Raw genomic sequence first — 144,179 nt, 5'->3', positions numbered from 1 at the left:
CTGCCACTGCCGATTTGCACTGACATTGGTGGAGGGATGTGGCATGAGCCAGGAAGGAACCCATTCAATTTTGGTGCAAATCCAGTTAAAGGAGTGGATCCGGAAGAGGTAATAATAATAATGATGAAACTAAAAATAATAATTGCAGCAGCGGGTGGCTGCAGCCACAGATCAGGACTCTACATTGCCACAAAATGTCAAATATCAGTATGATTTATAAGGTGTAAGCAGCTGCAACAGTTTTCATTAATGCTAAAGTAAAACTAAGCTTTTCATGACCACTGTCTTTTAATCGATTTAAATGTGGAAACTGGGGCTGATCATCAGAATCTCATATAACTTGACTTGCTTGACCTGAACATTGACTTGACTTGACTTGACTTGCTTGACTTACAGCAGGGATTTCTCACCATAGTAACTTGGGATTTGCTTGAGACTTTCACATGTGTGACTTACTCCCACTTCTGTCTGGTAAATACCCTCAACCCGTGGGCTGACTGTTAAACCACAGTGTCTCTGATTTCTGCTTCTAAGTGTTAAATATAGAGAATGTGTGTGTGGTGGATTTGGAGTTGCTGGAAAGCACTTTTCACAGAGTTTGGCTGAGTAACAGAAATTACTGTAATAAGTAATGTGACTAAATATATCCAATTATCTGTACCATAAAATAAATAGCAAATCATGTTTAGAAGCCCACTTAATGAGGTGAAGACTTAGTGACTAAAGTGTGATGGATGTTTCAAATTCCTCTGATACATCCACAGCTTGTTTACGTCTTGTTTGTTGGCACACTGGTGTGCCACAGCCTTGGAAAGCCTTTGCTCAAGTGAATTAAAGCGTGTTAGTTCAAAGAGTTCATGGCACACACTGAATAACAGGCTGCAGTCAATATTCCAAAAACATGGATAATCCAGAGAGAAAACTAACAAACAAAAGTCCAAAAATGATCTCTCCATCCATTTTCTAAATGACTTGTCCTGAGACTGAGGGGAAGCTGCAGCCTATCCCACGGAGAGGCACAGACTGCAGAGGTACCCTGGACAGGTCACCTGTCTATCACACGGCTAACTCAAAGAGACAGGCAAACAGATTCAGACTCATCCATACCCACAGGCGATAGAAAGTCACCAGTCCCTCTAACCTGCATGTTTTTGGCGGTATGACGCATTATTATAAAGTTTTTATTATAACACATAATAATGTAATATTTATTCAGCACTTTTGAATATTTATGAAGCTGTTTTTTTAAGGGAGACCACTCTGTAGTGCTGTACTGTAGTGAAGCAGGTACAACACAACAATTATAAAAGTTTAAGTAAAGCATTCACACCCCGCAGTTAGAGCTTTTTTTAAACAAGGCTTTGGAGACAGACAGAAGAGACAGAGGACAACATTGCTTTAATACATGCAAATGTTCGTAACAATGTCTGCTGTGAGAGAGGTCTGTTGGGTGGAGCAATGCTTGGGTTTACATGATGTCGCCAACCTTTATGAACTATTAAAATTGATACCAGTGTAAATTGCCCTGCCCTAACTGGTGCAACAAAACTAACAGGACGGGGCCGGAGCTGTTAATCAAGCATATCAATGATACTTTCTCTGTAGGGTAAATGATGACCAGGACGCCAAATTAGCAAATCTAAAATGTTACGACAGGAGTTTGTCATAAGTTTATGCAGAAATGTGATGCAATTTTTATAGGTAGCCTGCATGTAGATGGTGACCCTAAAAGACTTTAAAAAGTAGTCTGGACAAGAGTCGCTGGAGGCTTTGAAAGATGGGAATCCAAGTTGTCGGGTCCAGGTGAGAAATCTAAACAAAACAAAAAAGGTCCCAGGGTGAACTGTGGGTGATGTGGGTAGAGGTTTTGTAGAGGCATAGTTTGTGCACTGTGGGTCTTGCTGCAGAGAGATGTTAAAACTTGATCCAGCTCATATACAATTCTTATATCTACTAACAAACCAATCATCACATCAAATGGTGGATCTATCATCTCCATGAGTGTTAGTGTCCAAGCCCCAAGGGTTATTTATACATATTGATCAGTATTTGTACATGTATACAAATGTGTGCATTTGTGTATTTCATTATACTTACTACGCTGATAAGCTGAGACAGAGACACCTGTATGGAGATGGTGACCTGCTGGCTCTTATTGACAGCTGGTCTGATCAGTTTATTGTAGCGCTCTGGACCCAACAGGTAGTTCACCAGACGCTCCTCTGCATTCTCTGCCCTGCTGCCTACAGGAGAAACACAAGTATGAAAACAATATTTTTTGAAGCTGTACATTTAGGATGCATTTATGCTTAAAAACATACCTGCACTGCTCTGTTTGAAAAGAACACAGTCAGTCAGCCAAACATAAATGTCATACGTATAAATAAATGCCACGTGTTACTAATAGCAGAAAGGGTAGTGTGTTTCCCTTTCAGTGTTACACTGAATACAAAAATGTCACCATAGCCTATGCGTGTGCTGCAGCTCCGAGCTTGATATCCTCTCTGTCACAGTATGTTTTCAGTCCAGTGTCATCATGAATGATGAACAATAAACAAGTTGGCTGTGAATGAAGTTAATTTACCAAAGGGTATTAAGGCTGAATCATGTGTTCTCAGTAAGTGTGTGCGTGTGTGTGTCTTGCAGTCTCACGCTTTACTGCAGGGTTTTAGAGCAAAAGAACAAACAAAAATCCAGTCATGCATCCATCCCTGTGAGAGGATCCCTGAAGCTTTGTGTTTCCTCAGCCCTAAATTATTGGTTATGTAAAAGTGATCGTATGAATAAGTCAGAAGCAAAATGCTTTCGACCCACTCTCTTGGCTTCCGCAGCCATTATGTCTACATTGTCAAACAAACTGACAACAGCACAGAGAGCGTTTAATATCTGGACTGCTTCACCCCCTCTGTGCCACATGAATTGTCTGTTTTTGTAAGATTACATGCAGGGAAGGCTGAGTGAGCATAGATGTTCTCTTGTCAGCAGCACCCTGCTGCTTCAAGTTTTCATGTCACAGTTAACACTGATGTTTTCAGCTGTTTGAAAGGGGCGGGGGGAAGAGAATCTATTAGAACTACTTGAAAACTCTTCAGTCTGCAGATAAAGTATAAATTATTTGCCATTAAGTAATAACCTGAGGAATCAAGTTGTGTAAGAGAAGGGTGTTGGTTAAATTAAAGGTTAACCAAATGGATAATGACATTTAACTTTCATCTGAAGTGGCCCCAGTGTAGCAGAATGGCCTGTTTTATGAACATGGGTGGTATTGCTTTACATTACAGTCTGCAAATTACAGTGCAGTTTGCTTCTGCGTCTTGCTCAAAGGCTGTTTAGCCGCTAGCTGTCTGCGTGTTTGTATGTTTGTATTTATTTGTATATCGGACAGATAGTTTGGCCAGCTACAGATTGTGAGGAAGTCTGTTCTCCTGTTTTTTGATGTGAGTGAAATTCTAGTTTAATTTCATTTACCTGTTAGTAGTAATTAGTAGCTATTGGTGTCTGTACTCACCACCTGTTAGCTTAGTTTGTTAACTAGCTAATTTGCCAGCAAATGAATTAGCCTTGGGTTAGCCTTTGAGTAAGACGCTCAGACGCCCAGCTGTGCTAATGATGCAAACGGGAGCTTATGCTTGCCACAGTTACTAAACCGGCATTCACTGACATTTCAGCTGCACCACTCCAACTCTTCGCCCAGTTTTGTATTAGCCAGGAGATAGGCGGAGTCAGGCAGTGATGGCAATGGCGTAGCAGCCCACTCTAAGCTTCCATGGAGTGCAGCAGGGATGACATATTTTTAAGTTAGCATCACCCTGGTTCCCCTCGACAAAAAGCCTATGGGATTTTTACATTGGCTTTTGGCTGACTGCAGAAAAAAAGTTCTGTGACGAACCAAAGTTTTTGATACTTAATCTTAACAAATGAACAACACTTTTATGATTTCTGAAGCCTAAATACAATCGCCAGAAGTAAAAAGCTAACATTAGGGTATAAACAAACTACACCGCAGTCGCATGACTTCAACGTCACCATTGCTAAACTTCCAACTTGAAGCTAGCGCTTACCTCTTCTACAAAGGCATTTCCTCTTACAAAGTTAATAATAGTTTGTTTTGTTGTTGTTTTGTTTTGACAGTTAATGGCCCTGACAAGCTCTATAGCCACTTGTTAGCAGTCTACTAGCAACTACTTACCAACTTAATTAAGGCATCTAACCAAAACCCCATTCAAAAAACCCATTGACTTCAGGACAAGGGAGTTAGTATTTGACAATGGAAGCGCTAAAATGCTAAGTAATTTCCAGGATTTAGGACTCATTCCTGCAGCACTGTAACTGTTCTTCAGAGACAGTATTGGGTATAGGTGACATTGTGGAGACTATGTCCATCTTTATACAGTCTATCGAAATTACATTATTAAAGGAATAGTACAAACGTTTGGAAATACACTTTGCTTTATTGTTAAAGGTCAGATGAGAAGACTGATATCACTCTCTGGTTAACTTAGCTCAGAAACCGGGGGAAACAGCTAGCCTGGCTCTGTTCAAAGGTATGAAGATCCACTTAACAGTACATGTAAAGTTCACTAACTAACATGTTCTATCTCATTTGTTTGATTTGAACAAAAACCAAAGAAAATGACAATTTTGATGTAATGGGGAGGTGTGGGTTTTTTTTCTGACTGTTTCTTGACTTGGACTAGTAACCTCTTGACACTATACTACAGTCAGGACAAAGCATTGAAAATGTGGTTGAAAGCTCACTTATAGGCTATAGTAAGTCCAAGGTATGTGGGCTGTATCTGCCCCATGTTGACTCTGTCTTACATTATAGTATAGTATTTTCAGTTAGTATTTCAGTGCCCTGCATTCAAAATAATACCCAAAACACTGATGCTGTCATATGCAGGCTGTACTCATTTGTGTTTTTAATCTCTATGCTTTTCAAAAGTTTTATTGAAAATAATGAGGCTGTCACTGAGGAGTGGTGCCAAACATCATAGCATATATAGTGCAAAGCCTGGTCAAATCATCAAGCCTTCAGGGAAACACAAACACTCACAACAACATGGTGGAAGACACAGAGAAGTGCTATGTGCCCTCTTGGTGGATTACATCATTTAAATAATTTAGACCTGGACTTGAGGGTATCTTTGCCCTGATGGATGCTGCAGAATAATGCTTGACTATGTTGCCTGTCATACCTGATCTTTTTCAGACTCCAGCTGTTTTTTTGGAGCGGATATGAACAACGATGGCTCTGATTTAGTTTTTTGTCTTGTCAATTACTGTTTTTTAAAGCCCAGCAAGCTTAGCGATAACACCTGGCCTACAAGCTTAATTTCATCAGTAAAGGATGGAAAACTCAACAATCCATGAGACAAGGGGTCAGGTCAATAGAAGGAATCTCCCATCTTGTGGTGGAGACATTCAAGTGTTCTGCCTAAAAGACACTAGACAGTTCTCTCTTTGTGGTAGACAAAATAGCCTTCTGTAAATTATTCAGAGAACCCATCTGCTTTTACTTACAAGTATTTTAAGAGAACGGACATCACACACGGTTTTTTAAAACCCTGTCTCTGAGGTAAAAGTTGTGAGCAACATTGTGACTTCTTTTGATTCAAAAACTCAGAGACACAACAAAAACAAACCACATCCCATACTCTTGGGAAACACGGTGGTCCTCTGGGTTTGTCTCTCTTTTTTGGTTATTAGGACTCACATTCATGATCAAACAGTATCTCATCATGTGAGACTTTTGCAACCAAGTACTCTTCATGCTGTTATAACAGAAACAATATGGTAGAAAAACATAAATACCAAACAGAACTAAGCAACACTGTAGCTGCCACTAAGGGCACCGCAAGGTCATGTCCTCCATATTTGTCCTTGATAATATTTTAAATCCTACAAATACACACAAATTACACTCTTATTTAAGGCTACATGGCAAAAACTTAATTACAGTAACTGAAATGTAATTACAATTCAATTCAATTATTTTTGTAGCATAATTACATCCCTGGCACGTGGAGAAGGCTTTGAAATAATGTTCAAACCGTAACAGGGAGATAAAATGAGATGAATAATTAGGCTACATGTAAATGTTCAGGATTATGCTATGATAGGTTCAATTTTTCTTTCATATCATTCTGATTACCAAAGAATATAGTCTAGAAGAGTATTACAAATACTGGAACATTTAAACACATAGAGCATAGACCCCATCTGTTCTTTCATTGCAGACAACATAAACTTTAGTGGTTAGTGGCGTCTTAATTAAAAGCCTGTACGACCAGTTCCTTCAGCCTGTCTGCTTGAAGCAAAGAGGGGTTTGGAATAAAGCTCAGGATTTAATTAAAAGTCAATATCAAATTCTCTAGTGCCACCTTTAATGTGAGCTGTGCATGATTATCTACAGGACACTGCATTCAGCCATTCAGCACAACTTCACTTCTCTAGCAGCTTATTGCACTGGTCACACTGACTTCAGCAGGCCAACAGAGGGAGTGTGTGTGTGTGTGTGTGTGTGTGTGTGTGTGTGTGTGTGTGTGTGTGTTGGGGGAGGGGGGGTCATGTCTCAATCACAGAAACTGATTAAAGGATATAAAAAAATATGAGAAGAAACGTTCATCACAGTGTATTATACTGTGACTATCATTGTATACTTTGCATCAGATCACACTCATACTTTAGAAATGTTATTAAACAACTTACTTGTGAGAGACAGGATGAAGAGCAGGAGGAGAGTGTTGGTAGTCATCTCCTTCTTTTCCCCTGGACAAACTCACTACTTTTTTCAGATGGTCCTCCAGAGAAGAAGAAGAAGAAGAAGAAAAAAAGAAGTGGGTCGTGTGTGAAGAGAAATTCAATGTTTAGGTTCCGTCGTGTCACACTAGCTGAACTCCTCTTTCATCCACCTCCCACCTCTGTTCTCCGCTGGACGCCACACACCTGCTCCGGCTGTTGCTCTGATCTTGAGCTGAATACACGAAGAAACTTTGGCTAATATAAGACAGAGGTTATTTGTAGGAAATGTTTATTTACCAAAGAAAACATGTTGATCGTTTATTTTATAGCGGACTACTACAGGAGCTGGGCTGCCCATGGTGCGCTGCCTCCTCAGCCACAAACCAGCAGCGGTGACATTTAAAAGCTCTCGTTCCAAATCCAACTGTTCAAATGAGTGAGAGCAGTTGTTCTCGTCCAATTAAATAATAATCAAAAAAAACCCTCCTTCAACTTCTTCCTCAGGGAATGAAGGCGCTAGCGCTCACCTGCGGTAGGTTCGCACTCTCCTGATGAAGCGCAGATGAAGTTCTCGTGCGTATAGAAAGTGGCGCAGCTCAAAGTGCAGGGTGCACCGCCGGGACGCGTCGGTTCCTCAGGGCAACTACTTCCAGTTAAAGTCCACATAGAAGCCAGGAGCTATTTCCCATGAAACTCACGCTGATCGGAGGAGAAGCCAGAAAGAGAAGCAGGAGGGGGAGGGGGAGGGGGAGGGGGAGGGGTATTGTGGAGGGGAGGGGTGTGTGTGTTTGTGTGTTTGTGTGTGTGTGTGTGTGTGTGTGTGTGTGTGTGTGTGTGTGTGTGTGGTGTGTGTGTGTGTGTGTATACAGGTTGGGTGGAAATGACTCGCGGACTGAAGTTCAGCTGCCAGTCCGCACTGTAGATGGCCTCTGCTCGGCCAGTGGGGCTTTGGTAGCCTCCTTCTCATGGCGCTCAGTGAACCCAAACTTCAACACCACAGAGAAGAGAGAGAAAAAAAGCCACAGTAAATGGCTGTAAACAGAAATACACCCAGCTCATCTGTTTTACTCACAAGTTTACATAAGAATCGTTACAACGAGAATTGGTTACTTTAAGCTGATTATTTAGGCTCAGGTTTACTCAAGCTTAGTTTGAGGATAAGCATATGATCACTGGAACATGCTTTGAAACAGCACAGAGTGCCAGCTGCATATAATGGGGAAGTGTATTGTTCTATATTGTATTTTGGTTAGTTATGAATATTTGATTGCAGTGTGTTTGCTGCAGTGTGTACATGCTCATTACAATTTGGTCCTGTACTTTCTTACATTTTATTGTATTACCTGTCTTATGAGGTATACGTATTGTGTAAGAAGTTGCTGTAGTATTTTTTTTCCCCCATGGACTCCAAGAACAGTAGTGTAGCTGTTGAGCATGTGACAGCTCTGGTTCATTTCCCATAACAGGCACTGCTCCACACTCTGCACTTTGACCTCTGTGTGGATTGCATCTGGAAAAAGTAAGCGCCCCTATATGACTTATATAGACTATGTTTTGAAACGACATTTTTACATTCTTTAAAATTCTTAAATTGACATCTGCTTCTTCTCTCCCATTGTAAAATCTAATCCATATGAATATGTAAATATTTTTCTTTTTAAAAGTTGAAGTCCTAGAAACGAAATGTCTCCAACTTGAATGACAGGTCCTTTCTTGGAGTATGGGACGTTCAAGTTTCCACATCACATCACACTTGTGTAAATTGCATGATGGATCATGACTGGCTTCCAAACTCCTGCTCATATGTTCACGTCATGAACTGAGATTAAAAGTTCCCCTTTCAGCAGGTGAGAGTGAAAACAGTCACACATACATCGTTCCTGCACAGTGAAGCTCAAACATCACAGTGATGTAACAACAAGCCAAACACATGTTTTGAGTTGAAGGGGGGGGGGGCTTTAAAAATCACAAAAAACATGAGTGAAAATTGCAGTGATATTTTCAACATTGTAATTTGTATGTGATCTGTGAGGCTGGGACTTCTTTAACAAACACATTCCTCTATATACTGGCTGCTGTCTGTGGCTCATCTCATTCACCCACGTTGTCTACCTCAGAGGCCGTATACAGAATACTCATTTCTGGTGCATATCTGTGTGGGCTTGCTTTTATATTTGTGAGCTCACACAGAGTATTTTTAACAGTTGTACCGGGTGCACGTGGCTATGATATGCCAGCGCAGTAAGAGGAGAGTCGTGTCGCAGGCCACTCTGCCAGAGAAAGTCACAGTGGAGACAGAGAAAGACTTGGGTGTGAAAGCAATGAAGAGGAAAAGACATGTACAGACTGCACCTCTTTTAGACATCTCTGCTTGTCCCTCATGAATAATCCATCGCTGATTCAGGGGCTAACAGTCATAAGCCTGGATGGGGGCAGGACGGGTTCTTTAATATATATGTTTCCTTTTTGATATACAAGAAAACACACAGTTATGTTTTGATGTTTTAAAGCAATTAACCTTATGCAAATGGGAAACATATATTACCAAATATCACCTGATGATTAAATCCAGAAGAGTTTCCCCAGTTTTTTATCAATTATTTTTGATGCAAAATGTTTGAATACACCCCCCCCCCCATGCACAAACACCCACAAGATAATCTCCTAAAACAGCATTAATGATGTCAAAACAAAAACTGATGAGAGATTTATTCCTGTGCCATTATTGATGGGTTAAGCATGTGCATAAATCCCTCACAGTCCAGGCCATATAACCAACACATTACTCTCTTACACGGCCCAGTGGAGATTTCAATCTGCCATAATGGAAGTGTGTGTCTGCTTCAGTCAAGTTAACTGGCACAAGGGCGCTACAGCTTAAGGCATTTCACAACACCCTCCCTCTGTATCTCCGCTGCTCCATCACCGCCTCTGTCTCATACAGGCAGGTTCAGGCTGCTATATAAAAGTGCCAAGATCGTACCTGCCATATTTATATGTTTACAGTCAGGAGAAAAAACCACTGGGTATACGGTGGGACCCATATATCAACATATTACACAGAGGACGGGTCACACTGTTGGAGCTCGTGTGGTATTAATCTTTATTTATCCAGATAAGGTCTGCTGAGTGTGCACGCTGGAGAGATTGCTGAGCCTGTAGAAAGCCACCTCCCTTCCCATTGATAGACACACACAGTCCCACCTGAGTGAGTGTGCTAATGTTAGCCAATGAACAGCTCCAACGGAGGTTTGTTATTTGCTCCGAGAAAATTGACCAACTGTAGTAGAAGTCCTTGTCGCAGATTGGATCCTTACATTTGTTTGCTTCTTCTGATGCATAGTTCGTCTTTGTTTTCACTTGGTGTAGGTAACCACAGATACACACAAATACACCTCCCCTCAGTCCAAACCAAGCATCATACAGAGAAATAGATGGAGAAAAAAACAACAACAACAACCTGCAGAGCACATGTTTATCCATATACCTGACACGATGTCACAAAGACAAGAGGCATACTAACAAACAAGACTCTTGATATCTTGAAATCCTCTTGAAATATCCTTCTGGAGCATCCGGGTGCTTTAGGGATTTTAGACACTGACCATATAATTATACAACCATAAAACAATGTCCTGTGTCACACCCCCTCCCTCACTCTCTACGAGCTCTCGACCAATAAAATTTGTGGTAAAAACGTCCCAAAAACACTTCACTGGTGAGTAAAGGAGGATTAAAAAAGTCCAGATTTCTCCCATAACAAAGGTTTAATAAATGATCAATGTTTCTGATAATTTGATCACCAGAGGTGAGAGGCCAAAGATGACATCTTAAGAGCTGTACATCTTAGATTAATTAACAGTTTTTATTTCAAGCAGTGTCTCATTCAGTGTGCACTTGTAGTGTTTTTTTTTCCTTGTGAAGTGAAAACAATAATGACAATAAAGAAGAAATGGAGATATTATAAGTTTTAGTCCTCAGTATAGGTCAAGCTCCAAAATCTCTGATCCTACGTTTCCCACTATGCAACTCAATCGCATCTTTTTGTTAGACCCTCACAGTTTGATAAATGTGTTCCCACTTTCATCCCATTAAATCTGTCCTCTCTGAGCGGAGATAACTGTGATGACATCACGATGATGTCATTAGAGGTCCTTCCTCACAGTGCGAGTATAGGTTAATCCTCATGACCCGTATGTGTAAAATCAGTGAAGTGCCCATTGAATTTGGCAAAAAGGAGCTCATTGAAGAGAGTATGAGGTTCATATAATGTGTGGAGGGCAGGGAATGGACAAAGGGGCAGTAGATAAATACTGGATCTGATTCATGGGCCAATCATGGAGGAGAATCTGTGTTAGGGTCAGGATACCAGCCAGGAGGCCGGGAACAGCTGAGAGGCACATCAAGGCTTGACATGTGACAAGGAGCCAGTAGAAACAGTAAAGGAAAAGTCATATCCAGTAACATTAGTTGAGCTTTGAATGAAACTTTTCTAAAATCAAAGATCCTGAAAAGAAATCACTCTGGATTCATGAATGGTAATGTAAAGGTTGTGCACATGGCGAACTGCTCCAGTGTAAACAGTCGCTCCATCTCGAGAGAGCATCAGAGGTAGTTGGCTCACATCCAGCACAATTCATACACCTCAGCCTGAGGGTTGGGCGAAAGGAAAAAAAAATAATTTGAGTGTCATTGGCATAGTAACGGCAGGAGGTGTGGGATGTTGTGATAGAGCAAAATAAACCAGTATACAGGAGGAGAAGCAGGTGACATCTAGGACTGCAGCCTGGTGAAATCCAGTACTCTCCTCCACATACCTGATAAGTGTATTCATACAGGTCAGGCACAAAGCATCAGACCTGAGGGTATAATTCACTGGACCCTGTATCTTATCTTGTCAACACAAAACCTGTTAATCTGGGTATTGTATTTTGTATTGTGGCTGCAGGGTTCAGTCGTGTCCTGCCAAACCTCTGGTTTCATCATCTATCTCAGATTTTCTGTATTTTTTATTCTTCACATCCCAAGTAAATAAAATTGATTTAAAAAAGACAAATACTTGGACTTAATAAATATCATATAAATCCATTAGAGTTTCTAGCAGCAGGTATCTCAGGACACTATGAGTATTGTCCAAACAAAAAAAGCATTGATCTAAATGAAAGCGCAAGCACACACATCCATGCAGAGGGTGACAGGTGTAATATGCCACAGCGATCAAAGCCCCAGAGCTTTCACCCCGCAGTCAGTCCACCGCCTGTGCTCTTACATCATCACATTAAGGTTTTTATTGGCTGCATGTTCATTCAGATGTTGCTTTTTTACGCAACGCATGAGCTTGTTTATGGGAGCATAATTATTTTTGGGAAAATGCTTTATAGCTTAGTCATGATATCTTAACACTTGTACGTATTAAAGGACATAAATTCTATATAAGCAATGAAATATGTTGATCAACCAATATGAATTGTATTTACAGTATATAATATGTTATATACAGCCTGTAGATTTTATCCTGCACCACTGACAGTTTTCATATCTGATTGGCAGGGTCATGATAAAAGCTGTCAGCTCAAGAGGTGAAAATGGACGACCTCACCTCAGGTAGCAGTGGAGGGGGTGTCTATGAAGGGCAGGAAACGGAATTTAAATTAGCATCAGATGAGATTCATAGTCATTCGTTAATCTGTTTTCTTTACTGACTCAGTTTGCTCTGTGTAGCTGATCACATTTCCTGCTGTTCTGGGAGAGCTTCACCCAGTTTAGGTGGATTAGATGACTCCCAGTGTAAACAACACCTACCACCTCACTGATCCATCTTGAGAGCAGCTTGGATCTGTTTCAAACAATCACTCAAACACTTCTTTCCAAATCATTTCAGTAAAAACATCAGTCAGTGATTCAATTGAACTTGTCAGTGCCGGTTTGTATGTGACGGATGGGGAAAAGGTTGGTGTACACACACACTCAACAAGAATTTATCTGGAGCGTGAACTTGTGCTTCTATTGCACATTAATCCAAACTTCACCGTAGACACGAGGAAAAATCAACAGTTTATATTTTCTCCTCCATTACCTGTTGTATGCTAGAAAAATAATATTAAATCTTATTTAAAATCCAAGTTGACCCTCAAAATCATGTTATTATGAGGCCATTATATAAGCTGTATGATGTTTACCACTAGATGGCAGTAATGACATAATGACTGACACCAAAACAGAGGATCTTAATTATATTGCAGCCCTATAGTTTGAAGCCACATCACAGTTTTGAGGTGACAAATAAAAGAATAATGATGATAAATATTGACACACCTATCATGTGTGAATTTGTGCATCAGCACCCCATTGCTTCCTATATACTGTACCTCTGAGTGATTCATGGTGGTCCATTAACCTGCTGGGGGGGCCCTGGGGTAAAAACAAGCAGCTGGGTCCTTATTAGCTCAGCAGTCCTTTCCTTCTTTGCGCACTGCAGACAGTATTCCTGCTTTTACACAGCCTTAGTTCCACTGTAGAGTAATTTGATTAAACACAAATAAACACATAATCATTTTGACACAAGGCCCCAAGGTTAAGTTATAATGCAAGGCCCACCTTAATGCCCTCATAATGTCAGCTGATATATTGCCAAACAAAGTTAACATCTTTTTAATTGCATTAAGTCAATGGCCACACAGTGAAAATTTGGGTTTTGGCGGCCCCTGAGGTTTGAACTGCTATTCAGAAAGTCCTCACTAAGTTCCAGTGGCGTGCAGTGATTTTTACAACATCTTACAATCCTCTCTACATTGCATCCCAGGGTAAGTACACTTCAAGTCCAGAGTGTGTGGTGTGACTTAGCCTACATTGAAAGTGGCACCCACAATCACTCTTCTCAAAGGACCAAGCGATGAAGGCTGAGTCATCATCCCTTCACCTGAGCTTCCATAAAGGGGACATAACGGAGCATATATGAGATGACTGCAGGACTGCAGAGGACAACAGCAAGGTTTAAAACAAAGTACGACAGCCCGTGGTGTCTGAGAACATGATGTGAACCGCACTGTGGCAGCAATGTCTGTCTTCCTTAGACAGTCACTTCTAGGTTGTTTAATTAAGTGAATGTGAAATGACTGTTTTTAAGGGACCAAAAATCTGCAGTCTCAATAGAAGAATCATTTCTAAGGAAAAAGATCAGACCCGTTAACACATAAATTCAAGTACAGTAGTAACTTACCCATTCTTACATTTTAGTGCAACTCATCACATTGTCAAATGTCGTTTACAGGGGAAACTGCTCAGCTATAATTTCTCATTCACATTAAAATCATCGGTCAGTCATACTGACACAGTTCCTGACATTTGACATTTACATCTATCACATTTCTAAAACCTTCCTAAATGATCCAATAGATCCACAGATTAAAACTCTCAAATAGCTGCAGACTCTGGATCCAGAGTCCTAACCTAACCCTGTCATCTTGTGAGCTGGAATGGCTCCTTCCTTCATGAAAAACTCTTGTCTGCAGTTTGAGCTGCCAGATCTGAGTCTGCATGAGCACATGCAGCAGAGATGTTTCCAGTCTCACCCAGCTGCACATCAGATATGTTGGATTTTCACCATTGCTAGTCTCTGATGGGAAATAATGCCTGTGTACATTGTCTTGACCTAACAAGAATAAATATTTATGTGTTGTTTCTTCGGCTGTCGCTGCAAGTCAAGCTCATTAAATTTGGTCTTGCTCGCTATGTGTGCGCTCCTGCTCCAGACTCATGTGTGCCGAGTCTGTTGTACAGGTGAGGACAGCAATTCAAGGGCTTTGCTTTTTCTCTAGTCAGGCGTCCAGCAGGAGAAGCCTGTGTCTGTAGTGGAAAAAAATAAGGGTTTTGATGTAAAAGCATGACAGAGGTGATTCAGCTTTTCATGCAGGTTGTTTGATATTGTTTATTTCGTCTCGGCTCAGGGTTCCAGAGGTCATCCTGGGTCTGGTCTACATGGAGCCAATAAGACATGTGGTGTCTGGGTCTAGTTGCATTATCAATTGCTTATGTCATGCTGATCAAAATGTATCAGACTGGTTCTCTGTTGAATAGTCTTAGCCCTCAAAACATCTCTGCATTCGTTAATTGCATAAGTCATTACATGTAAAATGGTTGAACCAGTTGTCATAGGACATAGACACTAACAACCTTGTCATCAATCATTCAGATGTTTCATAGACAGATCAGGAATGTAATCGAACAAGGAGCACTGCACTGTAAAGCTTCATAAAAAAGTATTCCACTTGCATTAACATAACATAAAAAATGACAGCAGGACTTGTCATTCTGATGACACTGACATGTTCATTGACAGATATTTACTTTTGAGAGATAAACTGAGGATTTTTGTGTTAGTTACGAGCTCTTGCAGGTAAATCCATTGTGTGGTGCCGTTTGTATTGATGAATGAATTGTTTCGAGAAACAGCACTTCAATCTACTAATGGCATAGAAATAGTGACGTAAGAAAAAGACAAAAACAAAAAGAAAAGGAAGCATTTTGTCAGTATAAGAGTTGACAGGTAAAATCTCCACTAACACTGGATTTCATTGCACACAGGAGAACAGTTTTACCTATAAAGAGGCTAACCCTGACTAATTCACTCTCCTGTTAACCAGCGTATACGTAGACTTTAAAGACTATTGTGTGAGAGAAAAAGAAGGTTCAGTATTTCTTATTTTGGTGAGTTGAGCGTTCAACCTCAGTCTCTGTTGTGTTGTTTTGATTAGAAAGTTAATTGGCAGTTGATAATAGAATAATGGTAGCCTCTTATCACTGTGATTGGATCAACAGCAATGCGGCTAGTGGAACACCAGCTAACACTATCTGCCATAAGGAAATTGAAGGCAGGTTTTCCTGTATCTTACAGACACAAATGGGTGACGTAGAGAAACATAAATGCAGATACCTCCACACAGGGCATGGGGGGAGGGGGCGGGGGGTCACTGAATATTGAACACCTATGGAAGATTGCTCTCCACCACCAGAGTCCAGAAACTTGCAGAGTTAATGCCAAGGAACATTGCTGCTGTTCTGACAGCACTTGATGGCCCAACACCTTATACTCTTTTTTTACCTAGTTACAAGTAATCCTAGATTATGCAATTAAATTACAAAATAAATGTCACAGTTATCTGTTAGAGATGTTCAAAAAAAATTAATTAATCTTATACTGATCAAAATGTTGGTGATTACAGATGTTGTCAGCACTTGATTTGAACAGGTCAAGAAGAAAAGTAAAAATAGCATTTTGATGGAAAGTAAACAAATGTCACTGGTGACACTGAGCTGGTGCAACTCCAGGAGAAAAAACAGGGCCATCTTTATAACAGAACTACACTGCCACCAAGTGGAGTGTCCTCAAAACACATCACTTAACTGTGTTCTGCACCTCAGTGGAAAAAAAAAGCGGACAGACAGGAGAAGGAAAAAACAGTGTTTTAGAAGAGGATGTTATACATTTATTATTGAACCAGCTTTTGAAATCCAAAAGATGGGGTAAGGGATTAAAAAAATCATTGCACTACTTAATAAAGTATTACTAGTAACTCTCATACAAAATGTACAAATGTTTGTTAAAAATTTCATTATCATAACAGGCCTTCAAATGATTTTGGTTACAGATATAATACATGATGAAACTACTATGACACCATTTTAATGATAGAGTTTCATAGAGTTTAAAAGGAAAAAATATTCAAACAACCCAACAACTTGCATGGAAAACATTAGCAAAATGACTCGATAAGCACTAATCATACTGGTTGCACCATTTTCTGAAAAGACATAAATAGTGGGACTGAGGTAATTGCTAGTGTACCAAGCAACAGAAAACTGTCCAACACAAAAACAATCCTAAGACACAAAATGGATGCATACAGTCACAAATATGACCTTTGACCCCAAAGGAAATTTTCCCAACATTCCCATGGATATTACATGACTTTATACACTGACAACACTGAAGAGGAGTTTTATTTTTTTTTAAGAGTTCTTCCTGGACACTGATACACTTGGTTTGCATTTAAAATAGGTTTAAACAAATGTATTGGTCTGATGTGGTGACACTAGGTAGATACAAGTTGTACCTGGGAAATGAAGTTTAAAAAAAAAAAAAAAAAAAAAAAAAAAAAGGCATCCCAGATGTAAGACTGCAGGTGCCTGGCTGAACTTTCCAAACCAACCTTTTGTCAACACAATCTCTCTAAGTCCTATGTTAGGCAGTCATCTTGACGCAACATGCCATTTGTGATAAATAGTGATAAATTACATGAGTAAGCCTGCTCTGTGCATGAGGTGAACATCTTGGAGTTACATTATGACATGCTGACATAGGCCTTACAGAGATTTAAAAAAGCATCATTAAGAAACAGATAAAAAAAAAACAAGAACCTCTGGACATGTACAGATGTGCAGAGAGGAAATAAAAGCATTGACACATTGGGGTACTGTAGGTACTAGAAGCTAGGAGTGGAGATGTATGTTTTTAATGCATTCAAATGTTTGTTCACATACGCACACTAACTGAAAACTGATCAGTGGTTTGTTCACAATGAAAAGAGAGAAAATCTACGTATTAAAGTGCTGAAGTGTCAGATCCGGCGTCTGGTGAAACAGTAGATTTAGCTGTGACCTTATAAGTCTCTTTAAACTTGTTCCCTGTCAGTGATGGAGAAAACACTGTGTCTGCATCTGCCAACACACACAGAAAGCTGCTTGTGTACCAAGACGGATACAGACACGTGTCCTCAAAGGCCTTATTCCTATAAGAAAGCTAGTAAACTGAGCATGAAGGACAGTTTTGGAGATGTTTTTGATGAATGTTTTGCATCCACCTGGTCAGCTCTGTAAGATCTATCTATCACACAATGTGCCTTACAGGAGAGCTGAGTGGATATGATGACACAGAGACTAATAGTCCTGATTTGTTTCATTATGGCTAGGAAATACTGTATGACAAAAAAAAGTATCTCAAAAGCCTTCAGACTTTACTCCTTTCAGACAAGAACAATGTCAGATGGGCAGGGATGGAGTGATGGAGCCAAGGTTGTAGATTATGTTAATGATCTGTGGCATAAACACAAAGAAACATGACACAGCACTGTGAACTTCCCTGGAGGAGTTCCTGGTTCTAAGCTTGGCAACAAAGTTTGAATCAGTTTGAAGTTAAGTGGGAAAAAAATAGAATTTGGGATTTAGTGAATGAATTGTGCCACAAGAACTGTATAAATACCACAGGAAGAGTAACACCCACACCCACACACACACGCACACGCACAGACGTGCACACATACGCATCTAGAGAAAATAAAGCATATTTTTTACCGTTCCAAAGTAGCTCGCTCTTTGACACACAGTGTACAGCATCTTTGTTTCACCCCACACAGACTGCGCTCACGTTAAGGAATGCAAGGATACACATGGACTGATTAGGTTCAACTGTAATTAGAATGACTCTGGCAGAAATGACAGTCTCTGCAATTCATGATTTGAATGCTTAATTATAACCAGACTAATAACAATGAAATTTAAATAATCTTTGGACTGCCAATTCTCCCTCAGGATTTGTTAGTTCAACTATACAGAAGTTTTTCAAAGCAGTCTTTTCTCTGTCCATCCGTAAAAGACTGATCAGGTCACATCAGTTTGGAAGGGTTCATAATGAGTTTTAAAAAATACACATATATATGTCCACCTGCATTGTTTCAAAGGCCATTCATAGAAAGCAGGAACCATGAGCAGAAGGCAAAATAGTAGTCCAAAACAGAAGGCCTAGGAAGTCCAGCAATTAAGTGAGCTCGAGTCAGTAGGAAGTTTCCACACCCCTAAATGCTGATCCCAGGAGAGAATTACTGTTCACTGTCCTGGAGGGTAAAGAGTGAAGGATTAAGGAGCACTGGTCCCAGTTAAGTGGCAGAATTTGTGAGTGATGGTGTTTTAGAAAAGGAGATAAATTCACTGATTGGTTTGTGCATTCAAAGGGGAGTCAGTGGGAGGCAGGGAGTGTGGGTGTTGGGTGTCGATACGAGTCAGAGGTCACTCAGAGTCCCGCTGGACCTCAGAGGCATCGGCTCGACAGATAGGACAGGTCCGGTTAGCCTGGAAGGAATGAAAAATAAGGAGATGAAGTTAAAACAGATTTTTAAAAAAATGTACCTAAAAGATCAATATATGATAGACACAAAGTCAGCAGATTAAAGGCCCGGTCACACCAGTATCTGCAACTGTGAATTTTGTGGCTAAATCCCTTTATCGCACTGGGATTCAGGGATTTGTTTGTGGGAGTGAAGTAAAGCCACTTTTTTTCCTAATCTATAGCTATTCCAATACCAATCCAATAGCAATCAAAAAGCCATAACAGAGGAAGCTAAGTTAATAGTGGTGCTGTTCTATACTTTCATCACAGCCTTTGTATAAAACGTCAGGGTATAATCTGATCCACAAAAGAAGAATGGATTGCAAAAAAGTAAACTGTGTCAATTAACTGTCCAATTAGCAAGCTTGCTAACTTTCTGCTAACTGGCTTTTCTCTACCTTCAGTTATTAACTGAAAAGATGTACTATCCTGAAAAATAAACGCCAGGGGTAATAATACGAGACTGAGTACTGAGAAAACAGAAACAGCTCCGAGAGCTCTTGTGACTGACTAACGCTAGCACATTCACAGCATGTTAGCCATCCGCTTGCCAATTAGCCCTGTGAGTAGTCATCACATCACCAAGCCTGGAGAACCACATATTTCGTAAGACGTGGATGAATTTCGCCTTGTTATTTTCTGGTGTGACGGAGCCCAGAGGGAAACAGCTGATATATCTTAAGACATGCAGTTGTCCTCACTCACCTTAAGCCACTTGTCTACACATTTGGCATGGAACTCGTGATTACAGGGCAGGACCCTTAGGAGCTGGCGAGACTCAAAGTCACACATGCATACCACACACCTGTAAGACAAAGCAACGTTGGTGCCATTTAACACACAAATTAAGTTAAATTCATACTAACACAAACCTACAGCCACCCATAACAGAAAATCCTCACCACACACATTTTCAAAGAGGGAGGTACTCACAATGTTTGCTCAGACTGATGGTTGTTGGGGTTGAACCTGTAAGATGGAAGTTGTTCTATGTCCGCCTTTGTTAGACCACGGGGCTTGGCCTCTCCTAGACGCTCTGCGAGGTTCAACAGGGCCTGAAGGTTTCATACAGAAAAGCAAAATTTGGAGGCCAAAGTTTACAATCGACACAGTGTCAGGAAAAAAAAAAAAAAAGGTATTCTTTCAATAAACCACTTAAATTGCAGTGACTGGATTTCATGGTACATGTGTGTCAGTGTTTACAAAACAATTAATTTGCGTTGATTTCATGGTTCTCTCTTTCAAAAGAACATGTTGTGGGTCAGCAGTTCGACCCACCTCATAGTTCTCCACCTCTCCGTCATCCACGTCCAGCTCTAGACTGATGGTGGGGGCCACATTCGGGGGCACGGGAAGCATGGACCTGTGACAGGTGATTGAAGACAAGGGACACGAGTTTAGTAGGTTGTATGTAACCTCTCTGGGGCATAATCAGATCTACAGCAAATTCGATTGTGTGGTATCATCATAAACTCAAGGAAGTGAGAAAGACTTACAAGAAGTAAGGCAGGAAGCTGGGGTGGTAGGCTGATGGGGGAACAGCCTGCTGAGAGCGGTAACGCCGGCTTGTGAATCGGCGAGGCATAAAGTGGGGATAGGGCTGTGAAAGGGCAGAGAGAAGTATCACATTATCACTCCAATTTATTACACAATGTTTTATTCCAAAACAAACACGATTTAACAGATGTACTCACCACTGTGAAGAGCTCCTGCGACAGGGGATCATGGTGCGAGAGGAACTGGAGTGGCGTGGAGGGCGGCAGGGTGGAGGGAGGCTGGTGGTGATGGTGATGGTGATGGTGGTGAGCGTAGCTGAAGCCCCCACCCACTGAAATCTGCTCTCCCAGAAGCTCAACCTCATTTTCAATCGTCTGTAACGGCTGAGAAGAAACACGCTACATTATTGATCACGATGTTATGGTGGGACAAGAACTGGGACAAAGACGTCTGCTGTTGTTTTATTTTGAAGGGCATTTCAACAAAAGTCGGACAGCAGATTTTTACAGTTACATCTGTTTGTTCAATTATTGCTGCAGTGGTAAAGAGGATGACTGTGATGACATACGCTATGACGCATTGATCTACAGTATATGTCCATTAATGTCATCATAAAATACTTATGCAAAAGAAAACTTCGATAAACACAACATAATTATCATGTTGCTTTGACGACTTAATACATACATAGTTTATTTCATTTGCTAGTGCTGTTAGATGCAAATACTATTTCTGTAGATCCTGTTCTTTGGATGACTAGAAAACTAATTGAACTATGAGTTTGTTATTCACTGGTTCTGTTTGAGGGCATTAAATACTTGTAGAAAATATTGGTGGCTTTTTTTTTTTTTTTTTTTTTTTTTTATAAAGGTATACATCAGTCCTTGTATAATGATGCAAGTTAATTTAAATAAATATCAGGTAAAAAATAAAAACAGAATTCATTCACGTACCGATCGAGGCTGTTGTGTCTGGAAAGGCAGGAACTGTCCGGGGGTGGGGAGGTGGGGCGGGTGGTGAGAAATGTGAGGTGGAGGAGGAAGCAGGAACTGAGGGTCACTGGACAGCAGTGAGGGGAATGCATAGGGCACTGGCAAATGTTGCATTGAACATGCCTGCAGCATCTGGAAAAGCGTGAATAAGAAGAGCAGGAAAGGAAAAAGAGAAATGTTTTAAATACATATTTTCTCACTCTGGTGATTGAATTGTGCCGAGTCCTGCCACAAGGTGGCAGCCAAGAGCTATCAAGCAGGAAATCGCTGCTGGTAATTGCTACTTTTTACCCACTTTCCCTCAAGCACTTTCCTTTTTCTTAAGTTGAGCAGTAAGAGAGAGTGCACAGCACACTGTGCTTCTTATTAACAAACAAACACAGACACTACAAACTAAACATGACTGTGTTCTCACCGGGTGGTAGTGTTGTCCAGTGCTGAAGACCACACTGCAGGTGGGGACCTGCTGTTGTGAGGAGCAGGTAGGGGGAAGGTGCTGACCACTACACAAAGGTGCTGCAAGACCATGAGGAGGGACTGGGGTCACGGTGTAGGATACTGGTACACTGGCCTGCTGCAGCTGAGGAGAAATCACACCACAGTTGATATGCAGTCACACACAGACACACACACACACACTATGGCATATTCAAACAAAAATTGACATTTGCACACTAACCTGTTCATGCAAGTCCATGACCATGGCTCCTTGCTGCTGTTGCGCCACATGATGCTGTTGCTGATGATGGAGGTGATGGTGGTGGTGAGCAGCCGGATGCAGTAGCCGTGGCGACAAGGTAGGGGGGTGGAAAGCTCGGGGCTCCTCTGCACCTGCCCCACCACTGCCACCAGCTGTGGGGGGCTGACCATAGGTGCTGGGTGTGTGTGTTGTATATGTCTGGTGTGTGGAGGGATGGGGGTTGTGGTGGAAGTTTTCATCCTGGAGCTCTGATGGCGATAGGCGAGGTGCAGGGCCTTGAGTGGAGGGGTGGTGATGTGGAGGCAAGTGGCGGGTAGGTCTGGAGAGACGGCCGCGCTGACGCCTTGCTGGAGGGCTAGAGGTGGGAGGAAAGGGGCGGTTTTATATTTGGGACCTTCAGTTAACTCATCACAGCGGAACTAAGTTGTACAAATCAAAAAATTCACTTACCTGCGTCTGTGCCGAGCAGGAGTGAGGCATCTCTCCTGGTGGTAGTGTGTGTGGGGGTGAGGTTGCCTCCGACTTGGGGGTCCTGACTCCCAGGGGCGGATGGGGGGAGATGGGGTGGATGGTGGGGGGGCGGATGAGGTTAGTTGTTCCAAGACGGACTGACTGGACAGCCTCTGGCGCTTTGGACTGGGGCTTTCCTCACTCTGCAGAGGGAGGGGTGGAAAATGGGGGAGGAAAGAGAGGAAAGGAGAGGAGGGTGGGAGAGGGGATGGGTATTGTGGTTAGTGACCCATAGCACTCGTATCAAATAAATCAATTTCACCATGCTTGACATTCCCTCTGGCCTAGAATCCATACTACTGCATAGACATAAGTTCCTTTGTGACTCGTGGCATTTCCTGTATGATCCAGAGTGAGTGTATGCTTATGTGCATTTGAAGGCGCGCATGTGTGTGTGTGTTGGTGTGAAAGACAGCATATTACACCACCAGCGCTCTGAGGTCCTGAGGGTTCAAAGTCACTTCCTCTTGTTGCGAGGAAATGCAAACGCAAGACAAGCTCTCACAAGCCCATGTGCGAGTCATATGTACACACCCTCAACTGGAGAGCTAGGCAAATACTTTGAGTCAAAAAACTCAGTGATACACTCAAAACCAGAGACGTAGCTGAATATGTAGTCACGCAGGTTTAGACTGACTAAGGTGTTATCATTTTCTCTTGTTTCAGCCCCATCAACTCATCTGTGACTCATCTCACTTACAGTCAAGCAGTGACTCTCACACTTGGCACTTGATGAGGCAAGAACACACAAACACACGCTCATGTGTCAGTTCTTAGTCATTCTTCCTGACGCGGACCTTAGCTGTGCTCTGAAGAACACACAGGTTCCTTAAAGAGCACGCACACACACACACACACACACACACACAAACTCACACACACGTTTCCTTATAGTTACCGTCTCAACACTTTTTTTCCCTCTACTTACTTGATCCCTGCTTCCACCTCTCCTCTTTGTGGGGGAGACACGTTGTTAAAGTGTGATAAAAATGACTCAGCGGCTGTGACTTTTAACACACACACACACACACACACACACACACACACACACACACACACACACACACACACACACACACACACACACACACACAGACTTACATATACAGCTCAGCAACCTTGAGAGCAGTGTGATAGCTAACAGGAAACAGCTGGAGAGCAGGCAGCAGAAACACATGCACACTCACTCACTCTCTCACTCACACACACACTCACACTCATACAGTTATGGAAACGCCTGCAGACATGCAAATTCACATTCACACATGGGCAGCTGCCACTGTTTGAGTTCTTCATATTGTTCTATAAAGAACAATACCTTCTTAAGCTCTTTAGAGACAGACTCTGCTGTTCCAACAAACCTGAACAAAATGTGTTTTGATTGTAGGGCCAAACACAACGTGCCCTAATGGCTCTATCACTCACATGTAGCACTAAATGTGACCTGAGCTTGAGCAGCTTATGGGAAAGACAAACAATAACAATGACTTAAATTAGTCTTGACTGGAGGAGACTGCATGATAGGAGAGGGCTGGAAAGAAGGAAAAGGCATTGGCAGAATAAGAGAAGTAGAGTCAGTGTGTAAAACAGGCAGACACGAGAGAGGGGTGAAGCTTGGCGGAGCCTAAGGGCGCACCAGACCCTAAATGACAGAAGAAATTTGGGTCGTAGTGAGGGTTACACACCACAGTTTTCAGTGTGTCTGTCTTTTCATAAGCCTTGTAAATTACCATGCCTGGACATTTGGGTCCAAGATGACTTTCCCTTCAAAGCCATATTACCACATTATATCTGAACACATCCTTCCCTGCTTCATCCATTGCTCAAAATACATTTTTGTTCTTTAATTTGTTTCTGCAAGTACCAGCTGAATGTCTACGACAGGCAGCATTTGGTGTGCAGTGGGAATGGGGTTTGACTGCCTCAAATCCTTTCAAATAGTAGACAAAATTCATTGCAATGGCTCCTGCTTTATTTTTTATTGACACTAGTCAAAATCTTTACTAACTTGGTCTGTTCCTTGCATTGTTACTGACTCAGTTTTAATCACTTTTAGAAAGTAAGTTTTCATCAACCATTGGTACTTGCAATCTGTTTTAACCAAAAATGTAGATAAACTATTCATATGAATTTGAATAAACTGACACAAGCTATCAAACAGCTAGTGGCACTTAATGAAACTAAAAAGTCATATAGCATGACTTTTGTGAAAAAAAAAAAAAAAAAAAAAAGGAGAGGAAAAAACAGAAACATTTCTACGGCCCATTTTATCAAAAGATATGGAGGACACATACTGTCTATGCCCATTTCGACATAGGATCGAGGGCACCGGAGCCGCCCCCGCCCCTAAACCACCCCTCTCTGTTCGTCTCAACAACAACCCCCTCTCCTCCAACCCGACACCCCACAACCTCTCTACCAGCCTAGCCCCAACCCCAAAACCCTTGGGACATCTACTGTGCCCATTTTCATATCTAAGCCAGCCTCCTCCATCCAAACCCTGACATACCCCCCGCTCAACAACCGACCCCCCTCAACAACCAGCCCAGTCTTGTTCCCTCCCCCTTTTTACTATGTCTGTCCTGTCCGAGACCCCAGCCTGAAATCTGGGGGGACAAGACAAGAAGTTCTTAGACAGGACACACACACACACACAAACACACATACAGTCTGTCTTAACACATGCAGACTATTGCCCATTAGTATGAAAGTTTGATGGGCCTGTCTGCCCGCGTTAGTGGAAAGGGAGCGGTGTCAGACAAAGGAGTGTGCATTTGTGTGTCCTCAAGCAATGTGCCATAATGTGGCCTTATGTTTTCATAGAGAGCTTGTTGTGTGAACACGAACACACACGTCTGGTCCAAATGTGTTTCCACATATAGAGGGAAAAAAATCCTGCTGACTTTCAGAAGCTTAACATGCACACAAACAGATACACGCAGTGACTCCAAGCACGGCCCAGAAACATTGCGGACTGCTCTATGGCTGATATTACAGCACATTCTGCAGTGCTCACAGTGTAGAGACCAATCACACACACACACACACACACACACACACACACACACACACACACACACACACACACACACACACACAACACACACACACACCACACACACACACACACACACACACACACACACACACACACACACACACCCTCCCATCCCCTTTCACTCTGTCCACATTCACTGAGTGCACACACCAGGCTGAACAGACATCCTGAAGCATGAGTGCAGACACACCCTACCACGTTCTATTTCACTATGTCCACATTTGGGAAATGCATGCATCCACTTGCACACACGCAGTTACTGTGGCCAGCAGCTGTTGTGGCTTCGCTGTCATTGCTGAGAACCAAAATAAAGAGAATCCCAGAGTGCATGCTAACACAAGCCTGAGAAATACAACTGAGCCCAGCGTCCTCTTTTCCAGCATTCATGCTCTAGAAATTGTGCATGAATGTGCACACTGAGCAAATATGGTCATTTGCTTTTACGGATTCATTAATATTTGCAGACATGCTTCCACTAACACTCAAACACTTCTCCCTCCCCCACTTATTTTCTTTCCATCAACAAGATTTCAAAGCCCATTTTGTTTCCTCTGCCACTGTTCCTCCCTTCCTTCCCCTCCCTCCCTTGCTCCTTCCCCTCCTCTTCCCTTCTCTCCCTCCAACCAAGTCCCACAGCTGGAGGTGAAATCATTAGCAATACCCCCTCCCTGTTTTTGGCCTTGCCTCCTTCCCTCCTTTCTCTCTCTCCCTCCAAGCTTTCTGCAACACCTTCCTCAGGATCCTGCCTCCCCTCATCTCCTTCTCCGTTTTCGCTTCATCTGCTCTTAACGCAGGCCCTTCACTTGTGATGGTGATGATCATTTACTGAAGTACACTTGTATAGTCTGGTTAGGTTTTAAATTGTGCCTATTTGATCTACATGTGTGTGTTTTCATGCCATTTACTGCCATCATTTACATGGCAGTATTGCTGAAATTATCAGTAATACTATCTTGAAAATATACAATGTTATTTTTCCCCTTATGAATTTAAGCTTATAGTTTTTCTAATAAACTCTCAACAGAATGGAAAAGCTATTTGTTTAATGTAGACATAAGGGTGCAAGGATATATCATCCAGTAATGAGCTGCTTAACAAAGTTTCCAATATTGGCCATCAGCTGATTATTCAAATACAGAAAAACTAAAACATATATATACATACAGTATATTGCCAAACTCAGGAAATCGAGGGCTGGTCCTCATTTACAATGATGAAGTTTAAATAATAAAAAATTTTTTTTTTAAATAGAATATTAAAAAAACAGAAAATAAATTAAATGATGAAAATTAAATAAACAGCTATATAAATCAATTTAAATAGATAAAAGAGAAAGATAAAAAGGACGACTCAGTTAAAACAGATGCTAAACGGTCTGTAATCATGGATTTAATTGCGCAATATGATCACAACTGCCCATAAGGAAAATGATTAAACAACAAACCAGTGCACTTTACATTTCTCCATCCTTACATTTCATGGAGGGCTTACTTGCCACAGGCTTATGTTGCTACTGGCAATCTCAAATTGTATAATTTAGGAACATACTTCAGCATTCACAGAACATAAAGCAGAGCTGCTATTTGCAAACTTTGCTGTGTTTAAGTTTCTCAAGGAGGCTCTTCTGTTAAAAAACATCTACACAACAAACATGATTAAGCGCCTGAGAGTACGGCACAGAGAAGAACATCAGGTATTACTCAGCTTCCAACTGAGGAAAAGGGATGGAAAATAACTTTCATTTTAAAGTTTTTCATTTTATCATTTTACCCCAAAAGTCCTTTCCTTTGTTTGAATTACTGCAAATTATGAAATCAAAAATCAAAAATGTTTTATTTTGTTACTTTAAGTTTGCCCTAGAAAACATATTTTAAACAACAAAACTGTGAACAGGTCATTTATGGATCAGAGTAATAATGTGATAAAAACTTAACTAATTCTTATTGTATCTGCACATCTTTGTAACTAATTGGAAGTGGTGGAAGTGCGGTGTTTCACATTGGTGCATCTGTAGTAGACATGTGTGAGTGCTTTTTATTGGACAAAATCATATTTAAAACCATTTTAAATTTAAAAAAACACAGTGTATATTCCATTAAAGATCACAGTAGGTCAAAGTCATGTGTCACTAGTGTTCATCACTAGTAACACATGACTCTCAGCAGCAGCAGCAGCAACAAAATGAAAAAATCCAATCTTATTTACTGGCTACAATACAGCCTCCTCTTCTCTTAAGACAACTATGAGTTCACTGGAGGCAGGATGAGACTCACATATTACACACTGCTTCTACATCATGTACTCACACACACACTATCAGGATCTCGTCTGGTTCTGTGTGTGTGCGTCTTAGTGATTCACCCCAGTATCAGCTGAGAGACGATATTATCTAATACTCAGTCACAGCGCAGCATGATCTCAATCAGGGGCCACAGCAGTGTGTAACATACAAACATCCCTACATGTCCCGTGTTGGTGTGAACATTGACATTAGTGCATGGCAGCTTACCTTATCACTCTCCTCTCCATATGCATGGTCTGGGTGGCAGTGGTAGGATCCACCAGAGGCTCCTACACAGAGAGATGGGAAAGAGCAGAGCAGTTCACACAGTGAGACAAAACATGTGTATTACATGTTCCACATTTTTATAATTGTATATGTCTCTTGAATTACAAGATTTTGTTCATCAAAAGATCAATTTTTAGTTCCGGTATATATCTGATCCGAAGTTGTAAGTTCAGTGATATTACACAAACAATACTGAAATTGAGATACTGTATGTAAAAGACATTTTCATACAATTCCATTTACCAACACTGATACTACACTGCCTATTTAATATATTTATGATGGGTTTTTTTTTTTTGTTTTTTTATGTGACCCCATTTGCACCACCAGCCAATGTGTCACTAGTATAAACACAGATCTTGAGTTGGATGGCATTTGATACAGCAGTTTAAAAAGGCCATTATTTTTCTACACTTCCCATATTTACAGATAAACACAATCCCCCGTACAGATCGTTACACTCAACACAGTCTTGTCCTGGTCTGTGTGAGTTTGAATGCTACGGCAATAATTATCACAGTGTTGTGTATTATTTTACAATACAATATACACAACATGTTGGTAATACCTTTTGTTGAAATTGATAGCACCATTATACCCAGGCATTGTGGGGAGTCCCCTCTTCATCTACATCCAGTACATTTAATCCTTTTGTTGTTATTGTTCTAACGCAACTTGGATTTAATAAACAACAGCAAAAACAATGACAACATGTTTGTGTGTTGAGGGGTGCTGACCATGTGTACAGCACAAAAGTGACTGAAACACATATGGTGTACTCTTGTGTCAGATCAGAGGCAGTAGATGTAGGTGCACACATGCATGCATACACACACACACACACACACACACACACACACACACAGGCAGACATACACACAAAATAAACACAGTAATCCTGGATTAGAGAAGCTTTCTGATGATACCGCCGCTCGCATTATGGCTAAGACTTTTACTCTTTTGTTTTTCCACAATCCTTTCATCTTTTTATTGTCTTTTCTATTTATTCTGGCTTTTGTTTTTCCCCTTGTCATGGGCACGTCTTTAGCTGGGGACGTCCTCACCACAGATGGTGGCAGTGGTATACACTCCAAGGGTAAGTGCTCCCAAGGGCACTACAGACAAGGCTACCTTTACCATAGAGATGAAGAAAGCTAAACTAGAAGGGAATAGATGCAAAACAGCCTTTTAAAAGAGTATTTTTCACCTCTCGGCTGTTTGTTTGTGGGATTGTTCCTGCTCACAGCCTCCGTCTTTGAAAAACAGCTCTGATTGACAACAAAGGAGAGAAGGGGAGAGAAAGAGAAAGAAGAGGCAGACAGAGTGAGGTTTTCACAACTGAATTCCTCAATCCTTAAAAAAGCCTTTCCTCTCATACTCCAATCCCCAGAGCTGGCAAAATAAATGGATTGAAAAGGTTGGGGCAAGTAAAGCTTATATTAGTGTAGTGAAAAACCAGCTAACAGGCTATTTTCATAGAGATGATTGGGGACAGAGCAGTGGTGAAGCATTCAGGGGACTTGCCGGCTGCATAGCGCTTTTCTGTAAGACACTCATTCACTGATCACAATAGGCAAAAATCCAGCTCCCTCCCTGAATATGGTCTCACTTGCACATTGTCAGAGTCCGGTAAATTGAGTCAGAGAGGGTCATTCAGATGGAGTCACTCTATAGAGAAGCTACAGAACAGGTTTAAAATGTTTGGATGACATCATGTCCGCTGTTGGTCTGACACAGACTGCACACAGCACAGTCCACACAATCTAGTCTCTGCACTTAGGGCCTCAAGGAAAGTTGAATAGTAGCATTGCAGTATGGATTTCAATGTGTGTGGAGATGGTAAATTGTTTTAGAGGATGCTAATATTGAAGATTTAATGAATATGATGAAATTTGGAAATGGAAATGTGGAAGATATTCTCATCTGTGACTTCATTTGTGCAGGACCAGGGATTCTTGCACAGCACAGGGTCTTGTTGAATCTCATTTCCCCTGCTAAGAAAGGGCCCGTGTTGAGATTTATATGGATTATTATTGTTTGCATGTTGGTGTAGTCAAATTCTTGAGCAAACAGAAGAAAAGTGAGCTGGACCTTAAGGCAGCAGCACAGCTCAAGAGGCAGAACAGACAGAGTGCTTCAGAGCAGTGAGACATGGAGACAAGAACCAGAGTCAGACTGTCTGCATGAACACACTGTGACTAGTAGCTCAGAGCAGAGCGTGCATTCACACACATACTTCTAGAAAGATATTGGGAATTTATGAACACACACACAAACACACACACACACAGACACAGACACACAGTAGCTAGAGTTGATGTCAGTGTTGCATGAGAACTGAACCAATGAGTTCAATGAAAAGTACATTTAACATGTACATGCATCACCTTAAACTTCATCACTGTCGCAAACATGTTAATTGTGAATAAGTTTCATTTATATTACTCATTGAGGATGTTTAACCTTGAAGTGCAGGTATGTTGCACCAATACACCAGAGTATAAAGACTTGGTGAGATGAGTAAAGATAAAGATATAAAGATGAGTTTTCTATCTTAGTGAAATTTGCAAAGTGAAAATGTATCACTTTAATCAAACTACTTTGACCATAACAGAGGACAAGTTGTAATTTTCTAGACTTACAGTTGGGATGAGATGGTATCCATCATAGAGAGGAGTGTGAATATGAACAGAAAGTAGTCATAGGTAATGAGGGATCAGATGATAGTTTTGGCAATAAGGAATACTAAAAACATTGCTAGAATAACAAAGGTCAACAGACTGCATCATGATGGAGATAATCATATAAAAAAAAAAAAAATTTTCTGCTGCATTAACCAGACAGCATGGAATATTATGATTTAAAGTAAGTAAGAGAGAGACAGAGACAGAGAGAGAGAGAGAGAGAGAGAGAGATAGAGAGAGGAAAGAGAGAGAGAGAGAGAGAGACAAGGATGAAAACAACAACAAACGTTACGACTGGCATTCAGTAATGTCAGAGCACACAGTTTGACTAAATAAATCAGGGCTTGATTGATGCCAAGAAGCACATAGTAAATTGAAATTAAGGAGTGAATAAAAAAAATTAGGGGGGGACAATGAACATTAGTCAAATAATATGTTTTTCCTTAAGTAAGGGATACAAGAGAACATTTACAAGCAAAATGATTTCATTAATTTGAATACAAAATGTACACTTGATTTTTTATTAATTCTGCTTCAAACTGTATTTATCTAATTATGTAATTATGCTTTAAACTGCTTTAAACTGTGTGACGTATGAACAGCTGGATAGTAAAGTAGTTCCTCTTAATTCTAAATGCTCAAAAATTGTCAACTTAGTTTCTTAAGACAGAAAAAGTGGTATTGAGAGTGGATCACATGATTCTTTTCAATGGACAACATCGGTTCGGTGCAGCCACTGCTTCATTGTTGATAGTGTTGTATTACCTTTTTGGTTAAAAAAAAAAAAAAAAAAAAAAAAAAAAGCAGAGGTAGCTGGAGCTGAAATTTGTAATACTTTTTTCACACACACGTGCCACTAAATATATTTTACAGTTTGCACACATCTATTTTTAGTCGCAAATGCGAGTGAAACGGTCAAACTATCGAGCCATGTAAAGACATGCAAGTAAAATTTAATTCAGCTTTGCCCAATCAGTATTTGCTGCTGTGTGAGTTTAAATGTAAAAAGGTGGAAAGCGATTCAAATGCACAAAATATTAAGCAATCAATACTTGCTTTACAGACAGTATGAAGAATGAAGTTTGCAGACCACATAAAACCATCCCTTTTTCTCATTCAACCACACCATCCCAAAACAGCAGAAAATGAACATATCAGTTTGTTCTGGAAAGTTAAGAAAAAGAAAAAGAAAAAGTATTATGAACGATGATCCCTGCTCTTTCATCTAAAGCATGCAGCAACCTGTAATAGTAAAGAGCAAAAGACAAGAATGGTGCAACAATGATGGGAGGCGAGGAGGAAGCGGGGTTGTGAAGAGGAGAAATATTGGGGACGGGAAGAGGGCAAAGTGGAGGTACAGAAGAAGAGGATAAGGTTGGAAACGTACATTAAAAGGGTGAGAGCACTAAGGGGGGAAAAGGGAGACGGGAAAAGATAAAGAGTGGAGGAGTTGAGGGTGAGAGAGCAGTCAGAGAGGGAGAGAGAGGGAGAAGGGTGGGGGTTGTGGCTTCCCCTCTTGACTGCTATTGATTTTCTGTAAGCCTCAGAGTGCATCAGCTATTTCTATCCATTTCCTCCACCTCTCCCTCCCTTTCCAACCCCCCCTTCCCCCGCACTCAGCTCAGACACCCTCCTCACACATCCTCCTCCTCCTCACACTCTCCATCACTTCATCACCATCCGTGCCTGCCACCGATCTATTTCCCTATCAGCCGGCCTGTCTCTCTCCCATATATTCCTGCTGCTTTATCTCACAGCATCCACATTTCTTTGCTTTCCCTATCACACCATCTCTGTCCATGATCTCCATCACCCTCCTCTCTTCTGTTTTGCAGTCTTTCTCCATTAAATTACCTCTCCCCCTCGTGAGTCGAAAAAGAAAAAAGGAGAGGAAAGTGGGTGAATAGAAAGGCTGGTTGGATAGATAAGATGGCAGATAAGTGACAGTCTTACTTAAAAAATCGGCAGCTCAACAGTAACAAATGGGAAAATTGACAGAAGTCTTGTTGACCGCTGCAGAACTTGTACCAATTTACATAACATGTACAGAAAGTTAAGGCAATTTCAGTCAAGCATATGTGTAACACAAACATGCACACCTCTTACATCACCCCGCCTCCTGAACACATGTCATAGCACACTTCACACCCTAGCACAAAGCAGCGTCGAGTAACAAGCTGGCATACAGGCTTAAAATAGGCGGGCATGTAACGCCTGCCCAGCCATTACCTGCCTAACACTGCGTCACACACAGGCCTGATGGTAAATGTGTGTGCCTATAGAGATGGGAATGACTCTACCTCTCTCCCACTTCGTTGTCCTCCTCCATCTATTTATTGTTCTCTCCTTCCTCATTATCTTTCTCATTATCTTCCTTTCTGTTCCGTTACTGCTGCAGTCCTTGAGGTTGCTCCTCCATCCTGCACTTTTCCGCAAGTCTAAAAAACTGCTTATACATCCCTCAGCCTGTGAACATGAGCAGGTGTTTGCACTCAATATACTTGAATGCCAAGTTATTCTGTGTATAGACAGCAGCATTACTTTGGCCAAAATGAGGAAGCACTGGAAATATAAAGAAACAGGAAGGAAACCTGTTTGTACCCCAGAGAAAGTATAGAAAGTAAAATAAACCAGAAAATAAATGCAATGCTGCTGCATATCCTTCCTTGACCAACAGCCCTACAGATGCACATAATGTGGAATTGAATTTTGAAGATGTGAACTACAGCTACCCATAACCTCCTTCTCTTCATCCGTAACCAAGGACATTATACCCTTCTACACTCTCCACACCTGACCTAGCAGCAGCTTACCATCTTTTATTAAGGGGTTAATAACAGCCTTTTAAAAAAAGGGCTGAATACCAGTCATCTAGTTAATGGATATCATCTAATGTAATCTGGTAAAAATCACTGACTCTCTTTTGTTTTCTTAGACTTTTTTTTAAACAAAAAAAGAGTCTGCAAAAGACAATTGTTTGGCTCAGAACCGTTGTTTCTTTCAAAGAATCCCTTCTACAAAAAAAGATGTCTTAGGGGAGTATTTGATATATTCTTCTACTTGCTTTAAAGACCTTATGTGTGTAGGATTGTAAAGTTTCTTTCTTAAGGCTCATAGAGGCAGTATTAGGGCAGTCTTTGGCAACTTTTGAAATGAACCCATTACATCTTGTCATCTTGCTGTTATATTTTTGGTCATAAAACTGAGAAGCTGTGCAAGCAAGAGACAGTTGCTAATTCTAACACATTGGCTGACACTGCAGACATACAAATCAGTAATACATTAAAAAAAGAATCTCTCAAAAAGCTAGTTTTAATTTAAAAGAGAACTTTTAAGGTAGTTTTCGGCAAGCTGTCACAAATGCACATTAGCAGCCCAAAAATGATACCTGTGTGACTGCATTGCCAGGCCATATAGTCTCACTGCCAATAACAGCTCCATTGTGCTGTGTAGAGTAGTGTATGGTCTACTGGTTGATATTTCAGTGTATATCAGTGTGTACCTGCTAAACATATATTACTTTTTGTGCCATCTACCTTTGCTCTGTTACTTTTACTTCTGTCAACATCTTCTCAGTGCAGTGATGTCATTCTGTACATATGCATGTTTCTGACAGTTCTGTTCCTGCTCTCAGCCCACCCAGGCAGCAAGTAAACAAGGAGTGTGCACGTACACACGCACATAGTCAGTAGAAGTACATGAACACACACACACTACATGCAGTTAACCACTCTTTCACACTCCTTACCCTCTCTCTCACTCCACCTTCTGTCCTCTCTCAATCTCCTTCTCCCCCAATTAAGACAGAAACCAGCTGAGAGACACGGTGTTAGTGAAGAGAAAGTAAAGGACAGAAAGGCAGAGATAGATGACTCTCTTAATTCCCTTCTTCCATCATAAATCTCAACACTACAACCACAAACTGAGCCATTAACTCATTTAAAACTACAGTCTGAGGAGCTAAATGGAAACAGTTTGTAAGAAATGTACTTGTTCAGTGTCTTCAGGGCTTTGTCTGGTTTTATTTCTTTTGTAAAGCACTTTGTGACATTATTAAGAAAAATGCTACATAAATTAAGGTAGTTATCATCATTATTAATATTATCATAACCAATGCACAATCCATACAGTGGGCCTAGGGTCAATGTCAGTGCATGTATAAAAAATTCAGAAATATAAAATTCAATAATCATTCATTCTTTAGTTTTTTCACAACTTCAGCTCATTAAGTGACCACAGATATTGTACCATATGGTTGTATGATGCTAATAATAAGTGTGGATGTGACTTTATCAAGACAAAGGAAATACCAGAGTGAAGACACACAAACACACACAGTTAATATGGCTTGTATACAACAGGTGCCAACATATGAGGGCTGTCTGAAAAGGTTTGTCCAAATCAATCCAATTTCAAAGAAGAAAATCTCTGCTGCCCATCTGAATGCTTCCTTGTTTACAACTTAAACTGCTTGGAATGAATATTTGAATTGCTTCCATGACAGTGAGGCCCTGAATGTTCCGACATAGCATATTTAGCCATATGATGGCGAAATGATGACTGGAACACACTCAGCATGTGTGTGGAAAGAAGAGAAGTGGATCATGCTGCAAGAAGTTTGAAAAAAAAAAGGGGGCGTTTTCATACAACCATATGACTACAAAACACCCAAAACAAACTTAGGTCTTAGTTACGACCTCAACAAGCATCTACACAGATTTGCAGTTACAACCAAGGCAGAAAGAGGACAACAAGAGGAGGAAATAGGGAACGACAAAGACAGGGGTTGTGTTGAAATAACAAGCAAAAACTGAATATGCTAAACTGTTGAGACAGACAATTGCTACAAAAGCAACTGGTGGTTAAAAAACAACAGTGAGAAAAAGAAATGGTAGATGTTTTGGTATCCGTAGCTGGTGAGAACTGACTTGTCTTTACTGTACCTCTTTACTATATTTCTATACCAACAACATAGGTTTTGATATGATAATATGAAGGTAATATGAAGTTCCCAGTTCAGTCAGTGAGAGACAGCTAAAAAAGAACACATGTCCAGCTGCCTCAAGACACACTCCATCTGAACTGCGTCCAGTCGACATTGGAAACATGGATTTGCACCCATGACACTACCAAGCCACATCCGGTGGACATTCCCAGTTATATCAAGGGACAGGAGGCAAACATTCAAACAGCAGGAACAAACAACATCTCCCTCCCTTCCTTCTCCTTAAATCACTCAACATTCATTCATTCATTTCTCACACATACCTTTACCTCCACTCACCAACTTACTGCCTCCGGTCTTGGCTTCAATCATCTCTACAGTCACCCCCCCGTGCCTCCATCTGCTCCCAGCCAATCGTTTTCATCCGTCTCTTTCCAGTCACAATATCCTTGCCTCCTCTTAGGTCACACACTCAACTACTGTCTATGAGACACACTTCTTCTCTGTGCTTTGCTTATGACAAAACACACCCAGACACCCTGTGTCTCCTCCAAAGTCAGCCCTATTCCATGAAACATATTCACTCTCTCCTTTTGCCATTACTCCTGCAGTTCATTCTGATCATCTCTCCCTTCCCATCCCCATCCTCTGTCTGCGAATGACTTTCCAAAACCTCATGCACTGCGCTCCTCCCTTCATCAACTCTTATTACTGCCCAATCCAACCTATGACTTCTTTTGAAAATAACTTCTCTATTACTCCTCTTTTCCAGTTTGGTTTTTGTACTCTCACTGACCTTACTCTTCTATTCTCTCTATAATGACCGTATTCAGGATTTTTTAGTAACCTTTGGCATTCCTGCTCCAACTCCCCCCTTTTTTCAAGCTAGATCAGAGCCCATCCCTTGGATTTAGAGCTAATTTGGGGTCACTCTCCTCTACCCCCCCAGGATCACCCCTTGCTGACCAAAGTGACTGCTTTGTTGTTTACTTGGAGTGACAGAGTAACAGGGAACCCCTGCTACTTGGTCAATCCAAGTGAAAGAGTTTCTCTTCAAAACGGAGGGGGTTGCCTGGGCGACAAGACAAAGGAAGGGGGAAAAAAACAGAGTGCATGTTTATGTTTCCACTTCTATTGCAGACAGAAGGATGGAGAGGATAGGAGTGGAGTGGAGGGGTAAAGGTAGAGTGGCAAGAGCGTCTGCCCCTCTGCTGCTTTGGGCAATCCATTAAAATGATCCCTCCATTAGACAAATGTGAGGGAGGAGGCCAGAGAAAATGGACTGGAGAGGTACAGAAAGGGTAGACTGATTCAAAGAGGAGGGAGAAATGAATGTGGCTATGAGAGGACAGGCTGTGACAGAGGTGGGTCAGAATCAGGATAGGATATCAACTGCTACAGAGGATGTTTTTATCCACTTGGACCAATTTGGCACCAGTTTAAAGTATTTTAGTGGGCGCTTTTTGCTTAAGTACTGCAATTCTCTTGCACCTTCAGCCTGGATATTTTAGACATGATCTCTCAAGAGTCTTTTTATCTCATAACACATTAATTTCCAAACATGGTGGGCAAAGTCATGTGAATAGTGCATGAGAAAGAATGATGAAGAAGAAAAAAAGTGTCAGTGCTACAGTATGAAACTGGCATGAAAGACTGAGGCACAAGGGGGGAAAGGGTCTAAAAGAGTTAGAATGGACTACAAGGAGAGGAGACAGGGGGAGGGATTGAAGAGTACGGGATATCATTAGCTTTCATGCCTGATGCAGGTGACTAGCATAGGAAGAATGGACTAAGTATCTCTCCCTCTCTCTCACCCTCTATCAACAAACAGGACCCATTCTTGGAGTGGAAAGGGGGTCTAATAAAAGGTGTAGTCTTGGAAAATGTCCAGCTAGCCAGCTGCTTCACTTGTGTAAGAGAACATTCAACTATAAATTAGACCTAAGGTTTCCTTTGCCTAAGTCAGCAATGTAAACACTACTCAAAAATAAAGCAGTTGTATATTTTTTATTCTTAAATAAAGCAACTGCTTTGCAGCGTCATAGCTACTAAACAAACACAACCTTTTTTTATGTTCTTCCATTTCTGCTATGGTCAGTTTTTCTTAACACATACAAATACTGTGTTTTAAGATCAATATTCTTCATGAATTACTGGTCTTTCGGGTGCTGTGCATCTCAGGTCTGATTAAAATTAGTCCCGATAATGAGTGAGTGTCTACAGAATCTCTAGCCAATGCCTCCCCCTCTAGATCGAAATCCATTTGGATGGAAATACAATACAGTCATTCTATCCATTGATTTGTTCTATCCTACATGTCATAGCCAAGCTACTATGACAGAGTATGGGTCACAGGTCACAGCAGACCACCAAACTCTGACGATGGCTAGTTCAACTTCTGTGGTGATGCAGGGAGACTTTGGAAACTGATCTGTATTTTTATTAATTATTTAATCCTTTGTCTCAGTTTTCTCTCCTTTTCTGCCTTTCTAACACAAACATGCAAGGATTGTGTCCTTGTATGTTTGAGCTTGATTTCCCTGTAACCCAGCAAGCCTTAAGCTAGACATATAACACACACATTGATGGGAGTCCAGAAGCCTTTGTTTTACATGTGTTCACCTGTTTTGTTTTTTCTTTCTCTCACTCTGCCAGACAGGTAGTTCCAGTCTCTGAACACAGTTGCTAGGTCTCTCATGTACACATATACACAGTCACCCTTTAAAAGGGTGTCTGTTCTTTTTATTTTATTTGAATAAAAACTGAAATAGACTTTTGGTGCTGTATGAGAGGAATCTGGACTGGGAGAAGATTGTCCTGTTCTTTTATATACAAATTATTCATTCAACAATGCAGTTACCCAAAAGAAAAAAGTTAGCTTCGTTACTATACCTGTAGAGACTAAGCTAACCCTAGGACTGATTCTTTGTGTTCCAGGGTTAGCCTGTCTGTCAAACATGAGTTGCTCAATAAGAGGGATGACTAGGTTGTTACACTCCTGAGTGCATGACAACTAATTCCAACATGTAGAATCAGTATGAGTAGTCAGTCTGCTCCGGGCAGAACAAACTGGAAGGTTTCAGATTAGCAGCAATAAGAATTCCTCCTTTCATTTAACCCTTACATGGTGTCAATAATTCAAATCTATACTTAGTTTAAAGATTTGTACACATGGATTGATGTGCACAAAAAGTAAAATAAATAAATTCTTTGCTTTAGCATTTCAGTTTGTTTCATTGCAAAATTACCACTTATATAATATTCCCGAAAGCACTGCAGGAGACAACTAACCACCAAGCATTTTTCTAACCTGAGAAGCCTGTTAGGTGTGCTGAGAGAAAAGCTTTTCCATAGCCTCACTGGATGTGAAACTCTAGCTGTGCCGTTTCAATGTTATGTGGTTCACTGCACTGCATTCACTGTGTGAGAGTGCCCTCACATGTATTCTACACCCAGCACCAGCCCATGCACACTCTCACTAAGTTTTGCTTTGCAGTGAAGCACAAATATCAAAGCATGGCCTACCCAGGTAGTTACTTGCAGAGAACCCCTTCTATCTGAAACAGAATATGCCCATACATCCCTAAGGACACTGGATATCTGTTATTATAGAGGCCACAGCCAACCTTTTCTGTGTAACATGACACATCCTATTTTGTCATTTAGCTGATTCTCTTGTGTAAAGCACTACAGCAAGTGAAGATTTACAATACTATGATTTGAATGTATTTATATGAAAAAACCTGCATCTTAAACAGTTAGTGCCATCCACCCAGTGAGCTGCACGGGACTGTACTTAAAGTTAACATGAGTGTTACTATAGAAATATATGAGAAGTGCCTGTTTTCTTCTTGTTCACGACTTAACACTTTCAGTCCACAAAGCCAAAGCCATGTGTTATCTAGATTACCCCAACTACCTGCGAGAGTTTTTGAAAAAGAATAGGCCATAGAAAAAGATTAGCCTGTACACACACTATGAAGCTTGTTACCTAGCTACATCAATATTTGTGTAGTTGACTTAAAATAGACATGCCACCTTGCCTTAAGAAACACAGTCTGGGTAACTAACTAAGCACAGCAGATCAATAAGTTTGAGGCTACACCAGTCCACAACGCAGATTGCTGTTGTTCATTTACCTAATGTATATGCTAACTGTGCACCACATTCACTCTGCTCCATGGCAAGCACATAAAACACCCCGTCTCATTAGAATACAACAAAATGTGTTCACAGGTGCACACTTTTGTCACGCCACCCCCATGACAGCCCCCTCCTTCTATCAAATTACCCATAAAAACCTCCCCAAGATATTAAACTCCTCGACTTCTGTCACTTCTACTTGGTGCTTATGTGAAGGAAAAAGTCAAATAAAACGTGCGATTCCTTTATCTCTCTTGGTCCAGGGGACACAACCACATACACAGTGACAATGACAAGTGAGGACATTTACCTGCAGCCGGGATGCGGTGCGCTCCAGGAACCGAAGAAAGCCTCTGAATGCCGGGAGAGGCGTTACTTCCTGGGGCTCGCTGCTGGTTCTCGGAGTGGTTGCTGTGAGCTCCAAGTGGTGCGCAACCGGCACCGTGCTGCTGCTGTGGATGCAGTTGCTGCTGCTGATGGTGGTGATGGTTAGATCCCATGACTCCGCTGCCAGTAATTCCAGTGCCATTCCCGCCACCATACTGCTGGTAATATCCAGACCGAGAGCGCGATCGAGTCCTTGGGGGCTCCATGGCCATTTGGTGGGGGTGAAGGGGGTGGAAGAGAAAAGATGAGGACGCGGCTGGGGACTGCGGCGGAGAGCCGTTGGTGGATCCGGGCTGTACAAAGCCCCTAGCGCCGCTCTGGCTGTAACTATAGCCCCCGAGTCCTCTGCCCCCCTCCGCGCCCCCGTACTCTGTTCGCTCCGCCGACTCCGCCGCCCCCGCCTCGTCGAATAAATCAGCCCCTTTAGGGACAGGCTCCGGGGTGGAGGGCAGCCGGGGGCAAACTCTAGGCTCCTGGGTCGTTGGCTGTCCAGCGGCTGCGATTGGCATTTCCTTTCGGGGGATTTCCTCTGTTTCTTTTTTTTCTGCGTTTTCCTCTCGTTTCCTCTCACAGAAGAAGCTTTTAGACACTGTTTAAAAATACAACGTTGGAGAGTGGCTTACAGTTAAACACGAGCTGTGGGGGACTGTCTATTAAGACTGCATATCAAAACAGTCACCAGATAGATCTGTTTACACAAACGCTTAACGTTAACCGCCAGCGTTTATTTTGACAAGCATGAGTGTAGTAACTTTGGTACTTAGCCTTGCTACTTCCCTGAAGTTTGACAAAGTAACATTACTAAACAGCATGCTTGCCTAAACTGGTTCAACAACTAAACAACGTTGTATGTTTAAGAAACTTTCGATATCTCTTGTTTTAACTAAACACAACTATGGGCAAGGGTCGGTAACTTAGATAAACATTTTATTCAGCCACTTTCACGGCGCAGTAACATTGAATCTCGTGGCTCACAAGCGACGTTTGGTCCATAACAACCGAGAAGCGACTACGGCCATGGCTCGCTAGCTCACAGGAGGCTAACGTTGGGGGGGTATGCTAACGTTGGTGCGCATAGCATACAGTGGTAAACGCGTTATTACGCGTATTCTAACCAAACAACAACCGTGTTATCACACACAGTCGCTTATTCATAACTGCATGTATCCCCGGACTGAGTTTAAGGCAACTTTGTCCACTTTAACAACCATTTCAACTTGTTTAGGCAGTCTGCGTAATGTCGTTCGCTAGCTTGGCAAGCCATACCAACCCCTCCTCCTCCACCGACCAACACAGAGAAAAATCCCGTAGCTAGCCACCCACGCCTCGAATCCCTTTAAATTGCTTGGTTAATAGTAAGAAAACAAAAAGCCTTTGAGTAAAAACTTATTCAGTGTCATTTCATTGAGTTAGGGTGCCCCAGTAATGTTTTCCCGGCTGGGAAGGGGAAAACAGTAAAGCTCACACAGAGAGATAAAAAGTGGTCAACCTAAAATTACAAAGAAAGAACCACAGCTAAAATTAACGCGATCTTAAGCAATGAGTCCGCCTCCGAGTCTACCGCTGAAACCCGGTCTTATTCCCCTGCCCTGAGTAGTTTTTTTGATAACAACTTACCTCCAATGTGCTCTCCTCGACTGTACTCCTGACGCGGATCTGTCGATAATACAGTGAGCCCTGCTTGAGTGTATGTGAATGTGTGTGTATGAGCCCAGTGTTCGCTTGGTGTCAGCGTGAAATGTGACAGACCGTCAACGCTCAAGTCGGATTTCACCAGGCCTGCCCAATCGATACCAGAAAACGGAAAGCGTTTGTAGTTGTTATTACCATACGCATTTTCCATTCATTCACATAGACAAATTAAACACGAAACAACGTTTTAAAGTGTGAAATGTGGCTGTTTTTTACTCACTTTACGCAAAAATCACGAGTTTACAGGTAATATGAATCGGTGTAGGATCGGCAATCGATGTGTATGCCCTGTTAAATCAGAAGCTGTGGATAGCAGAGAGGCAGGCTAAAAGGGGCTTTAAATTATTTATTTACAAATACCAAGCCTACCCATTGCAGCTGTTTCCTCTGGAGCCGAAAGTTCGCTTTAAAAATAATTATTGGTTGTGTTTGCAAACGTTATATCGGCTACGATCTCACAGTTGCTAGAAAAACAAGATGCAGATAGAGAAAGAAAATAGTGGCAAACATAGAATAAAATTGGTTTATTTATGCCTAACCTGAAATAAATTCGCCTAATGCAATTTATACCATCAACAGGAAAGGAAGTGAGGAGTGTCTTTGTGAGAGACATTTCTCACTGGCAGAACAGGTTTGTGCATGTGTCTACATCCCAACGCAAACCAGCTTAGCTCCTCATGTTCTTACAATTGTAGAATATGTTGGAAAATGGCAAGTTCTTATATTTTCCCCCCATTAGTGAAGCTAAAGAGAGCGTAACACTTTTTTGTGGAAACATTTAAGGGCCGTTGTATCAAAGGTCAAGGAAATGACCTGTATATGAAAATGTCTGAAACTGGTGTAAATAATGTGTAATGTTGATATTCCATGCAAGTGGGTGTGAGATTTTGTGATGGATGGCATGTTAGGGGAAACATGTGTGATCTATGTCTATCTGTCTATGTCTGTCTTTCTTGTCTGTCTCTCTCACACATACCCGTACAAACACACACACACACACAAAAACACCACACACACATACTGCTAAACCTATCACAGTCCATCTCACCTCCTATATCCCAGTCCCTTGGTCTTGTTCATTCATTTCACACACACTCAACCCCAACGCATCAACACCACTCCTAATACACACACACACCCAACACACACTCACATATTCTCTCCTCATTACACTCCCTTTCCCTACTTTGATGATATGCAAATATCCCTCCCACCCTCCTTCCCTCACTCCTCCTCTCCTCTCTCCCGCAAGCAGCAAGCCTCCACATACACACACACACACATACACACACACACATCACACACACTCACACACAGGCTAATGCGCTGTGGCAGCGTCCACAGACAGGCGGGGAGGATCAATTTTTCACCCAGTGTGCTACCGATATTCATAAGATAAGGCCACAGAAGAGAGAGGAGAGAGAAAGGTGGGGGAAGGAAGGGGAGCGGTAGAGATGGGGATAAGGAAAATGGAGTGTGGGTGTAGGGAAGGAAGTTAGAGGAAAGGGTGTCCAGGAAAAGGGGTGAGTGAGAAGCAGAGTGAGAGGAGAGGGGAAGAAGAGGAGTGGGGATAGAGAGCACGGGTGAGAAAGTGGAGAGGGTGGGGAAGTCTCGTGGGTGTGTGGGAGGGTGGAGGCAGGATGAGTAAGTGGGTTAGGGGTGGTAGGAAAGGGGGATGGGGTGTAGAGAGGGCTCTGGGGGATGGGGTTGGGAATGGATGGGGTGGTAAGGGAAAAAGAGGGATGGTGTGTGTGTGTGTGTGTATGTGTGTGTGTGTGGGGGGGGTTATTTTGCTGACATGCTCTCTTATTGGCTTGTTCAAACGCTGGGGGAGGGGCAGCCACAAACCATACTCTCACCAGCTGTAGGGAAGAGCACAGAAACAAAGAGAGAGAGAGGGAGAGGGGAGGGAGGGGGGCAGATATGTGTTTTAATGTTGATATTCTGGTCTAATTAGATTCCTGTCTAAGTGGCGGAATGAATGGTGCTGATCAGATAGAAATGGGCGTAGTAGAAGAGGGAGCGGGCTTTGCTTGAGTTGGAGAATTCTGTTTTTAGTGCACACAAGAGGTTCTTGATCTATAATTCAATTTCACTTGAGAGACAGAGAGGAGCAAATTGCCAACACTATCTCTTTTGGATACATTCAAACTCACATTGTGTTGAGAAAGACTGAGTGTCTTCTGAGGAGCAGCTGAATTTTAGATGACACGTCATTGCTTTAATACCTTCTGCGTTACCTAATGGTTATGCAATATGTTTTTGAAGGTTATATTTGACAATAAAGACATTTCAAAAGATCCGAGTGGTTGAAATTTGTTCATCGAGACACAAAGTTCAATGCAAAAAAAGTCAGACATATGGTAGGCCATATGTCTGTTGAATCCATACATAAAAATGTAGAAATGCTTGTCTTTAAGCACATCCATAAAATTAAAGAAGATTAAATATAGAGCATGGACAGCATAGAAAAAGAAATACCATTCCAGCACACACAAGAAGGCAGATTGAGAGCCATGTGTTTGTGGAGCCCAGCTGAACCCCGCCTGCTAAACCAGTCCGCTGGCTGTGACAGACGACAAGCAGGGAAATAGAGAGGGTTGTGTGTGTGTGTGTGTGTGTGTGTGTGTGTGTGTGTGTATGTATGTGTGTGTGTGTGAGTATGTGTGAGTGTGTGTGTTTGTTAGAAGAGTACAGGACAAAAAAATAGACACAAAGAGGCAGATTGACCAATTCAGACAGACACAAAAATTAGAACGGAAAGGAAAGAGACAAGTAAGAGAGACATAGCGACACAGAGAAACATACAAAGAGAAAGAGAGAGGGACGCATACTGTATTCATACATGGAGAATGAGAGAGAGAAAGCACAGAGTAGAGGAAGCCAAGCTTTCTGTGGCTTAGCCAGACTGGAGCAGTGGGACTTGGCTGGCTGTGGACCCTTGGCTTCACTATTAAAGCAAGGGAGAAAAAAAAATCACAGTCAAAAAATGAAAAGGGCAAAGAGCTATGCCAAGAATGCACAGGCAAGAAGCAACACATTAGGTTCTTTCCTTCTGCCTGCCTCTCTGTTTCCCTAAGCAGATCTAAACAATAGGTGGGACCAGCCTTGAGAACTGAGCACTATTCACTCAGAACCCTGCTGAGTGACTGAGGTCGACTCTGGAAGTTTGAAACCCTGTATAATCATCATCCCCTTAATATACAGTTTTCCTTTTTTGTTTGCCCTCAAGTAGCTTTAAGGCTGTTAAAATCATCTTATTCCACACAGTCTAACTGCAGGTACTAGCTTGTTCCAAGTCTTCATTGAAGCTATATGATGTTAACACTGGGTGAAATATTTTAAACCCAAGAAAGACACATTTTCATGGTTGCATAGCAAAATCAAATTGAAATATTGCAGATGTTGGGTTTGAACCATGTTTGGCTTCACAGAGTGAGTTTGTAACGTCTGGCCCACCAGAAGGCCACAGCGCATTACCAGTGTTACTAAAAATGTAAAAAATGTTTAGATCATTGATCACACTATGGAAATGTCCTCTACACTAAGAGTCTACAGCCATGCCAGCAGCTTTGCAAGGCTGTACGTAGGCACAGCATCACTTTAACCTAAATGTGTCAGCTTGCTTACATACTCACAGCAACAATGCTAAAATGCTGAGGTTTAGCAGGTACAGTGTTGACCATGTTCATCATCTCTGTTTAGTGTGTTAGCATGCTAACATTTGCTGATTAGCAGTAAACAGAGAGCACAGCTGAGGCGGATGGAAATGTCATTAGCTTTGCAGGCATTTTACTCATTAGAAACTTGACCCGATGATGGAGCTAGGGGAAAATTCAGGAAATCTCCAAAGTCATTTCATTGTAATTCACCCTGAGGGGGTCATGAATGTCTGTGTCAAAATTTGTGCCAATCTAAAGGGTAGGTGTTGAGATATTTTACTGAATGAGTCAAAACTGTGACCTGCAGATGGCACCAGATTTACTTCATGGTATCCAATAGCTGTAAAGGCATTTCAAATAAAAGCTTTGGTGACACTAGAGGAAAAGTCAGAAGATCACCTAATTCAGTGTGGGTTATCCTCTGGGGACTATGAATGTCTGTACTGAATTGCATGGCAATCCATCTGATAGCTGTTGAGAATTTACAGTCTGGACCAAAAGGGTGGATCAACAGATTTGCCACGAGTGTCCTTGCAAATCTTAGCTTGGCCTGTGCTGTGTTTACTCTCTTTTGTTAAGCAGCTCTTGAAGCTGATGGCATCACAACAACGAACGCACCATGCTAGGACTTCAGTTCTTGGTGTTTATAGCATGTTGGCATGTTAGTACCTGTTGCTTGTGTGTGTGCGTGTGTGCGTGCCTGTGTGTGTGTGTGTTTTTTATGTGTGTGTGTGTTATTTCAAGAACTATGTTAGCCATTTGGAAAACTGGCATTGAATATCAGTCCTATAGAGAATTAAAAGCCAGAGCGTCATCAACACCTGTTTATTTTATGCTACTGACACACACACACACACACACACACAGACACACACACAGACACACACACACACACACACACACACACACACACACACACACACACACACACACTCACTCACAGTACATCCCTCCATTTGCTTCAGCAAACACCATAGAAAACAACAGAATATCCCATAATGAAATCTGACTGACCCAGCCACTCACAGCTACTAATCATGTAGTAATAGTCACCATGCCATAATCATATCACTACATAGAGGTATGAGGGGACTTAAAGGCTTTGCCAGATTAATAGTGAAAAACAAGGATTTATTTTCCTGACTTTTCCATCCGCTGATACCCTGAGTAGAGGATTATAGCCTTTAGATCGTCTGACTCCAGAATGGCCGTCACAGAGGGGGATATTTGTGGAAAAACACACCCCAGAAATGGCTCAAATGAAAATATCAGAGGAAAAATTGTCTTCTCTGTACCTCAAACAGGTATCGCAAAGCAAATCACCATGTGGTCCTTTGGTAATCTTCATTGTGTCAAATGTTTGAAATGCTTTTTGGTTTTGTTTGCCATATGTCTTGTACTGTGAGGCTGATTGTGTGTATGCAGCTGAGATGCAACCCCAAAGCCATGTCATATTCTGGGCTTGGAGGAGAAAGGAGGATGCCAAGAACTGAAACGTGATGACGAGTGGGTGTGTGAGAGTGAGTGGGGGAAAAAAGCTTCCAAAGGCTCCTTTTGGCTCTTTGTGTGTGCGAGTGTGCGTTCATGTGTACGCACATGTGATCAAGAGTGCATGTATGTGTGGGAAGAAGGAATCCTTCCAGCCGTTTTCTTTCCTGAGCCTCTTCCTGTCACCCCCCACACCCCTCCACATACACACACACACACACACACACACACACACACACACACAGTTCTCAAAGCCGGCGTCGGAGGGTTTGGCCTCAGCAAGAGCCAACCCACCAGAGGACACATAGGAGAGGAGCCAGTGTTTCTCTCTCTCCCCTGAACTCTGACTGTTTCCACCACTCACTGAATGTTATTGTAAATCCCGTTCACACACACACACACCACACACACACACATACACACACACACACACACACACACACACACACACACACACTAATATTCCCACATCTCTTCATCCACTGTGTGTTGGTGTATCTCATATGACTTGGCAGAAGTGAACCATGCATATGTGCGTGCTAGTGCGGGAATGTGTGTGTTAAGAGTTTTGGCAGTTTTCTCAATGCAGCCTTACCAAAAGATCCAGTGGGAAATGTGGTTTTAACGCCCCCTCTCTTCTCTTCTTTTCTCTTGTTTCCTTTCTCTCTCCATTTCACAATTACATTGCCTCTCTTTCGCCATGCTCTTCTCCCTCTTTCTTTTTTTTAATTTTATCCTTTTCCTTCAATTCTGTTTCATTTTCCTCAAATTCAACCTGTGGAAACACCCCAACCCCCTCTTTCTAGCTATTCCTTCTCACTCTGATAACACAAATCTTTTACTTTTTGCTTTTCTTGTGTGTATATTCACTTTCTGCTCTCTATTAATATCACAACATCATCATTTGCATCAAAACACATTGTAAGCTGGGCATGCATATAGCCCTCCAACTCAGGATGTAACTCTCCTTGCACTGTCCACACACAATGAATGCTGATGGAGAGACATGATAGGTTATCCTGTAGGGAAGGCTGGTCAGATGAAATAGCTACTTGGTATTCTATCCCTCTGCAAAGCATGACACACAGGAGAGGGATGCCGGCAAATATGCAAATGATGAAATACTTCATATATTTTGTGGCCCTGTGAAGTTCATCAGCAACAGAAATGGTATGCAGATGTATTTGTGATGTGTGAGGTCTGTGAAAATATCATTTAAAACATCACAAATGCTTTCAGGAACCTGCATCTGACAGTATAATATAGATGTATATATGAATATGTGTATATATATTTACACATATGTACATATATTTTCCCTGTGGTGGTGAAAAGTAGCTGTACTGTACCATACTGTACTGAAGTACTATTCTAATGTCCTTTACTTAAGTATTGTAGTTTCACTATAGACTACTCACTCATTTACTTACTCCCCTTTTTATCTGACAGCTGTAGCTACTTGTTAATTCGAGGGCATCAACGTTTTATATTCATGAGAGGTTTATAAAATGTGATGTATTGTTAGGGATGAAGCTGCCCAGAAACACAATGATTGTTTTATATTAGTCTTCACCCTTTGGCTCTAAACATAAGGACTGCTCTCAAATCATATTGACTTTCTCTCTTCTTAAAAAACTCTTGGACACTTAGAGGAACAAATTTGTTTTTGTGCTGAATTGTGCCGTTTCAAAAGTCTCTGAATTGTACAGGTTTATATTTTACAACAAGAAGGTTCTGCGTGGAGATCTCCTTGTGCCTCTGTGGGTTTCCTCCCGGTACGCCGACTTCCTCCCACAATCCAAAGTCATGCAGGTTAGGTCGATTGGTGACTCTACATTTCTCTATGTTATCCCTGTCGTACACTGGTGGCTTGTCCAGGGTCAACTGGGATTGGCTCCAGCCCCTCTGCGACCCTAAAAGGATAGGTGGTATGGCTAATGAAAGACCAAAAAAATATTGAGTATACAGTAGTCTATATTATTGACAAGTTTGTGTTTGTTCTTTTGTCCTCTCCCATACTTCCGCAGATGTATTTGAACAACACAAATTGTATAATGTAGCTAAATGTGACAAGTACTTAATTTTGATTAGTGTGCGATAGACTGCTTTGACATATTTTAGTGGTTTCCAGCATATTTACTCCAAATAATTTGATTTCAGACACTTTCAATATCAGCATCACTAACCACATCACTTACATTTGTTCTATAAATCTGATACACAATCACCAAAGACGATGAATGACTTGCTTAAATTCAGAGGTTGAAATCTATCTCCACAGAATCTAGAATTTACCACATCAAAAATTATAAACTTGTATAAAATGAAAATAAAGATAAAATTCAACTTCAATTAGTACTCCAATAATTTAGCATTACCCTCCAAAAACAAAGTCAGACTCTTTATGCATAGTTAAAAAAAAAGATTATAATCAATGCAGCGGAACCAGAGATATTGTCTTTCTTTATTCCACACATTCTTCCTCCTTGTCAAAACTTGCCCCCTACATTACCCACAATGCAACTCAAGAGCTGACAGTTAAGCTGGAGGTTCAGGTGTGGGATGCTAGTAGCAGCTGATGTAGCGGAGCCTCCAGCCTCAAGCAGAGAGGTGTAGTGAGCTCACTTCTTTCTAAACTCCACACCCCCAGTATCTTGTATTGTTCAGCCCCAGCCGATGCTGACTCAAGTGACATCACTTGAGGCAGCTAATCATATTTTGTCTATCTCTCTGGAGCCAAAAGGCTTTATCTGACCCCTAAACAGACTGGTGTTGATATTGATGGTGTTCCTCTTTAAATTTTGGAAAAAACTTACCAGCTATGACATAAAATGCTGCATTTAGGCGTGTACAGAAATGCATCCGTAATAATAATCCAATGATATAATGTAACACTGACAAGGACCATTTCCAATAATAAACACTTTTGATACTTTAAGGTCATTTTTGGATCTGAACAATGTACTTCTTCCACCATTATACTATCCTGAGTGCTGGTTCACGTAGTTGTTTATGTGTTTCAGTCATTCATAAGGAAGAAACAAGTCCCACTGACAGTGATAGGGATCGAACCACACAGGCGTTTGCCTGTCTTCAGTGACTTCAGTGGCCTTGTTCTCCTCTGCGAAGTTCATCAGAGTTCATCTTCTTTGTCCCCGCTTAGCTGAGGCTGGCTACTGTCTCCATCCTTGTCTCGCTCATCTCTCCTCACCCCTGTCCCTCCCCAGGTCTGCTTCCATCACGTCCTGAGGGAAACCGGCTCCACACTCACACCCCCACACACACACACACACACACACACACACACACGTACACACACACACACACACAAACACACACCTCCCCCACCCCTGACTGTCCCTCAACCAAAACCGGCCTCACCCTGCCTCTCCCTCTTCTCTTTGGCTGCAGCCTCTTCATGTGATGTCATTGAGGAGAAGTACGGCCTTTTTGGTGAGTGTGTGTGTGTGTGTGTGTGTGTGTGTGTGTGTGTGTGTGTGTGTGTGTGCGTGTAACTGAGTGTGTGGTATGTGTCTGTGTGAGTCAGTGAGTGCAGGGGTGTGTATGTGTGTGAGTATGTGACAGGGAAATAGAGAGAGAGAGAGAGAGAGAGAGAGAGAGAGGGAGAGAGAGGAACGACAGACAGAAGGAAAGAAAGGCACAAGTGTCAGGTTTCTTTTTTCAATTCAGAGGCTCAACTCCTTGTTTTTAATCTAGAAAAGAGGGTGAAAAGAGCAGGAAAGGAGAGGAGATAGCTGGGAATTTGAGCTGCTGACAGCTGGGTTTTGTCCCTTCTCTCCTCACCCCTTTCTCTTTCTTTTTTCTCCCCTTCTTTCTTCCTCTTTTAACTGTGTCAAGGCTGAGTCCACAAAGCATTTGATGAAAGCAAATATAAAGCAGACTGTAAAATGATGCTTATTTATATGACTTTACATCTAGAGGACTTGATTAGAGATGCTGCCTGTCTCCTTTTTTTTCCCACTGATGATAGTATTTACTGCTCAAATCACATTTTTCTCTCTTCCTGTGACGTCTCACTCACCACATCCTGGTTTTGACTTCACAAGACTTCGACATCTCTGCAGTTTAACGGTTTTCCTGTCAATTTTCAGCTCTCACACATATGCACACGTATGCTCTCGTAGGATATATTTTCTCACTACGCCAGCTTAAGCGCACACACATACACACACACTGTATGATAAATAATTACATGCTATCATGGTAGGCTACTGTCCAATCTGTGGGAAGCCCGTCTACTTTGGTGAGTCTGACCTCTTTCTTTTTTTTTACTCTAGACGTTTGTCTTCCTCTGTCTGCCTGGCATCTTCTCTCTGTACCGCCGTTGATTTCTCTCTCACTTGCCTTCACTCAGTGTCTATATTTGTCTTGTGTCACTTAAATAAAAAAAAAGTAAAAATAAGAAATGATCTTAATTAGGAAAAGAAAGGAACAGGTGAAGATACTATTAACGATTGTTAATGACATCTTGTACAGTGGACCTTCTAACCCGCCAAGCACAAACTATGGCAGTCTTGAGGAGTACCAATGTCAGTGCAATGGTATTATGCAAATATAGCTAAGCCATTGCAACAGCATTAGTGATGTTACACCTGTTCTGTGATGATAATGATACATTTTCTGAATAGGCATGACATGTTATAATATCTTAATAAAGGCCAGTGTTATCCGCTTTGATATGTGCTAAAAAAAAAAAAGGCTTAAATAGAGGACATTTTCTCCCAGGCTTTTATTGCTTCTCTTGTGCATATGCACAGTTCCATGATGACAACAGGATGTGGGTCTAGCCAAACATGCGTGCATGCTGTTCTTTGGGTTTCCTCCTTACCTTCAGTGTCTTTTAGTCAAATCCTCACCCACACTCAGAACTCAGTATTCGATTCACGTAAACCAACTATTTCAAGTCTATTTTGCTGTTCTTTTACTGCTATGTGCCAGCTAAGTTCAAATGCTCTGATGTGACCTGGCCTACTTACCTCTTTTCCTCCAACACCACACACTGTGGCCTATTTGTGCTAAGGAGAGTAACAACCTGTATGTTCTGAACCAGACACACTCACACAGTCATGTTCGTTGTTGATCAGATGAAAAAATATCCAAAATATTATTTAATTGATCTGATTTTCAAATCCCCCAAAAAACAGACATAATGTGATATAAAATACTGAGTGTATGTTTCCAAATGCAAGACTCCTCTGACCTTTTGGAAGTTCTATAAAAAAATAAAATAAAAATAAAAAATCCAGCCCTGCCTCTCATTAACACAGCCCTCATCTTTCTTTGGTCCAGGTGAGAAGAAGAGGTCCTTAGGGAGGGACTACCACCCTCTGTGTCTGAAGTGTCAGAAGTGCAACAGACAGCTCACAGCTGGACAACATGCTGAGGTAAATGAGGACAAAGAATGAAGAAATATATGAGAGAAATAGTAAAGACAAAAAGTGATTGAATGAATAAAGAGGAAAATCAAATACATGTATAATGCTTTAAATATGTCCCACTAATTGTATTTCAGTATGATGAGAAGCCATACTGCTCTCACTGCTACCTGAAGATGTTTGGTCCAAGAGGTACTGCCTTTACACTTTGAATACACATACACATACACTGACACACACACACACACACACACACACACACATACACACACACACACATACACACACACACACACACACACACACACACACACACACACACACACACACAGGCTCACATTTCCAATTTCTGAATCTCTTTTCTCCGTGTGAATCTCTCTTGACAGGTAACAGGTGACTGGTGTCGCCATGGCAGAGTGCATCCCCTCCACAGGAACCAGACTGAGCTGAAATGGACAAATGCTGACTTAGAAAGACACGCAGGGCCTGTTTATTGGCCAAAAATGACAAACGTAATAAATAGATATGAATGACAGATAGACTTATTAACTTTAGTTGACTATCATTTACACTTCCAAAAAATTTAATATTTATAAATGTGTAATGACCATGTAATGCCACATGTATGTGATTGTTCACTTTTATAATGTAACTTAATTTTGCATGTAGAAAATTATAAGTCAGTACTGATGAATGCATTTTAAACATTCTAACATCAAACCCTGCTGGCTGTCTGAGTCTGTTTGTTGGAGTTTGTAGACTTTGCAATCAGGAGCCCACAAGCTTACACTTGGATGTATTTGCTCACACACTAAAAAATACTCTAATCACCGACAACACATATGCACACAAAAAAAATGAGTTGAGCTATAGGGTTCTCCCTCTCTCCCTCATCAAGCAGCCAGGGGGGGAGTGAAGGAAGGAAGCAGGAATGGATGAGGGTGGTTGCTGTTGGCAGAGTAAACCAGATCTTATGCCAGCAGAATCTGCTGGAATGGGTGCTACGGTGAGGCAAAGACGGATCTCTCTTTCTCTCTCTCTCTCTGTCACACACACACACACACACACACACACACACACACACACACACACACACACACACACACACACACACACACACGCATTCATGCAGTGAGTGTGTCTACAGTGTGCCTTGACTGCTGCAGGGGCTTTTCACCCAGTGGTGGGTGAAGTACATAGGTTTCACACACACACACACACACACACACACACACACACACACACACACACACACACACACACACACACACACACACACACACACACACACACACACACACACACACACACAAAGAGAATGAGGGAGATGTGCTGATGTGCTTCTCTGTAAAGTGTCATGTGTCACATGAGTGACATTTCAGGTATTTGTCCTTGAAGAATGGAGGGATACAGACATAAAGGGTGAAGAAGGCTGAGTCACACACAGTATGGAGGAGGCTGATGGACAAGGGAAGAGAGGACTGATTGGATTATTTTAAACATGTAGCAAAGAGCTGGCAGAGGGATGCCTGTGTGTCTCTTTAGCATGTCTTTGAACCTGTCCATCTCCCTCTCGAGCCCCAAGATCCCTCCTTCATCCTCCCTCCTCCTCTACCCTGCACTCTTCCCCTCCCTCCCTCCTCCCTCCATGTCTCCTTCACCCCCTAACCCCCTACCTTGATAGATCACATGACTGCTGTGATACCAGCTGGCTGACTGCTCATTTGCATGTGTTTCAGCTACTCCCTTATTATAGAGCTGGGTGGTGGTGGAGGGGCTGAGTTATAGGTGGAGAGGGGCTGAGGGTTAAGGGAGAGCTGGTGCTGTGCAGACCACTGTGTGATTGAGTGGAACTGAGAGAATAGAAAGAAAAGAGAAAGACCACTCATTTATAGGAGAGATAGGAAGAGAGCAGGGGAAATAAAATAAAGGAATGGAAAATTACTGCATTAAGCCTGGCAAAGTTAATGCAGAGGTTCTTCAACCTGCATTAATCCACCTTGGGCCCAAGCTGAAAAATGGAGCTTAGTAAAATTTATCATTATCTTTCCACATGGTGGCTCCACCACAAAAAGGCCCATTTGTGATCCTAACCTTAGTTAGTCAGAGACAGGATGTAGGTAGGCAAGGAATTACTCCTATGCTGGACAAATATTAAGAATGATAAGAAATCAAAATTGGCCTATAAGGAACACCAATATTTTACATCAAAGAAAAAAAAAAAACAGTAAATAAAGTATGTTTCTAAATAAAAGCTCTTTTACGTGGGATTCAACATATTTTTGCAGCAGTCTTCATTTATGTATCTCTGTCGACATCTAGTGGCCTTACAAATAACTGCTATATGTCACAGGGAGGCAAGCAGTAACATGAAAGAATGGACAGTGAAGGCATCAGTGTACTTGTTTGGGAGATGTCTTCAACATTTTAATGTGTGAGGATGAACTAAAATACCAGTGTTGTTTTTGTGACATAGTGTCCCTTTTTAATTGTTAGTTTAACCCACATCGAGGCATTTAAAAAGTCTACCCACTTCCTCAAATTATTTTAGGGTTACGATTTGGGAAAAGTCTTATAGTCGTAAGAAAAGTCGTATAGTCTTAATAAGGCATTAAAAACGTAGCCTGTACACGAGCATACACCGCGATTTTCTTACTTATTCCATGAAGCTGAAATATACTAAAGGTCACAGCAGCTTGACTGTAGCCTACAGTTAGATGGGGTTAATGAAGGGCGCTTTATATTACGTTTCATGAACCGTGTAAAAGTTCCTTTGACAAGAGATAACAGACATGCATAGAGAAAAACCGAGGAAGTTGTTTCACAGCAGGCCAGCGAGTCATGTCTCCAATAAATCTCCAATAAATTGCTATATTTGTTTATGTTGACGTTAAGTAGCATATTTATGGACTGTAAAGCTAATTCCATATTTGGTTTACAGCCAAAAGAGGATACAAGACTTCTGTAATAAACTGTGTTAGAGAATTGTCTGCCGGATGTATCTGTTAATTTGATTCCTGGAGTCCCGACTTCCCCAGGAGCACATGAAGGCAACTTCAGCCAACCGTTTTCTTTTTGTTGCGCATGCGTACTGGACTACATAGGAAGCAGAGCAGACAAGCTAGAAGGATTATGTGGACATGTCAGTGAGCGAAAGCAGCTGCTTTCGAATAATTCATTCGTGATTTATGTACTCAGGCTTCTTTACAATGGAAGGCTGACAACTTCAAGGGAACCCGGTGTAAATTAGTGTAATCGCATGTATTAAAAACTGAGCGACAATGATGTCAGAATGCGACCCGACAGAGACAGAGACCAGCGAGCCAGTGTCGCTTACTGGAGCAACAGCGGAGTCTGTACTGGAGTCTAACTTTCACTCCGCGGACCCTCCAAATGTATTATTTGACAGGAAACAGATAGGTTTGGGGCTCTCGGCCAACCCTGGAGCCGCTGTTCGTATTTCGGACTCTTGTGAAAGCGTCTTGACCGAGCTGGAGACGGACGGCTCCGGGGAAGAGGCGCTGTTGTTACCGTGCTTAGCAGGAGGTTCGTCGTCTCCGCGGGGTGTACGAGAGAAGCGGAGCAGGCGGAACAGACATAGCTCATCGTCGGATAAAGACAACTTGGCCTCCCCAGGTAATTGTTTTGGATCAAGGCCGTAAAATCTTATTATCTCAAGTACTGGCTGATCGATAGGCAGTTAAGTCAGGGAACCCATACCCAGTGAGGATATGTCCGGAGGAACATAATGTTTTGTCGCATATGGTTCAGTGAACAATAACGCCGGCTGATTACTGGTTGGTGTAGAGGTAACAGTGAATGCAACATGGTCCAAATGTTGTGCTGTTATCTAAACCTTCTGTTGAATACTAACCATTTCACTGAGCCCCCCATTGACACCCCTTAAGGAGTCCCTTACCTAAATTGGGAACGGAAACTTTGACTTTAAGAGAAAAAGCAATAACTTGTTGCCCCTGTAAAGCTGAAAAGTCCCAGTTTTCTAAAAAAGATCGTGACGGTTATGAGAACTATCCATAAATTCATGTCACACTTTAGGTATTTGGCTTGTGTTTGCATTGAGATGGAGTCTGTGTCCTGTCTGTGTTTTCCAGTCAGCTGATGTAATAGCTGCATGTTATCACTCATGTGAATGATATGAGCTGGCACTTTCACCTGGTGACGTCAACACTACATGGTTAGCCACGAGTACAGTGAACAGTGTAACTGCTTTTTAAATGTCCTCACCTTAGACGCCCATTGGACATACTTATGGTAATTGCATATTCCTGTATAAGTGTCAATACCTGTGCAGCAGGTGTTGATGCTTCTAGGTACATGTCTCTCTCTGTATAGCCAAAGTCTCTACATTGCTACAGAAATAAGGCTAATATAATACATTTTTTGCCAATGTATAGTTTGTGTTGCTTCTCTGTTGTCACTCATACAACACTGGATTTGTTTTGGACTATAAAAGAAAAGGTTATTATTGGAGAAAACAAAAAAAGGTAATCTAGTCACCATGGAAGCAGCACATACATTCTCACTTAACTGCTAATTGGATTTAGCACCTCTCCCCCTCATAACGCCCACCTTTTTTTCTCCCCTGCAACATCATTTTTGAGCATTTGTTTCCTTCTGTTTTCACCTTTATTGGTTTGTGTCTCTCTGTTGTTCAACTATGTTCTATCAGGGCCAAAAATCTAGGCCACAGGTAGCCACAGAGCCTGAAAACGCAGGTGTTAGTGTCCCATTTCCTGTGGCCTTTTTAGAATAATAGTGTTCAGATCTAGTATTACAACACAGTTTGCATTACAAATGAGCAGTCACACATAGTCCTGATAGCCAGTGTACTGCGTTGCCTTTCAATCTCCATTTCAGATTGTGGCAGTTAAATTTTACCAGGCATATTTCCCAGAACATGACTTGAATGTTACTTGAGGTTTTATAGGTCAGTGGTAAAATTTACATGGATCCAACACACTAAGCTGCATTCAACTGTTCACCCAGTCTTGCAGCCTTTTTGCACCATTTCACCAGAGTCCATAGTTGCCGAAAGCAGTAAGCAGTGTGTGTTTTATCTGATGTAACGCTACACAACATACGTTTTAATCTTGATTGATACATTTTAAATACACGAAAGCACTGATGTCTTAAGGACATGAGCTTGTAATGACTTAATTTTAAACTTGGCAGTAACCCATGTTTTCAGAACGCAGTGCTGTGACATCTCACACACTGTGTACACTGCAGGTCAGCAGGTCTCTAGAGATGTGAGTGAGCTGCCCCCCCCCCCCCCCCCCGATGAGGGAGCTCTGCTGGGCCCATTAACTGACCAAGAGCTCTGCGAGAGAGACATTAAATATGGATAAGGCCACTGCTCAAACAGACACACAAACGCTCTGTAGTCCAGTATAGTGCTTGATGTTGATGAAGAGGGAATTTGGGAGAGAGAAAGTATGCATGTGTATTTGCTTTCGCTCTGGCTCTCTGCAGGTTGAGAATAATGAAAAGGGAGGAACAGAGAGAGAGAGACATCTCTGCCTCCTGCAGTCACACTACACAGTGGCATTATCATAGACTTTCATCAACAGTACAATCCAGTGCAAGCGCACATCCTTCATCAGGCACGACAGCTGAATAAACACACTGAATTTATTGTTGGAAATTAAATAATGAAGATAAAATATTGTGTCACATCTGCCCCACACACAGAGAAAAAATCGAGCTGTAAATCAGAGACAGCCTGCAGGACTTTATCACAGTCTATCTCCAGATTATTTCCATATAAAAGTCAAGATGGAGCTGGTTTTGAATCACAGGCAGTTTCAGTAGATACTACAAAGTTATTGTCGTCATCACACATCTTGTGGCAGGGTGGTGCATGAGCAATTAGAATTAGTCTAGTCTAGTCTGAATGCATGGTTTAAATCATTGTATAGTATGACTTTGGCTTAGCTAGGAACAAATGGAGCACAAAATACAAGTGCAGCCTGGCCCAAGACATCATTATGGTTGTGCCTGTTAGGTGCACCTCATGTCCGTCCCTGTGGCTTTTAGAAAGATGTCAGTGCTAATGTTTTTAGGTTTTTGAAGGATGGAAAATAAAACAATATCAAAGACCCCCAGTGAAGTAAAAGATTCAACATGAATTTGTCTCTGTAAGTTTTACTCTAGGGAGTCAGGTCTACATGACTCACAAAGCCCTGACAAGCATCTAGATCTTAAATCATCCTCAACCCCCATGTAATATTTCCATATCTCTGTCCCTCTATTCTCTCCTTCCTCCTTTTTAATTTGCTTCTCTCTGTGCCCTCTTCAAGTAAATTAGCTTCAAAGCCATCTTTGTTTCTCCTTATCTCGCTGTGACAAATGGCCAGATAACTGTCCTCCTGTCCCTTTGTCCATTCTTTCCTCCCCTCCGTCCCCTCCTCCCAGTGTCTGTCCCTTCATCTCTCCCTGCATCCCACTGTGACTTTAGTTTGACTGATACAGAGCATATGCAGTCATGTCATATGACCGGGCCTCCTTCACAGGAATAATTAGCACCCTATACTCATCAGAGAGCAGTCACATCTAGAGAAGTTTATTAGATCTGCAAGGGAATAGAAAATGCTGTTTTCTGACAAGTGGCACAGTCACTCATTGAGTGTTGTTGCCTCACAGCAGGAAGATCTTTGGATTAAATCCACTGACCAGCTGAGGCCTCTCTGTGTGGAGTTTGCATGTTCTCTCTGTGTCTTCATGCCACAGTCCAGAGACGTGCAGGTTTGGTGAAGTGGTGATTTGGAATTGCATGTAAATGTGTGTGTTTCTGTGTGTGTTAGCCCTGTGATAGACGAGCCACCTGTTTAATCCCACCTCTCGCCCAGTATTTGCTGGGTCCAGCCTCCCATGAAATGGATGGATGGATGGATCCAGTTGCCTCTCACACACAAACTATGTCTAAGAAAAGACTGAGTAGTAGATAGAATGATATAGATAGGCTTAAATATACATTATTTGGATTCAGTTGTTTTCATTTTCAGTTAATTTTGCACATGAATTTTCAAAAATACTTTTTACAAGCAATATCATCTTTTTACTTTTTAATAGGTTTTTTTTCATTATGTCTTTAATGGCAATCTGCTCAGTATTATGTGCTATGAAACAGGCAGCAGGGCGGCCATGTTTCCAGTAGTGAACTGATTTTGAGGTTCTTTCCTTATAGCACTTTGAGGATCCCAACATACTTAAACTGCATGACATGAATTTAACACCATATTGTGGAACAGTGATGGTGCACTATTGTTGTTCTCTTCCTTGAGAAAAGCCATTGCTATTTCCTGAAGCACAGTCTTATTGCCCACAATGTAAATTTGAATTTTTAATATTATCCACTTATTCCCATTCTAGGTACCAACAGTGGGGACTTCAACCATTTCCCTGAAGATCCTGAGTTTGCAGATATTATCCAAAGGGCGGAGCAAGCCATCGAGAATGGCGTCTTTCCAGAGAGGATTTCACAGGGATCCAGTGGGAGCTATTTTGTCAAAGACCCAAAAGGGGTGAGCTGGGGATGGAGGAGCGGCAATGATAAATGATAGGGAGGGTGAAGGAAAGAGCAAGGACTAAAAATAGTTGTTAAAATATTTCAAAAGGTTTTTTTCCACTGAGGTTACTGCATAAGCAATCCTATTTATCTATCTACAGTGCATTCAGAAACGGTCAGACCCGTTCCCCTTTTCACATTTTGTTATGTTGCAGCCGACTTCTTCTACTAAAGAATTAGCGAGGCCACTGTGTTCTTGGGAAACCTTCAATGCAGCAGATATGGTTTTTCCAGCCGTCCCCAGATCTGTGTCTTTACACCGTCTGTGAGCTCATGGGTGGTTTTTTGCTTTGGTCTGCATTGTCAGCTGTGAGACCTCATATTGACAGGTGTGTTTTTCCAAATCATGTCCAATCAGCTGAATTTACCCCAGGTGATCCAATCAATCAAGGTGTAGAAATACTTCAAGGTGATCAAGAGAAAAAAGGAGGAACCTGAGCTTAATTTCAGGTACCAAAGCAAAATGTCTGAATATTTATGTCAATGTGATATTTCAGTTTTTCCTTTCCTTACTTTGTCATTATGGGGTGTTGAGTGTAGATTGATCATTTTTTTGGCAGGATTTTCGCATAAGGCTGCAACATAACCAAAGTTGAGAGAAATGACTGAATGCAGTGTAAAGTAGAGTGAAACAGCTGAAAGGAGTGAAGAGGAAATGAGGAGTTGAGAAATGCACAGGAAGAAGAATCTACAGCAGAGAGCCGCTGAATAATGCAACCAGTGATGCTCGCATTGATAACAGATAGCCAGCATGCACGATTAGCATCACATTAACAAGTTTAATGTACACCACAGGGAAGGGATATTGATCTCTAACTTGTTAGCAGCATCTCTGTCCCTTCACATCTGTTGATTATAACTTTACATTTCTTCCCTGTGGTTTTTTCCTAGTGTTCTTACAGAAATGTAGAAGGGCTATTTCTGTAGAGTAAACATATGTACATGACTGTGCTGTTTTTGGCCATGGTCCGTCATGTGCCAAATGCTTAACAAATTGCATTTTTTAAAATATTTTTTCATTCATCATTGTCTTTCCCTGCAACAGAAAATCATTGGTGTTTTCAAACCAAAGTCAGAGGAACCGTACGGTCACCTGAACCCCAAATGGACCAAATATTTTCACAAGGTAAACACCTTGAATACAGAATCAGTGTGAACCAGGTTTTCAAAACAGCTTTCTGAAGGTTTTGTGCTTGTTCTTTCTCTTTCCCTCTCTCATTAGCTGTGCTGTCCGTGTTGTTTTGGCCGAGGCTGCTTGTTGCCTAACCAGGGCTACCTCTCAGAGGCTGCTGCCTCATTGGTTGATACGAAGCTCGGCCTGGGAGTGGTGCCAAAAACCAAGGTGGGGCTCAGAGAGCATGCCTGTTGTTGCATTTTAACGATTTTAAAGTTACCGTGTACACTGAGATTCCATTTGTGCGTTTACGTAAATGAACGCCTGAATGAACCTGGCTGCAGATGTCATTGGATTCATTTTCTCTTTCACATATTTCTAGCTGCGGAAGAAATGACTCGGCTTATTCAACTAAACCAGCGTTAACTTCCTTTTCATCAGGTGGTGTATCTGGCCAGTGAGACATTCCATTACAGCGCCATCGACAGAGCAAAGTCCAGGGGGAAGAAGTATGCACTGGAGAAAGTCCCCAAGGTGGGACGACGCTTCCACAGAGTGGGACTGCCACCCAAGGTAACAGAGGCCGGTGCTTCCCTCAGGGTCTAATGCCACCGACCTTTAGTAGTGTAGTATCAGCGTAGGCTGGAAACTCACCTCTGCATTTTGACATTACTAATAATTATAAAATGTACATCTTTTTTATTTAAGTAGTATCTTTCATGTCAAAATGTTGTGTTCTACATATACATGGTGTGCTGTCTCAACAGTATAAAGTGAAGGAGTTGTCTCAGTGTGTCAGTGTTGTCTCAACACTTGAGGGCAGAGGGATCGTGGCAGTCTGTTTTTGTGTTTCCTGAAAAGACAGGTTTATTCAAATAAGTAGGTCAGAGGAAGCATACATGTTATCTCTGAATTCAGATCTTTCAAACAGTGACTGGATATCCTTATCTCATGTATAGAGTACTGTTCTCACCTCCAGTGCCAATTTTAGTATATAATCTAAACCCTGTATGACAGTGCATTGTAAAACTGCCTGTTTTCCGTCTGAGGCCGTCTTCAGGGTGATACCTTTGTGGATGTTCGATGTTGTTTGAAGGTAGCTATGATAAAGTTGGCTTCATGTTTCAAATGTCATGCACCGCTGACATTTTGGAACATTTATGTCACAATTTCACATGTGACGACATCACACCACACCACGTTATTACCATATAAACAAACAGCCTAGATCACTGAACCTTATGTAAATGTGATTGTGTGTGTTTTTCCCAGGTGGGCTCGTTTCAGCTGTTTGTGGAGGGTTACCGTGAAGCAGACTACTGGCTGCGGCGCTTTGAGGCAGAGCCGCTGCCAGAGAACATCAGGAAGCAGCTGCAGTCACAGTTTGAGCGGCTGGTGGTGTTAGACTACGTTATCAGAAACACAGGTGAGGGTGTGTCTGTGTTGACAGTTGAACACAGTGTTTGCTGAACTTAAACACAACATTGCACTGTGTAACAGCCCATCAGTCAAACTGTTTCCATACAGTGTTGACAGTTTTTTACTTGTGTTGACTTAGTTTATTGACAGTGTCACCGGCTTTCTTTGGCACATCATGCTGTCGTTGCATTTTGTTGATACTGTCAGCCTCTTAGCAAGTTTGTTAATGTGTGTAAGTGTGTGTCACATTGTATTTGCACTTGTCATTATGACCAATAATTGGGCGTAGATTGTGCTCTCTCTCCTCAGCTTCAAATCTGCGTATGAAAACTTACCCTGCACTTTTTCTTCCTCCTCAGATCGAGGGAACGACAACTGGTTGATCAAGTATGAGAAGCCAGGAGAAGGAGGAGGAGAAGGAGATGGACAAAAGGTGAGGTTAAATCCACACATGCTTGAAATGCTGCAGTGTTGAAACATTTGCGTCATAGGTCACAGCTCATAGTATTTTAGGTCTGTAAGGTGAATGATTTTGGTGTTTCTCTTTGTATCCTATAGACCAGGGGTCTCCAACAGGTGGCTCACGAGCTACCAGTAGCTCACCCTCTGTTTGAGAGTAGCTCACCCAAAGGTTCTGAGAATATAGTCTGTACGAACCATAGGTGCATAGTATAAACTTAAAGCAACACAACTTCCCTCAGTAAATCTACTCCAAATGCAACTAAATCAAATACACAGACACACTCCCCCTTCTTCAGCACCAAACAATTGTTTGTCAGTTGTCAGTTTAATGTTACGCTGTCAAGTTTGTTTACATCAGATATGCCGTAGGCGACATGCAGTGATAGCGACTCCTCTGTTAACAGAATAGATATAAACTAAACTTTCCAAGAAACAGGAAATATGTTGCCATGGATTGGGTGAGTTGATATGTTTAGTGTTTGTTCAGTGTACCAAATAAGCTATTTTAAGTTCCTGTTTGTTATGTGCCATTGGATGTACTGACAACTATCACTGGATTACTGGCTAAGGAGCTCCTTCTTTTCTCTTGTTTCTCAGCAGATTTATTTGCAGTAGTGTTATCATGTCTGAGTGTTCAGGTTTGACTGAATCATGATTCAGATTTTTCACAAAAAAACTGACACTGATGCGACGTCTGATGTGAGTTTCAGATGTTTTTGGTACCAAATGTGAGTTTTGGATTATCTTATTTTGTTCATCTGATTCGTTTTGGATGTAAGCAGTTATATAAGACATGAGGAGATCTCAGCCCCCTTTTATTTTGTCAAAGTAGCTCTCAGAGTAAAAAAGGGTGGAGACCCCTGCTGTAGAGACACTCACACACATAAGCAAACACACACCCCTGTGTACTTTATGCTCTGTCACTCATTCACACACAGTACACACAGGGGCCAGCATGAGCAGACAATAGGTTGAATATTGCGGGTCTAGAACAAACCAGTGCCCCACTGACCTTGCTGGATAGAACAACCAGGACACTATCTGACAATGACTATCAGTCATTATTTGCCACATATTGATCTGTCATATCTATCAGCTCTTTGGACAATGGTCAGTAATTGGTCATTGTCCATTAATCATTCAGTCATTTAATGGCGATGTGTCCTCTGATCTTCTCCCCGCCTCGCTGCAGGACTCAGAGTGGCCAGAGAACTGTCCAGAATCCTGCATCAAGATCGCAGCAATTGACAACGGCTTGGCCTTCCCCTTTAAACACCCGGACGAATGGAGAGCCTGTATGTTGGTCTCTTTTCTCACTCACTTCTTTTTCATTTGTGCTCTGCCTTCACTGCTTCTTGTCTCTGTCAACACTCAGTCTTTAATAATAATAATGGTGTGAACAGCATGTATTGATTTTCATCCCGGATTGATTCATTTTTTTTGTCATTTAATCTATAGAATCTTCAAAAAGCTGGCGAATGAGATCACACGTTGCCAGAGAACAATATGATGATGATGAAACAATTTCTTTAGATTACAATGATAATAGCATTAGTAGGAATATTTTGTAATTACATCAAACACATGTTTTAGGATTCTTTTTTTTTTTTTAGATTTTAAAGCTATAACCATTCAGGCCATGGAAATGATTATCAATTAAAGGAATATTTTGGGAAATACACTTGTGCCTTTGTACCTCTGTCAGGTCTGTACCCTAAATATGATAGATTTTAGGTTTATTTTATCATGAAGACTCTCCATAAAACCACAGCATTTTGTGTTTTCATGGATTATACAAACAAAATATAATGTGTCAATCAGTGAGCTGTAGAGGTGCCTGTAGACAGATTGTGTAACCTGCAGTTAAAGCCAGGGTAATTGTTTCAGTTGTTGTTATCTAATAAAATTGTACGTTGGCTCGAGCAACATATTTACCATACATACACGAGTGGTATCAGGCTTCTCATCTGAACTCTCAACAAGAAAGCAAGTAAGCGTATTGTTCCAAGACGAACTGTTCCTTTAGTTACTGACAGCTGTGTACTGCTGTAATGGCAGGCTGAGGTTGTTTGATGTCATACAGTGTATTGGCAAACTGTGCTTTTAACGTTACTTCCGTCCATCAGACCCATTCCACTGGGCGTGGCTCCCCCAGGCGAAGGTGGCCTTCTCCCAGGAGACCAGAGACCTGGTGCTCTCCCGCCTCTCTGACATGAACTTTGTCCAGGACCTCTGTGAGGACCTCTATGAGATGTTCAAGGTACAGGCCACTCTCTCTCTTCTACAACTGTTTAGTACTGTTCATGGAGATTTAAATTGAAATTGATGGAATAATCGTGGAAACAAGCAGCTGTCCAGCAGCAGAGTGCAGTGTGCTTGTTTGAATTAATGACACACAGGACACCCGCAAACACAAGTTATTGTCTTTCTTTTCAGACGGATAAAGGCTTTGACAAAACCATGTTTGAGAGACAGATGTCTGTTATGAGGGGACAGGTGAGGGTTCTTTTTTTTAAGCTGATTATTCTTGACTGTGCTGTTCAGTTTGTCTCCACCATCCTTTCTGTCCTCTTTTTTATTGTTCTTTCCTTTAATATCCTACCTTGCTCTCCTTTCGCTCTTGTGCCCCACTTTCAGTCTCTTCCATTGTTTTCTTTGGAACCTCATCACCACCCATCTTAACTTAATTTCCTCACCCTCCACCCCCCGTCTACTGTCCTGCCTCACCTTTCCTGTCTCTCTGTTGTGCTCCTCACCTCTGCCCCTGTTTTCCTTTTACCGCTCTGGTCTCTGCTATAATGTGTCTGGATGTTCATTGAGCTCCCAGGGTGTTATAGCATAAGATTATACTGGGACCTGTCCACCCATTTCAGTTGTTTAGGCTGTGAGGTACTTTCATGTATTGCTGTTTAAGCTGAAACAATTAGTTGGTGAATCAATTAGAAAATATTTAACCTGAGGTGCCAGATGGTTTGTTACTCAGAACCATCTGGGAAGGCTTCGTAGGAAACTGTTTGGAAAAGGACAGGTGCTTTCAATAGATACTTGGCAGGTGATTGGATGAACCATCTGTCTATCACTGTTTATCACAGGCTAACTTCAACCAATCAGATGCTCCATCCTTCATATTTTTTTTGTCACTACCGGCGGAGCCAGTTGGTAAAGCAAAGTCTTGCCAAACAAGTCGAGAGAAGAGCGAAAACATTTTTTCCATCTTCTGTCAATGAAGAAATACTCCCCAGTTCTGATGTAACTGATGCTATAGCAGCATCTACTCTGACCTCTGTAGGAGCCATCATTGTTGTTAATGCACGGCGCCTTAGCGCTTTCATCACACGTAAGACCCACAGCTGCCAGTGGTTCCTTCCTCATGGGACCCTGATTGGTCCAAGTCGCTGTTTTTTGTTGGCAAATATTCAGAGATTTTTTTTTTTTTTTTTCAAATAAAAAGGATAGGTGGTCATTTTCTGGTTTCATGTGATAGTAGATTAAATATCTTTAGGTTTTTTGGGGAATTTTTTGACTCTTTGGGACAAAACAAATGATCATTTAGCTAAGAAAATAACCACCAGATTATCTGATGTTCTTGCCATAGATGATGTCTTTATTCTATCTTGAAATTCTTGAGTTGAAAAAAAATTATCATACTTTACACTGTCTTACACTACTTTCTGTACTTTAAACATGACTCCTGTTCGTCTACAGGTTTTGAATCTGACGCAGGCATTAAAAGACGGGAAGAGTCCCATCCAGCTGGTGCAGATGCCCCGGGTGGTGGTGGAGCGCAGCCGATCAGGCGGCCAGGGACGCGTGGTCACACTGGGTAACGCCTTCACACAAACCTTCCACTGCAAGCGCCCATTTTTCTCCTCTTGGTAATCAGAAAGGGATGAGGAGTAGGGCTGAGGAGAGAATCTGCAACAGCTGTTTTTGTCCTGAAGCCAGTTCTGAAACGAGGAAGGATGAAATGAGAGAGAGGATGAGACTGTCACACTGGAAACTGCTCATATTAGTCCTTGCACAGAAGGAAAGACATGATGATAGAAAGTGAGATGAAGAATGTTTAGTGAAGGACTTGGGCCAGGGCCCATTCCTCAGTTTTTTGAAGAGAAAACAGAGAAACATGGGAACTGGAGAGATTGGCATACCAGTGTCTCTTAGAGACCTTGGGGATCTTTGTGGTTACCATGGTGACTAGATTGGATAATCGCCTTTTCCACAGAGGTAGGCTTTGTTTATTGTTAGAAAGGAAAAGAGGAAGGCGCTTTTTACCCACCCAAAGTACCTACTGAAGTCTCTTGCAAGGTCTCTTAGTGGGGCTAACGGCCAAAGAACAAGCACTTACAAACTGCACGCTCACAGATCTGTGGTCCAGTAGTGTTTGGGAATCCGGTTCCACAGATCTCTCCAGAAAGTGAATTTTTCTCCAGTACAACGTTGCTCCTGGTCTGGGATATTAAGTCCAAAAACATTTGCTTTTGCCTTGTAGGATTACTGTAGGAAGTATAGATGTGCACTTGCACTGCGGGAAGTGTTTCACTAGTTCCACACATCTGGATCGAACCGCTCTTACACAGTGTTAGTTTTCAAATCCACATCTGCTGAACAAACCTAGTGTCTTCAACTCTGAGTACTGCCAAAATCTGTCTGTGGAAGGAACTTTGAATAGCCTCAATAAGAGAATACCGTTGAAACTTGAAAATAAAGTTCGGAGGATGGGGAGGACTAGGAATAAACACATTGCTTGAATGTAATCAGTTTACGATTTCTACACAAGATTCTTGCTCCTAAACATTTCAGTTCGAGTGAATGCTGTCAAAAAATAGACTTTTCTCGTAACAATGAATGTATTTGTTGTTTGACATGTATTTAATCGCTGGCGAGCAGATTTCTCTCGAACCTCGTGGCATGGGGGATGAGGTCTCGTCCCTCCCCTTTATTATACATTATGTGAAGAGGAAAAACAAAACCGAGGACAATATCTCACACTTGCTTGACGCCGTTGTGTTTTCTTATGTATGCATCTTGAAATTTTTATTCCAACTCAATGATTGTATGAGAAAAGTTGTATATTTAACAGATGAAAAATAAAATTTTGGAAATTTGAATCTTTGTTTGGATCAGCGTTACAGTTCAAAGAAAAATCACCACTGACGGTTTGAGGGATGAAGCACATGAAGTGGTACCGCACTGCTGAGGGAAACAACAGGTATCACAACAGTGTACGATTACAGTTGTCAAACAGTATTGACAAAGGTGTTTTTCAGCAGAGCTAAGATGACTCGGGTGGTTTCCATGCACCTGTGACGGAGCCATTAGACTTAATGTTTAACGGATGACAGTAACAGTAATGCCTCAAGCCAAAGTCAGCTATTAATAACTGTTGGAGTCAAATGCAGATTAACCAGGCTGTGCCCGCTGTGTTATACAGGAATTTAAAAATGAAAATGTGTGTTTGAAAAAACAAACTAGGTACATTATGTATGGCGCTAATTTGTTTGACATTTGAATATGCAGTAGATTAACCATCAGACTGAGAAGAAGAGAAAACTCACTTCACGTGATGTGATTATGAGAAAGAGATGAGTACTGTCTGTTTTCCTGTTGGATCTTGAACTCAGCTGTCAAATATTGATATATGGTTTATATTTTTGAATCATCAATTAATCTAAAAATAGAATATAGAAGAAAATACTGATTAATGGCAATCGCAATTTCCCTGAGCCTGATTTGAATACAGATATTCAGTCAAATCTGCAAAACAGATTAAGACATGAAATCCCATAATTTGAGACACTGGAACCAGCGACTCAGTGGTTAATTGATAATCAAAAGTGCCGTCGATTCTTGACATTATTTCAGCACTAGTCACATCTTGAAGTGCTTCAGCTTAAGGTCACTGTATATCACAGAATCACTATGACAAACAATGACCTTTTAAAACACAGTTTCACTTCCACACAGTTGTGCCTCTTCCACGTACTCAGCTCATCCTGCAGGTTCCACTGATGATGCAGAGCAGATGTTGGTATGTGGAAACCTGTTATTTACCGGCCTTCATGTACATATCTCCACGTGCAAGTGAAACACATGCAAAGACACCCACCCACATACTTCCTCTACAGTGTGTTCCTTCAAAACTGCGACAGTGGAAGGTGAGGTGAGATACAGCTGAAAAGTGTCACCACACACACTCATCCGTTTACGTTAAGGCGTCAACCACACACGCATACACACACTCACTAAGAGGAAGCACACCTCTGGAGAGGAAATAAAATATAAAAAGACATGTTGCAATGTCAGCAGTGTGTGTGTGTGTGTGTGTGTGTGTGTGTCAGCACTGAGCAGAAGGCTGACACAGGCCTTACCTAACACTGCCCCCGTGTGGAGAACTGTTTCAGTCTGTGTCAACTGTACAACTGTACAACAACCTGACAAGAGGTTAGTGTTTATTCTGATGCTGTTACATCAATAATTTAAAAAACTCAGATAAAACACGCCTGTAGTTTAAATTATAATTGATTTAGAAACATCCATAACTCATAGTCTTGAATTATTTACATGATTATGACTCAAACATTAAAAATCACACAGTGGCAATGGCAGCTTCATAGGTGCTGTGTGTTTTGAATTCTTGTAATTGTTTAGATATAGCTGTTCATATATTTTTTTCTTGAGATTAGATGCATTAATAGAGCTGTTTGTTTGATAATAGAATACTGAATGTTTTATGTTTTACATTTTAAACCTGCAGATCAAGGTGTTTTATTCACACTGGGACACACTTGTATGGATGTACTTTAATGCATGTATTATAACACTTCCATGCACACTTATTGTCCAATGCTTTTAACTTCAAAGGTCACAAAGCACTGAACAACGGGGGCGTCCCAGCCAGGTTTGTCACTTTGTAGTGTCCCCTGAGAACACTTCAGTTGTCATCTATGCTACTTGGTTTGTGGTGTGTGCACGTGTTGTCAAAGTGATGAAGCTGTTTTCTGAACTGGCTTGTGGTTTGTCTATTTGCATGTGTTTTTTTTTTAGTTGCAATGCGTTGAGCTCTCAGGGCCACCGTAGTAAAGAGGAAGAGGAAGACAGGGCTATTACTTGTGCCCAGTAAAACTGATTAAAGAAACAGCCCCTGGCTCCAGGTTCCTCCTGCACTGAGATCTCTGACCTGTTCCCCTCCTCTGAGAGCGCTGGTCATTCCGCTCACATTCTCCCTTTACAGCCACAAGCAGGAGGTGAACAATAGGCCTTTTCCACAGCTGCCATTTTGACTTGTCATCGTAGAAGAGGTAGAGGTAGAAGTAGAGGTATTACTAACAACATAAACAATGTCTCTGCCCTATTCAAGTTTCCCAGCAAGTCATGACAGTGTGACAGTGAGGACCACCAGGACCCTGGAGCTGAAGCAGCTAAATGGAACTCAGCCATCGTTCATTTTATTATTTACACAGGAGCTTCTCCTGCTTAGTTTACACTGTGAAATATACAGTTGGGGGAAAAAATGGCACTCACCTGCAGCTGGCTACATGTGAATGAGTGAGTTTGTGACTTCATGACTGAGTTATCCAGCTGCATAAGGTGCTTCACAAAGAAAGAAAAAAATATATAATAAGTCCACATAATTTGCAATTTTTCTTGATGAAAAAGAAAAAAAACTATTTTATCTTTGTATTGATGCATATGCCAGGTTATTGTAAAAGAGAAATAATGTCAGAAATACACATATGTATGAATGTAATGAAGATAAATGAATGAACAAATTTTTTAAGACCTGGTGATGTATGTCAAGAAAAATGTTTCACAGCAGTGTTACTAATATATTTTTCGAGACATAGGTCTTGTTTGCGCTGACGAATGACGTCATTAGTCCTTATTGTCCACACTCACCAAGCCAGTACAATAACATGAGCCTGACACAGACGATCACACTGTGCACTGACAGGCTGCTCTTTACATGGTGTTGTTATGCGGTTTTGTCTCCACTAGGTGGCGCGCATCATCACAGCAGATTCATGAGTCTCTTCAAGAATCTGGGGTTCTGAAAACTAAGTGATGTCCAGTCACAGGGCTGTGAGAGTGTGCAGGCACTGATGACTCGGCAATGTCCGGAGATCAATCTACACTGAGCTCAGAAAAGGAGTTTCATTTAGATCTAATTACTTTCCAAACAGCATCACAGATCTGAGGTGTGAAGTAGCCAGGACAGAGTGCAGGCTGGTTGCTGTTATTTTTTAGTTTCAGGTTATAACACAAAGAAACCCTGCAGTTGGATGTTCGTGGAGAGAAAACATTTAATATGACGATATAAGGATAAATCTGCTTTACACGAGTTTCCCACCATGCAGCTACTTCTACTTGCAGCGGCGTTTCTCTTTACGCACGACCTCACAGCAGCCGTGCGCCCCGACAAGTGCGCCCCCCGGTGCGACGTGAGCTTGTGTCCGAGCCCCAGCTGTCCCGGCGGGTACCTCCCGGACCGCTGTAACTGCTGCCTGGTGTGCTCGCCGCGCGAGGGAGATCCCTGCGGCCGCAAAAACGACCTGCCCTGCGGGGATGGCCTGGAGTGCAAGCTGCTCGATGCGGGGAAGCGTCGAGGCTCCAGGGGGGTCTGCCGGTGTAAGATGGAGCACGAAGTGTGTGGAAGCGACGGGAAAACGTACGGTAATGTGTGTGAAATGAGGGCAGCCAGTCGCAGAGCTCAACAGAAGGGAAGACCAGAGGTCAGCCAAGCGCACAAAGGAGCCTGTTCACCTTCAGGCGCAGGTAGGGCTGCTGCTTTGGCTGGGCAGCGGGCAACAGTGGTGGGTGGAAGAGATGAGCCTTTTCTAGATGTCTTTAGTGAAGGATACAGTTTGGGTTGACATGTATGACCATGTAAATTCAAAAAGCGTCATCACAGATGTTTATGGTGCAGGATTTGGTTTATTTTGCGCATAAACACTTTTAGTTTATCTGTTTAATTCACCACCAGAGAAAAAGTTGCTGCAACTGTAGTTTTACTGTAATTATTGTAAACTATCATTCTACACCGTCTACACCTCAGTTTGATTTTATTTTATATCTGGAATGACTATTTCAACACACTTTGTGTTGAATTAGCCTAATGCTGAATTTTACAGTATTTAAAACAGACAAATTCAACAGCTGTGGCTAATTCTGAATATACAGTAGGACTATACATAAAATATAACTATAAAAAATTATCATCATCTGATATTTGCCTTCTTCAGGGTGTCACTAATCCCCATAGATAGATATATAAATAGATAAATATTGGATGTTAAATATTTTCTCCAAACTATTTTACATCTCTATACAAACCTCAAAGTAGCACTCTACTCCTTGCGTGTGTGTGTCTGTGTGTGTGTGTGTGTGTGTGTGTGTGTGTGTGTGTGTGTGTGTGTGTGTGTGTGTGTGTGTGTGTGTCTGTATTAACGCAGTGGGTTCTTCATGTCAGTACAGGTGTTTCCATGGTGCACCCCGGCAGCCCTCGCTACAAGTTCAACTTCATCGCTGACGTCGTGGAGAAAATAGCCCCTGCTGTCGTCCACATTGAGCTGTTCGTAAGGTGTGTGTGTGTGTGTGTGTGTGTGTGTGTGTGTGTGTGTGTGTGTGTGTGTGTGTGTGTGTGTGTGTGTGTGTGTGTGTGTGTGTGTGTGTATGTGAGTGCGTGTTTGTGTAGAGAGAGCTGTTTCTTTTATCCTTATCTGCCACTGATGTTCCACTGTAGGAGGGATTGCTGTGTAAAAGACACACCAGTATGAAGAGTGGGAAAAAGAAAAGAAACCCGTGGACTTGAATTCTTTATTCTTATGATTTATTCTTTTGTGGAAAATCAAGTGCACACTAAGTTATGGGTGGAAACTCTCTCTCCCGGCATGACTCCAGGGCGTAGAAATCTTCACACTGGAAGCTCTTGCTAACCAGACAGTGAAATGACCGAGAGCAACAGCGTCTGTCTTCTTTTCCTCTCCAGACATCCTCTGTTTGGTCGCCACATGCGTCTCTCCAGTGGCTCTGGTTTCATTGTGACCCACTCAGGTGTGATCGTGACCAACGCTCACGTGGTAACCACGGCTGGCACAGTGACCGGGAGGCCCCAGCTGCGTGTTCAGCTGCACGATGGCGACGCGTACGAGGCAGTGGTGAGAGACGTAGACAGGAAGGCAGACATCGCCACAATCAAGGTCAATCCTCAGGTGAGAGAACACACACAGGCTCCTTTATGTTTGCTTTTTTTTTAATATGCCATTAATTTCACCCCTTTAATCTTTTTCCAGGTTGAAATGATGTGAACAAATGTGATGTTTCTTCTTCCTTGACCCATAAATGCTGTCATGTATAAAACGCTTTCTGTGCTGTAGTTCAGGAGCGCACATCCTTACATGTTTCTGTGCCAAGTACTGACAGTTTTCTGCTAGACATTCATAAGGCCAGTGGGAATACTTTCATAAACACCAGCTCTGTGACTCACAGACACAGCGCTGATGTGTGTATTCTCACACCCATATCTCAAATACTTGGACAGTTTTGTAAGCTTTAAATTCTTCCTCGTTTCTCTCTGTCTCTCCTAATTCCTAACGTGTTTTTTTTTTCTCTCTGTTCTCGTGAGTCTCTCCGCCTGACACATCAATCTGCCTACATGTCCGTGTTTCCTCATGTGTGCTGGTATTTCGGTGTGTGGGGTGCAGAAGAGGCTTCCTGTGCTGTCTCTGGGCCGCTCAGCTGATCTGAGGCCAGGGGAGTTTGTGGTTGCCATCGGCAGCCCCTTCGCTCTGCAGAACACCGTCACCACCGGCATCGTCAGCACGGCTCAGAGAGACGGCAAGGAGCTGGGCATCAAAGACTCAGACATGGACTACATCCAGACTGATGCTATTATTAACGTGAGCTCACACACACTCATGCACACACGCACTGTGTTTGACCTGATTATTTCTTTTGCTCCGGACAGATGCACACGCAGATTTCGTCACATTGCTCTGAATTTAGGTTGTCTGATTGTTTTTCATATGAGTCAGAATCATTGGTGTGACTGATCTGTTTCTGTCTCACATTTCTCTCATCTGTGTGAAGTACGGCAATTCTGGAGGACCTCTTGTTAACTTGGTGAGTAGTACTTGCATGACTGTGAGGGACGGTTCAATAAAATTGTTAAAGGTCCTCCACATTGTCTTCACCCAGTGAATGTGGAGCATCATTTAAATCTATTTTCAAGAGCACAGAGGAAACTATACATTTACTGCACGGATATTATGGTGATATATTACATAGTCTTATGTAATGATACAAACAGATCGAAATAAATCAGTCTTATAAATATCCACAACCCATGGGATAATCCATCTGCATATTATTACTTTCATGTCTGTAGTTTATTGTGGATTTATGATGATGGACAGCTAAGCTATAAACTCACCGTGCAACTCATCAGTTACATGCTTTGTATTGAACCTATTTTAAATTCCATCGACCCTATTAAATAAATAAAATAAAATAAAATAAATATTAAGAAACGCAACATGGGCTTCTGACACCAAGTTTATAAAACTCTACAAACAAGCTGGACTGGAAATTGTCACCCTTGTCATATGATGGTGATAAAATAAAAGTTTCAAATATTTTATTTTTGGCAAATGATGTCATGCATGACTCCTGCTACTACACATCCTCTTCCTATTACTACTACTGTTGTATTACTCTACAACGGATAGCAATAACAAAGCTGTTCATGAAAATAAAAACATGCAGTTTATTTATAGTAATTTGCATCGAGATCAAAAACCTAAAAAAAGAAGAAAAGCTCTGCAAGCAGAACTGATACTGATCTGTGTCCTGTTACAAGCAGCTGAGTCACAGCTCAGAGGAGCCTGTGTTCAGCCCTTCAAATGAATCAGTTCAGTCAAAACTAAATGTAAATTCAGACTGAAGCTCAGGATAACTTTTACCACAGTACACTGCAGTGTATACAGCAATACTGTATGCAACGTGTTCAATTATGCACAACTTATTTTAGTTTTAATGATATTTGTAGTGATTAAAATTATATTTAAATCTGTAAATATGAAGTGAATTTAGCTATTTTTTCTCAAATTCTGCCATATCTTTGGTTTTTAGCTTGAATGATTATTGTTTTATTTAATTTTTCTTTTCAGGATGGGGAGGTCATCGGAATCAACACTCTTAAAGTGACAGCAGGCATCGCCTTCGCCATCCCCTCGGACAGAATCAGCCGCTTCCTCACAGAGTCACAGACCAAACACAGCAAAGGTCAGGGGTCAACGCTCGAACGGCACAGAGATGAAAACAGATAGAATCCGAGTTTTACTGTGTGAGATCCTCACACCGCACTAGAAATACCTCCTGTGAAGTTCTGAGTAAACCTCACTCCAGTTGTTCTTGTTGTTGTTGTGACAGAAAAGAGCCGACAGCAGAGAAGACTTACAGAGGAGCCACAGTCTGATGCAGGTGAGAGCTGCAGGTGGTGCAAGTGTTTGGTCAGAATGGACGTCCTGTGACTCTTTACATGTCTGAGGTGCTGCTTCATTGAAGATTGAGGTTGTGCTTTTGTGCTGTTTTCAGAAGTGAAGAGACGTTTTTTAGGCATCAGGATGCTCACAATCACTGACCAGTGAGTTTAAACAACAAACTCTCAAACATCAGCTCACAATTTTATTTTATTTCAGCACATATGTAGTTTAGCATTTCGGTAAATGATGATGAACTTTTTGAGTGCATGTAGTTTTTGTAACATCTGAAAAGAAATTAATGGTATTTATCAGTATCAATTTGAGTATTATCTGTTTTTATCATTAACATCTACATTTTTGTGTTTTTCAGTCTTATAGCAGAGTTAAAACGTCATAACCCAGACTTCCCTGATGTCAGCAGCGGAGTGTTGGTGAAACAGGTTATACCCAACTCTGCAGCAGAGAAGTACGTTCACACACACGTGCAAAAACCCAAGTACACACACACACACGCACACACATCGTGCAGCGATGAGGAAACCTTGGAACCAGACGAAGATTCCTCGCATTCACCAGCCAAACTTTGATGTTCCTTCGTCTGCTGTGACGTCCATATCCATAATGTGATTCATTATTTAAGGATATTGCACTTCAGACCCCCCTGAACCAAATCACTGACCACTGTTTCCCTTCTCTGTGTTTTAGAGGGGGGATTTTGGAAAGTGATGTTATAGTGAAGCTTAACGGACAGCCAGTTGAGACCACTGAGGACATTCGTGAGGCGCTGCAGGGCGAGCGGCCTCTCCTGCTGGAGATTCGCAGAGGCAATGACGACTTACTGTTCAACATCCACCCACAGGTTACAGTACACTGAACAATGAGACAGTTGGATTGCTCTAAATGTGAACAATGTTGGGCAACACAGTACGGTGGCAATAAGATTTCATCTGACCGTGGGGAATGTTCTGCAAGGAATTATGAATAAGCTATACATAGAGATGTGATATATTTTCTGATTTCTAATTAAACAAGAGAATAGAGCATTTCCTGCCAGCCCATCCCCGTCTGATGCATATTTTGTTTGATAGATTTTCTTTAATGAAAAGTTTTGGGTGTGTGTTATCACAGACAGTAGTTTCCTACATTTCTCAAAGTACCGTAGAGGAAAATGTATTGTACTGTGGTGAAGGAGGCTCATAGAGTTTCAGAATAAAAGCCTCCAAAGAAGGACCTGTCCTGTGTGTATATGTCTGTCCAGTGCGTTCAGCAGCTGCTCTGAACAAAAGGTCGTTTCGCCTTCTTTTGTTTATGTCTTCTCATCCCACCTCCCTCCTCTCCGCCTTGGAAAGACATTCTCTTCATTTAAACAAACCTAAGCCGAAACCTAGTACACACACACACACACACACACACACACACACACAGAGCAAAGTCCTGTTACTGGAAAAGTCACTTTTATCCTCTCCTGTTTTGGTAATGGAAATCCTCATGCATAACATTTTCTGAACCTTGAAGTTAAGGACAGAGAATCCTCGAGGGGCTGCTGAGCTGGTGCTTTAGATAATCCAGATGCAGTCTCAAACGAATGACAAAACTCAGCTTGGCAGCATCTGCAGTAAAATTAAGTTAAATTCAATTACACACAGTTGACTTGAACAAACTCTGTTCTTGGTGGCCTGACATGATGTTGTCTTAGGACAGTGCCAGCCTTTATTTGTACAGAAAGTTGTCCCCACCCATGATGACATTACCTTTAGAAAAAGCTGCAACCTCGTCTGGGCACAGCTCATAAACTGAACCCAGACAGACAATCCTTTCTGCTTGTTAGAAAAAACCAACTGTGCCATGTTACTATTGGCTGCGACACTGGAAGACAGAAACAGAAGAAAGGAAGAAAAAAAAAGACAAGCTGACGGGACATGGATTGGGAAAAAAGGGGAAAATGTGTTGAGAGAATAATGAGAGACCACCACAGTGAACCAATTACCATCGTATCACAGGCTTCCTTTAACATGCTCTTTTGAGTCTCAGCCACAATGAGTGTGTTTGTGTGTGTGTGTGTGTGTGTGTGTGTGTGTGTGTGTGTGTGTGTGTGTGTGTGTGTGTGTGTGTGTGTGTGTGTGTGTGTGCGTCTGCGTGTGTGTGCATGTCTCGCTGACCCAGTTTTTGAGTGCTTGTGCTGTTTTCTGGTCCTGCCAAGACATATTGTCATGGCAGAGCACCACACTACTTGAGCAGAGCAAGCAGAGGACACAGCTGTTTGTCCTTATACAGACAAAACTGTGTCACTGAGCTCTCACTGGATCAAAACATCTTTCACTTTTGCTAAAAATATTAAGCTACATTTAGATTTATGCTAAAATTAAAGATAAATCTGAAGTGCAGTGTATACAATGAGTCTCTCGTAAGGCCTTCGTGTTTACACTGTGAATGAGTTGAGCCCCTGTTCAAGCCCGTGGACCAATGACTGTATCACCATCTAGAGGCCACACCGTGTCAAGTCTGGTTTAAATTAAAAAGAATTTATGATTCCCGAACAGGCCAGTAGAGGGTGTGTTGGGTATAAAAATGTCCTCTTGACTTGGCAACTGCTCAGATTCAGATTATAAGACTACTGTATATGCTCAGCAGTCTATATATAGCTGTGGTTTCTGACTGGATCATTTTGAAGTTAAAGTAGAGGGCATCTGGGGCTGCATGCAGGATTATCATGGAGACTGTATTCACAAGTGCGTAGTGTGTCTCTATCCAAAGCTTCACTGCTGCTTAGGAAAGTCTTGTTGTAATGTGTGTTGCAGATGATTTTTACCACTGATGTTTCTGTTTATTGTTGAAATTCTCCTGAAAGAGCTTTGGTTAGATCATTTTCTTTGGAACATCCTCAGTCGAACGATGTTCTCGGTCAGACAAATTAGTTTTCTTTGTTGCGCATGTCGTACAGGAAAAAAGGAAGCATTCAAATCCATTTTTCATATCACCTCTTTTAATTTTCCCTGCCCTTGTCTTTCATTCATATTTTCTATTCTAGTAACACTGGAAGTATCCTCCCACACTTTGCTCCCATCTTCCAGCACTCTCCAGCTGAGAAGCAGCCAGGTTATAGGGTCCAGTGACCTTAGTGCTCTGGGAGAGACAACCATAGGGAATAATGGACCTTTAGCTCCCGTCACGAGTCCCAGGGGAAACGGTGATGATGCTTTCTTTATCATTCAGAGAGAAAGAGAGCGATAAAGTATGACAGACATTTATAGGAAGGCCCAATCATCATGCCCCATGTAATGTCAAACTGTGAGTCATCATTGACCTTAGCGCCCGATGACATTCTGAGTGCCATCAGCAGCGCTTAATGGATGCTAATCTGCATCATCTCTGTGATGCTTGAAAACAAACACAGACACACACACGCATACACACACACATACACGTTATCTACCACATAAATTAACATGGAGTGGAAGCATCTGCTATTAAGGGATACAAATATTGAGATGGTGATCTGTAAAGAAAGTCTGCCTGGTTTTAAATTGTGTGTGTGTGTGTGTGTGTGTGTGTGTGTGTGTGTGTGTGTGTGTGTGTGTGTGTGTGTGTGTGTGTGTGTGTGTGTGTGTGTGTGTGTGTGCACGTGTGTGCGTGTTCTCATATGGTCAAGGGAGTGAGTAACTAAGAGCGGGATATGGTCCAAGAAGATATATCAAAACAGAAAGAGGCAACAATCAAATCTCAGGCAAGTCAGATAGACTCAGTTCAGAGTGAAGTTGTGAGCTGTAGAAAGTTTGTAATCACAGGCTGCAGACTGGGGCATCTGGTAGCAGCAGAACTGTAGACAGATTGGACTCAATTAAAAAAAAAAAAAAAAAAAAAAAAAAACTACTTCCATCTGTCTGGCATCCAATTCTCACTGAATGACTCACAGCCTCACTGACCAGAACTACTGAGCAACTGAATGTATGAAGAGAAAACAGAATAATATGTCTTTTAATCTAACACACACACACACACACACACACACACACACATACACATACACATACACATGCACACAGCCTTAGTGTACAGTATAATAGAGGCAATGTCTCCACAACTGGACAATTAAACCTGGAAAAATCTGTACTGTAATACACCTCAAGGTGCAACCTGGCCACATCATCAGTGACGCTCCCGGGATCACAGGGTGTTTCGGGTCTTAGTCAGACACCCTCACCCGGGCGACCCAGCCGGGGGTGATCAGTCCCCCGACTTGTGTCCAGGTAGCGCACTACACCACGCCTCCCCCCTCTTCAACCAGAGCCAACGTGAAGCTTTTTCAGACGCTTCCAGGATGTTTTTGATGGCTCTTCGCCTGTGCAGTCCACAAATCCCAAGGAGCCCCAGGACCCAGTGTAAAGACTTGCCTGCAAAACCCCTGCAGCCCACCTCAATAGGCTCGCAGCGGGCCTTCCACCCATCCTCCGGCATTCAGCCACAAGATCTGCATACTTTGCCCTCTTCCTCTCCTGAGCTTCCTCCATTCTGTCCTCCCAGGGGACAGTTAGCTCAAGGAGCACCACCTGCTTGCTGGCTCCAGACATCAAGACCATGTCTGGTCGGAGTGTCGTGGCTACGATGATGTCTGGGAATCGCAACTGCCTCCCTAGGTCAACCAGGAGCTGCCAGTCCCTTGCTGTGAGCAGACCCCCTGAGTCTTCTTGGAGGGTTGAGGTTTCTCCCCTGCTCGGACAAAGGCAATTGTGCTCTTGGTTGGGTGTTGCCGCTTGCTGGTGTTGATGCCAGTGCAGATGGTGTCTGCTATTGCCCGCAGGACCTGGTCGTGGCGCCAACGATACCTGCCATCTCCCCAGGCCTTTGAGCAACAGCTGAGGATGTGTTCTAGTGATACCTCTTTTCTGACAAAGCTGGCACACAGGTTAGTCTATCAGGCCCCAGGTGAACAGGTTAGCAGGGCTTGGGAGGACATTGTAGACTGATTGGACCAAGAACTTAAACTGGTGTGGCTCCGCCTTCCAGAGTTCGGTCCAGGTGATCTTGCGGCCAGCTATGTGCTCCCACTTGGTCCAGGCCCCCTGCTTGCTCATGCCCACCACTCTGTTGAAGCGAGCCTCCTCCACCTCGGCGCGCACCTCCTCCTGGATAAGCTTTCGCCTTTCCTTTCCTCTGGCTCTGCTGTAGCTTGGTTTTGGGTTGCTACCCAGCCCAGCCCGACCAGTAACCACGGTTCCCACCAGGGTGCTGTGCCGCAGCCTCGCCTCTGCTCGCTCTACTGCATCCTGGGCACGCCACTTCCTTCCTGTTCTGACCTCCACACCTGCTGAAGATACTTTTCCGTCAGCAGAATCTCTGTAGAGCAGGACTTCTCTGGCCCGGGAAACCTTGAACTCCTCTGCCAGACTGCTGAAAGGGAACTGCAGCTTGGTATTATGCCCAAACAAAGCAATGCTGCTTAGGCTTCGTGGCAGGCCCAGCCACCTGCGCAGGGATGAGCTGATCTTCCTCTCGAAACCCTCCACCATGGTCATTGGGAATTCGTACATCAGCAGCGGCCAGAGGAGACGAGGCAGGATGCCATGCTGATAGATCCAGGCCTTGAACTTCCCAGGAAGTCCTGACTTGTCCACAGCTGAGAGCCACGTGTTGAGGTAATCGCTGGTACCTTGACGTGCAGCGGTATCTTTCAGATCGCTGGTGAAGAGCTAAGTAGATCCATGTGTTGTTGATGTTGTTGTGTAGTTTCCTGGAATCTGTGCTCTGCCTCCTCCACAAACATAATAAATGAGTTTATGTTACGTTCAGGTGCAAAGCTGTAGGTTGTCTATGCATGTGCTTATACCAGCTAACTTAATAGACTGTTTATTTCTGTTTAAATATTTCTGTTTTCCAATGGCCTTGCAGTTTTTGAAGATTTACTGGGGGGGCTGAAATTCCAGTCATTCCATGTGAATCTTGTTTTTCTCTGGAAATACTTTGTCTCTTCACAGTGATTTCAAAGTTTTTATTGGACTGAAGTGAGACAATGGATGACCCCTCTCTTGTTTTGTCTTTCTCTCGCTCTTTGTCCTCATCATCCATCCAAACAAAGAAAGAAAGGGGTGATTATACAAAAGATTTGAAAACAGTGTTTGACTTATTCTTTTTTCCAGCAAACACTACCTGCCAACACAGGAGCTAAAAGTTTTTCTTACTCACGTTTCCAGCCCCTCTACGTGTGTCTCATCTTTCTTTGTCTGCTTTTAGTTTTTATCTTCCACGCCTCATCTATACCCGTTCACACCTCCTTATTCTGCTTTTCTTCCTCAAAACTAAATCGAGTCTCCAGTGTCTCTTTTTGTGGCTTCTATCCCTCAAGTGCTAAAACTTCTGATTTAATATATCTGGGTGTGAATATGTTTGACGATCCGTCATAAGGGATTTGTTTAAAATTGTATTTTTTTCAGAAATATTCTGTGAGCTCAGAGTTATTGCAGGAAAAGGAGTTGTAGCATTAGACATCTGAGCTGTTGGCTGAACTTTACCAACTCCTGTTGGTAATCACATGACTATATGTGAAAGGAACCATTCCTAGTGATGACTCCATACTGTTACTTATCACCCAACTGCAGTTCCCCTCATTTCTATGCAACTTTATGAAGATTGTCAGCTCATTGTTTTGGTTTTCCAGCTCTCAACTTTACTGTTTTACTTCAGTCTCACCACTCACATTGTAGGCTATCAGTTCCAGCTGTTTTCAGTTAAAGTGATCATGATGTAGCATTTAGCAGCTGAAGCCAAATCCTCAAAATTGTCAAAAGAAACCTCAAAAGGTTTAAAGGAACAGTTTTGGAAAATAGTTAATTCACTAATACACTAATTTACTTTCTTCCCATGAGCTAGACAAAAAGATGGATACCACTTCTGTATATTCACTTCCTGCATAGGCAATGAGACAGTTAGCTTAACTTAGCATACCAGGAAGCAGCTAGCCTGGCCCTGTGTAAAGTTAAAAAAATACATCTGCAAACACATGATGCTAACTCTTAACATGATTTAAACCTGAAAATACTGGCAACTGAGGGCGGTGACATATGGTTCAGGAGACAATTTTGTGTTGGTTCATTACTACGAGCAACTCCTTTCACACTGTGACACAGTTTTCACGTCCTCATTTGACACATTTTATCGATTACAACTGTTTTTGTTTTTGTTCAGATTAAATAGAGAGTTTAGGGATTGGTAGGTAGATATATTTTAAAACCTTGGGCAGAGTTAGCATAGCTCTCCACCTTGTTCCCAGTTTTTATGCTAGGTTGGGCTAACTGTCTGCTAGCTGAACCTCAATACTTAGTGCATGAGAGTGGTAGCCTATTAATCTTCTCATCAAACTCTTGGCAAAGAAGTGAGTGACTGTGTTTCCCAAAATGTTGAACTGTTCCTTTGAGATTACAGTTTTTTTGTCAGGCCCTGAGGAAAACTGTTGAGCAGAACTCTTTCAATCCAGATTGAAGTCAGTGCTTTGCTGTGGTTTTATGGTTTTACACAAATTCCAAACTGAACTGGACGGCCTCATAGACACACACTGCCGAGGAAATGAGACAGATGCACACACAGTCACACAGTGAACTGAGCCCAGAAATTCTTTTGTCAGGGCTCCAGTGATAGCAAAATCCTGTGAGCCTTTCCTCTGTCTCAACTCCCTCTTTCTGGCAGACTGCTGACTCATGCTCTCTCCTCCTCTCTCTCCTCCTCTCTCTCACTCTCTCTCTCTCTCTCTCTCTCTGTCTCTGTCTCTATTTCTCTCTTTCTTTGCAAATCGAGTTTGCAGCCTCTTCCCTCTTTCTTACACAGGCATTTCTTGGGATTTTGAATAATTCAGTTGCATTTCCTCATCTTTCTTGTGACCTCTGCCTGCGTGTGTGTGTGTGTGTGTGTGTGTGTGTGTGTGCATTATTGTATGTGTATGTGTTGGTAAAGTTTGTGGATTGTGTGTGGGTGTGTAACCAGTCTTAATCATCCCTCCTGCCCGTGCAGTTTACTCAGTGTTTGAAGAAACAGTAATTGCCTCACACTGTAGCTGTAGAGCTGGCTAAGTCTCTTAATGAGAGTAATGCCTGCTGTGCCCGTGCTGGCAGGAGTTCTGTGGGTAATGCTGGCTCACACATGGAAACCACTGTTTTACTATAGCTGGAAAAGGTTCCTCTTGTTTTGATTATTCAGCTTTTTGTCAGTAAGGTTTTCATTTGCTTGCTGACTCTTTACACTGTAGTTTCATCACCTCTCTGAAGAGTATCATAGCTGATGTCTTGCAGCAGCAGTTGGTCATATAACTCTTTCGCAGGTAACAAAATAATGCAGCTTTTTAGGATACAATATCACAAATCTTGCTTTTCAAATTTTAAAAGCAGAAAGTGAGACATCTGGAATAAATATCTGGCTCGGTGTGACAATTTGAACATTGCAGAAACAATAACAACACTGTTTTTACTTAATGCCAATGCAGTTCTTTTTCCCACAAGTGATAGGATAAGGTTGATGTCTCTTGGTTGGTTGGGCCATCATTCTGTTTCCTGTCTGGGGATTTCATGTTAACAGTTTGGTGCAGAGAAATATATCAGTACAAATTTGATCAGATTGCAGTAGTGGAGTCAAACAAGACCAATTCAACTCAGTTAATTTCAAATGAATTGCAGTGACCAGGCGATAGCTGAGCATTATGTGAAAAAGTGCAAGGCCATTTATCAAACTATACACAAGGTACCAGACACCATTTCTCACACTGTGGGTGTTCACAGGTCTAATAGCTTTAAATCTGTTTGATCTGTTTGTTTTACATGCAAACAACATAAAATAAAGTCCCGATGCCATCAGTTTGAAGTGGTCAGAGAAGACCTGTGGGATCATTGATGGGACTTGTATCCAGCTGTGCAAGGGATCATTGTGTTTTGCAAAAATTTCTGAAGTGACATTAACAACACCTTGAAGTCCATTCTTGTCCTTTTGGCAAAGGGGTGTAAACCAGTGAATAAATAAAACAGATAAAATACTTAAATTAAAAGAGGAGTAAAATGTTGTCAATATTCTCTGATCTACTCCAAAGGGGAAGGTAGTCAGGCAGTCGAAACGCTGCTGAGACATCTGTATTTTCAATAAATCTCAATCTGTTCCCAAATATTTATAGGTCTGGAAGATTGAGTATGAATGACCGTTGGAACATTGGGTCACTCAGTCTTTCGTTCACTCACTCAGGTTACAATGACTCCTACATAAACACCAAACTAACAAGTACTCCGTTGGGATTCGTATTCATATTTTCCTACTACTGAAGCTTGTTGACAAGGAGCTCATCTCTCATACAGCACCATCTTGCATAAAACAGACAAATACTGGGAAAACGCAAAAACATCTGGTTGCAAAAAAGCACAATGCAAAGTCTCTCAAATATGAGGCCAGATTGAGCACATTATCCTGAACTGTTTAAAATTATAATATGTAACTTTTCCACATTAAAATGTCTAAAGACGACTAGACCTATGTTATATGTTACATTAGGCCTACCCCAAATACTTTTTTCTCAAACATAGAAAATCCATTATTTTAAAGGATTAGTTCGGGGTATTTGGCGTGGGGTGGTATGAGGTGTGTTACCTGGAGTAGATAAAAAGCCACAACAAATAAAACTCTATAATAATATCTAAAAATATATCTAAAAACCAAAGATGAATGAATAAGATGAATATTAATGGTATTTATATTATTATATATATACATACAGTATTTCTATTGCACTGTGCATGCTAAGAGTGAAAAGCTGGCCTTGGATTTGGTCTGATCCATGTGACGGCCTGTGAGCCCTTTGTCAGCCATGTTCTCTTCTTAATGCTTTGGGATGTAGTTATACTCCAGTAAGAGAGATGTTGTTTTATATTGTAATCAAAAAGGGAGAAAAGGGTGTCTCCCACCTTTACAAGCATAAACACTTGCACAGACTCATTCCTCAGTCAGGTTCCCATATTATTAGCACGTGACTGAGAGTGAGATAAAGCGGGAGAGAGAGGCAGGGAGAGTGACAGAGAGCATGGATGAAAGGGAGTCTCTGTGTGTGTGTCCGGACATGTGAGCGTCTGTGTGAGTTAGCGTTTCTGTGCGGAGACCTATTTATACACCCGCACTCCCACGCTCCAGAAACTCTCAGCCATGACGTTTGTTACCATTCTTTCTCTTCCTTCCATCATCTTCTCGTGTCTTTGATCAAATCTCTTATTCTCCTCTCATCATATCACCGTCATCGCTGAACAGGTATTACACTGCAGGGTCGTGCTACCATCACCTCGACAAAATGCCTTGCCTTTAGGTTCTTTCAAGTGTAGGACTGAACTGAATCAAACAGACAGATCGGGGTCACTGCTGCCAAAGAGGTGTAATTCTTTTCCCTCAGTCACTAAGAGCCTTTAGTTTTACTAGAGAGCTGCTTCCCAGGGGTGCAGACTGTTGGAGTAATCATGTATTCAAATGTGGCTTTGTGTTTAAAAAAGACAAAATTCACCTGCAGGGAACCAAGGACTGAGGCTGAGTTGCGTACAGCAGTGGGGATGAAGAGATGGAAGGACAGATGGTTGCACAGACCGTTGGACAGAGTAACATCACTTTCTAGCTCAAAGGGAGAGGAATAAAGGCGAACTTAAGGTGGTGAGAGAGCTCCATATTGTGTTGCCGACTGTGGGAACTGCGCTGTTACGTAACGGCACATACACTCAAAGCATATACACAGAGTCATAGAGCCAGAGGCAGTGACTTAGGGGGAAGTCGGATGGACCCCTCGCCTGCTAACGGGACGTCTTAAGTGCTGCTGCCATCAGCATTCTGTTGCTTGCATAATAGCCTCTCTAGCCCGGGAACCCAGAAGAAACACGTGACCACTAAGAGGGTTCCTTCTGGCTGAGGGGTGATTTCTCATTCCCCCTCTTCCTCTTTTTTCTCTTTCTCTTTCTTTTTCCTTCACGGCAATAGAGTCATTAAGTTAACATGCTCAAGGACAGCAGTTCCACTGCGGATAGCAGGATTACAAAAAAAAAAAAACCATACTATTGGGTGTATTACTGCATATATCTTCTAAGAACCCGCTGATGTTTGAATACAGGTGATGCATTTGAGGATAGAAGGGATTAAAAAACATCTGGGGAGCTAAAGAAGACAAGCAACACAGCCCACCTCCATGCCCATAGACTAACATATATAATGTGTACACACTGAGGGAAGAGCTGCCCACGTGTTTGCACACACAAGCACACTCATGCTTACAGACGTGAAAACTTCGGAAGATTTCAAATGTCAAAATGAAAACAAATCAAACAAAGAAATAAAGTGAAATACTGGAATGACAGGATGAGCATGTGTATTTGTTTATTTACATTTAAGTGAGAATGTCATCTAGTGACCAAGAAACTACAATATGACCTTAACAATGTAGTCATTTTAACCCAAACCCTGCTAAAAAGACAATTATTTAGCTTTTGTCTTTAAAGGAACTATTTGTATTTTGTTTTCTCTGCCATCACTGGGTTTCTTGCCGGGAGCAGGTGAGAGGAAGCTTTTCCTCTTTTGAGATGGAAACACTTTGTCGATGCCAAAATGAAAAAAAAAAAAATCAACTGTTCAATCACAGAATTTCTTGTCATAATAAAAAAGCTAAATAATTGTCTTTTTGACGTATATTTTTCATTGAATTATTTACTTAGTTTCTTTGTTGGATTTGTTTTTATTTAGGCATTTTAAATCTTCCACAGAAACACACCCACAGATTCACCAATAATCACTGCAATATCATTTCGACCAGCTTGTGAAGGTGATTTTTCCCCTTAATGTTATGTTAGAATAATAGTTTAGTGGATGCATTAATAAGCTGACAGTAGCTACATGTAAGACATTCTGGAAAGGTAAAGTGTAGGTTAATACCATCATCCTTTTCCCCATCCTTCCCTCCTGCACATGTTCTTCCTCCCCCTTAATCCATTTTTTCTCTCAGCCTGGGGTTCCATCCCTCCTCTCACACTTCCCCCTGTCCTTCCCTATCTTCACACCTGCATTTGTAATGTAGATTATGTTTAACTCAGTGTCTGATATTTTCAAGAGCAATGAAATGAACATGCTGTGGCAAATGGTTTCTTTTGGGCATTTGAGGGGAGATAAACGCAAATCAGTGCTAAAGAATACCAAGTTCAAATCAAAGAGTGATGAAGCCACGAGAGATTTGGTGTTGCTATGGAGACAAGTGATTCTGCGTGTGTATGTGTGTGTGCGAGCTTCACCTGATGTTTCGGAAGGGAGGCCTAAATCTGTCACTGTGATCAAAGCTTAACTGTGCTTATATGCTCAAATGTTGATCCACTGCAAGGCGTTTAAAGGAAACATACTATTTTTATTGATACAAATATTGGATAAAAATAGTAAATGGCCTACGTACACAAATGCATATACACACCACAAATTAATAATATTTGTCAGATTTTAAGCAGTGCCACATACAGTCCCTTTCTCCGGCTATTACACTGGTCATCTGTGCAAAAACACAACACATCTTTTTGGGCGGAAAAGTGGAATTTGTGTGCAAACACCATGACACCCCCATGTTTGATATTAACTGCATGCATGAATATTGCTCAAGCGTCACATGAGCCAGTTACCGACTGCACGTGCAGGGCGCACGGCATTGCCAACGAGAGAGGAGGCGCTGGATAGTGCGCATGACCGAGAGTAAACAGAGAGAGTGAGAGCACTTGGGAACCTGAAGTCATCATTTCCACAGCTTTTCACTTTGGACTAAACAACAGTCATTTTACACCGGAGGGGAGAAAGAACACCATCATTAATGTAAATGCAGGGACATTTATTGGGTTTAAAAAGTAACCCATGCCACTGACAGCGAGGTTTGTTTGGGAATTTCAGCACTGGACAGTTCTCTCCGCGTGTCTCGTGCTCACAAGCGCGCTTCTGGCATGTGCGCCCGGAGAATGAGCATCTTTCACAGCTGCTGGGGGGCACGAGCAGAGAGCATGGCGGACTCTCCACAGTATCGTCCCCACAACTGCCGCTAAAGCCGAGCCTCGAGAGATGAGCATCCCGGAGTTCCTACTGGAAGTGTCCATTGTGGTGATAGCTGTCGTCTCGTTGTTGACAAATGTGTCAGTGCTGCTATGTTTCACCCAGAGCACCGAGTTAAGATCCCATGTGCCCGGACTCTTCGTCCTGAACCTCTCCTTCTCCAACATCCTCCTCGCCGGTATCAACATGCCCTCCACTTTTCTCGGGGTGGCCAAAAGCGCAAAGCCCTTCGGGGACTCTTTCTGTAAAGGCGTCAGTTTTGCAGAGACTTTCCTCACCATTAACACCATGTTGAGCATGGCCGCGCTGAGCATGGACAGGTGGATAGCGGTGGTGTTTCCCCTGAGTTACTCCAGCAAGATGCGCTACAGAGATGCCTTTCTGATCGTGGCATACTCGTGGCTGCACTCTCTCACCTTCTCTCTGACCCAGCTGCTGATGGACTGGGGAGGATACAGCCACACTTACGCGTCGTGCACCGTTCACCTGGACGGGGAGGAAATGTCGCAGTTGCCCGTCTACGCGACCTTCACGGTGCTGTTTCACCTCAGCAGCTTTGCTCTCTGCCTCCTCGTCCTGTGCTTCGCCTACATGAAAGTTCTGAGAGTGGCCAGGTCCCACTGCAAGAGGATAGATGTCATCACAGTGCAGACTCTGCTTCTGCTGGTCGATATTCACCCCAGGTAAAGTAAACTGGAGATTAAACTTTCAGTCCAAGAGACCTCAAGAGTCTGAGTTGTTTGTGTTTCCAGGTCTGTTTGACTCGTTTCAATGGAGAACATTTTTCCCTTATTTTAAAGGCTATACAAAACCTGTTTTGTGATGCTAATGATCTAAATTGTTATTATGTTGTCTGTGGGGTCAGACATGAATTGATCTTTCTCTGTGTCTGTCAGTGTGAAGGAGAGATGTCTAGCACAACAGAAGAAGAGGAGGCAACGCGCCACTAAAAAAATTTGCATCTTCATTGGCTCCTTCATCCTCTGCTTTTCACCCTATGTTATAACAAGGTAACACCCTGCTGTGGCTCACTGTTGGTTAACTTCCTTGTCTGTCTTCAGATGCTCTTACAATAATGGCCCTGATCATATTCCCTGTATCTGGTGTGTTTATGATATAATAATGGGTTTATATGGACCATGTGTTTTTGTGGGATAACTCCTGATGGAGGCTAGACACAGTATCATGAAAACCAGAATGTAATTCAGTACAAGAGCTCTGTAATACTTGGTTCTAAAGTTGAATCAACACCTCTCCAACACAAGATTTTAATACAATAATGTCGACTGTCAGTTTTGAATGAACACCATTCTCCCATGTCAAAGTCCAGAGGCCTTGTCACATGTCGTTTTAGGGCCCTTGTTGAAATGATTTATGCAGGTGTTCTTCATGGAGAACAGTCTCACTGTAGAGGCCCACTGCTCCACTTGAAAAAATGTCTACCAAGTGTTTTTGCAGAATCATGGAAAGTTATGATATGCTATGTCAAAATGATGAAATTTTGAGTCATAATTGTGAAATACTTACATGGTGGTTTTTGTTGATGGCATGAGAGAAGTGGATTTCCGTGTTCAGTACATCAGGATCACCACGATTAACGTCTTCTGCTTGTATTCCTCCTGCAGATTGGTGGAGTTGTCGCCCTCCGTGCACATCCCTCGGTATTTGGGCATTGCCACCAAATGTCTGTCCTACGCCAAGGCTTCCAGTGACCCATTCGTCTACTGTCTGCTGCGGCTGCAGTACCGGAAGGTCCTGGTCAGTGTTATCAGCCGGGTTCTGGGGAAGAATCAGCACTCACTGTCTGCCCACAGCACAAGCAGCACACTGGACACCATGGAGGACAACTGCATGGCCAGGATTACCTGAGCTCCATGTGCTAATGTTTAAATCATTCAACACCCTTCTGCAGGAAGGTCAGAGGTCAGGGCCTGTAAAAAGCACATGCCCTGCAGATGGAAAGCAGTCAGTGCCTTGCTCAAGGACACTTTAACAGAGGACCTGACCATGTGACTGTGTAAGACACTGTGTTGTCCACTGGGAGAACTGTACACTCTCTGGCCTCTGATGTGTGCCAAAGGCTTGTTCGGACTCTACAGACAGTTTCCACAGGGCCCATCAGTTTGCCTGCTGAGGCAATGCCAAGGATACACCACATGAAACCCACAGCACTATTATTATCATAAATGTAAATGTATGTTTAAAGAAATCTTGAATTTGCCAGGGAGTGGTCTTCCTGGGTCAGTCCAAAACTGGAAAAATGTGAAAGTTTGTGTTAATGAGTGCCATTTTTAACACGTAAAGTACAATGTAATAGCAAAAACACAGATTAGATAATAAACTCCACTGCCACAGACACAGTATAAGTCCACTATCTGAGTAGAACATCATTACATATGTGCAAATGTTGTGATACTGTTAGATGTTTGAAATGTAGCTGTGTTATAGTAGTGGTTCCCACATATTTTGCTTTAATCACATTATGATCTTAATGTGTATGTGCTGAAACTGTTCAAACAAATCTAATTGGAGATTTAAAAAAACAAAAATTACAACAAAACAATTTCTTCTTTACTGTTCCTTTAATCGTATGTTGACCCTTCAGATTCATCTTGGGACCCTCTGTGAGGTCCTGACCCCTATGTTGGGAAACATTGCTATAGACATAGCCCCTGTGAAAGCCTAATAATATATGATTATTTTAAGAATACAAAAGCTATGAGATGGCGGCTGATGAAGTTTCACAGACACACTAATGGTGCAGGAATTTATTCTTGCTTTTAATTGGTGTACAGCTCTGCAGCCCTGTCAAACAGTACAGGCATGAACTTCCCTCACTCCCACCCCCACAAGCCACGTTTCTTCCTCGTGTTCCCTCACACACACACACACACACACACACACAGCCCTGCGCAGTGAAATATGATCGGCGCTCGCTCGTAACGCACAGCAGTGAGCCATAATCCTGGCGCGCCGCACTTTTTTCGGGTCAGGGATGCTCTGCGCAGACAAAGGAAGGAGGTTTCCGTGATGCGGGTGGTAATTATCATCCAGCCAAGAGAACGGAAAAGTTGCAGCTTTAAACACACTCTGCCACATCACACACGGCCGATGACAAGCAGCTCACTGCACTCCAACATGCATTTAGGACTTCTGGTGCTGTTTCTTTCCTTGACGAAAAGTTGTTGGTGCGCCCCGCAGCAGAGCTGTGCGCCGGGGGACGAGTTTCTAGGTAAGATCACTTCAGCTTAAACAACTGTCTCATTCTAATATGGCGAAGCCAGAGCATGCTGGCTGACGTGTATAGGCTACACAACCTAAAGTATGACTACATCTGAAAGGATAATGTGGAAATTTTAGACTAAAAGAAGGGAATACTTCCGGTTACTATACCATAAACAGTTCACAGAGCTGTTACGCAGCCCTGTGACTGCACAACACGCACTCTGGTGTAAATATTAGCGGGGTCTACAGTCTAGTAGGCTCGTCTACTTCATGGTGTAGACACACCGTCACCTGCTGTTTTTTCCGAACCACATCAGCGTTTGTCATAAACGGTGATTACAGTCAGCAGAGCCCCGGTGGCTGTGGGTTGTGTGTTGCTTTTGAAGTTGTCGCCTCCTAGCGTTTTATTTGTGGCCCACCAATGTTTTCATGTTTCCTGAAGTTAACTGTGTGGCTCGTTCTCTTTCACAGGAAGATGCAGCAACAGCGTACATGATGAAAAACGTAGGTGGATTAACTGGACCCTCATGCAACTTTGATTGCCTGCAATAAATCGCATTTATGATGGCATATTAGTATAAAATGTGGTCACATCTGTCTAAACTGTTACATCAGGCCTTGGCTGTCCACTTGAAATGGACCTTTAGTTGAATTTTTAAGGCCACAACCTGACTTTCAGGGCTGGAAAGTGTTTGAAATACCAAGTGCTGCTGCAAGATGAAACAGGTCTCCTCTCCATATAGTCAGTCTGAGGGGAATCGCAGCTGCAGCCCTTGAGCTCAGTCGGCAGAGCGGCAGAGTTTATAGAGCTTCAAAAATCCCACACTGGCTGTTTTTCCATTTTGAAACATCAGGTGCTACATCAGTTAGGTTCAGTAGTTTTGTAATACATGATAGTGTTTCTACCACTACTCTTACAGATGTGACCGATACACATTTTTAAGCACCAGCCCTAAAGACATTGAGCTATTTATAAAAAATGTCCTAGACCCAGCAGTACCCTTACAACAACGACAGAAGAGCTGTGATTTACTTAGTAAACTATTAACTAAGCAAACACACCTTTTTCAAAAGTTGAGTTACCAGCTTCCCATGCCGCCTCTCTCCCCACAGCTACCTGTACAGAGCTGAACCTGGGCTACTGCAATGATATGGAATACTCCAGGTAGGTCATAGAGGTTGGTACTAATGTGGGCGAGTAGATCAGCACCAGCTCAAAACATTAACCATACAAGCATTTTAAGTTTTCTTCATAAGTTCTTGACATCTGACTGTGAGCATCATGTTTAAAAGCTGCTTTCAAAACGCTGCCGCTCTAGAACCATATACCCAAACATCCTTGGCCACCGGAGTCGTTTGGAGGCTGAATCAGGGGCAGAGTACCTCCTCCTGAGTGTCATCCATGGCCTGCTCAATGGGGAGTGCTCCCCTGAGATACGTCTCGTAGGCTGCTCGGTGCTCGCCTCGCCCTGCCAGGATGACAAGATGATCAAACCATGCCGCAGCACATGCGAGGCTCTGAGGAAGGACTGTATCCATTCCTTTGAGGCCATCGAAATGGCCTGGCCCTACTTTCTCGACTGTGACCGCTTCTTTGCCAGCGACCAAGAGGGCTGCTTTGACCCACTGGCAGGGATGAAAGGTAAGCGTCCCACTGTCTTTTGTACTGTTTGGACGGTGAAACAAACGTAGTACTCTTCTCTAGTACCCTAAATCCTGGTATCCCTCCTCCAGCCAGACAAGAGCTGGCAATGTCTGGCCTCTCTCCTGAAGAACCCAGCACCATCATCCAGTTCACCTACACCTCCAATGCCCAGATGTACAGCTTACTGAAGAGAACAGCAGCCAAGTGCTCCCATATCTCTCATGTGTACAGCATCGGACGCAGCAGCGAGGGCAGGGATCTGCTGGTTATTGAGTTCACCAACAACCCTGGACAGCATGAGCTACGTGAGTAAGAAACTGCAGTGTAGCCTTCTGATTACGTTATTCTTATAACTCTCCATTCACTTCACCTTTGTTGTGTCATTCATATCATATGCAAAATTTGTCATCTTCATTTTCCATCTGCGAAGACGCATTGACATATTACCATCACATAGTCAAACCATCGCATTTTATTGTTGTAGTTTCTGAAGAAAACCTGTATGAGAAAAACCTTTTCATACAATCCACAATTACAACAGCAGAGTAGCTACAGTCTCAAAAATGACCATATGACTCTAACAAGAATATGAGAATATGACTCTATCTAGAAACAGACATATTTGAATTCTAGTACATTTTTCTTCCTTCACTGGATGTTTCTGTAATAAGATTCTGTAGATCTGAGCTGATCACACAGACTGTCAGTACTTAAAATAGTGTATTAGAATACCTGATGAAACCAGAACAGAAATCAAAGCTAGTCTATACAACATTATCCTGCTAAATAAACGCAGACAAGCTTCATCTCGTCTTCTATCTACCACTTATGCTGTAAAACTTTACTGGTGTTTATACCGGACTTACTGGGAGCTGTGGTCTTTGAACCCACTCTGTTACTCTGCTCCTCCTGTCTGTTGTCTGCAGAGTTACTGCAAATGATTCTACCGCCTCTGAAATGATGTATTGCAAATTGCAAATTACACTGTTAATTTGCCAGTGTGCTCAGTTTTTAGCATCCAGGGAACAGAAACATCTGAAGCCCAATGCAACATCAATGTAAAGCAGTCAAACAACAGTGGTTTATGGGAAGACATTAGTACTAACAATGCCGAGTTAGAGGCTACATGTTGTTTCAAACGTATTTGCTTTTAGTTATAATGATAATTTGACAATAATATGTTAACAGGAGAAATTCCACACGAGAGGTTTTTAAATCAACCTTGGATCAAAGTACTACTGTGAAAGGTGTCACTCATAGTGACAAACCCACACAGAATCATAACCTTACTCAGTTCTATGAAGTGTTTAGTGCCATTTAGCTCATTGTTTTAAATTGATTTGATTTAATCACAGTATACACTGTGTCCAAATTCAAGGAGCCTTCAAAATGGGACAGCCCATACTCACAATCGGTCTTCAAATACAGCCTCTGAAGGATGTGGCCCCTGAATTGGGACACAACTTATCTGCTCAACACCAAGCAGCAGCCAAGCTAATATTTAGCACCCAAAGATCCAGATAGGCAGACAAGAGCCCCAGCAGGTGATGGAGACCAAAACAGAGATAAAAAGGGAGTAAATATTGGACACATTCATTAGGTGGCCAGTGACATGACTCCAAATGAAAGCTGTTTATATATAAATGTTTATAGGCAGCTGTTTGCCTGCACGTCAGCCACAACAACTTTTTGTTATATCATATTGTGTTTGCAGCTTGTTCCATCGCCCCAAAGTGGCCAAAATCAATGAATACAGCTTTAATCATGTTCGATTCTGTCTGTGAACTGTAGTGGAGCCAGAGATCAAGCTGGTGGGCAACATGCATGGCAACGAGGTGCTGGGCCGACAGCTGCTCATCTACTTGTCCCAGTACCTGTGTTCAGAGTACGTTCTGGGGAACCAGCGAATTCAGACCATCATCAACACAACCCGTATCCATATTCTGGTCTCCATGAACCCCGATGGCTATGAACTGGCCGCCTCAGAGGTAGAGGATAGCAATGACCCGGAGCTCAGCAACCAGGAAGTAAATATTGTTAACAGTCAAACAGACAAACTGCCATTATCCGTTGTCAATTCACTGTCTGTTCGGTCTTTTGAGCTTGACCTGTGGAGTTGGAGGACTGAGGTACTCTTAATACAAAGGGTTTTTACAATGTTGGTTGTGGGTTGTGAAATGGGACACCATTGAGCAACCCTGTGACAATGTGGTTGGTTGTGAGTTTTGTGAATATAGAGGCTGCTCATTCTGAAACATCTAGAAAAGAAAACTTACTTTTACTATCCTATGCTGAAGGATAAGGGACAGCCTTTGCTCCACTCTAAGGCTGTACTTTGTGTCCTTAGTGACTGGTCAAGACTGGTGGTACTGTAATGATTTTGGTAGTAAGATAGCAGTTTACCCAAGAAGAGTAAGCAGAAGAAAAGCAATAATAGATTATGATTTAGGAAAGTTGCTGAATCACTAACTATTGCTATGTCTCAGTCCTGCCTGAGTTGCCAAATCGGATGAAAGAAAGTTAGAGTACTCAAGCCCTCCACCTCCCACCTCTCTGTCTGTCTATCTCCATACCAAAGTTGGCAGTGGGAGAACTAACTGCATGTATCCCATTTTTACTAAACAGAAAATGCAGCACTAATCATCACTTCAATAGCCCTGTAGAAGTCTCTCAGCTCTTTTATCCTGTTGTATATTATAGTGTACTGTTGTCTGAACAACTGAGACCAGTTTTTCCCAGTTTTCTTGTTTCAGTTGTGATGGATAATGAATCAAGCCTGAGAAAGCTGGATTTCTACAGAGCCATCTCTTCAGCCTTTAATGTACAGTACAGTACAGCTTTTAGCATTAATTCACAGATGCCTGAGGCCTTGTCACTGAGACTCTAACAGACTCTGCATGCAGAGGCTATATGTTGTAGACTGATCATGTGTTTGCTCAAATGTGTGTAGCAGTCATTTGACAAAGGACTGCTAAAATTCTGGGGACATGCAGGTGACATTGTGAGGTCCACAATGAAGATCATCATAGTCCATGTATGTAATGTGCAATCTAAAGAGTAATCTGTAGCTGAATTCTTTAATGGGGACACACAGCTACACTCAAGAGAGGCATTTCATATGCATGGGTTTTAGTCTGACATCAGCTGCATGAGCGATTCACAATCCATACATGGTTAAAACATTAATGAAAGTGTGCAGCATATTGTACCTTTTATTAATATGATCAAATTTAAACTTTATTATGTAGGCCAAGCTTTAGATATATTTATATACTGTGAATTGCATGTCATACTTAATGTATAAAAGAGTAAATTAAAGCCTCAAACTGTATATTTGTGCTGTATATGGCAAAATATACATGTTTATAATATGTAACAGTTTGAATGGATGAATCATAAATATTTAAATGCATTTTCGGCCCACCTCTAATATTAAGAATAATGGTTTCCTTTTATCACTCCATTTTCTACTTATTCTCATGACGGATATATGGTCTTGTCTACATGTTAACAATAGAATTAACAAAGATAGTCTAACATGCTCCTCCTTGTATTCCTGACTAATATTCGTATAATTTACTCAACATTGTCTTCACATATTCACTGCTCCTTCTAATGTCTACACATCATCATCATCATGATTACCGCCAGTCTTAATATAACACTTTCTGACACTTTCTAATGCTCCTAGCTGCTTGAACCTAAATTTTTCAGGGTCACTTGTTGAATGGTTGGACCAATGGTCGGACAAACGCCCAGAACATCGACCTGAACCGTAATTTTCCGGACCTCACCTCTGTCTTCTACCGGAATCGCCGCAGTAGGTTCTATCGCATTGATCACATTCCAATCCCTGATGCCTACTGGTTTGGAAAGGTAAGAGGGCATTAGTTTTTATTCACCAGCATTCATGGAGAAGTATCTGCATTAGATATTTCAGCCTGGATCCCAAAACAATCCAATTCTCCCCTTCGGACTATAGGTGGCACCAGAGACCTATGCAGTGATGAAGTGGATCAGGTCACTGCCTTTCGTCCAGTCTGCCAGCCTCCACGGAGGGGAGCTGGTGGTCTCCTATCCCTTCGATTTCTCTAGACACCCTCAGGAGGAGAGGATGTTCTCACCCACTCCAGATGAGCAGGTAGGGAGGGAGGATAGATTTGTTGAATTGATGGATATACATATCGCTGAAAAAGTTTGGTTTAACTGTGCAGCTGGATTGTAATATTCGCCGTCTCACCGTCCACCCAGCTTAATGATGTCCCCATGCTCAGGTCTTCAAGCAGCTGGCTCGTACCTATGCCGACTCCCATGCCACCATGTCAAATAATGACACAGAGAGGTGTGGAGCCTCCTTTTACCGATCTAGGGGCATCATCAATGGGGCACTGTGGTACAGTTTTGCTGGTGGTGAGATACAACACTTTTCCAACTAGAGAGAGAACCATTTATAAATTCTGTTTTCTTCCCCTAACGTTGCTTGTGAGGAACTCATTATGTACATGTCGTGCAGGCATGTCAGACTTCAACTACTTGCACACTAATTGTCTGGAGATTACTGTGGAGCTCGGCTGTGACAAATTCCCCTCTGAGGCCGAGCTTTACCCAGAGTGGAAGAGGAATAAGGAAGCCCTGCTCAGTTTTCTGGAGTCTGTAAGTGACTAGAAAGGCTTCATAACCTGAGAAAAGAATCACAATTTTTTTTACAGTATATTATTAATTTCAACTGCTAGTAGAGGCATAAATAATTGATGAAGAAAGTGTAAAGTAATAGCCATTTGTTAAGTCAAAAATTTCCAAGACAAGAAAGTTCTGAAATGATAAAAATGATATTAATAATAAGTAGGCACCTTGTGTAGCAACCATAGACAGTTCATTGTGTGTAATTACTAAGGCCATGATAAAACTACATAACTAATATGGATATCCACTGTGCTACCTGTCTCTGAACAGGTCCATCGAGGGATTAAGGGAGTAGTTAAGGATGTTGACGGCAATGGGATAAAAGGTGCTACTATCTCTGTCAGGGGGATAAGGAAAGATGTCACCTCAGGTAAATGTTATCACATATGGATTCATATATTTTTATATGGCATATTGTTATTGCTGTTATCTGTAACTTTTAGACAAGTGTTGTATAACTCTTAAGCATGAGTTGTAAAATTTACCTTGGATAATTGACATTTTGTTGATTTTTTCCTTTTGTCATGCTCTTCCATACCCTTCCTCTTTGATTTCTTTCACTGCCTGTCCTGTGTGTTTTCTTTGCCATCCTGTTCTGTTTCTACCATTCACTCCAGCTGAAGATGGAGACTACTGGCGACTGCTGAACCCTGGTACTCACATCCTGACAGTCACAGCTAAGGGTTATTCCAGGGTCAGCAAGAGGGTTCATTTGCCTCACCACATGAACAAGGCTGGACGTGTTGACTTTGTCTTGGAGAAGGTTTGGATCTTTGACGTCATATTGGTGTTCAGTAAATGCAATTCTGATGTATATACATGGTCATTAATTCATCACCTCTGCTCTCCATTTTGACCCTCTCCCCCACTGTGCATTCAGGTTCCTGTGGAGCCTGATATCGATGACCACCTCTTCCCCACAGTAGACACATGGGATCGATTTGACCCCTACAACCAGTTTGAGCGCTACAGCGAGCCAGACGTAGGTGAAGGAGGGATAGAGAGGCAAGAGAAACCCTGGTGGTGGAACTATTTCTCCCAGTCTGGGATCTCACCTCCAAACTGGCTGCTGCGGAATGTATAGACACATTTTGGGACAATAAAGATCCCGGCGTGCCACTGCAGACGGAGACTGGTGATGGACGGTGCCACATTTAGTCCCACTGGTACTCTCAGAGCCATCTATGTAGCAGGAGCTGTGGCACTGAAAATCAGCATTACCTAAATAAATTTCAGTGCTTCCTGGAAGGATGTGAATAGGCTTTTTCCACCTAGCAAAAATTTAATAATGGCCTGTAAGTGGAGTTTTGGCCAATATTGCTTCGCAGCTGCAACTGAATTGTTTTAAGTAAAAATTGAACCACTGGGAAGTAAATGAGTTATGCTCAATGGTCCGCCCAGTAAAGAAGATCACAAAAATAATGGTATGCACTTATTTGAATATTGTGATTATAGATTACAATTTCACATGGGACGGCAGCTGTATAAAATGAGTTGAGTAAAAAAATTCATTCAGATTTGAACACTTTGTTATTACATTCCACAGGTAATTTCCCTCAAGTCACATTTTATGCATTATACAAGGCATAAGTGATTCACTGAAAAAGCCCTGGACCACTCACAGCATCTGACATTGAGCAGCACATTTATGCTGTGGTTAGCAGTAATACTGTGCCGATTGTGAACAGTATAAATTCTTGCTTTGTTTGTTTTCCACAAGCATCAATAATAAATATCAAATATTTCTGGCATATATTCTTCCATTTGAAATGTAAAAATTATCAAGTAATCTGTTATTAAAGTTTAAAATAGACCATAGTCTACTTCTTTTACACCTTTAAATTCTTTTTCAGAAGCTATTGTAGCCTTTGGTCACCAGAGGGCGCCAGAGACAATGTAATGACAGATTGTATGCCAACTTAATTAAAGTCAAAGGTGAGTAGTCCAATTAGTAAAAGTTGGTCATGGGCATTCGTGCTCTTCATTCGTGAACTAATGTATGTTTTTTTTTTTTTTTTTACACACACACGCTACCAGTGAGAATTGCTTTTGGTTACAAATGTTGATTTTATAGCTTATGAAGAATTTTAATCTCAAGTCAAAGCTAAAAGTAGCTCTCAAAAGTCAAGCTGCTCCTGCTCCTGCTGCTGCTAGCTCTCGTTTCTAAGTTTTCTTGCGGAAGAACACTTTTTCTTGTCATTAAGTAGGGCTTGTGCCCGGGCGCGTGCTGTATCCGTGCGCCATCCCAGGGTAACAGGTGAGTTTGCTTTGTTGTGATTGTTACCGGTTTCTTCGAGTTGTTTTGCAAAGAAACTCCGTGGGAAAACATTATAATGCATTGAATGTTGGTAGCTGACTGACACATTGCAGCCGACCTTTCTAACGGGAGGAGATGGACCAACAGTAGCTATTTTGTTGAGTTTTTGTGTGAGAATAGCCAAACAAACCATGCTAGGTTTCTGCTAGCATGTCTTCCCCTCTGCAGTCAACTGTAAGGTAGTCTGTTTTCTTATACAAGTACAACTTATAAAGGCAGTTGGACAGTCAGTCAAAATTTAGTGGGCCTATAGCGGCTGTATTTACCTGTTTAAAACAGTTCATGGATAGTATTAGTAGTTATTTTCCCACTGAAACAATTTGGACTTCCAACAACCAATAACATTAACAATGGCTTAGTTCCATCTAGGTGAAAGCATACCAGTCAGCCATAACAGTGAGTCAAAATATCTGTGCAATGTAACTTACACAGCTGAATATTATGCTATTATGCTATGTTATTAGTTACACCTGTGTGTGCTGATGGAAAGGGTCTATTGAGGGTATGAGGATAAGTCAGTTTGATGGCAGTAATCCTTGCATCAGTCCAACATATTCTCACAGAAATCTTGCACTACAGAAGTAATAACCCTATCTTAATGGTACAAAAAATGATAGTGTTGTCCAATTAATTTAAATGCCACCACACCTTTTTTTGTTGGAATTTGGTTTCTGAGATGGTTTTGCTTACTTCAGCAGAGGCTGCTGTGGTGGATTTTTCTGTGTTAAAGGTGAAAAGTTTGACATTTACCTGAACCGAGTACTAGTTTTACATGAGATTGGGGTAAACAGGCAACACTTTCAATACTTCACTTTTGTGCACATCTTTGTAGCAACCCTGAGTTTGTGGAGTGCTACCACAATACTTAACACACTTTTCTGTAGAGATCGACCGATTATTGGCCCAGTGGTAATATTCAGCACTTTCTGATTATCGTTATCGTTTTTTTTTTTTTAACCGATAACCAATAAAAATAAATATGACACGGTTAGTGTACTTATACAGCAGAAGCTTTGTGTTGGCATATCGGTTCCAAATATCAGTTATCAGTCTCCTTCATTACCGATAGTCGGTATCGCTGTCAGCCCTGAAAAAAATAGTCAATCCCAACTTTTCAGTCAATGCTGACTAAAAAGTTGTCCTGTGTAGCATTACTGTAGATAAGGTTACAACGATTATTAAAGGTTAGAAACTCAACATCCCTGTTTCTGGCCATCGGCATGGTACTGGTTACACAGACTGAGCAGAACTTCACCATATATCTAAAATAAACGTATTAAAAAACCTTTCAGTGCTGAAATTCTGTGTTCAAGGGTCAGTTCACCCAAATTACTATAAAAAACTCAAATAGTTGTAAGCACTTTAAATTGGAACAACTTTTTCCTTAAAAATAGCCCATAAGTTGCATCATCTAGGGTTTTTGAGAAGAGATGTCGCTGTTATTTTTTCAGTGCCTTATTTATACTGTGAACAACATGGATAAAGTATTATTCACCTCCATTGTGTTGGCAATGAAAATCTCAGAGACTGATGTCTGAAAACCTGGGCAAATAAAACCAAAATTGTTTGCGTGATTGGAGATCTATTGTAGGTTCATGGAAAAATATGCCTTTTTGTAATTTGAGTGAATTTTACCCTTTCAACCCACTGTACTTGCAGTAATTTAAGAGATTAAGTAAGAAGCCTCTTGCCACAGTGTTTTCCAGCGTAATAATGATGACAGGCATAAACTTAATCCATGCTTACACTATAGTCAGTAGTGTCTGTTTATTTAGGTCTACTAAGCATAATCCATCGGTGCCACCTGCATCCTACAGCTTACCCAATTGTCACAGCTGGAGCAGAGATGCACAGCAGTCTGTCAATAATATCTGCCGGGGACTGGATCGCATGCAACCTCTCCTAACCTCACAGTCCATTTGCTATGTGTTTTGAAAGCACACTGACCTGTACTTGAACTAATGTATGTGTTAAGCCAGAGCACAATTCACATCCATAATCTGTCCTGTAATTAGCTGTGCTAGATGGAAGCCTGCATTGAATAAAGTCTCCATTATGACATTTAACAAGTTACAGTTAACAAGGAAGCTAGTAGTAGTTATTAGTAATTAAGTAGTTATTGACCTTGTAGACTGGTCATATTAACTCAGGGCACAGCAGGTTTTATCATGATGATCTTAATGCTCGTCTGCAGTAGGTGGAGAAACGTCCTCATTATAAGACCATCAGTGAACTAAATTGAATCCCACACAAATAATCCAACAGCAATGATTGTTGGAGGTCATAATGTTCCTCATATGCTGAATGTAAATCATAGATGTAGAAATTGAAACTTACAATTCGTACTTAAGCCATGCTAAAGTCTTTGAAAGCCTACTCTCTTGTTATAGGGAGTGGAAATCTGGAGCACCAATATGGACTGAGCAACATTTGAATCAGGATCTGATGATTGGTGGGCGCATGCCAGCCTTTCTCAAAGTTTGGTCCAACCCCTAGTGGTCCGTAAGTAAATTAGTTAAAATATCATGTTTTAAATTTAGGTCTGGGAGTGACGACAAAGTCAACTAGAGAGTAATGTATATGTATTGTTTTCAATATTAAATCAATTCATATGTAAATTCCAATTCAAACATTATTGGGCCTATATGAATCGACTGTTTTACTGTGAAGTTGGACTTCATTGTAACCGATGGTTTTACGACAATGTCAACCCGCGTAGCTTCACCAGTTTACTGTTTTTTTTACTATTTATGTTGACAATCTAACACAGACAACGGATAAGATCGTGTACTGGAGGATTATGACTATGGCTGTCCTTTCTAAATAACATCATAGGCATTGTGGATTTGTATGTTTTGAAGATGTACCTACCTACAGAAACAGAAAATCAAAAAAACTATCTGACATAATGAACACAACAGGCAAGTGTTAAAGTGTTGAGTTTTAGTTGTAATTTAGTCACCATGACTGAGACTCGTGGTGCGTTGACATGACATCCAGCCAGTGTTCATATGTGCGTGAATATTCTGATGTTACATAAATAACAACACTTGTTGCTTTTCAGTGTGTGAGCCGCAGGGTTTCCTGATAATCAAAACTCTTTACATATTTGAGTTGACCACATAGCTGAGTGGTTTAGGTGCATAAGGTGCATGTGAGCACATATTTTCTGAGCAGAGAGTCACCCCCCCCCCCCCCCCCCCCCCCCCCCCCCCGCCCAAGTGGTCCTCGGTCTGGAAAAGTGAGAAAAACTGGTGTATGCTGATGTTGCCAAGCAACTGTCAATCAAATCTGATCAAGCACACTCACAGGCTGTGTCCCAAATCGGTCACCTATTAACTCTATAGTCTATATGGTTATAAAGACATTTATTGTTCACAAGTTTATTTGACTGTCCAGATTCTGAGTGTGTGAATTTATCCACTATATTGTGCCTTCAAAAGTTCCACATTGGAGTGAAAAAAGCATTGTTCATGGCATTTACACTACTTTCTGTTAACAGTCCCACAATGCAATGCAAAACATTTTACAGATGCGAAAATGACCAGCCCTCAATTTACTGCTCAGTCTTGAGTGTATCTATCATATAGAAAGTAGTGAATGAGGGGAGTGATTTCAGACACAGCCACAGATTTCTGAAGAAGCAGATTGTGAATGTTAAACTTTTCACACATAATAACTAAAGATATTTTTTAGCCAAAATTTTACTTTGATTGTTGCTTATTTAATCGCGCACACATATTGTAATGGACTAGGTGGTTGTTAAATGTTAATTTATAGTATTACCGTGTTAAGGCTGTTCAGCTATGGTAAAAAGGACTGGTTAATGCAGTCACAGAGTTTTCTAGGTTGTCAGTGAATGTGTGTTACGCTTAGTAAAGACTGTCAGTGATTGCAGCTACCTAGGACAGTGATTTGTGTGAGACGGTGTAGCTGTGATTGGCAGAGGGTGAGGAGGACTGAGGTTGTTGTTTCTTGCTAGTCAGGGAGTGGGTAATAGTCTAAGGGAGTTGAGGTCAGATGTTGGTGCGGAGATTACACTCTATACCAGTTAGGTTTGTTATTTTTGCCGTTGGCCACAGCCCTGATTACTGAGGGATGCTACAATATTTAATGATACAGAGAAAAAGTTGAAATTTTGATTCAAGATTTTAGGGGCTTTAAATGCTAGCAGTAGCATTGTAGCAGTGGGGGCATGCTGTATATGAATGGGATGGCAACTTTCTCCAGTAATCACTATACCTTATTCATTGTTGTTGTTGGTTACACAGGCAACTCTTGCTTCAAGATCTTAAGATAAGCCCCACTGAGCTGTCCTTACATACAGTTTTATACTATTGCATTCATTTAGAACTGCAGTCAAATATGTAAATTATAAGTGTCCAGTTATACTTTCCAGTCACTAAAAGTTAATCCACACCCTACAGCCAATCAGAATCAAGAATTCTCAGTGGCCACAATACATGTATAAAGTTTGTTATAATACAATAGATTATAACATATATCACCATGCATTGTTTTGTATAGTCTCTGTATGTCTTTAATATATTCCAGAGTTTGGGAAGTCACATGTACACTAGTGTCATTAGCACAGACAGTGCAGGACTTAAGCCAAAAATTTGTTACAATGGCTGACTTTTCTTTTACATTAATGTGAACATTCAGCTTCAGGCAAAGTTTTTAAAATTATCTCCACTGAGGAAGTTATGTTTTCATCCATGTTTATTGGTTGGTTTGTATCCTTAACATTGTGAGTCAGGGCATTTTTCGACATTCCATCAATGTCTCGGGGAAATAGTGTATGAATCATGATGTTAAAAAATAAGACATATTTATGGTGTTGAGATCTATGAGTTTGTACAATATTTAAACTTTGTCTCAGCAGTTAAGGAAAAATGTTAATCAAACTAAAAGTATCTGAACTATAAATTTTAAATGAACCACTGCTAGTTACCTTCGTTGTCATTATTAAATCACAGTTGTAACACAAGAGCAAAAGGAAGAACCTGTTGTCCTCATCCTGTGAGCAACCAAATATCACTTGTTTCAGCATCCATTGTTTGGGGGCATGTGCTCTCAATGAAGCGCCCCAAATAAATAAAAAGTAACTTAAAGACACTTTCATATATTTTCTTGTAAAACTGAAGAAACATCTCTATTTCTAAGGCATTCTTTTTGCCTCATCACTGAACCCCGTCTCCAGCTAATATTTTAGGGGGAGCAAGTTATGATGCATTTGTAAATTTTCTTTTAGAAAAGGCCATTTTTGAATCATGCTATAATTATCTTCTTTCCAAGGCAGTGTGTTCCCAGATGTCTCCTCCTTATGTTCCTGGAGTGAGTTTCCATCTGGCAGACTTCCACTGAGGTCTCTGCCTCTCTCTTTCTCGTTCTCTGGCCTCCCCAATGCACCATGTAGTCACTTTCAATCTGACTGCATCAGTTTCTAACATAACACTTTTTAACACTCTGCATATATAATGCAAATGCCAAACCACTTTGCTCCAAATTTCCTCTTTCTCTTTTCCTCTTTCTCTCCTTCTTTCTCTCTCTCTCTCTCTTTCTTTGTCGGTCTGTCTTTCATTCCTGCAGCTATCTAGCTGCTCTGCCCAGGAGTAGAGGCCTGCTCAATGTGGCAGAGATGATTTGTTTGCTTTGCAATTATTTTCCGTCAGTGGAGACAAATGGATTCATACTGCATAGAAAAACCCACACAGACAGGGCCGGAGCGATGAATGCAGTGGAACAGACTAATATGTACTGCCCAAAGATAAAGATAGAGACGAGGAACATGGAGCACCTTGCGTAAAGAATAGATAGCTTTATAAAAAGCTCCAAGGGCTGCGCTGCATATTGAAATACATTGGTGTTAACTGGGGCTTTAAAGAGCAACTTAATGTTTTTAAGTGACACTCTGTATTGATGCCATGGTCTCAACATAATATAAGCTATTGTGTTGTTACAATATCAATTTTGCTTGGATATGAATGAGATTCCCAGAGAACTAATGCTGTAAATTGTTCCTCTACCTGGTGCATTATTAAAAATATTAAGTTTTACATTACAAATGGACCCCAAAGCAGTTACATTTTAATTTCTATTTCCCATTTCTGTTTAACATGACCGACAGTTTAGACACACTTTTCAGTGTATGAACAGTTACACACAGTTTCTTCTTGCACATCTTGCATATAGCTTTGCTTTTGTCCAGCTCTTCACTTCTTCAAAGTTTTTAAATCTGAAATGCCTTTATGATTTGCCGGTGACTTAGTTGGAGCAGCGTCTGCCATGTTGTTTTCTCTCATACGCAGAGGTGTAGTGCTGTTTGTTCATGTACCGGAGTATGTGAACGCACAGCACATGGTTAAGTTGCAGCTTGTTTTAACATTATGTAACCACTGTCCCTACGGTGACAAGTTTACATAAATCAGTCAACTATGACCACATGATCAAATGTTAGACTGACTTTATGTACAGTTTCATCACACAAACATCCAACTCAGTAATATTGGACGATGGATGTAGTACGTAGTAATTAGTGTAGCATTAAGCAGCAGATGAATGAACACAAGTAGTCTGTTTTGAATGATTTCATTTACTTGTGTCAAGCAAATGAAGCCAGATTGGAAACATCCATTCAGAGGAAAAGTTGCAGTGCAGGCAGAGGTCAGGTTAAGCTAATAAGCTAGGCTGTGAAAACGTAGCTGAGGTAGCTTTCATTTCCAGCAGCACTGTGGAAGCATCACAAGCTGTCCAACTTTAACAGGCTGACTTTGTAAGGTTTCTGTGTAAATGCATCACAAATAAAGAAACTATCAGAAGAGTGAAGATGAATAAAAGCATGTTTTCTGCCTTTTATTAATTAATGATTTAATTCACTGAGCAGCTCAGAGGCTACCAGACATTTTTAAGGTGGAATGTTTTCTTGTGTGTTACTCAATGCATGATTGACGTTTGGAAATCAATCAACACACCTAAAATGTCAGTATGACAACTTTGATCATTTCATTTGTTTTTATTAGCTATCTACATGACATGCAATTTAGTTATGATCGGATCTTTAAGTGCTTAAAAATGTATATTAATTTCAATCGACATTCAGTCAAAGTAGCGGAGTGATATTCCGGTGTGCTCCAGCAGCACTACACCCATGTTCATGTGACCAGATGTCGTTGCACTAGAGGGCTGGTCACGTGAGACTAACATGATTAAGGCTTCACACATCCACAGGAGACTGTAAAAGACATATATTAAAAGATGGATCTTGGGCTTTTATGACTCGATATCGGATTACTCAAATGAAAATTGATTTTAAACGGAGAAGTTTTGTTTTATTCAACCCAGCTCTAGTTAGCTGGCTCTGACGGTCACATCTACCAGAGGAAAGACTCTGCAGATTCATTTGTGATCTTGGTTTGTGTTTGTTGATGAGACATTATCTGTGGTTACAAGATGTGAAGCCATGGGAGTCGGCTGAACAGTGTTTGCCCCACAGTGTGTGGCCCTGACATGTAGCTGGTTAGCTCATGTTATCTAGCCGTCCGTCTACAGATATCAGGATCATGTCAAGAGACAGTAGGAGCACTCTATTTGTGTTGAAAAATGAAACATTTCAATCTAGCAGTATTTTTAAAAAAAAAATCAAATAAAATCATTAATTGTCTTCAAGCTGTGGATTTTTTTTGTTTGGCAATGTTGCCGGACCTTAAGGGAACATATCTGCAAAGTGTTAACTGACAATAGTTTTGTTTGTTTTTCAAACAGTGTTCACTTATGGAAACTAAAGCCTGATTGTGTTATGGTTGTATTTTATCCTCTGTTGATGTCATATGGTAGACATGGGAAAGACTTGATTGTTTACGACTTGTGAGTTTTCACATCAATAGACCATTCATGATAGTTGTATAATTTGCAGTTTATCGTGTGAGGGTTAAAAATACTCTGCATGAACAATGCAATGCATTCATTACATTTGGATTTATTAACTTTGAATGACAGAAGAATTTTACAAGGACTGGTTCTCATGGTAACTCCAATATGACTTGAAGGCAGCATTAGGCACTTTTTCAAGGGGAAAGTTTGTAGTCTTTGTTAAATGCTCAAAACTTCAACGCTGACTTGAGGTACAGGAGTGTTTACTTTTTTACTCTTAATTATCCAAAACTGAACTGATTTTTTCCCCCCTAACCTCAACCAAAGTGTCTAATGACATGTGAGAAGCATGACACAAACCCTGGTGTCTGGTGCACCACATCCACTCAACCACCATGATACAACTGCTGTGTGGGTACATGGTTATAACACTTGCTGGTCTTTAAAAACAGTTGGTAGTGAACATCATCCAGGCAGAAATTTTCTCCAACATGCATATGGAAAAACCATGTTAAAACATGTAAGCTCTAGGAGACGGGGTTGGTTTATCATGTTTTCTTGTCTTACTAATGTAAAATGATGAATGATTCTTTCGATTGTACTGATAAATGACTGAGCGAATACTAATGACATTTCTGTGATAGTTCCTGCTTTCAGACTAAAACTATATGTAGTTAGAGGACTGACTGGAGGTGAAGGGTCTCCCCGTTTGCCCCCAATGTGTGATGGACACAACTGGGCTACAGACTTTTTCTGTCTCTGTTGAACTTTCAAACTATCCACAGTAAAAGAGATTAACCTTTTCCTCCCAGCTCATGTCTCCTTTATTTTTCTCTTGACTTCTGTCTTCCTTTCCTCTTCATGACCCTGTCTCCCCTTTTCCAGTGTCTCTGTTGACTATCCCTTGTCCTGTCTCCCCCTCCTTCTCGTCTCCACTCCCCTCCCTCCCTTTATACGAAGGGCAGGTTCAGGGGTCACCAATTACTCGGAGAGGGCTGAGAAAGTTGTATGGGTTCTGCCCTCAGGGCTGCCATGTTGCATTATCATCAGGGAGATTGCAGGTATGCAGCAGCCACTGGCTGCCGGCACAACAACCACAACCTCAGGCCCAGCACCGGCCGTATAGACTCAGCTAAGTTCAAACCCTCCTCATGCCTGAGCGGCTGGCTGGCTCGGATTGAGCCCCCCTCTCTTACTGAGCTGCTGGGCAGAACTAATATGTATGTCTAGACTTCCTGGGAACTCCTCTACCTGAGAATACACAGCTGGACAGTATGTGTGCTGATTGTTTTATACTGATGTTGAGGTTGATCTTCTGTGCTGTGCTGCTCTGTGGCTTGAGCAATTTTTGTGATTCCTTGAAGAAATTTTAAGTGTATTTAAAGATGGTGCTTGCAATTGTTAGTTTTGTCAAGGATTTATAGACTGAACAATCAGTCGAAATCGGCAATATGGCCAAGTGCAATATCCAAATTACAGGAGCATTTTTTTGATAAATGTAAAATGTGTTACATCATACCATTTTATAAATGAATCATTGTGGTACTACAGAGATGCCACGCTCTAAAAATCATATTCTTCAGACGTAAGGGAACATGTTTGTTTGAAATTATATCATCAGCATGTTTATATTTCACTCAAGGAATTTACTGCTTCTGGCCAAGAAATAGTCTGGCACATAACTCCTGAAAAACCACCACAGGGGGTATAATGTGCCATTTCTTACTTTGCTTTTTGAACAGATGAAACAAATGAGTTATATATTGTTCATTAGTGAGCTTTAGAGGTGGTGCTAGGTGAAATTTTTTCAACCTTTGGATGGAGTCAGGCTAACTGTTCCCCCTGTTTTCAGTCTTTATGCTAAGCTAAGCTAATTGTCTCCTGGCTGTGGCTTCATATTTAACAGGCCCATATAGTGTGATATTTCCCAAAACTTCTAACTGTTCCTTTGACAGCTGTATGAAAATCAAACAATAAATCTTGTTTTACCAGATTTTACTGTGTTGCATTTTTAGAAAAAGCGCATAACTTCAATAAATCACCAGCCTATAAAACACCACAACTGGTCCGACATTTCATGTTTCCACCATTATTAACTTTGCCAGATATAAAGGATTGGAATTGTATGTTTTTACATTAAAAAAAGCATGCTTTTATTTGAGTATTGTAGTGGTTGTTGAATTCTGTAGTGATGATACTAGAGCACTCTGTGTTGCACCTTAAAGAGATGTGATGGACGGTGGAAGATGAGCAGTTTTGCCCTCTTCTTCCTTTTTGCTCTGCCTCCAGGCTGTCCACACTCAGACGTAAAACAGCCAGGCAGCCTTTTTCACCACTTTATATCTTGTCTGCCTCGGCCACCTGGATGCTGCCTGTGCAAAAAGAAAAAAAATGACTTTGTAGGACTCTTGATACAGACATTTCAAAAAGTGAAGACCTGATTCACTTATCCTTTCCAAACCCCATCAGAACCGATTTTGAGGCTCACAGAGAGGCCCAGCCCAGTGCTGTTTAGGCCGGGGCCAACAGAAGCTGTGCAGCCAGATGGATTTTAAATGGCTCCTGAATAGAGAATCCCAGAGTCTGATTCAGTGTGCTCAGCCAAACCCTTGGTAATTGCAAAAACAGCACTTGGTCCACTAATAATGGGTGCGTGTCATCTCCAATCCCCAGTCCGCCTGTCTGTCCACGCCACAGAGGCAGCAATTACAGACTCGGGCCTGCCACTGCTGGACGTGCACACAGTAAGGGCAGGGGAACAGTAGACTGTGTGTATGTGTGTGTGGGGGCGGTAGGTTAAGGGGTGCATTTGTAACTGAAAGAGGTGTGTGTGTGTGTGTGTGTGTGTGTGTGTGTGTGTGTGTGAGAGAGAGGATACTGGAAAGGGTAAATGCAGACTTGTGGCTAAGCTCAATTTTAAGAACAGAACAGACATTCTCACTTGGCTGGGCAGCCACAACACTGAACAAGAATTATCCCAAACTTTGAAATAGTGAGGATATTAATCTGCAGCTGGCAATTTAATGAATAGAGTAAATGATCAGTGAATGATTAGTTGTCTGCTGCAAAATGCCCCTATATTCAATAAAAATGCTTTTTGGTGTTGCCACTGTCATTTTCCTGTGTTTTTCCAGGTCACTTTCTTGATAACTGTGTCTTCAGATTAATAAAACAAGATTCAGTACATGGCAAAACAAAACTGTTTCTATTAATGACTGATGAAGTAATTGTTATATGTTGTACCAGAGCAAATTACAACATCGAAGGACTTTTACTATTTTACTATTAATCTATCAATTTTATCCTTTAAGTTGAAGCCTCTGTTTCTTATTGAGTGTTTTTTTTTTTTACTGTTCAACTAAGTGTGATAACTAAGACCTTGTGTGAGCAGCACAGTTGGACATCTCTCTGAGTCACTTCCTTTACTAAACACTCTCATGGCTACCCATCCATGACTCCTACAATGGCCATCACGAGGATTTAATAAAACATCTACTGATCTTTCCTGTTACGCTGCTATTGTTTTATTTGATTTTCTCTACAGAGGCATGACGAACTGGTGTCATGGCAGACAATAGAACAGAGTCAGGGTCTGACCCCAAAACTAATTTGCCAGCTTAAGCTCTTTTAACAAGTGGCAGTTTCACCAGTGCTCAGTTTGTTTACCCCTCGTTCTGCTCTCCCTTTATTTGTTTTGATTTTCTTTTTCTTTTTTGTGCAAACAGCTCAGATGATTTAAAAAAAAAAAAGAATCTAGGACTTTTCCCTTTTCCTGCTTTCACACACTCTTGTCATGTTATCTCTGGCTTGCTTTTGGTAAGTTTGTGATTGAGTCTTAAGTTTTATTGTTTTTTTTTCCCTGTTAAATAATTTGAAACATTTACAAGATACCACAATTTCAACGCCTGACTGTCACAGTACCAGTATTGTGTAATCAGTTCTTAAATTGAGAACCTTGTTTTACTTGTAAATAGCTCAGTTGTGTTTCTTGAATTTACTTGCTTATGATTTGCTAGGAGACATAATCTGCTTTTGATTTGGTTGGACTGTTGTTGCCATAGAATTGTAACACAACAGCTAGTGTTTGGTTGCAGAAGGGGTCAGAGGTCAGGGCAGAGTAGCTGTAAGCAGCGACAATATGTGTGAAATTGGATGCAGCTCTGTACCATTTGTGTATAAATGTGTTTATTTCCTAGGGCACCTTCTGTCGACACCTCACAGACAGCATGCAAAAATGTGGGAATTTATGATATGAGGAAAGGCTGATGTGCTGGTGTCTGACTCGATACGTTTAATTAGATACCAATTTAACACAGAATTTACAATTCACAAAATATAATTTGAATCTATATAGTGGTTTCAGTGTCACAATTCAAGTATGGTTGAGCTACTAAACAGTTGCTGCTGAGCTTTTTCATGCTGCAAAAATAAAGGCACTCACAGGTGTCAAGATGTCACATGAAGGAACACAGTGAAGCTCAACCACATGTTACTCTTAAATGCCACGCTCTCTGAGTCTGATTGAGAAGCATACAACTGTCCTATGATGTTAGTCATGCTTTTTAAAGAGTGCTTGAAGACTGTGGGAAAAGGAATTTCACCTCAGTCTACCTAAAATTATTGTAAACTAAATATGTAGTCTGCTGGATATGTAAATATGCACTTAAAAACGGATAGAAACATTATCATCCCATTGGAGTCAAGTGAACTTTGTCATAAGCCCAGAAACTCTTTATCTCTGTTTTTTTCCTGTCTGTCTTCAGCTCAGTAGGTTCTCCACTATGTTCTTGCATCTAGTCGCTAACTTATCTGCTATTTGGTGCTGGGCAGTTAGTGAACAGTTGGTTCATCAGAGCATTTTTGTCAGAAACAGCTGCCTGTAGCTTCTTGGATGGATTTAAAACAGAATGCGGAGCCTGCACAACCAAAACAACAAGCTAAAAAAGACTCGGTCAAACCCTAGTATATGGCTGTAGGTTCACATAGGTGAAAACTGTTGTGGAACCGCTGTAAACAACTGATTTCATCATGTCCTATTATCTCCTCCTCTCTGTGCTCTCATTTACAGTATTTTGATACAGCTGAATTCCCAGTAAAGCTGTTCTCATTTACATGTTTTTATGTTTATGTTGTCAGACAACGGAAAAACTGCACAACTACATGTTTACTTCCAAGCCATTTCCAAGCTCCGGCTCTGCTTCTGATTTTATAACCGCAATGTCGTCTGACAAAATCACCAAACACATTTAAAGACAAAGACTGTGCTGTGATTTCAGCTGTATAAAATGATCACTCAGAAAGAAAGTTAGAGGTTACAGAATCTCTTTCCTACTTTGTCTCTCACACAGTGTCTCTGTCTGGGAACAACTGTATTTCCATAAAAACTGACCAGTGTCTTTATTTACCTCAACTGCAGAAGGAAACAGACTTTTATTGGAGGCAGGTCTTTGTTTCTAATTCCCTCTATTTGATATGTATAAATGGTCATAGTGGTATTTTAGTACGAAGACTTGTTGTGAGTTGGTCCTGTCTTTGGTGTTAAAAAATACTGCTTTCCATCTCAATACAAACTCACCACTTCCTGTAATTATTTCAAATTAAAAGCCATCCATAGTTTCAGTGGACAGAAACCCTTAATTTCTTAACAGGGCTTTTATTGCTGCTCTGCGGTGAGCATATTGTCTCATTTATGGTTGCTGGAGTTTCTGTTATTTACACGATTTTCAGATCCGCTAGTTTGTTTAGCTTAGCAGTTACCATGACTTCTCTCTCTCCTTCCCACTCTCCTGCTCGCTCTTATTCGGTGTGCCTTATGTTCAGTTGTTCCTCCACCTCTTTTAGTGAAAATGATACATGTGATGAAAGTAGTTCATTTGCCATAATGGAGGTGAGGCTCAGTGAATTGGAAGTGCCACTCCACATCCCTTCAGCTTTCAAGCAGCCTGAGACTGGCTGGGTGACTGCCCGTAACAAGAGAGCCCTAAACCCACGATTGGCCCCGTACACGGGCCAATCATGTGGCATTCAGCTGACCAATGGTGGAAATATGGTCAATCAGTCAGTCAGTCACATTTGCCATCATAGGGCTGGCCCCGCTTTTGTGGTTTAGCCAAAAAGCTAAAAAAGCTCTGTAAAGCAACAGAGTTGGGCAGTGATTTAGGATTTTTCCTAATATTGATCCCTTTCACACTACAGGACATCATCTCATCCATTGTTAATATGAAAAATGTTGATTTATTAGGCAGCATTAAACCATGTCTTGTTCCGAATCCAATGTCCTGGTCTGAACAGTTAAGGACAAAAACAGGTACCATTACCTTAGTAGACAGTCTGGCCTTTAACTGCGCTAGAATAGTGTATGAAGACACACAGACACACAACATATGTGTGCAGTTGTACACTGCCACAAACAAACAGTGCATGAACATACACACACAATTAGTTTTCTAAAATTGCTCTGGCTATTGGCCTAGCTGTTCCTCCAGCAGTAAAATGCCCTACGGCTGCATGGTCACTGAAACAAGTAAAGAAGCGGAGAATGCAAACCTATGGAAAGCTGTATTTTTAGTATTAGTCATTATGATTCAGGGGAGAAGTGAGCAAAGTTAATGAAGAGAAGATAAAAGGTGAAAGGACAGTGTGATTATTCCGGCTTCAGTGCAAACCTAATCAGGGTCAAATTTTAGAGGCATTTGGGAAAGGCATAAGAGGTAAAATTGTTTGGCTGTTTACTCAGCTAATGGGAATATTTTATTTTAGAATCCTTAGAGAAATGTCCTAATGGATGGACAGTCTGAAGATTCACTGTCTGACTGATGTTAAAGTGGGGTGGCCAAGTCAAACGGTGAAGTTGAAATGTCAGTCAATATAAATGTCAGAACTTCTAGTAAAAGGTTTTTCTACTTTTTGTTTGTTTAACCATAATAGACCATTGACTGTATCTAACTCACATATCTGTCCTTAAACAGAATGCCCTGACATGGCCTTTGCACCATTCAGGTAAAACTGTTTTTATTCCTTTTTATCACTCTCGTATTTTCCTCCACCTCCAGCCCTTTTAGTTTCCGTGGAAAGAAGTGAAGTAAAATGCAATTCAATTAGGTAGTTGTTACCCCGAGGCCTCTGATGTTCCTTCTCTTCCTGCTGCAGCTCACGTCTGTCTTCCATCTATTCCTTATGCAATGTTGAGAAGTAGACCATGCAATATTGTTATTATTACACATGGCTACCAAATAGTAGGCGCAAGTGGGTGCAGTGGGGAAGAAGAAAAATCAAGGATAAAAGCACCTGAATCTGCGATCCATTTACACTCATGTTATAAATTAAAGAACAATTTCATTAAATCATTAGAGTTCATTAACAGTTAATTAATCTTACTACCGCAATAACCTTTTAACTACCTTTTACCTTTTTAATAACGATTAATCTAGGGAACAAAAAATATTTAAATTGCAATTTAGAGCATCCTGTGTGTCTTGAAAATGTGTCAGGAAAGTCACCATGATACCTATTGAGAGGTGACCATACAACTGAGCCACTGTGCTGTTCACTTTGCGTGGCAGCTGATTTCTCAAAACAAGAATCCATCTTGCCAGGCACCAATCTGCGTCTTATGAGGGAGGAACTACTGGCAGCTACAGAGAAGCAACTGTTTTGGTATTTGTAAGAAGGGTGCCTCTAGTGCGCAGGTTTTCCTCATTAAGATGGCAAGAACCGTCCAGCGACATGCTAACTAGCTTTCAAAGCTCCTCAGACTGTGGCTTCTTGTTGTGTTGTGTTTTCTCTTTGGTGCTGTCCTACGATGTCATATGACAGACAGATGGCTCATCCAATCATCTGACAAGTTTTTTTTTTTTATTTCCAAACAGTTTCCAGCAAAGCCCTTTCAGATGGTTCTGTGTAACAAACCATGTGGCTCATCAGGTCACTGTACTGTGACACAGTCAAGAAAATCATAAATGCAAAGGAACGTGTGCTTCTAATTGACCCTGGTGACCATGCAGCTTCGTTTTCCTGTACAAACACTGATATCAGGATTGACCAAACAGTGGGGATGTTTTTATTTTATTTATTTATTTATTTATTTATTCATTCATTTATTCATTTGTTTTGATAACCAGATAGAAGCAAAAAATCAAGCAAGCGTTAGTCTACTTTCTGAAATTTTTACTCATACTAATTAGTCAGTTTGGTAAGGGGTTCCTTTTATTGCTTGTAATGTGAAAACTGCACGATGATAGAAAAGTGCATCATAAGCTCTACCTAATTTTTGGTAGACACTAATGCTGTCAATCAAACTTATTGTAGTGAGTAAGAGGTCAAAACTGGATTTATAGTTTAGTTTTAAGTGGTTGTGGTTTAGCTACAGCACCTATGCATGTAGCTGTCGCAGCTACGCCATTGCTCAGGTGCACCTCCAGTAAAAAGTAAGTATGTGTTGCGGCTATAGAGACACCATGTGGAAGATGGCCAGAAATTTTGGTTTAGTCGGCATTAGGCTGCTCGAATTCTCTCCTAAAGGTTTACATTGTCCTTTCGAGATTGTTTAGAATGAAGACAACATGAGAAAGTTGAAGAAAGACTGAATAATCTAATCCTGTCTCCTAGAAATTATGAATCTATACAACTGAACTGCCACAGCAAATGTATTTGATTAAGTTTTGTATAAACGTAAAGAGGAAATGTTGTTAATTGATGTATTTGTCAAATCACAAATATGTTGATATCGCTTGTAGTGACTACAGCATTACGGCACTGTTTAATGGTTATGTTTAGCCACTGACAGCACTTTGGGTTTAGGGAACAATTGTGGTGGGGTTTAATACAAGAAAATGATTAATGGGTAATGTTATCTTCAGACTGAAGAAGTTTACTTAAGTACTTTGTTAAAAAATAATGCTTTTGTTACCTAACCCTAACTACAGACAGTACTCTGGATGCAAACCCTGGTCTCTGGTGTGACAGCTGTGTGCTTTGTACACCTGCTATCCACCTCAACCACCTCACAGTGCCTATGTTTAGAAACATAGTTTCTAGGAGACAGGGTTGAATAATTTTAGTTCACCAATCGCCATTGCACTAGAGCTGAACAGTTAATTTCAAAATTGCAATGTGGCCATGGCAATGTCCAAATTGCAGGAGAAAATGTGTCACAACACAGCATAAATGAAGCATTGTGGTGATACAGGCATTCCTTGCCTTACACATCATATTCTCTAGATGTAAAGGAACATGCTGGTTTGGCACAGGCCCCAACAAAAATCACATCATCATCAGTTTTATTGTAATTTTTGCAGTCAAAATAAAACGCAAAAATGACCACTCCCACTGAAATCGTGACTTGCATCGCAATTGCAAAATCTGCCAAAATAATCACAATATGATTTTTTTTTTTTTTTTTCATGCCGTTCAGCCATACATTGCAAAACGAACCCTATGTTCACTGCGATCGCAGAAGCCTATCACAGTGAATGAAGGAACACAATCACTGCATGGCCATCGTCTGCTATTCAGTAATGAGACAAGGTGCATTAGAAGTTACCTGATTGTAACATCCAAATATAATTAAAACATAATATGGCTGGATCCTGTGTGATACATGAGTCTAATGCTGCTGTGGTGCTATCATCAGGTGAGAGCTGACCCTAAATTATAAACCAAAACCTATATCATAGTGGGACCGCCTGTAACCTCTTGTGTCTAGTATAAACTAAGTTTAAGCCAAAACTAGTATTTGAAGAAGTGGAGCTTTCTCAGTTTGTGTGTCATGAGTTACATTTTTTGTTTAGGAGAGAGTTCAGTCACCTCCTCTTTTATTGAGTAACGTCTGACCTACAGTCTCACATTACATTATTTTATAAAGGGAGCAACATTTTAACCCCTCCTCACCCGTCCTCACTTCAACCTGTATTTTACTGAATGACGTGTAAACTGGCAGAGGACTTTGGCAGGGCCACGATAACTCACTAAACAGACACTAAGTTCAGTGGCCTTGCTCTCTCTAAAGCCAAGCTTTTTGGTAATATTTCCGTGGGGAGAAAAAAAATAGGAGAACATTTTAAAAGTCAGTGAGGAAGAGAGAGAATGAGGAAAAGCCCTGAAGGCAAATGGCAGGGAACAGCAGTGCCGTTAGACGGAGCTACTTTAGCTGTCATGCAAGAGTACGTGAACGCACCAGTGAACGCACACAGTCAGCATCACTGAGCACACATACAGAGACAGCCACGGTGATGATGATGGTGCCTTAACCCAAGATACATCTCACAGTGAAATGAGCTACTGTAAATAACACTGAAAACAATTCATCTGAAATAACCGCAATGTCATTTAGTTTTAGAGTTTTAAAATGTTCATTTGGTTTTTATTCTAAATCATTTTGAACCTATAAAAACAATAAGATGGTTGGGAACCTTCTCTTAGTTAAGTGTGTATATATATCATATTGAATTGGTTGAGTTTATTTGTCATGGTACAGGTCAAGCCATTTTTTAATTTTTTATTGCTTTTTTTTCCCCCAATTTTCTGTAACTATGAGGACAAAAACAACACAAGTGTATGATACAGTCCAATATCACGTGACTGTTGGAAAAGCAACTGACCTCAATGCTGTGCAATCTGCTGCGTAGTTAGAAGTCAACCAACAAGTCAAACCAAGTGGCTTAAACTCTCCAGAGATGTTTGGTTTGTCAGAGCTGATTAGACCCAGGGAGGCGTAAGCAGACACTCTGGGATAACACGTGGTGGCGTTGAGTTGAGCCGTTGGCCTCAGCCTGTTTACCGGACGATGTGTTAGGACAGGGAGAATGAAGCGGAGAGCTTGTACGGATGGAGATGATGATGGTTGATTTGTCTCACACAAGTCTCTCTATTCTCTCATCGTATTTAATGACACTTTCTGTTTCATTTCTCAGCCAAATCTTATTATCTGGTAATTGTGTTTGCTTGTGCAGGCATGCGTGAATCTTTGGTTCAGATGTGTGTACACAAGCACATTTGTTATAATGGCTGTATGCTAGAGACACATGCTTGCATGTTTACGTCCAGTGAAAGAGGGAGATAGTGTGTGTTTTTCTGTCTGTGAAAGTGTGCGCTGCAGAGAAACACTATGGAGCTTTCTGTCACAGCTCATCACACTGCAAGATCACACAACACGATGTGACAGTGCACAGTGCAGCTCAGCAAGTGGCGCTGGGATTTTAATTGATGTTAAAACCACCAAGCACTCAAACCGCTGATGGGTACCATGTATTGAGAGAGAGAAAAAGTGAGAGCGATGGTATCTGCACCACAGTATCATTCTGAAGCATGGTGAATTTTAAGATTGAACTTGTGTAAAACATGAAACACGATGCTAATTTGACGATGTATGTAGAGCACAAGGTGTGTGTTTAATGAGAGAAGGTGGGATAGCTACATTTCCAGTTGTGAAGGTGTTGATGTGTTTTCATGACATTTGGTCACATATGTGCTGACACTTCCAGTGGTAGCCTTTTGTAAACTAATAACAGGGAGGTGGTATGGCAATTGTAGTGGATAAGGAATATGGTAAGCAACATTTATCACATGTTAATGAGATATGTGATCACATATTACATTATAGTGAAAGGCATAAATTGCAAAATGCTCATCAGGACTTAAAGGAAAGTATGAAACTGCTGCCAAATTATTATATTGCTCCAAAATATTTGGAGCACAATCACAGGATATATGTGCCTGATTTTTAGTTATTTAAGTGAGAAAATAAAATAAAAGGCCATACCTCGCAATGTGTTTGGAAATTTTTAAAAACTTGAGCTGCACCTCCTAGGTTTGCAAAAAAGATTTTGAGACATTTTACTAATAAACCAACAAATGGGACGGAAATCTTTAGTTGAGGTATTAAATTGGTAAAACATGTTTTGATCTGTGGGCTTTGGATTGGACTGTTGCTAAAACATACAGTATTTTACTGACTGACAGTCAGTTATTATAGGCTGGTAAAAAGGTTATGCTTAAATTTGATTGAAGATTAAGACTACGTATTTATGTTCTAAAACAAGTGCTGTACAATTCAGCTCATTCAACTGGCTAAGTACGTTTTATCCTGAAGGCAAGCAGCAGCATTAAGATTGTGTCCCTCCACTTCAGCCTTTTCAGCGTTGTTCCCTTCAGTCTCCAAACTAGTTAAAGCCAAATCCTCTGCATATGACCCTCCTTAATCTTGTATTAGACAAAAGTGATCCTCTGTTAGCTCAGTGCATTGAGCTTATTAAATGATGATGAGTCTCTCACACCGAGTTAACTCATTTGGATAGGAAATACAGAGGTGCACTGGGGGAAATTAGCATTGCTTTAGCTTAACCTACCATAGCTTAGCCTGGCGGGCTATTGTAAAAAAGCACCTTTAGACCAACAACAAAGCTAATATTAGCTTAGCATTAGCGTTAGCAAACAGGGGGCTTAATCAGGCCGTTGGGCTGTCAGAACGTATAACCACATGCTTCCAAGGGTCCCTTTGGAGTTATAATCCTGGGTCTCGGCAGGCGATGACCTCATGGGCTGGACTGGTGCCTGTGGGAGGATTGGGGAAACTGTGTGTGTCTCGCAGGCCACTCACTGAGATTTGTGTGTGTGTCTGTGTGCGTTCTTTTTAGCTGATTGTTTTATTGAGGCATACGACACAGAGAGACTCTACTGACACCGGCGAGTTGAACTTTACAAACATGCACCAGAATAGAATTCCAGCTGTTTTGTTTGGGCATTTCTGTGCAGTATCTCATGGCGCTGCAGTGTGTGTAGGCCCCAGGATATGAGAGCAATGATATTTCAATTGTCTCCCTGCCACATTGCATTAACAGTATGCCTTGTTTTTCCTCATGGCTACGAGATAATTGAAAAGGTTAACCTGTCACTTTTATCTTATGTTATTTGTCTTTGCTCAGACTAAAATAATGGTTAGGGACATCCGTGACTGGCAAGATGGCACGCTCACTTGAGTCTACTATGACCAAAAGGCCATCCTGTACACTCAGAAATTATGACAGTGCTGCTACAAAGACAGATAGGATGTTACCAGGAGCAAGGTTGCGCCAATCTCCAGCAGCAAGAGAAGAGAAAAATTATTTCTACCAATTTATTGTTACACTTGAACTGCATCAGTGAAGAAAAGTAAAGAGAATCACTGGGGACTTATGTTGCCTTCCTTTTCCCTTGACCCATCATTATGGGTTCCTAGGATGATGATCCAAGCAGGCCTATAGTCTAAGCAGACCACCCCTTTTGTGAGAGTCTAGATCCAAGAGAGTGGGGCTTTGGGGTTAAAATAACTCCACATCTTCACACAGAAAGCTTTTTGGAAATTGGAAGTCAGTTGACTGAGTTAAATGTGCGCGCACACACACACACACACACACACACACACACACACACACACACACACACACACACACACACAGTGAGGCCAGGGACTCTGGAGGCAGATTGCTTTGCTGTCAGTGTAGGGGACTGTCAATATCTCCAGCCAGCCATGGGCATCATCTCAGAGACCCAGGACTCACTGGCTCCACTGAGCTCCACAGCAGAGGCAACCTGTCAGCGTGATGCAGAGGGGTTCAGGAGTTAAGAGTCTTTATGAAACATAGTACTGTACTGACGGACCTTTGCTGATGGCCTCCGGACTGGTATGCAGAGAGGGTGAAGCCAAGATGTGACATAGAGATAGCCTCTAAGCTGCTGCGACTGAGACGGGCCTGTGGAATTGGAAGTCTTATGTGGAGAGTTGATGCGTTGATAGCATCATAGCCATTTTTAGTTTGATCTCAAAATGACCTGTAGACATCTATAAAAGTTAAATGTGGTACATTTGCTGATGATTCAACAAATATTTAAACAGCAACTGACATCAGCCAGCATAGAGAGGATCCCACCAGGCAACTTTAAATCTTAATAACCGGTTAGGTTTATTGTTAGAATTGAAAGCATTGCACCAGAATAAACTAGAAATCTTCCACAGTTTTAGAGTTGTGTAATGGACAGGACTGTTTAAAACATACCGGAGTTATGAGATTAGGTACATAGCAGGGCTAGAAAGAAACAGTGTTGCTATAAAAACTTAATTTATAGCCTGTTTTACTCAACTGCTCTTGCAAAAGTTTTGACTGTTTCATTTTCTTTACTAATTTTTGCCTTTTTTAAAAGTTTGATGCAGAAATTCACACAGGACACTTTTTCATTGCCTGGTAAACAAATGAGTTCGCCCTGAGAATTGCTGTGATCTGACTTGTGATCTGACTAGCTTCAAAATCAGAGAGCATGGGTCAAACCATCAAATTAAGATGAGACTTATTCAGGCTTTATTAACAGATAGACTGGACAGTTAGGTTTAAGATTAATTGTAGAAAACTAAAAATGAAATTTGGTGGACTTCATTTTCTATCAGCGGTAAAATGGTTTGAATAGTGTATCATTGTGGGCCTAACTGCCATCATTTGCTCTATGACTATAATGTAGATGCTGAGACTTAAAATTTTTCAGACACACATTTCTCTTATATTATCACTTCATACATCCAGGACATGGTTTTGGCATATACACACACACACATATTGTATGCTGAAAACATACCTGAGCCCCTTTAGCAGTTATTATTACACCTAAAGAGTTATGATTTATGTAATGAACTTGAAGCACACTGTATGTTAAAGTGATGGATCACCATCTCCGTGCCCTAAAAGACTCACAGATGCTGTCCTGTTGGACACAGACACCCTCACCTTCAGGCTGTGCCATGTCAGCTCCCGATATCTTGGTGTGCGTGTGTGTGTGTGTGTGGGCGTGTGTGTTGGAGTTGTGTGTGCGTGCTCTTGCCCCCTGGATGTGTGTGTCCATCCTCTCTCCATGAGAACCAGCCCTCTGGCCTTCCAGCTGAGTTCACAGATCCAAAGTCGAGTTAATCTGGTTTTACCTTTAGCCCCAAAAACAACATGGGAGTAATCCAGGAACAGCTGTAATCAAGCATGAAACCACTGATGGCTGCATGCTAGCTGGGGTCAGGGAGCACAACAGGAAGAGACCTCGAGAGAACTCTGGGACATTGAACTAATAGTCAAACATTATGTGGCTGTGGCGTTGAGATATATGCTCTGTCATGTTGGTGCATACAACATGGATCTGCACAGAAGCTTTATGATATATTTTATTTTAGTTTGTGATGAGTTCAATCTGTCTTTTTCTTGATTTTTATGATTTCTTCCTCTCTGAAGCACTTTAGTTTTCACACAAGCTGTTTAGTAAATGCATGATGGATATTTTCTAAGTACAAATGGCCGTTCTATGTTATGCTATTCTATTCCCTACGGCGTCCTGTGTCACATTACAAATTACAAGTGTGCTGGTGTCTTCAGCAACACGTCAAGGAATTGCTCTGGTTGATATTGTCTTTCTGAAGTGAAATGGTTTGGACCACTGTCAGTGAATCTCTGTCTCAACACACTCAGAACAATTATATAAGGAGGCTCGGGACACTGAGAGACAGAGAGAGATGAGGCAGGAGAGAGGGGAGAGGGTACAAACAGATGAATAAATGAGTTAAGTGGAGAGAAGGGAATTTGTGCTTTCAATTCCCCCTACCCCCACCGCCACCCCCCCCCCCAACCCCTCCCTCCTGTTGGACAGTCGAATATGTGCTATAAGTGCTCTCCCCTTTCTCCTTTCGCTTCACTGCTTCTCCGCTCATCTCCCAATAGAAATTGCTCCGTGGCATTAAATATGTAAAATTAGCATTTTAAGTAGAACACATTTCTGTGTCGTGCCCCGCTCTCCCCCTCTGCCTGCTGCCCAGCCTTGAGCGCATAAGCCACACAAACTCATGCATGCATATGATATGCATTTGGTCATCTCCATGGTAACACTGGTGGGGGAAGGGAGGGGCTCAAAGATAGAAGGATGAAAAGGTGTAGTCATTGAAAGTAGATCAGATTGTATTTATTTTTTATTTATTGAGTTTTTTCAAGGGGTAAGTCATACCAGCAGTTTGTTAATGTGAAGACCTGAGGACCAGGAAACACACAAACATCACGGGAACACCCACCTCTCCACTCTGCACTACCTGCATGCACACTCACACGTACCTGGACTCTAGCTGTCCTCTGTGTAAATGCTTTACTGTTATTCTGTATTAAAAGCTCCTCAGGGAGAGATATTTAGAAAGTGTCCCTCCACTTTGCAGAATTTTTGTTCCAAGATGCGCATGTAGTTGTGAATAGTAGCAACACAAGTGGTCACACACACCTACAGACACACACACACAAAATATGATCCATTAACTTTTGCCCTCACAATTCTGAGTCAAAAGGGCAAGATGTGAAAAGGCAAACAGCATCTGTGGAGACAACTGGCCTTTGATACCCTGACACCCCAAGTCCACCTCTGATTCTCCAACACCTAGTCCAGCATTCCTTCTGTATGTGCATTTAATTCACATGGGTCACATCACTGTATTGTACTATATGTCACACAGTAACATTAGTATGAAGGGATTAAAAAAAAAGGATTGCCTGCTGCAACTAATGGCTACTTTGATTAATAAATTAATCACTTATTCAACAACATGTCAAAGAATTGTCCAAACAACATGTAAAACACAAATTGGTTTATTTTATGATGTTATAAAACGGAGAAAACTGCCCTCACATTTGATAAGCTGCTCATTGGGACAGTTTATTATCATTTATTTTGTGTCAATCTACTAATGAATTCATAGTTCAGTAATACTGAATATAAAGGAATATAATTTATGCAGTTTTGTGCATAAAATGCACAAAATATTCCTTTAATACCACCCCATGATGCTAGATTAACATTTTAATGGATGGTTTGATTTCATTCAGGGAGCTGTTTAAAAAAAAAAAAAAAAAAAAATACATGAGGCCAGAGGTATAAATGATGCATATATGAAAAATATACATTAGGAATAGAGCTACTTTCTACACAGAAGTATGTATTCATAAAAAATAATGAAAGAATGGGCTTTCCTGTGAGAATGTGTTTACTTTCATGCACAAGCTGATTTTGATATAGACAAATGTCTGAAAGGGAGAATACCGAGGAGGGACTTGAAGAAATATTTTTATTTCAGGCTTTAAGCTAGTTTCAGCTTAATTTGTGGAAAACACTTTTAAATTTAGCTTAATGACTTCACTCAGGGCCCCCGTGTCCAATCTGAAAGCTGTTTCACAGGCAGTGCAATTAAACAACACCCTCCAGTGAGAATAGGCCGAGTAGAGCAGACGTGAACCTGGTGTTCAGTGTCTTGATACAGTACGACAACAGAGAGAATTGAAAAACGTGGAAATTCCAGTGGTGAATCATAGAGTAGTGAGAAAGGAAGTCTCTCAGTCAGATTAAATCAAATAGCATTTGATTTTTGAGCATTTTCAGCTCCAGTTATAGCTGTGGCCACTGGCCAGTGAATAGCAGTTAGCAGAGGGGTTATCAGTTAACAGCAGCACCACAGTTTTGTTTTGTCGCAGTTAGCACACAGGACAATTAGAAGAGGATCAGCGATCATCACCTGCTCTTGGATTTTTCTGTGAGATCCATCTTAACATCCCATCAACTATAAATGTGATATTTACTGCACTGAAGCATAAACAAGTGTCATATTGTTGCTCCAAGTACAATATCATCAGAATTAAAGTGAACCCTACAGATGTATGGTCAGTGATCGACAGGTTGCCGTGGTGAACTTCATTAAGTATTATGAGGTGGCTGTGCACAGTTAAGTACTTTAGCACTGTTATTTTATATTGCCAGAGAGTTGGAGAGATGAAGTGTGGCTTCAGAGTATTAGCTGTGATATCTTTTTACTGCATCTTCTGGTAGTGTAGAATTATACGTTCACATACAGTAGTCTGTTTTTTTGAATGGATCAGTGTATGGGTTATTGGCTATGTGACCTCTTAATAGACCCTTTTCATCACGGACATTTTTGACTGCTCACTGCTGTAAATGCACAGGTATCACAAATAACATTAACAATGGCTCCATAACAAATTCAGTGAACCAGCAGGACCCTGAAATCAAAGCAGGAAACTGGAATTAAACCATCATTCATTTTCTAATTCACACCTATGCTTTTCCTATTGTGACATGTCAAAATGTCAAAGTACAGAGTTCATTTTTCTTAAAAACAGGTGTTTAGTAACCAAATCTAATCGTAATGTATCACAGACACTGACAGGCCGATGGGCAAAAACGTACCACTCTCTGCAGACTTAATGTTGAGCAAATGTAACAAGGTCTGAACGACTTGTTCACATTTTCCAAGAAAAACTCAGTAATTCTGACGTGTCATTACTGTAGAAACTCAGTCATGGGTTCAGCCAGTGTCGCATATGGAAAATTGATTTGAATGCAGTATTTATGTGGGTGACACTTAGCACTCATCACATCATCATGTGTGGCTTTACTAACGCTTCAGCAGGCACAGTCTGACATGTATAAGGACACTGGTTCATGATGTGCGGCATCACATATTTATTAAAATCAGGAATCCATTTTTTATTAGATTATGTACCAGAGGATGGCACTTTACCCACCATCATGAAGTCAGTTTTGTAAAGGTTTAATTGTCTTTTTTTATATATTTTTTATGCCTTTATTGGATAGCACAGTAGAGAGAGACAGGAAATAGGGAGGCAGAGAGAGGGGGAATGACATGCAGTAAAGGGCTATGGATGTGGGATTCGAACCCAGGGCCGACTGCAGCGAGGACTGTAGCCTCTACACATGGGGCGCCTGCTAAACCCAATGCGCCACTCGACGCCCCAGGTTTAATTGTCTTGACAGAATTTGTGGTTTTACGGCATTATAGCCACTACACCTGCTGCACCACAAATTATCAGTGACTGTTCCAAAAACACCCATATGATTAATCTATGTTTAGGTTTAGACAGGTAAAACTTTAAGGTTAGGAAAAGCTGTTGCCATGGTAAAAAGAAACTAGTGTTGATGTGAACACTAGCTTTGAATGGCCATGACTAATGAAGCCAACACTGACGTGCCAAGTTCCTCTAAAGACCACTTGAGGCTGGCACCAAAAGCCATAGACTCCCATGTTAAAATGCCTATAACGTTACAGCAGAAATAAACATGTTTACAGCCTGGTACAAAAAAACGATTTTGGTCTCTACAGCTAACTGTACGGGGGATGGATCTTACTATAACTCAGCCATTTAAATTTTATGAAGGCTTAAAGTAATGCATAATTGAGGGCATTACCACTTTGAGTGACAGGTGGGTGCCGTCACTCTTAGCTAGTCCCTCGATGTCTAGCGTTAGCTGCTCAGTGTCACCTCAGCTAATTGAACGTCATTGACTGTGACCTCTCAGCCATGTTTGTGGTGTTGGAGCCTTTCGGAGGATTTTTCATGCAAATATCTGACAGATAATATGGCTAGCTGTGTGGTTAATAGACTGACAGAATGTGAGGAAGTCTATGCTACTGTTTTTTGAGGTGAATGAAATATTAGTATTTTACTAATTAGCAGGTATAGGTGTCTGCACTCATCATACCTGGCTTGTTAGCTTAGCTTGTTAACAAATTAGTAGCCAGGAAATTAATTACCTGGCATTATCCTTCAAGCAAGATGCCCAGCTGTGCTGATGACAGTCTCAAATTTATAAACTTTAATAGATTTTCTCCCATTTTTTGATTTATGGCTACATTTCCAAACCTTTTCTTTGCAGTTTTTAAGACTTAACGTTACATCTCACATCTTTACCATTTTTTATGGTAAAAAGAGACAGCAGGTCAATAACTCAGAGCTCATCACAGTCACATTGTGGCCACCTTCATAGCTACAGCAGGTTGTAGATCAAGCACTGCGGTCACTCAGGTGAAATTAATGTTTTTCAAAGCTTGTAGTCGCAACCCACATGATGTCTGGGGTATTCAGTATTTTGCAGCAGTTTGCATAATTTATTTAGGTTGAACCATATCTAACATTATGCAACAGCATGTTTGATATCCTGGTCAGTTTGTGTGTTGAATTGAGTGCAACAGCTTTGCAGTAAAGTCTACTTAGGCCATTGTTATTGTGGTGCACATTGAATTGTATTATTTTGAGGGGTGTTTATAATTTTCTGTCCACCCTTCATGTGTGTAGATGTGGCAAAATGTGCCGCTGCAGCCCAGCTGGATGCAAAGCTCCCATCAAACTGTTGAAATAAACAGAAGAAACTGAAATAAACAGAGGAAGCAACTTTCTGTTCCCTGGTGTGTAAAAGTCTGAAAGGAGAAAGCAACAGAAGAGTGAGAGTTGGGTGTGAAGTCATTTTATGCTCTTTTGTGTGTCTTAAATACAGCAACACACACAAACACACATGAACACAGCAACCATGTGTTTCTGTTTTAGCGTGTGCATGTGTGTGTGTGTGTGTGTGTGTGTGTGTGTGTGTGTGATGGCCTCCAGCTTTGCTCTGTTTCTCTGGGTCTGTATGGGAACCAGTCGCTGCAGACGAGATCATTAGAGCGTCGTTCATTAGAGTCATCATTTAACTTCGGATCTGCCCTCTGTCCAGCTGAACGCCACTCACACACACACACAGACCATGACTGTTCGGTGTGTTTGTGTGCCTTTAATGTTGTATTTCTTTATCTTCTGCCTTTCCTCTCTAATGTTGTTCCTGTTTCTCTCAAAATCCTTCAGTTTTGAAAGAAACCAACTCTCCTTCTAGCGGCAAAAGAACCTCAAAATAAACTTTGGCAGGCCTTTCCGTCCCGAGCGCCCACATAATCAATCATAACCAGGTCGTACAAATTCATCAGCTTGGATCCATTTTGCCGTAGTTAGAGATCAAAAGGTTGCGAGTTGACTATAGGAAGTCCAGGTACTAACCCAGACTAATTTATCTAACATGGGAGAGATTTAGCCCCCTGAGGAGACGGGGACATGGTTTTTCTCCATCACGTCGAATATCCTCGATGGGGCTCGAGGGCACTTAGTCTTGCCGCAGCATATCCTGTACGCCGTTTAACATTCCATTGATCAGATTAATTGCAGTTGATTGTGTCCTGTGTGAGGAAGCGTGCGAAAGTACACATTTCACTGAAATAATTTATAAGGTACAAGATGAGACTTTTTTCCTTTTCGGGCCCTCAGTTATAATCTACAGTTATGGATTAGATGAAATCTGAACAGTAGTATTTCTGTTCGCTAGATTTCTGTCAGATCGTAAATATTTTAATAAGGACTATTTCAAAAATTACTGACAGTTTATCGCATAATGTCTTCATTTTGGTTTCTTCAGGAAACACAGCTGTTGCCACCTATTCACTCTGCTCTTTGACAGGGAATCAGTGTCAAAACTTTGCCTTTATCGGTGCCAGATCTCACCCAAAAACTCACCCTCTTTCTTTATTTTTCCTTCTGCTTCGCCAGACTCCTTTTAGCCTTTTATTGAGTTTGTCATTTTGTGGGTCTCTCAACTAACTTTCTTTCTCACATGCACACACGCACACACGCACACACACACACACACACACACACCACACACACACACACACACACACACGCGGTCTCTATGTTTCTCTGCAATTATGAATAATTGTGACTGTTGAAATTTGTGTGAGCCTGGAATCCCCTGGTTCTCCTCACTGCTTGAGGGGGCAGTCACCTCTGCCGCATTGGTTTCAACTGTGTGTATGTTCACACACGCGCACACACATACATACTCATGCACACACATTCAGTGAAAGGGCAACATTCAGGAAGTGGCAGCGCTTTGAAGACAGCAATTCATGTTTCCAAGTGTGGAGCACTTATTGGAGGTCAGACTGAGGGTCTATTAGGCCTCTCATATTCATTAAAGAGGGCGAGAGGCGAGAGATCGAGGGAACGACAATACCCCCTAGTTACCGTGACCCCTGGACCCAGGATGTTTTTGTGTTGGTTTTTGGTTGTTAACTCCAAAGGCCTTGAAAGAGGATTCAGTGATTACACTCTACAATTTTAGGTTAGGTTGGGTAAGTTCCTCCTGTGCTCACGAAGAAGCCAAACAGGGTTCAGGACGAGTGATTACTCAAAATATTCATCAGTGCGGTGTGTTTTCAGATTGTGATCCCTGCATGAAACCAATAATAGAGGCAGTTTTGGTATTTTAGAAACAAAAGACGGCCAAAGGCAACAGCCAGGAACATTTGAAAGACGGTGGTGAAAATCATGGTGATGATTATTATCCAGACATTGAGGGAAAAGCAATTTCATTTCATTGCCTGAGGATTAATGCCAGTGAGTATTTCCTCAGTGTGCTTTGTGCGACTGTGACGGTCTTTCAAATATACCATTACTATGCAGTGAAATATATCTCTGAGAGCCTTTTCGTTTCTGTTACACGCTGGCGAACATGCCAAAACATGCAACGCTCAATCTCTCATAGTCACAGAAACTTAGAAATACATACATCAGATCAAACACACACACACGCACACACCTCCCAAGCCCCTCTAGGGATGATATTCTACACCACAGGCCAAAGCGCATATCCTTACTGATGCAGTATCGCCTCCAAACCCTTGACATGCACACCACCTGGAGTGTGTGTGCGTGTGTGTGTTAAACAGACACGTCAGTTTAGACTAAGGTGATCGGCTCGCTCCGACCCAGCTCCGGCCCCGCGGGGGTATCCCAGTGTCCCGCTGTCCCGATGTGGGAAAGCGGAGTGTTGGATGGGGTATCCCATAGCGCCGGCCTGGCTCCTGGGCAGCAGACAGCTAAATCAGTCACAGATTGGATTATGAACGGCAAGTTATGAATACATCTTTCTTAGATTGCACACACAGGAAAACACAAGCACTCGTGAATGTACTGAGGTTATTTATTATGAATCCTATTACAACATAGACATAACATGCACACTAGCACCCAGACTGAGATCCACTGAAAGACTTCTTTTTTGTGTGTGATTTACATTTGTTACTCTTCTGGGTTTTTTTTCTTTCTGTGAACTCTTTTTCTCTTTCACTCCCCTTTTTTTGGCAATTTTCTCAACCAATTTCTTTGACTCTGCACCTCTCTTTCTTTATATCTTTCTTTCTCCCTCTTTTTTTCCTCCTTTCTTCTCAGCCCTCAGGTCATAGACTCAGTTTCAAAGTGTTGATCCTCATCTGAAATCTATTGCAATCAGCGCAGTGCTGGACATGAAATACAGGCCCGTGAGATCGGATACGCGTATGTGCGTACCTGTTCTTGTTCAGATGGCTTTTTGTTACAGTTTCAGTCCAAAATAATCAAAGAGACACCTGGTAGAGCAGTTGTGAAACATGTTTGTGAGCTCTCTGTGTTGTTGTGTTTACTGAAGAGGGTGTGTCTTTTCTTGTGTTATATTTGCTATAAGAAGATTTTCTTTACTGTAAGAAAAAATAAAATGCTGCTAACACAACAACAGGAGCTGCAATTATATGCCTTTATTTGGGAAGATTTAATTTAGTTTTTTACTTTGTTTTTACATTTATTATGTTTTCTTAAATGTTTTTTTTTTTAAACCCCAAATTACATTTTGACAGTTTGAAGTAGCCCAAACACACACTTGTCCGCGGGGACAGCAAAGACTTGTCTGTGTACAGCTAGCTACAACCACATGTAGCCCAATATAACAGCCTCGCAATAAATCCTACCGTCGTTGATGTATATGGGATTGACTAAATGAAATAACAAAAATAAAATAAAACAAAAATAACTAAATGAAATTCAACAGCATCACAGGCTAAAGCCTCCAGAATGATCATGCAGTTGAATCAACACCTCGTTTCAGCAACAACTAAATGTGATGAACTTACCGAGGGGAAGATTTATATGCACGGCTGTTGTATTAGACTGCACTGTAGTTTTAGCTGGCTGTTCCTAACACACTGGCTGCAGCAGTTTAAACAAGCCATTGTAATAATTTGGCAGTTTATGGACTCTGCACGTCAATTTCTGTGCAAATAAGCCACAAGTTATTTAGTTTGAAATGCAGTTTGTCTTGTATAGTGGACTACATCACTACGTCTACTACGTTTATTCCTTTTGAAATATCCTCATGTCAGATACAGCATGAAGGGGATAACTTGTATTGGGTGATTTAGGCAATTTTTTTTTTTTTTTTTTTTTACAAAACGTCACAATTATTGTCTTTACAAACTTCAAAAACTGTATAAATATATTTAAAAACATAACTAGAACAAAAAAGAAAGAAAGAAAGGGAATTGTTTGGAATGTCACTCAAAAACCGTGCCAAAGGTTTTAAAGTTGAAATAACAGAGTCATTGTTGGGTGGATTATTTCTCAGCAGGGCTATTTCAACTGTCATCAACCTCCGTAAGAACTTGTTCACTCATTATTTAAATTAGAGTAATCATATATATATATATACATATGCCTGTGTGTGTGTGTGTGTGTGTGTGTGTGTGTGTGTGTGTTTGAGCGTGTGTGAATGCAGTATTTTCAGGTATGTATGGCTTTATTTGTGTGCGGGGCTCTGCTCACCCATGCAGGGTTTTGAGTATCCATCCTGATCACCAGCGGCTGATAAGATGAGTGTAGTTGTTGTCTTTCATCGCCCTGGATGAAACATTCCTTTCTGATAGTTCGGATCAGCCTCACAGGCTGTTAACACAGGTTAGACCAAGACGTCGGACCGATGTTGCCTCTGTGTCTGCTGCTCTTGAAGCCAGATGAATAGAAATGTTTGTTTGTGAAACAAGACAATCTGCACTTTTACAAACAAAAAAAAGGAATTCCTGATAGGTAATCTTTAAGTAAAATGCATTTTTCTAGCCTTTTATTTTGACTGTTTCATTCACCAACAGCTTCTCTGAGAGTTTATGCGTCTCGTGTTGCTAAGAGCACAAGCAGTGCCTCTTTGTAGTCTTTGTCCGTGGCCCCTCGGCCCGTGTGCCGGCCAAGTTAGGAAAAGGCCAAACCAGTCCTCTGCATTGTTAACAACATTTAATCAAAGCTCAATCAAAAAAGATACCTTTCTTCCTGTGCCTGGCCGGAGGTAAAGTATGTCTGTCAGAGGGAGTCTTGTCTCTGTCTGCTGACAGACGACCAAAGAGTGGCCTCTGTATGTTCTTATCTTCATCTAACCCTCCTGTCAAATCAACCTGCACATGAAAGAGAGACAAGAAAATACCCCCTAAACTAAACTGCGCACTACTATAGAGACTCTAGGAACTGAAGAATCCCAAAGCAGATGACAACCACCTTTTAAATTTCTGCCATGGCTGAAGAATGCTTTACTTTTTCTTTTCTTTTTTTTTCAGAAGGTTCTTTAAATTCCTGGTTACAGGCTACAGAATTTGACAAGTGCTTTTTAATATTCCCTTTTTATTTCCAGCTAATTCACTTGAGCACAAACAATAAATGCGCTAGTTTCAGCACAGATAGTGTTACCCATGTGGGAACGGTCAGACTTACATCTCGAGTTCCCAGCCCATATGCTGACCACTCCAAGTATCAATCACTGCATCTAAATGACTTAAAAGAACCATATTGATTACCAATACAGCATCATAGATCAAGACGCAGACACCCTCCTTTTCTCTCACTGTTACTCTCCCTCTCTCTTACACACATACACACACGGAGCTCATGAAATCATAACAATAAATCTGGTGGACAGGTTTCTCAGGACAGGGAGATGCAGATGAAGTCACTCTCAGTCCGTCTGTAACCTGATAGATGAGCAGAGACTGAGAGAATCAAAGTGGAAAAGTGTTACAAGGAAAAAAACAGAAGGATGCTCAAAAATGTTTTCTTCACTCCATTGCAATTAAAACAAAGTCCCTTTCCTGCAACAGTCTTGCATCTACTGTATGTTTTCATTTTTATTCTGCCTACAAAGCATCGGGTCTGTCTCCTCAATGCATTTCCACTCTGTAATTGGACACATGTTCCTCTGCTGCTTGGCCAGAGGGCATACATGAAAACTCTGCAGCAATAAGAGCATTTTAGCCCCGAAATGTGTTGTATTCACTTATTTATGTATCCCCACAACACGCCTGCAATATTGATTAAATCAAGAAGATGCTGCAGCATTTTTTAAAAGCTTTTTAGGGATCCAAGGAGGAGGAAACACCTTTGATCGCTTCAGGTAAAATCCAGACTCTATTTAAGTTGGAGCAGCATTTAGTTTTCTCCCCTTTTCTCTTTCTTGTGGTGTGTGTACTATTTCTGTTTGTGTGTGTGTGTGTGTGTGTGTGTGTTTTGCTTAAATTTCTGTCTTTTCCTCTTTCTTTCGCCCTCTGGTTTGCTGTGTAAGTACAGGCAGCACACTCCTTAAACAACAAACACGACAAGCTCCGTGCAATAAAAGTATCCCATCTAATATTTATCAATATAACTCTACCTAGACTCTGAATTGAGTTGTGTTCAGCCACTCAATTTAGTGTGAAGATGGAGAGAGGGGAGAGTGCTGTGCGCTCAGGATATTTTTAGGTGGTCAAACTTGTTGACGTCTAAACAGAAAAGCAACTAGAGATTTTGCTGGTTCTGTTTAATGTCAGGGTTTGAAGCAAGGCAGATATTTAAAAATCAAACTGGGAGAATAAGGTTGGCAACATTATATATTTTTCTTAATGTCAACAAATCTAATGAAAAGATCAAAACCAACAACATCTTACTGTCTTTCAACTTTCCACCCTCCCTACCCTGTCAGGCGCTCAGTTACAAGCTACTGGCTTCTACCGAAGATGTGAGAAAAAAAAATGCTCATTATAGTTTATTTTTGTTGTCTTTTTTTTTTTTTTTTTTTTTTTTATAAAGGCTAGGTCATTTTATTAAGTTGGGCACTGTAGTAAGGAGTAAATAGTGTATTTGTTCGAGACTATCTTCTTCTGTTGTTTCATGCCCAAAACTCTGTGCACACACAAAGACAGAAATATACAAAGTAAGCTGCTACAGTAATGTAGATTGAGGTTTACATGACTGACATTTGTAAACCATGTAGATGTGTCTGTAATCGCTGGTTTGCATATCGGTACCTCTGCCTGCTCCGCCACTCTTAAGAGCTGCAAAACAAAAACAAAGAAGAGCAGCAGTTTTACTATGTTCGCCACACGTACCTGGATTTGTGTCCTTTTAGTCTTCTAGTGGGATATTTTGACAAAAGGAAAATATAGAATAAAGCCAGCATAACTTCATTTAACTCAACCCACATCATCATTATGTTATCTAAAGTGAACCCTCCATGCAGTTTATTATTATTTGTCAAGCATTGTGTCTTGTTCTCCACCTCCCACCCCCCCTATATGTTCATTTTTTTCCTGTATTTGTTTTACTTTATTTTGCTCTATGATCTTATTCCCTCAGTCTAAATTGCCCCTTTGTCTGACAAGTCTATCATGTTGGCAATTACCCTGTTTAATAGTTCCTCAGTCACTCCTCGCCCCGTCACAGGGGGAAGAGAGGATTTGGCGGCACTTTTCTTCAGGCGAGCAGGGCAAGTCTCATTAAATTTGCATTATAAGTTAAAAGAAACACACGCACGTACATACACACACACACACACACACACACACACACACACACACACACACACACAGAAAAACACAGCAGCACAACTACAGGGCTCACAACACACACGCTGTATGTGTTTGCATTGAAATATTCTCACAAACACAGTGCAACATCTCTAATGTCTATTGACATTATTATAAAATGCAGTAAGCTCTTCTATAACTTTCTCTTTAAATAACTCTTCATCCTAAGGTGCCCTGTGAGAGTGAGGAGAATTTCCCCCCGTTACACACTGATGATTGTGTTAAACTTTATTAACACAGCATCTATTTTTTCTGTGCCTGTCTCTTGGTTTCTCTCCATTTGGTCTATTTTACATCTGTGGTCCAACCCCCCCCCCCCCACCCCCGTCTTTTCTCTCTCTCTGGTCATACAGTCCAGTTCACTGCTCTCTCGTGTGGAAGGTGGAAGCATGAGAGTCAGTCACTGCATGCTGTATGCTACACTAGTTAAGGGCAATTTTATTGTTTAAGCAGCATTAAGTGCAATATTCGTTGTTCATAGTAGCTTTGGAAATAGATTAGGATGTGATTAATGAGGGGTCTGAGGTCAGTTATTGTCAGATAGGTGTGTGTATGGATTCGTCATATTGCTTTGCAGCATAATATCCCATTTTCTGTGGCCGATATTCAGCCAGGCCTGCTCTGCCTGTTATGTTACTTCTCTGGGAAGAAATCGGATGTGTGCCTGTAATTTCCAATGATCCCACATCGTATTTTTTTTTCTAGTTGTTTTTGCGTCCGTGCCAAGAACAGGTGAATATTACTCGCTTTGAGCCATGATTGAAAATTGATTAGTGTTCTTTGTTAAAGTATGGAGTGATAAATGATTAATCTGGCTTTTCTAAAGGAAACATCATGAATAGTTGAGGGACTTTAGGTCGTGTATAATACAGAAGTCAACAGGGGCGTGGGAGAGGCGAAGTGTGAGAAAGGGTCTAAGAAACCTGTTCCTGTGTTGTGAAAACAGACATGCATCAGAGTGGATGGTCAGAGAGAAACCAGGGCTTATTTAACATTATTTCATCTGCTGCCAAAAGTTAACCCCACTAATCTGCTGTTACTGCAGCTTTTCTGGAAAAATATATAGGGTAGGTGTTTTTAAGATTTACTTCAAGCAAAGTCACCAGTATAATCAAAGCAAAATTTGTGCTCCATTCTGTTGGCTATATTTTTCACAAGACTACAATTTTGTTAATGTTGTGATATACAGTTAAAATGTACAATAATTTTCACGTTTTTGCATGTTGATGAATGGTTACATATGCTAACATGCTAATGCTTTGCAGGTATACATTTACCATCTAAGTTCCACGTGTTTACATGCTAACATCTGCTAATTAGCATTAAACACAAAGTACGACTGGTGGGAATGTTGTTAGTTTTGAAGGTGTTTTGTCATAAATTGAAGAACTGTACAAATTGAATTTTGACCTGATGATGGCACTAGAAGAAAAGTTAGAGGTTCACCAGCATTATTACAATTCATCCCGAGGGGAACATGAATGTGTGTAAATTTTCATGGCAAAACATGCTACTAAAAACCAAAAATGTCAGCCTGCTGGTGCTGGTGCTAGAATGAATAGCAAGGAATCACCAAAGTCATTATGATGCATCCTCCACGGACCGTGAATGTTTGTATAAAATGACATTGCAATCCATCCAACACTTAAGTGGTGAATCAACCAACCAAAAGTTCAACATAGCCTCATCATTAGCAGGCTATATTCACCAACACGGCAGCTGTATTAACTCAAACTTCACTGTTATGTTGGCAGACATAATCCCAAAAAATGTTGATTAAAATTGAGAACTTATTTGGAGATAGTAATTTAAAGTGTGCACACATGTAAACACACATAGAGGCGCACACAGATCACAGGGCGAGATAGTATGAAGACCTACGGTCCACTCTCTGCTCCAATTTGAGCATCTGATCTGAGCAGAGCAGACAGGCGAGAGCAGCGTGCCCTAGAGTCATGTAAAATGCAAAGGAATATACTACTCTATTAAAACCTCCTGATGGCACAGAGACACCACACACACACACACACACACACACACACACACACACACTCATGTTCACATTCTTATGTTTGTACACATGAGTGGAATGCACTTATACTTATTGTTCACTGCTCCATCATAACAACCAGACACCAGCAGTCAGTAATTCTTGCCTATGAGTGGAACCACATTCTCATTAACTGCCTGTAGATTTGAAGGTAGAAATATTGAAGCTGTGTGCTTTATGACACAGTCTGTTAATCAAGTCTGGGGGGAAATGGTTGCTTACTTTCACTTACCATAGAGACAAATCTGTTTCCTTGACCAACTGAGAATCGACCCAAATTCAGAGCTGTGGTTTTTTAACCACCTTCCTGGCACCTCCTCATCCCAACTTGTCATCTGGTATCTCTTCCACAACACTTCTGAGTGCACTCCTAAGTGTACTTAACTCTAGCAAGTCCACATGTTCTTGTTTCATTATTAAACCCTCCCAACAGACTATCAACTTTTTATTCTGCCAGCATGCCATGCTGCCAGAAGTTTCCTCTTTCAAATATTCTCCAGCACTCATGTAAGCCCCCTAACCCCAGATGACACTTTAAAACACTTAAGTTTGAAACCGCCCCTCAAATGCAGGACAAAATATTTACTTTAAGACAGGAATATTTTTCTGTCTGACAACAAGCAAGCTTTATGCCTCTTAAGTAGTGAAAGTGCCGGGAGAAATGCAGCCCTGAAAAGAGAGATCTCAGATGACGTGTTCCTTTATCATCGCAAGAAGAGCCGGGAGATGCTTTTATGAGACATGCACATTATTATTGATAGACAATCTCAGTGCTGGAGGGCAAAAGTAGTTAATGTCGACTTAGCTCTCGTGTTCATCTCTATGTTCGTTCTGACCGCTTAATTGGTGTGCAACATAGTGATGAACATTGCATTCAATTGCTTTGGTGAGTGCGAGGTTAACCAGGGTTTCTTCAAAGCTTTCTAGTGTTCACTGTTCAATCCAGGCTGAATTAAAGCAGCAAACGTACACTATTTTAACTGGTTACAAGCCTCATATACACATAACATTACCAATATTCTTTCGGACAGGCAATACACACACACCTCTGTATGTAAAGAAACACACCGACACAAAATATCTTGAGGCTGATCCCAAATAACGATGTAAGAGGGAAATGGTGAATCTGGGAGCTCTCCCGAGGACTCGCTGTGGCTATTTTTGGAGTCGGCGCTCATCTCGGCTCATCTCTTCTGACTCTCTTACCGCTTACAGTTTGTACTCTCTCTCTCTCTCTCTCATGCTCCCCTAAAATGCTTGCTCACCCCAAGCCACTTGTTTATCAGTCTAATGTTTGTTCTTGTCAGGGACAATATGTTCTCTCTCTGCAGCAGTCCACACAGTTATTCTTCATCTGGCCCCTGGGCTGTTCTTAGTCAGCCCCTGTCCCCAGACACCTCTTCGCTGACCAACGGAGGGATTTAACTATTTATGGCTTTTAAGTGTAGCCTTCATACAAGCAAATTAGGTAATGGGGGTGTATATAGGACACTTCAGGGAAAACCAAGTGTTAAGGCATTTAGTAAATGTTGACTGGATCGAGGGTGTTTTCTGACATCACACACAAATTCATAAGAAGTCATTATGAATGCAGATGCTTTTTTGGAACAACTACAATAGGTTTATGGATTCTATAATGATATAGAGTATCATCATAGAATCCATAACATTATCTTTGTGACACCAGAAAAAAATCATCCTAAAGATATTTTGCTGAAAGCATCTTCACAGAATCCCAGTTGAGGCATCACAAATGGAAATCGCTCGGACGATTCCAGACCAAGAGGAATTTTCCTTTTTCATTTCCGTCCACTTGGGATGCGATTTCACACCATTAGCCCCCCTATCCCCCCAACCTCACACCACCCCTGCAACATAAATATTTCAACCTCTCAATCTATATTCATTATAAAACACATGCCCAATGCAATATGTGGTTGTGAGGACACAGGGCTTTTATTTATTCATCTTATTTATTTATATTTCTTTCCTGAGGGCGAGACGTTGGTTTCTATCCATCTGTGCTGATTGCTGGCTATTACAGAGCACTTAGAGCCTCTCCTGAACTGGCCAGGGGGGAGCGCAATCCTCGAGAGGTCCGCTTGCTTCAGGGCTAAGAGGTATGTTTGTTGTGTGTGCTTTTGTTGGGAAGTAACAAAGTTATCACAAGTGTGAGAGAAAACACAAAGTATCGCAAATGAAAGACGAAAAACTGTCGTGGCTCAGAACACACAGCGCACAGGACTCAAATGCTTGACTCGGAGACATCAATGAAAAGTTCAAAGTTCAACCTTTATTAAAAGGTAATGTTGGCAGGTAAGGGCTTGGCGAGGGGCGAAATCAGTGGGCAGGCAGTGGTCAGTAACGGGCACAAACACCAGGCAAAAATATAAAGGAAACAAGCACCAGACAAAGTCCAGAAATAAGCTGGAGGTCAAAAACCGCCAGCAAGAACTGGTAGGTGGTGGACCGGTGTCTATACTGGGGAGGTGATGAAGGATTAGGGAACAGGTGAGCCGGTGGGTGTGGGGGAATCAGGTGACAGAAAGTTGGGACGGCCTGCGGTTACTGCAGGGCAGGTGGTAGTGGCAGGGTTTGAAATGAGTAGACAGTTGGTGAAAATGGCAATGGCACGTGATGTCCAGTAAATGTAATGTAATTAATATTTTTCTTGCACATTAAATATACAGGTCTCTCTGCTTATAAGTATATTCCACCTGCTCATCTGCAACAGTGGGGCCAGCCCTATGACCACAACAATACTACAGACATTCAGAGTTAAGTGTCTTAAGAGTCTTAAGTGTTGCTGGGTCAGTAAGGTTTCAGATTCAACCTAAAGTCTGTAATGGTGTGGGCATGTTGCTTCAGATACAGGTGAAAAGATGAAATACACTATAGGACATAATGAATCTGTGAATGTGGAGGCTTATTAGATGCCAAAACTGCACCTTGGTTCACTCTTTCCAGTGGCAGTTATTTTATCTTCTCATCAATACAGATGATCATGAGGTAAATGGTAGAAATACATTTCGCATTACAAATTTTACCTGCACATGTTTTGCAAAAGTTGAGCCAGGTTCAAATTTATTGTCGGACTATTCAACATTTTTTTGCCTGAGCCCTGAACCCTATGTCGGGACCCACATTGTGCTGCCAATGCAGTGTTTCGCTGAAAGGACTAAGATTGATCTTATTAAATGATTGGACTGCTCTTTACTTTAACCAAATGTAGTGGCATACACTCTAAACTGGAAGAGATGCTGACTACAGCATGCACATTTGCAGCTTTACACTCATCTCTTTAATGGCAGAAGTGATGATCAGTACATAGTGCAAAGTCCCTCAGCGTGCTCTCTGTTGTAAGAGCCCCTGTTCACAGCCAGTTGGGATTTGGTGTTTGCCAAATTTCACTCACCCAAAAATTCAGAACTAATGTTTTAGCACGAGTGTTTTGGCTTGTTTTTGTTCAAGCTCTACTGTACCCATGTGACCCACTGAGATCTTGGTGGATGGTTGAGCTTCCTTAATTTGACTTGTGAAGCCCTTAATTGGATCACATGTGCAACAGGACTCAAACTTAAACTTGCAGAACATGGGGTGTTTGGGGAATGGGTTTCACTGCAGCTATTTATTCAGCAGCATCCAGTAGAGCTGTAAATGGCAGCAGGCCAGTGTCTCTCTGGTCTCCTGGGTGTTACTGTGTGTCATGTCACTATAGTGGCATGCAGGTCAGCTCTGCTACACGCACAGTACATGTTCTGCTCCGCTTAGATCTGGATGACCGCATCCTGTGCTACAAGACCATCAAGGTGTGTGTGGGAAGGTTGCATGGACCTTTGTGGTTGAAGGTGTGTGTGGCCATTTTTGTGTGTCTATGTGTGTGCACACGTGTGTGTTCAGTGTCACAAAAACTATCCGTCCATTAGTGTGTGAACAGGCTTAAAGGACAGGAAACAGGAGAGCTGCAGGACTGACATGGTTGGCATGTCTTTATTAATGCTGGGAACATAAATCAAATTCAAATTTAATTTCATAACCAGTGGTGATGTCAATTTGCAAAACATTTGAATGAACAGTAAATGTGAGTGTGATTGTTTGTGATATAATGTCATTGCATTTATTGTTATAAACCCAACAAATATCTTTAAAAAGGATTAGATGTTGCTTAGCTACAGTTAAATGTTTCAGCAACCAGGAAATTCACAGTAACATCAGAAGCTTTAATTAAACCCCAATTAAAACAGAGACTTGAGAGACTTGACTGCCTTGATAACATGAGTGAAATAGGTGGTTAAAGCCGTCAAATGAAAAGCAAGCAGACTGTAAGTTACGCTGGTTTGAGGAGGACAGAGAAAGATGGTGGTAGCATATTTTAAAGGATTCACAGAGAGGGGAGTAGAAAAGTTAGGACACTCCGACAATTGTATCTGTTGTTAATGGACCTATATTGACTTTGTGAAACCACATTAAGTATTCCATGTCTGTACATGGTGGAGCTCATTCTCTGGTGTTATGGATAAGTGTTGAACTACCCCCCCCCCTCTCTTGCTCAAACGCCTCCCCCTAGACTTCCCCTGCCTCCTGTCCTCCCTCTCCTTCCTTCTCCTCTTTCCTCTGCCTTTATCCCTCCATCTTGCCTATTGATTGGCCAATAATGTGTTTTCAGTGGCAGATTAATGGCACATTATCCTGACATGGGTGTCTGAGGGGACAGGATGTGAGGGAGAGTGTGAGAGACTCTGCTCTTTAATTGATACACAGATTGCATGCGTGACTGATTTTGTATTTGTTTTTGAGACAGAGAGGTGTAATGAAAAAAAATATTGCATTTAGAATATTTAACATGGATTAGATGTAACTGGAGTGTTTCATCTATTGTTAATAAATACTTTATTTTAAGTAATTACTTTACGTATTTAAGCTGAAGATGAAAAGCCAAAATGTGAGATTATGAAGATGAGGTGCCGGGTTGTTCTTAGTTTTGGTTCATAGAATTTTTTTCAGCCCACATGGGCTGAAAGTAATTCTTCCATTATAGTTGAAACCAAATTAACATCAACATGGTCGAGATCACAGGATTGGGGTAGAAAACATGTTTCTGTAATGCCATAATAGTATACGGCCTTTTGCTGGAAATCTGGGAAATGACTGTTTCGATGTGAATCTGTACAACACATGTCCTTGCTCTGTATGGCTTTAACCTTTGATAGACATCTGTCAACTCTGGCAGCTAACATCAGAGGTTTAGTGCTCTTTGTTTAAGCACCAGAGTGCGATCAAATGTTAGGCTGACTTTATGAATAGATTCATCATGTTGGGAATATTACGCAGCAGTCAGCCAAACATATGGCCATGTAGTATTGGGTGATACCATGGATGGAGGAGGTTTTAAAATGTGTGGCATTAAGCAATACAGGCAAATGAGCACAAGTAGTCTGTGTTCTGAATGATTCCATTTACTTATGTCAAGCAAGTGAAACTGCATTTGAAACATCCACTCTAAGGAAAAGTTGCAGTGCACGTGATCAAGCTCATATAACAGGCTAGGCTATGAAAAGCTAGCTTTCATTTCCAGCATCACTGTGGATGAAGCACAAGCTTACCAAGTTTAATATTCTGGTTTTGTAATGTTCTTTGCAAATTTATCACAAATAAAGAAACGTCAGAAGAGTGAACGATGAAAGGATGTTTTGCTGCCTTTTCATCGTTACTAGTTAATGATAGCTAGGTAGAAAAAATAATTTAATTCATTGTGCCGCTCAACAGCTACCAGCTACTTATCTTTTCTTGCATGTTACTCAGTGCATGAGTTGACACTGTGAATCTATCAATACAACTTAAATGTCAATATCACATTACATTTGTTTTTATTGAAAAAAAATTAAACACACACTAACAGTGCGAACTCTTACCTTAAAACTCCCATTTATTCCTTCAGTGTAAAACCATCCATGGCCTTCATGAAATCCAGAGCTTTTACCAGATCGCTTGATCTATACAGTTTGCTTTCTTAGCTAACAAGCAGGTTTTCCTTCTTCAGATAATAAACTATTTCAGCGATTCATGCAGTTTTA

General features: G+C 41.4%; 7 protein-coding genes and 1 pseudogene across 9 annotated transcripts in view; 5 read left to right on the top strand and 3 right to left on the bottom strand.

Annotated features, from left to right (window-relative positions):
* Positions 1-7,452, bottom strand: part of chrnb5a (cholinergic receptor, nicotinic, beta 5a) — a 14,320-nt gene extending 6,868 nt beyond the window's left edge. Inside the window, exons 1-2 of the mRNA XM_056368414.1 lie at positions 6,712-7,452; positions 2,098-2,243 (exon numbers count right to left, since the gene is read on the bottom strand). Coding sequence (XP_056224389.1) covers positions 2,098-2,243; positions 6,712-6,757 — 192 coding nt within the window. The 5' untranslated portion in view covers positions 6,758-7,452. The remainder of the gene's footprint in view (positions 1-2,097; positions 2,244-6,711) is intronic.
* Positions 7,453-16,199: 8,747 nt separating this feature from the next.
* Positions 16,200-42,128, bottom strand: rnf38 (ring finger protein 38). Its single transcript, XM_056372504.1, has 13 exons — positions 42,007-42,128; positions 40,313-40,978; positions 28,171-28,232; positions 22,544-22,746; positions 22,073-22,448; positions 21,809-21,973; positions 21,355-21,525; positions 20,599-20,784; positions 20,401-20,504; positions 20,183-20,267; positions 19,838-19,959; positions 19,610-19,709; positions 16,200-18,867 (listed from the first exon to the last, which is right to left on the bottom strand). Exons 2-13 carry the CDS (start codon positions 40,896-40,898, stop codon positions 18,805-18,807), a joined length of 2,223 nt encoding a protein of 740 aa, XP_056228479.1. The 5' UTR covers positions 40,899-40,978; positions 42,007-42,128; the 3' UTR covers positions 16,200-18,804.
* A 9,131-nt stretch (positions 42,129-51,259) lies between these two features.
* Positions 51,260-53,441, top strand: zgc:195282 (uncharacterized protein LOC100192223 homolog). The gene is made up of 4 exons (XM_056372274.1): positions 51,260-51,495; positions 52,542-52,636; positions 52,765-52,819; positions 53,014-53,441. The coding sequence occupies exons 1-4, from the start codon at positions 51,453-51,455 to the stop codon at positions 53,022-53,024; spliced, it is 204 nt and encodes a 67-aa protein (XP_056228249.1). The 5' UTR covers positions 51,260-51,452; the 3' UTR covers positions 53,025-53,441.
* A 2,299-nt stretch (positions 53,442-55,740) lies between these two features.
* pi4k2b (phosphatidylinositol 4-kinase type 2 beta) lies at positions 55,741-68,318 on the top strand. Its single transcript, XM_056372646.1, has 11 exons — positions 55,741-56,263; positions 60,020-60,171; positions 61,261-61,341; positions 61,438-61,557; positions 61,771-61,902; positions 62,602-62,755; positions 63,108-63,181; positions 64,403-64,505; positions 65,337-65,470; positions 65,647-65,706; positions 66,916-68,318. Exons 1-11 carry the CDS (start codon positions 55,909-55,911, stop codon positions 67,087-67,089), a joined length of 1,539 nt encoding a protein of 512 aa, XP_056228621.1. The 5' UTR covers positions 55,741-55,908; the 3' UTR covers positions 67,090-68,318.
* Positions 68,319-71,284: 2,966 nt separating this feature from the next.
* LOC130163666 (serine protease HTRA3-like) lies at positions 71,285-76,919 on the top strand. 2 transcript variants are annotated; one of them, XM_056368002.1, is made up of 10 exons: positions 71,285-71,982; positions 72,682-72,787; positions 73,196-73,418; positions 73,911-74,105; positions 74,296-74,328; positions 75,375-75,489; positions 75,637-75,687; positions 75,802-75,850; positions 76,060-76,155; positions 76,395-76,919. In XM_056368002.1, the coding sequence occupies exons 1-10, from the start codon at positions 71,559-71,561 to the stop codon at positions 76,561-76,563; spliced, it is 1,461 nt and encodes a 486-aa protein (XP_056223977.1). In that variant the 5' UTR covers positions 71,285-71,558; the 3' UTR covers positions 76,564-76,919. The 2 variants fall into 2 exon arrangements, with proteins under 2 accessions (XP_056223977.1, XP_056223985.1); XM_056368010.1 differs by having other exon boundaries at positions 71,846-71,982; positions 72,677-72,787.
* Positions 76,920-79,565: 2,646 nt separating this feature from the next.
* On the bottom strand, positions 79,566-84,424 carry LOC130167044 (uncharacterized; annotated as a pseudogene).
* Positions 84,425-88,179: 3,755 nt separating this feature from the next.
* Positions 88,180-91,110, top strand: gpr78a (G protein-coupled receptor 78a). The gene is made up of 3 exons (XM_056372232.1): positions 88,180-89,437; positions 89,651-89,764; positions 90,380-91,110. The coding sequence occupies exons 1-3, from the start codon at positions 88,764-88,766 to the stop codon at positions 90,621-90,623; spliced, it is 1,032 nt and encodes a 343-aa protein (XP_056228207.1). The 5' UTR covers positions 88,180-88,763; the 3' UTR covers positions 90,624-91,110.
* A 557-nt stretch (positions 91,111-91,667) lies between these two features.
* On the top strand, positions 91,668-100,120 carry cpz (carboxypeptidase Z). Of its 2 annotated transcripts, none has more exons than XM_056371714.1 (13): positions 91,668-91,986; positions 92,451-92,483; positions 93,093-93,144; positions 93,299-93,621; positions 93,714-93,929; positions 95,416-95,651; positions 97,339-97,500; positions 97,607-97,765; positions 97,899-98,034; positions 98,138-98,277; positions 98,578-98,677; positions 98,925-99,070; positions 99,188-100,120. In XM_056371714.1, the coding sequence occupies exons 1-13, from the start codon at positions 91,785-91,787 to the stop codon at positions 99,389-99,391; spliced, it is 2,109 nt and encodes a 702-aa protein (XP_056227689.1). In that variant the 5' UTR covers positions 91,668-91,784; the 3' UTR covers positions 99,392-100,120. The 2 variants fall into 2 exon arrangements, with proteins under 2 accessions (XP_056227689.1, XP_056227690.1); XM_056371715.1 differs by having other exon boundaries at positions 91,670-91,986; positions 95,416-95,612.
* Positions 100,121-144,179: the final 44,059 nt, after the last annotated feature.

This window comes from Seriola aureovittata, chromosome 3 (assembly GCF_021018895.1).
Source record: "Seriola aureovittata isolate HTS-2021-v1 ecotype China chromosome 3, ASM2101889v1, whole genome shotgun sequence".
Lineage (NCBI taxonomy): Eukaryota > Metazoa > Chordata > Actinopteri > Carangiformes > Carangidae > Seriola > Seriola aureovittata.
Note: the sequence above shows the minus strand (reverse complement) of the source record. Positions and strands in the feature narration are given on the sequence as shown.

What these genes read in the sequence shown, in the direction of transcription:
- rnf38 (XM_056372504.1), bottom strand. Translation starts at nt 40,898, where the DNA reads ATGCCAATCGCAGCCGCTGGACAGCCAACGACCCAGGAGCCTAGAGTT. An exon ending in AGCTTCCTGCCTTACTTCTT is followed by an intron (nt 20,268 to 20,400) that starts GTAAGTCTTTCT and finishes CACCTGTCACAG; the next exon opens with GTCCATGCTTCCCGTGCCCC. An exon ending in CATCAGTCTGAGCAAACATT is followed by an intron (nt 19,710 to 19,837) that starts GTGAGTACCTCC and finishes TTTGTCTTACAG; the next exon opens with GTGTGTGGTATGCATGTGTG.
- gpr78a (XM_056372232.1), top strand. Translation starts at nt 88,764, where the DNA reads ATGAGCATCCCGGAGTTCCTACTGGAAGTGTCCATTGTGGTGATAGCT. An exon ending in CTGGTCGATATTCACCCCAG is followed by an intron (nt 89,438 to 89,650) that starts GTAAAGTAAACT and finishes TGTGTCTGTCAG; the next exon opens with TGTGAAGGAGAGATGTCTAG. An exon ending in TCACCCTATGTTATAACAAG is followed by an intron (nt 89,765 to 90,379) that starts GTAACACCCTGC and finishes TTCCTCCTGCAG; the next exon opens with ATTGGTGGAGTTGTCGCCCT.
- pi4k2b (XM_056372646.1), top strand. Translation starts at nt 55,909, where the DNA reads ATGATGTCAGAATGCGACCCGACAGAGACAGAGACCAGCGAGCCAGTG. An exon ending in GGACCAAATATTTTCACAAG is followed by an intron (nt 61,342 to 61,437) that starts GTAAACACCTTG and finishes CTCTCTCATTAG; the next exon opens with CTGTGCTGTCCGTGTTGTTT. An exon ending in CTACGTTATCAGAAACACAG is followed by an intron (nt 62,756 to 63,107) that starts GTGAGGGTGTGT and finishes CTTCCTCCTCAG; the next exon opens with ATCGAGGGAACGACAACTGG.
- cpz (XM_056371714.1), top strand. Translation starts at nt 91,785, where the DNA reads ATGCGGGTGGTAATTATCATCCAGCCAAGAGAACGGAAAAGTTGCAGC. An exon ending in CCCACTGGCAGGGATGAAAG is followed by an intron (nt 93,622 to 93,713) that starts GTAAGCGTCCCA and finishes TCCCTCCTCCAG; the next exon opens with CCAGACAAGAGCTGGCAATG. An exon ending in TTGACTTTGTCTTGGAGAAG is followed by an intron (nt 99,071 to 99,187) that starts GTTTGGATCTTT and finishes CTGTGCATTCAG; the next exon opens with GTTCCTGTGGAGCCTGATAT.
- zgc:195282 (XM_056372274.1), top strand. Translation starts at nt 51,453, where the DNA reads ATGGTAGGCTACTGTCCAATCTGTGGGAAGCCCGTCTACTTTG. An exon ending in TGGGAAGCCCGTCTACTTTG is followed by an intron (nt 51,496 to 52,541) that starts GTGAGTCTGACC and finishes TCTTTGGTCCAG; the next exon opens with GTGAGAAGAAGAGGTCCTTA. An exon ending in CAGCTGGACAACATGCTGAG is followed by an intron (nt 52,637 to 52,764) that starts GTAAATGAGGAC and finishes ATTGTATTTCAG; the next exon opens with TATGATGAGAAGCCATACTG.
- LOC130163666 (XM_056368002.1), top strand. Translation starts at nt 71,559, where the DNA reads ATGCAGCTACTTCTACTTGCAGCGGCGTTTCTCTTTACGCACGACCTC. An exon ending in CTGTTCACCTTCAGGCGCAG is followed by an intron (nt 71,983 to 72,681) that starts GTAGGGCTGCTG and finishes ATGTCAGTACAG; the next exon opens with GTGTTTCCATGGTGCACCCC. An exon ending in GAGGACCTCTTGTTAACTTG is followed by an intron (nt 74,329 to 75,374) that starts GTGAGTAGTACT and finishes TTTTCTTTTCAG; the next exon opens with GATGGGGAGGTCATCGGAAT.